The sequence below is a fragment of the Sciurus carolinensis genome, chromosome 15, assembly GCF_902686445.1.
Source record: "Sciurus carolinensis chromosome 15, mSciCar1.2, whole genome shotgun sequence".
NCBI classification, from domain to species: Eukaryota; Metazoa; Chordata; class Mammalia; order Rodentia; family Sciuridae; genus Sciurus; species Sciurus carolinensis.
Genome location: NC_062227.1, coordinates 67,588,531 through 67,732,709, shown reverse-complemented (window position 1 = coordinate 67,732,709; position 144,179 = coordinate 67,588,531). Strand labels below are relative to the sequence as shown.

Here is a 144,179-nt window from a genome sequence, read left to right as displayed (position 1 = left end):
AAATAAAAGTCTGTCTTAAGCATTCTGTGGAGTTAAATTGATGTACTTCTGTGAAAATGTCTGACTAATAATACTTAGAGAAATCTAGAGGGGGAAAAAATCTCCCAACGTTGTTTTAAAGATACCCGTGTTGGCCAGAGGATGTAGCCAGTGGTAGAGTTCATGCCTAGCACACACCAAGCCTGGGACTCATCCCCAGCACATAAACACAACAAAAATACCAGTCTTTTGGATAATGTTCTCCTGAGAGTAGCTGAAGAAAGAGCATAACTGAGCCTTCATTCAGATTCTAAATCTCTTTGAGGAAACTTCTGTAGGATCTGCTACAGAGCCAGTGAGGGAGATATAGAAGGGCTTAGGCAGCTTGGGCAAGATGGCAAGTGAGCAGGTAGGGATAGGGCCAGAGCAAAGCAGTGAGGGGAGGGTCTTCTGATGAGGTCAACTTCCTGCCTGATGAAGGTGCTCGTGGACACAAGCAGGGGACCCAGTCAGACAGACACTTCTGTACTCCTACTCCCAAGTCAGGGATCCAATAGAAAAACTAAAACAGACGGTCGGGCAAAGGGGGCACCGACCAATAATAGAGAGGAGTGTTTGGACAGGGAGGAGACCATAAAAAGAACAAAGAACAGGCCAAAACTCCCCCACCAGACTCCCAACTCTGGAGCCCTTCTCTTGGGAGACGTCTGACTCTGTCACTTTTGCAAATAAACCTCCTTCTTGCTTCCTATCTCAGTGTCCGGCTCTTCAATTCTTTGCTGAACGGAGGCAAGGAATCCAGCACCTCTACACAGTAACACCAGTTGGTAAGAAAGACAACTTACCAAAAATCCCTCTTCTCAATGTTTCTTTGCTTCCCACTCTATCTGGGTGTACCTGCTAATTGCTCTTTTATGACACCACTTTTATCTTTATCTTTGTTCCTAAATCCCTCTCCCTTCTCATCTCTGACCCATCTCTTCTGTCCTTGGCCCTCCAGAAACCCCCAGAGATAAGCTAACAACAATGTGCATCTGCCAAAGGGAAAAATATATATTAAAGAGGGGGAAGTTTGGAGAGAGAGAGATTTCTATCAATAGCTGAGTGGAAATGAAATTCAGTGCATACACACAAGGAACACTCCTCAGCATAAAAGGAACTGAGAGCTGATACATGTCATATGAAAGATGAATCTCAAAACATCATGCCCAGGGAGAGAAGCCAGACATCAAAGGTCACATGTTCCATGATTCCATTTACAATAAAGATCCAGAACACTTAGATCCATAGAGAGAGAATGAAGATTAAGGTTGCCAGGGCCTGAGGGTGGGGAAAGGAGAAGTCGTACTTGGGGGTGACGTGTTGGGAATGCTTTGGAACTAGGTAGAGACGGTGGTTCCACAACACTGTGAACATACTAAATGGGACTGAATTGCTCACTCTAAAATTTTACGTTATATAAATTGTGCCTTGATATGTTTTTAAAAAATTGTAAAGGAGGAGAAAGATTCATAAAAATTTCCAAATCTACTTCTCTTGGATCTTATAGCCTTCATGTCTGCCTTTCTTTTTAATGGAATCCTTAAGTTTGATGGTTAATTTAGATAGTAAGGCCCAACCAATGGTCCCCGGTTGACCTCAAGATCTTATTAAGTATTATATCAGTCTTTAATAAAATAGCCCTAATAACAATGGGAATAATAAAATCATCCTATGAGTCAGTGAGAACTGGGAATGGATCCCAAGGAGCATTACCTTTTAGTCTCTTCTAAATTCTGTCGCTATCTCTCCCTGTCCCTGAAACTCCTGACATAATGGAAAATGACTTGTCAAATGATGTCATCCACTCAACCAGGAGAAGGAGCACAGAGGGGCCTTGAATGCAGGTTGCAGATGGGATTGCCACGTCCCTCAGAGGGACTTTCAGATTCAACATTGACCTTGGCAAAAAAGGTGGAGCAACATCAACTCTGTCCGGGCTGCCCTTGACTCCCTCTTTTCCATATTCTTTGATTTCATCAGGACCCACCTCTCTCTCCTCCATCCAGGTGCCTGGAGAGGCCTCTCACTCCTTTATCTCTGCCGTTTTTCTGTCCATCTGTGCCACTATTTAAAAGTTGACATCATTTCTCCCTGAGAGTGAATTTTGCACGAGCGTCTACAAGTAACATTGTTGGAGAGCTCTTCACTTCGGTGCCAGCCCGGGCCTGTTCACAGGGTTGCTGAGCAACCTCAGGACCCACTGTCTGTCTGGTGTCCTACATGGTGCACTTCGGGAAGAAGAGCACCAGAGTAACTCACCATTGCAGGTCACTGGCAAGTCTGGGTACCAACAGGGAGAAGTAGTTAAACACAGGTAGCCTAGTGAGTAAGCCAAACAGACCGAAATGCAGAAAAATGTAAGTCTATAAAAACAATTAAGATTCCAGCCTTAATTTTGCCCAAAGGCAAATTGCTTGGTTTTAACACTTAAAAGGATCAAAGAGAACAGTTGATTCATTTGATCAATTTGTAATACATCTTTTTAAACTCCAAACAGTTCATTCTCAGGCAGTTTATAAGTTATTTCTGTATCTTCCTCCCCATACCACATGATATTTATTCTCCTGTAATATGCATCCACATTATCCCAGCTTATTGAGATCACAAAGGTGGGGCTCCAGGTGATGGAGAGCTGAATATAATCAGCAAAGCATAGTTCCGTGCTTGCAAATAATCCAGTATTAGCATCCCAATTTGTTGACTCAACCTCGAAACCATTTAATTATTATCCAGATTCAAGGAAACCCATCCCAGGAAGATGTTTATTATTATTACATACCTTGGGGCATTCCCATTTTCTAGGAACACAAAGTGTTAATCAGTGACATGATCCCATTAGTGGGTGGTTCACTGTTGGTCATCCAAAGATGGTCTTGGAGCTTTGTCAGTTACGAGGTGCTTCTCAGGGTCTTCAGCTTGCACTGTGCCCTGCCATTCCAATCAGTTGAGTCCCAATCATGCCCCAAAGAAAGAAAGGTGTGAGCAAAGATATAGGTAGGAAAAATTTAAAAAGCCTACATCTTACTCCTAATTTTCTTGTGTTTTAAATGCAAACTGGTAAAATCTGCAAGAAATGTTGGCAAAGCAGTTGTGCAAGCATATCTGACGCAGACTCTTTGAGGATCCTAGCCTTCCAATGAGGCTTATAACACTCTTCTCTATCTTTTCTTAACAGTTTGGTTCCCTGGGATTTGAATACTTGGTATCAACTTCTGGAAATCTTTGTGAGTAAGGTCTACAGTTGTTTTTTTTTTTTTTTTTCCCCTTCTTATTTTCAACATTTATTTTTCCATCTGAAGTTCAATCTTCTGGGGAAAGTTCCTTAGTCTGTGTTTGGGGAAAATTACTTTTGGGGCTGATGCCAAAATTCTGGGTGACTTTGAAGTCCAGGCAGCACCAAACTGAACATAGTCGCTGCTATTTGTGTAAGTAACGGGTGCAGTCAGTGCCTCTGAGCAGGCCCAGAGAATCTGTGGAGATTGGGTTGATCCCAGGGAGTAATCAACTCAGTCCCACAGAGCCAACATGATTTGAATTACTCTAAGTTGAACTTTTTTTTTTTTTTTTTTTTTGCAGTGCTGGGTATCGAACCCAGGGCCTTGTGTTTGTGAGGCGAGCACTTTACCAACTGAGCTATCTCCCCAGCCCCCAGATTGAACATTTGTAAACATGCTTTAAAATTTCCAAAACAGCATGCACTATAGAGGTGAAATAACTCATTTTAAAATCTTTTATCAACACTATTTTGGGAGACTTCAGGGGTAAACTAAGTGATAACAGTTTGAGCAGATAACTTCTGCTGAATTTTTGGCAACACTAATTACACTAATATCGCCAAGGGTGTTCTGGGGCTGACACTCGAGAAAACTTCCTTTGGGGAAGTTTAGCTCCTCTTCCCGGGTCCTGAGATTGACCTTTCTTCATTTGACCAGATCATCTATTTGCCTTTTGATTGTGTCCACTCACCTGCAGCTTGTCATGTGGGTTGGTCCTGTTGCTGTCCCTCATACTCCAAATCTTTGGCATAGTTAAGTCCGGAGAAGATAAAATATCATCAGACTCAATGGCGGTAATGACAGAATTAACATGGTTACTTCCAGGTTTTCAAAGCAACTCTGAAAGTGTAAAGGTTTTTCCTTGTTTCTGAGCTATGGTCAACCAGTGATTTGTATTTAGTAATACACCTGGTATATTAGCTATCTATTGCTGTATAACAAATTCTCCCCCAATTTAGTAGCTTAACACAATAGCAAACCTTTATGATGTCACATTTTGTGGATCAGAAGCCAGGTAGTTCTGGTCAGGGTCTCCCATGAAGTTGTAGTCAAGATGCCGGTCAGGTCTGCAGTCATCCAAAGGCTTGACCGGGGCTGGGGGATCCGCTTCTAAGAACGCTTATCTCGGACTGGTAAATTGATGCTGGTTGTTGGCAGAAAACCTCAATTCCTCACCATGCAGACTTCTCCCCAGAGGAGCTTGAGTATCTTTCTGAGATGGTGCCTGGGTTCTCTCAAAGTGTGCAATTTAGGGAAAATAGAAATGCAGTGTTTTATGACATGAAGGTCATAGGCCACCAGCCCTGCAAATCCTCTGGGCTACATGGGCCAGCCCTGCTCCTGTGGGGGAAAGTACATACAAAGATGTGACCACCAGGAGGCGGGGCCACTGGGAGCTATCTTGGGGTCCGGCTGCCACATCTGTCTCCCTGGTCACTTTACCTTGAAAGTAAGGCATCTGTTTTGTGGGCTTCTTTTTGGACTAGAGACTTGCCTGCTCCCTAGGTCCTCTCCCTAGTGATGTCTCCCTGGCTTTCTGCCTGCTTTGTTTGCAAGCCTTTGAAAATCCTCTGATGGCTAGAATCCAGCATTAGAACTCCCCAGATTCAGAACACAGGAGAGTTGGAAAGGTCAGCAATGGTCTGGCCCATTTTTTTCCTGTCATAAGAAGAACCAGTCATTTACAAGGCCAATCTAAGATCTTTCCTAGGGAAGTTTCCTACAATGGTGTATAACCTGTAGACCAAAGTGAGAGGATTCTGGAAATTTCCTTTAGTGACTTGTGCTGCTAAGATCCAGAAGGCTGAGAGAATAAGACTTAAATTTACTCTTTCCCTCTTCATTTTAAGGTTTTGCTTTCTAAAACGTTGACTATTTCTATGTGCCTAGGCCCTTGCAGGTGTATGAATGTATGAATAAAGAATCAGTTTTTAATTGGAAATGGGAAAATGTCAGATGACCATTTGTGCCAGGAATATGGAGTAGTGAAGCACTAGCGGTAGGTTAATTCCAGTTCAGCCCCAGATGTGCTGCTGTCACTCATTTGTGGGGATGTCAATCATACCAGCAGTTGGAGGGATGAGTGGACCAAAGAGCGCATAAACAAATCTACCTTCCTCGGGCTCTCCCTATCCATTTTCTAAAATAGCTGTCTTCCCTGAAAAGGGTCCATGGAGCTGGATGTGGTGTTATATACTTGTAATCCCAGGGACTCAGAAGGTTGAGGCAGGAATATTGCAAGTTTGAGGTCATCTGGGCAAATTAGAACCTAAAAGAAGATTTTTTTTTTCCCCCACATTTTTTATTGGTGGATTATAGTTGTACATACTGATGGATTCGTTACATATTCATACATGCACACAATACACAATAAAACAACATAATTTGATCAATTTCACTCCCTAGCACTTCCCCCTGTCGCCCCATCTCCTACCCCTTGTTCCTTTCTGCTACTGATCTCCCTTTGATCTTAATGCGATTCACCCCCATCTTTCTTTCTTTTCCTTTTCCCTCTCTTACTTCCATATATGAGAGAAAACATATGACCCTTAACCTTCTGAGTGTGACTTATTTCACTTAACATAATGGTCTCTAGTTCCATCCATTTTTCTGCAAATGACATAATTTCATTTTTTTTTTTTTTTTTTTTTTTTACAGCTGAATAAAACTCCATTGTGTATATAGACCACATTTTCTTTAGTCATTTATCCGTCGACCTAGGGTGGTCCCATAGTTTGGCTATTGTGAATTGTGCTGCTATAAACACATGGGAATGCATGTATCACTGTAGCATGATGACTTTAACTCCTCAGGATATATATCAAGGAGTGGTAGAGCTGGGTCATATGGTGGTTCCCTGCCTAGCCTTTTGAGGAACCTCCATACTGAGTTCCATAGTGCTTGTACTAATTTAGTCCACCAACAGTGTAAAAGTATTCCTTTTCCTCCACATTCTCTCCAGCATTTATTATTATTTGTATTCTTGATGACTGCCATTCTGACTAGTGTGAGATGAAATCTCAGTGTAGTTTTTATTTGCTTGAAAAAAAAAAGATCTAAAAGAGGCTTGGGATGTAGCTCCGTGGTAGAGCAGTTGCCTAGCATGTGTGAGGCCCTGGGTTCAATTCACAGTACTGCAGAAAAAAAGGCCCCTGGAACTCCCAGTTCCTTGTTCCTGTGTCCCATGCTGTTGATTCATCCATGACTTCCAGCAAGGTCAACTGAACAGTAGAAGAAGTCACTTCTTCGGACATGGGTCCAAATAAGTGAAAAGGTGCATAAGAATTTCTTAAAGGGTGTGACTAAAGTCAAGTGTCAGAATTTGAAGACCTTTGAGGTTTACTTTTTTCTTTTTCTTGTTTTGATGCTGGGGATGGAACCCAGGGCCTTAGGCATGCCAAGCACGCTCTCTACCACGGAGCTACCTCCTCAACCTGAAGTCTTCTCTTTTAGTGCAATATTTGATTTGCCTAGTGTATCCAAGGCCCTGTGTTCCAGGCCCAGCCCTTGAGTCTCTCTGCCTCAGTGTGTGCTCTGTAAGAATACACATCAACACTGCCGCAACCTGACACGCTGGCTGCCCCACAGGACACCACAGCTCTCCTCAGGCAGGACGGATCCCCTGACAAGTGGTGCTACCCATGTATGTTCTACCTGGGCCAATCCCAGAGACGCTTAAGACAATATTCTGGGGCTGGGGAGATAGCTCAGTCGGTAGAGTGCTTGCCTTGTAAGCACAAGGCCCTGGGTTCGATCCCCAGCACCAAAAAAAAAAAAAAAAAAAAGACGGTATTCTTTTGGGGAAGAACCACAAAATTGCTGGTGTGGACGATTCATACTTGGAATTCATTAAACTTGTTCCTCCTTCGATAGCTAAGCTACACAGATATTTTTCACCATGTTCGCTGGCATTTTCCCATCCATTTGGACACTGGCCAGAGGTAACCCCTCTCATAGAGCTTTGAAAATATGACTTGAAATAATGCAGACTTGCATCATTTTTAGCTGTTTGGCAAAGTAGCTTGAAAGATGTGAGCACTTGAAGATTTCAAATTGTTGGCAAAAATAGGATCTCCTGCTTCCAGGAACAACCTCAGGCTTGAGGTCTTGTCGTTCTGCTTAAGTTATAATGGATACTAGCAATATTTCTTTTATTTTTTTTTTGCGGTGCTGGGGATTGAACTCAGGGCCTTGTGCTTGCGAGATAAGCACTCTACCAACTGAGCTACCTCCCCAGCCCAACTAGCAATATTTCTAAAAGTAATCCCTAAAGTCCTAAAGTGAGGTCCGAGAATGTCCATGTGCTGTGTGTGTGTGTGTGTGCATGTGTGTGTGAGAGAGAGAGAGAGAGGGAGAGACAGAGAGAGACAGAGATAGAGAAAGATAAGAAGAAAGAGAGACAGAGGGATAGAGACAGTGGGGGCTGAATGTAGCTCCTGAAGTTCTTAGAAGCAACTGATACCCTCAGAGTATCAAAACCTCAGATGGAAGACTTAGGTACAGATTGGTTGAAATGTTAGAGAAGGTTGGAAGGTTGTAGGCATGAAAAAAGTTACACACATGGGGGGTTAAAGAATATTGTCTTAGGATAAAGGGAAGTAAACGTTCTGACTAAAACTGTCGGGGTCTCTGACAATCTGCTTGGTGGTCAAGAGTTTTTGACAGCTAGAGATCAGAGAAGGTGCACTCCCCGAAAGAGAGGCTGTTGGCTTGGCATATACACGGCACTGAGGTGGCCCTGGAGGGGTGACCTTGTGCCATGACACCCACACCCTGCCCCAGCTGATCAGAAGAGAATGGCCGAGGAGTCTCTTTGTAGGAGAGAGTGCAGTGTGCTCTCAGCAAACACCTCCTAGAGTTTCACTCACCCATGTGGAACAAAAAGAAGTCCTGAGAAACCTAGATGAGCCAAGTAAGCTGGGTCGCATTCATCAGGCTTGAGGAATGAAAAATAGAAAAAGCTAAACGAAGGGAAAGATTCAGGAAGTCTCACAGAACCGGGGAGGGGGCGGGTCCATACAAGTTGGTGGACGCTGTCAAGACAGTTAAAGGTGAAGTCGTGATACGCTTGCCTCCTCCCTACACACAGACTGAAACTTTTGTACCATTATGTGATGACAGGTAACATTAATTTTAACTTTCCATAGAATCCTAAGGACTTAATAGAGGTAAATAAAAAGATCGGAGTTATTCATAGACCTCTGGTTGCGTGGGCCCTGCTCCCTGTTGCCTTCCTCAGCACAATGAGACTTGGAAACTTTGGGGTCATCTCTGCGGCTCACACGTTTGGTGCTCCTGGGTAGTGAGTGACCAAGTAATGGGAAAACTTGGAAATTTTATAGACCCTATGATTTTAGGGGTATGTCGGGGTCTTAAGCCCCCTTGCCCTTCTCGACCAGCGGCAAGGTAAGGGGACACTCCCCAACAAGGTCAGACCGGGATAGGTAAGGCCGACTCACTGCTCACTCCCAGCCCTCCAGGCGGAGGACAATCAGAGCATCAGGGAGACCCGTCACAGCAGGATCTCGTTTATTGAGGAAATCCCACAGCTTTTATGTAGGGTGGGGGCTAGGCGGGAACCAATCAGCTTAAAGGTCAGCAAGGCAGGGGGGTTCATGCAGGCAAGAGTCCCATTGGACTATATGGCAAGCACAAGCTGATCACGTTCGCAGAACTGTCGTTAACCAATTCCTGATGGTGGTCCGGTTTATCGTCATTAACTATTAAAACCGCCTTTGAGGCCGTGGTCCTGCTCACTCACCAGGAAGTAAGGAGTCAGCCTGAGTTAGTTAAAGTGTCATTAGTCCCAACAGGGGTCCATGAAGAGAAAGTTTTTGAAGAGAAGAAACATTTAGAGGCCATTACTGGTTGGCTTTATATGGTGACTTTTGCCCCACATCTCTTCCCCTGGTGTGCCCTAATGTTGGTTTATCAAAAACTTCAACAGTGAGGGACTTCTATTGGAGAAGACACGTCTTCTAGGTGGAGGATGCGGCAAGCTATTGGGGGTCCATACTTCGCCTCCTTCATGCAGACTGCGTGTCTTCTATTATAACATATTGGCTACACTGAGGTAGCGGATCTCAAATCAGCTGAGGTGCCACTGGGTGACTGTGGAACATTTTGACAGGATAAGACAACCCTGGGTAGAATCCTAAACTAGAAGCCTTACAGCAGTTCAAGAACCTGGAGGCTTAGGCTCAAAGTAGAAAAACAAAAAGCACAGTTCAGAGAAACCTGTCTAGGTCATGGTATAGACTATGGAAATAAGCATAATGCACGAGGATGTGTTTCCTAAGGTGAACGGCAACCAGTGTTAGGGTAAACAGTAGCAGGTGATGGATAAAGAGTTCATTTAAAATAAATTTAGAAGTTTCTTTGCTGCAGGACTTGGCTGAGCCTTTAATATGCTGATGAGCATCATGAATAACCAAGAGCTTACAGCATACAGTGCATAATGAGTATCTCATTGAACTGGTGTTCAACAGGTATGTTTGGGGGGAATGAACTTCTTAGGTAAAACCACAACAAAATCTTGGGGAGGTTGAACCACAGTTGAAAAGAAGGTACTGGGTTGGGTGATCTGTGCCCTAATTCTAATTCTGCGATGAGGTCAGTTACCATCCAAATGAAGAGAGATTGGTCAGCGGATGGACGTAGAAATGGCAGCGAGGGCGAAATGCAGTCGAGAGATCTTTCCATTGCCGCTCCCGCTCCAGCGCACAGGAAGTGAACGCATCCTCTCCTGTACTCTGCCCGTGCTGTGGGACAGTTTTATCTCCTGCTTGGCTCGCGTCTTCCTGTCCTCCAGCTCTCTGCCGTTCCCTAATCTTGTACCTGTTCTCATCCCATCAACGTCCCCTGGTGGTCTCCCATGTCCACTCAAGCCCCATCTGGTCCCTTTTCCAAACTGCAGTCATAGTTTGCAACACAAATCTAATTGTGTGACCACCAACAAGCTCCCCCATCCTGCTGCCCCTGATTTGATATCTTGTATTTTTCGTTCAACATGGCCAAAACTCTTGATCAAGGATTGGAAGGCCCTTGCCTGCTTCTCCCACTTTATCTCACCCATGCTATGCTTTGCTCTCTGCACTACAGCCACACGGGCTTCCTTCAGTCCCCCAGACTATTGCCACCTGCCACAGGGCCTTAGTACATGCTGCTCTCTTTGCTTTTGCCTCCCCCCAATCCTTGGCTTGAGAGTCATTTGTGGGGTTCTTCTCCTAGTTCCTGGCTGGGTCAAATCCTCCTATAACAAGTCCTCATGGTACTGTGCCTCCCCTTTGTAGTTACTGCATACAGTTGCATTTTACGTGGATTTCTGTGCTTGTCTAGGCTTGTGTGATTGACGTCTGTCTTCACGGTAGATGGACTAGTCATGTTTCATGAGGGCTAACGTCCTTGTCATCACATCCCAGCTGCTTAGCCTGGTGCCTCCCTTAGCATGAGAGACCCTTAATAAATAGAAGGAAAACAATTTGATAACATTGTTTTATTCAAGCTGTGTGTGGTGGCACATGCCTTTAATCCTAGTGACTCAGAAGGCTGAGGCAGAAGGATCACAAGTTCAAGGTCAGCCTCAGCAACTTAGCAAGACCTTGTCTCAAATTAAAAAAAAAAAAAGGCTGGGGATATAGCTCAGTGGTAAAGTGCCCCTGGTCCAATCTCCAGTATTTCCCCCCAAATTATTTTATTCCACAGAATGAGTGATTGCTAGGATCTCAGCCCCTCAGGGCAGAGGTCCGTGCGTGAGGTCCATGAGCCCTATACACTTCCAGAAAATGTCCCCAAGTATTTGTACATCCACACCTTTCTAAAAACTGCTTCTCTTCCTCACAAAATGTTAACAACAGTGATCCTGGGTTATTTGGATTTTCAAAGGAATTCCCAGTTTCACAAGCGAACCTTAAATAACAATGCGTCCAGCACACACGAGGCAAGCAGAGGCCACGGTCTGTTGATTGGACTCTAAACATAGAGTGAGGTGCTCTCGATGTTTTAGTTACCTGGAGAACAAAGGGGGATTACCCCAGTTCTCCAAGATCCTTTGCCTGTGGACAGAAGAGGATGTCACCAAAGCAGAGAGGTGCTGTTGCTGATGTCCCAATCCCAGCAGGTCCCTGGCGGGGTCAGAGTCTGCAGCTCTGTTCTGAGGGGGAGGGAAGGACGCCTCTAACCCCTTCGGAGGCTGGGAGGTGATGAGCAATTGCCTCACAAAAGCCTCACGGGGAGGTGGCAGGCTTGGAGCGGATTCCCAGGAGGACCCAGAGGTGAGCTGCCAAGGCACAGGAGCTGCAGCCTAAGCCCAGCCCGTGGCTCCTGTGCAAGGTCTCCAGCCACCAGCGGGGAGTTTCCTTACAGTCTGCTAACAACTCGGAGTGTTTATTTCTAGGCCAGGTGAGAGAGCGTGATCTCAGCCAGTCAAGTCACTGAGCGGTGGGCAGGTGTTTCTAAGAGCAGTGTCTCCCCTGGTATCAGCTGCCCGCTTTTCATCCCTTTAACAGAGTCTCTAAAAACTCGAATGCTTATTTATCCTTTTGGCCTTGTAGTAGTTCTCACGACAGTACCAGTGGGCCAGAGCCATCGGGTCATAAGAAGAAACATGCTCTGGATGTACCGCTGGCATTGTGAGGGAGAGGGAGAGGGGGCACCTTCTACTTTTCTAACAGTTGCTTCACAGTGAACTTTTCCAAAGTGGGGGTTTCTTTGTATTTAGGAGCCAGCCTCAGGCAGGGAAGGAGGCTGGTTTGCTGCTGCGAATGAGCGGTGATGATTCATGGTGGCGCTGATGATGAAGACGGCCTGCTCCCAGTCTCTGGTGAGTCAAGCAAACGAGGTTTCTGGGGAGGCACTGGGGACAGCTCGAGCTCCTCAGAGGAGGCAAGGATCATCCCCGGAGGCCGGGAGAAGAGGCACATGGACTTCTTACAGTGAATGGACGTGGCCCCAGGTTATAAGCAGCCTGCACTCTGATTTTAATAAGCTGGAGAGCTGGTATTCCTCGGTAGTGAGCAGACTTTAAAGGAAATGAAAGCGACTCATGAGTTTTTGTTCATTTGTTGTATAGCAGAAAGCACCCCAATTAGTGATCAGAATAGAGGTAGGTAATGTCTTAGAACCAAGTGACAAAGTGGGAAAAAAAAGGATTTGGGAATCAGACTGATTTTCTAGCCTACTTTTTATTTTTCTTAATGTATTTAAATTATACAGAATAATGGATTCCATTGTGGCATATTCTACAGGTAAGTGACACGCTTAGATCATAGTCTTCCACTCCCTTCCTTCTCCACACCCCTGTTCCCTCCTTCTTCACTGATAGTCTCTCTGTTATTTTCTTGTTTTTCCCCTAGATTCCATGTATGAGGGAAAACATGTGATACATGTCTTTCTGAGTCTGCCTTATGTCCCTAACATCATGATTTCCAGTTCCACCTGCTTTCCTGTGAATGATGTGATTTCATTCTCCTTTGTGGTTGAATAATACTCCCTGCGTATATAACACCACGTTTTCTTTATCCACTCATCTAGTGACGGATGCCTAGGCCGGTTCCACGTCTTAGTTACTGTGAATTGTACATCAGGAAACATGGTTATCCAGCCTACTTTTCGGCTGACACAATTTTGGTGTCTCTCTTCATAGAACAATGTGTGAGCCCTTGTCTAAGTCAGGAAACAAGGCGATTGGCTATTTGAGGCAATGCCATCTCTGAGGAGTATTTAGGAAATTCCTCCTCTGTCAGAGGATCTGCTCATGTTTAAAGCCCTTGGTAATGTCATCAGCAAACCTGAAAGTGTGTTTCGAACTTTCCTCATTTAAGGCTGTTTGGGGGAGCTCAGCAGACACCCCCCTGTTGACATAAGTAGCCATGTGTCTTTGACCCAATGCCCCACGTCTATCAGGTTTAACCTTATGCAAAAGAAACAAGTGTCATGAATGTGTTCCTGGGTGATTTATAAAAGGCAAGGAGAACTGGGTCATGGCACCGCAGGAGAACCTGCAGCACTGTGCAGTGCTGTGTTGAAGCCGGCAGCACTGTGTCCCTGGACACTGGTGTTGGGGCTGGTCACCATGAAACAAGTCAAGGGGCCCATCTGGGGCCTTCTCTCCAGGACCTCGAGGTCCACGTGGAGCAACCTGGGCTTCTTGTAGGGTCATTGCCCCGTGGGGCATCCAGAGTCACAGAGGGTTACTTTCTCAACAGTCTTTCCAGGTGGTTGATGGGGAAGCGCTGGATACGAACAAAAGGATTTGGTAAAATTAGGAGCGATGACGTGACTCGGAGACTTGAGCCCTGGGTTCTTAAATGCTTTCTCAGACATGACCTTGACTTCTGTTTCTTTCGCCTGTGGAACAGGAATGTAATTCCCCTCTGTTTTGCAAAGATGCCATAAGAGTTGAAGAGCTAAAAGAATGCAAGTCATTTTTGCAGACATAAAACTTTGATGCAAACAAAGAATACGATGCTTGGCCGTGCATAGCCTGGAAACAGAATTAATGTAGATGCAGAAAGCCATTATGTTTAAATGGTTAAAAATGAGTAACATTTCCTTTCCGTTTAGATTTCAGTTTGAACCTGGGGATTTATGAGAGAAAACATCTGACTGAATATGGACAAGGACATTATTTTGAGAGGAAAAATACGATTTTGGAACACATGCCTAGCATCGGTGCTCCAAAGGCACAGCCAGGTCTAGAGAGCACAGTTGGTCTCCTGGGAGGGCAAATGCAGGGCTTTCTCTGTACTGATCTATGGTATGAGGCAAAAACAAAACAGGTGACTGCTCCCCTCAGATCTCAGGAATATTATAAGGAACCTTGCCAACAGAAGGAAACTGGTGGGGAAAAAATCCCTCTGCTCCCATTTAAAAATGCCAACCACTGGGTGAACATCTACATGCTTCAATACAGCCTTGCACCTGAACTTGGCAGAGGACATCTTCAAATTCCCCTCTTTTCTGCTTTAAGCATCCAATCCCATGCGTAATGCAGAGATAACATCCCCGTACTGTTATGGCCACACAGACTGAAACTCAATAACTGAAAACCCAAATTGAATCAAGAGCACCATGGGGAGGAAGAAGCAGGGCTGTGGGTCTGCAGCCAGGGGACGGGAGACAGGAGACAGACCTGATTTCTTTGGTTCCAGGGTTTTGCATTTCTGTTCCAATTCAGGTTTCACCACGTTCAGTGGCTCAGAAACGGGGCACAAATTAACATATGGATATTGCGATTAATCAAGGAAAAGAAATGAATGAAGGCAGCAATGTGGGTGGGGCAGAACCCTGGGCTGCAGCAGAGTCAGAGCAGGAGGATTCGCTGATCTCATGGCACTGAGCTGGGCACATGTGCCCAGGTGGAAATGGTGCCAGGGGCAGAGGGGCCAGGGAGATGGTAGGCCACATCTATCATCTAGATGGTAACCAGGCTGCAGTATTGTGGTCACCAAGAAAAGACCCCACAGACCAATGGGGTGTGCATAGTAGGGTGTGCACCTTGACTGTATCCCAGCACTTCCACGTGGGAATACAGGCAGATGATGGTGGGCAACCACTGGGAGGGGCAGCAATGACCTCAGGCAGTCTTTGGTCTGTTTAGTGAGAGGTAGGGCAGGAGAGGGGGTGCCCCACACGCCCTTAAAGAGTGGCCTCCTAACCCCCAATTTAGTACTAATGTGTAGGTAGTGGGTTTTTAAAATCCATTTAAAATGGAGGCATAACTCTTATACACAAACCTCCACGCATGAAAGTTGGTGAAATTTGCATATGGACACAGACACAGACACACACACACCCATGCACACACACACACACACACACACTCGCAAGCAACCATTTCCATGCTCCTCCAAGCTCCCCTGTCCACAACAGCACTCAGAAGCAATCACTTCCTGATGTCTGTCATCATGGGTTAAGTTTGCCTGTCCTCCTCGAGTTTCCTATAAACAGAACCTTAATGATCTGTCCTCGCAGTGTCGGCCCTTTCCACACAGTGCTGGTCAGTTGAGATTCAGCCTTGTTTTTGGACACATTCATAGGTAGCTAGTTCCCCTGTTTTGGTCCTTATTTCACTTTGCGGTTTATGTTGAATGTTAAGAGGACAGGTGTCACAACATGTAGATGCTAAGCTAAAAGGGAAGTGCTGTCCAGCAAATGCTGGACAGTTGCTCCTGGAGACAGGGTGAAACAACCCCGCTTCTCCCCGACTTCGCCGACCTCTTTTTGCTGCATAGTTTTTACTGTGTGTGATTCTCTGCCACCTCCTGGGACGTGCGCCTTTCCTCCAGCCTTGGGAAGGTGGCCTTTTGTTCCCAAAGAGTCACAGAGCTGCAACTGGCTAAATCACAGGGTGGTTAAGGCTGTGATTGAAATTTAGGAGACAGCATTCAATGTCACCTTTGATGATCTAAAATTGCACACAAGGTAAACCGGAGCTGCGGCATAATAGACAGCACACAGAGGCTCATTTTTGGATTGTGTTCTCTCAGGGTCTTGCTACAGCTGACTGATGTTATTAGACTTTAAGGACCCCTCTCAGAAGGATGTTGTGCTCCAAATAGCAGTGTTCTCGGTGAGATTGTGACCTGGTGACCTCACACAATTGAATCTCTTTCATTTTATAGAGAATCTGAAACTCCTCATCATTAAGCTGGCCAAGAATAGCAATGGGGTTTTTTACCTCTTCTGCTCTAGCAGGGGGCCAGGGGCTGTGCTTCCTGAGCATAACCGGGAAAAGAGCTTATGGCAATGTGATGAGATGACGGATGCACAGGCGACGGTTACAGATGCTGCCCCGTGAGAAATGCTGTGTCCCTAAGCACCGTGCACCAAGGGTCCCTTGGCATCTGTAACTGCGATAGAAACAGATCTCCTTTTGCATGGTCGGCTCCTGAAGACCACCACCCAGCCCCAAATAGCTAATCAGCCCTCCAAAGCAGTGACAGTGTCCATGTGCTCCTTTCACGGAAATCACTCACTCCAGTCTCTGACTCGGAGGTCCTGGGGAGGGGAGAAGAGGTAGTGGCCAGGGCAGCCCCTGCTGCTGGGGGCCATTGCCACATGGCTTCTGAAAAAAACCTCTCTGAATGGGTAACTCTCACCCAAGGGAGTGTCTGGTTTCTAAAGTGTGCTGATTTTGTGCAAATTTTGGTAAACTAACAGATACAAGCCTTTAGAAAGAAGAGGCGAGAGAAAGTTAACTTGCAGAGGTGAAGATTTCTGAAGGACTGACGCTCTGTCTAAAGAAACAAATAAAGGAAGGAAATGTCAGGCTTACAAGTTGGTCCAATTCCATTATTTTGTTCCTAGTGGAAAGGAGAACAATCATCATACCCACACGGTGTTGGGAAAGTCAGGGATAAGACCATCTTTCCATATGGGGAGTCAGCAGACTACAGTAAATCATTCAGGTTTTTATTATCTTGAGGACTGGACATTGAGAGAGTAACCCTATTATTTTTGGTTTATTTCACGATGCAAAACTCTTTTTCTCTCTTTTCCCAGACTGTGCTTTGTCATATCCTTAGCAATAATGGAAACAGAGCGAAATATCTGTTGATTTTGAAGCCCTTCCTATGTCCAAATTCCTGTCCCTGAGCATCAGATTCGGCCATGCTTGGTGATTTTCTGATTCGGTCCTATTAATTTGATGCTTTGTTTTATTTGATGAGTTTTATTTTCATGGGTGTAACAAGTGTATAATGCAAAGACTCCATTGAATGTACATCTAATAAAGGTAGAGCAACAGGAAATTAAAGCTTGAGAGGGCTCTGACTGACTGTTATGTCTCAGAGGTATTTTATTTCCCTGTCAGTTCATTCGCTGAGATCGGGGACCTAGAACTATCTGGCTTTGCCCAAAAGTACTTCTAACTTTTGGATGCATCAGGATCTTACCTTTCCCTGGCGTCTTGGGGCTGCCTTGGTGGCAAGGGTTTTCATAAGCCACGGGGCATGTTATCAGCCAGTTTCCTGGAGGGACATTGAAGGACTTGTTTACACACAGGAAGGCACAGTCCTTGGGCTTGTATTACCTGATTGGATGAGATTTCTGGCATGATCGTGGTCATAGATTTGATTTGTCCAATTATACCCTGATTGGAAAAAAGACATGATCTTCTTGAACCTATGCAAATACTATTATGGTTACAGAGAGTAAAGAACTTAAAGAAGTCACTTTACATAATATTGAACCATTGTTGCCATTGTCCTATATCATTTTTTTGTAAAATTATTATTGTTTCCCCTTATGATTTATTAGTTTATAATCTATATTAAGTTCATTCATAGAATTTTTTTTCTGAGTCCCTTGGGCTCAGTTGGAACAAGACACCATTTACAGAGGGTTTCATACCAGTTCCAAGACATGTAACCTTTTAAATTGAGGGTTGATGCTTAGTTAAGAAGGAAGAAAAGGGTTTTCCCTCATATGTCCATTTAAAATATACAATTAAATCAGTCCATGTTATTCTTCTGGTCCTAGGGAATTAATTTGTGCTTTGTTGATCTTAGACCAGTGTGTTTCCCTGAAGCCGTCTGCTTTTGTTAGCCAAGGTTTCTGGAATCCTGATTTGGTCTGTTGGTACAGGCTCAGTCTGAGGGGAAGATGTCGCGCTTATACTGGGGTGCCTGGACGTAGGAGTCTCCTCCCTGCAAGTTCAACTGATTGGGACATCTGGTTCAGTCCTTTAAGAGGCTTTTTTGATATTTCTTTCAGATTCAATTTCTGGTGAGTATAAAGGAAAAGTAGAAAATACTTGTGGTTAATAAGACTCAAAGGCTCTGGTTAATTTATTGTAATAACAATAACATCAGAATGTAGAAAGTAAAACCCTCTATGAGCTGCAATAAGCCATTGATTTATAAGGATGTAGTGTTGCTTCCCCTGGGAGTGGAAATACATAAAGAGCGAGGGGATTGTCAGATCTCTGAGGTCTTTATCTCTGTGTGTCTGATGGTCACAGATTGACAAGTGCTTACTTAGAAAATTAAAAACATTCTTTTAAAATTAACCTATTTAGGGTGGGGGGAGGGGAAAAATATAATAAACATCATTACCCTATGTAAACGTAAAAAAAATAAATAAATAAAAAAATAAATAAATAAATAAATTAAAAAAAAAAAAAAAAAAAAAGAGAAAAAAAAAAAAATTAACCTATTTATAGTCTGTTGTACCTACTTTTTTTTTTTTTTTGGTACCTGGGATTGTGGAATTGAACCCGGGGTGCTTAACCACCAAGCCACATCCCCAATCCTTTTCTTACTTTTTTTATTTTGAGACAGGGTCTCACTAAGTTGCTAAGGTTGGCTTTAAACTTGTGATCCTCCTGCTTCTACCTCCCAAGCCACTGGGATTACAGGTGTATATCACCGGGCTTGGCCAGTTGTACCTAGCTTTTGATTTACTTATGTCAAAAGTATGAACATAAAGTGTTTCTGACATAAAATTTTATGTAACTACTGAAGCAGTTATATTAATGTCATCTTACTTACATATATAATTATATTAGAGAAACTTAGCTTCTCTTTTTGAGTTGCTGTTTTTCATACTGCAGACATGAAAGTACTGAGTTGATTAAGACTAGAGAATGCCAAATTATTTCTATTATCTTTTCTTGTAATAAGGCAAGAGATCAAATCTTTGTACACTCAGTGAACATCCGGGAAACTCCAAGAATAATTTAGGTCTAATAGATATCCTTACAGCTTTGGTGTTCTGACTTTGAGTCCTGAATTTGGGAAAGATAATAACAGAGTTGTCAGAGGAGATATGATATGGACATTTGTCATGGGTGCCTGAAGACAAGAAATGGTTTCAAGTAATAAAGAAAACAGCACTAAGTAAAATTGATTATTAGGAACTCTAACTTTTTCAAAGCTAAAGACCTGTTCAAACGAATTTAAAAGTATGACAAGAACAAGAAGTTACAGAACATTTTAACGAGAAAGAGAACCACTCATACATAAGCATGGAACATTTTTTTTAAACTCTTTTTTCATTCTCTGTTTCTGTAGGGAACATTCTATATACTTAAGGATTAGTTTACCATTTTAACAGAAATAGAACCATGTTCTTATTTAGCTCTTTTTATTAGCACCCTTGTGGCAATTTGCAGTGACTGATGACAAGCCCTTTTCACCCTAGGAAGAAACCAATCACTGAGGCAGTTTTGAAAAAAAAAAAATTAACATATTTCTTTGCCTCTTTCAAACTCACTATGCACAGGTATTATAAGCTCGGGCTGGCAAGTTTGCTTTTTCTTTCTTTCTTTCTGTACTTGCAACATACTCTCAAATTGTCTTTTATTACCTTTTTTTTTTTTTTTCATTTTCTGGCACAAGCAGACAATTTTATTTAAAACAAAGCAAGATATACCCATCATCTTACATGCATATCTCCCTATAATCAGCTACATCTTTGAAAAAATCTTAGAGTAATACATTTATTCATCTTTTTTTCCTGCTGATTTGAATAGCAAGAGTATATAAATGGGGGCTGGAGTTGTGGCTTGGGGGTGGAGCGCTTGCCTAGCACATGTGAGGCACTGGGTTCCATCTTCAGCACCACATAAAAATAAATAAATAAAAATGAAGTGTGTCCATCTACAACTAAAAAAAATTTTTTTAAAAGAGTATATAAATGGTATTTTGGGCTTGCTAGGTATATATTAATAATTCAATTTATTAGTTCAAAGTCTTAAATTTCACTAATGATTCTGAAAATACCATTTGAACTAACATTATAGAGAAACAAAAGTTTGTCAGACAACCATTTAACAAGGAAAATAGACTCTAATAAATAACTCTGGAACAACAGGATATCTAGTTGTAAAAGATGAATTTGAACCCATATTTCATGCCATATACCAAAATCATCTCAAAATCACTCAACAACCTAAATATAAGAGTTAAAAGGGGTTGGGGATATAGCTCAGTTGGTAGAGTGCTTGCCTTACAAGCACAAGGCCCTGGGTTCAATCTCCAGCACTGCAATAAAAGAGTTAAAAGTACAGAACTCTTAGAAGAAAATATAGGGGTAACTTTCCATGACCTTGGATTTGGCAATAAATTCTTAAGTATGACCCCAAAAGCATCAAGGTATATTATCTAGAAGTGAAAAGGCAACCTACAAAATGGGAGAAAATATTTGTACTCATATATTTGATAAGAATGCTTACAACTCAACAACAAAAAGACAACCCAATTAAAAAATGAGTAAGACTGAAAAGGATGTTTCTCCATGAAAGATATACAAATGGCCAAACAGCACTTGAAAAGAAGCTCAATATTATTAGTCATTAAGGAAATGCAAATCAAAACCACAATGAGATACTACCTCATATTCACTAGGATAGCTGTATAAAAGGGAAAAAACACAGAAAATAGTAAGAGTTGACAAGGATGTTGAGAAATTGGAATCCTGTACATTGCTGGTGAAGACATAAAATGATGAAGGCATTGTGAAAAACAATTTGGTGATTGCTGAAAACATTAAATAGCATTGCCATATGACCCAACAGTTATACTGCTGGGTCTATATTCCAAAGAATTGAAAACAGGTACTCAAATAAATACTGGTACAGGAAGCCTCTTAACAGCACTAGTCAAGAGTAGCCAAAAGGTGGAAATAACCCAAATGTTATTGGGAGGAACAGGAGTATCTGCTTAATATACATGAGGTTTTTCTCTTGGGGTCATGAAAATAGCATCTTGTTTTGGAACTAGTTAGAGGTGGTGGTTTTACAACATTGCGAATGTAATAAATGCCACTAAATTGTACGCACTGAGATGGTTAAGTTTACATGAATCTCACTTCAATTGCAAAAGACAGGTATTTTGTATATATTTTTCATTTATATGTATATAAGTTATATAAATTTATAAACTTTAAATAGAAATAAACCTTTTTATCATTTTTTTTTTTGAAATGAGTTCTTACTATGTGCCCAGGCTGGCCTTGAACTTTCAATCCTCCTGCCTGAGCCTGTTATTACAGGAGGATGCCACTGTGCCCAACTGACAAATAAAACTTTTTAAAAGGACATTAGTTATTACAATTAATTTAGTTGAATAATTTTATATTTTTATAAGAATTACTTTCTTGACTCATGAAACTTTAAAGCACTGGGTCTAATTGGACTTTCTTAGAGAAAATAAAACCAAGTTTTGTAGAAATTAGAATATTATTTTTCTTTTATGATAAAATCAGTAAGAACTATAATTGTTTAAAATGAAACATTTTACCATGGATAAGACTATATATTGAGTGGTTGAACATATGCCTATCATACCCCAGGCCCTAGGTTCCATCCATAGCACCACAAACAAACAACAACAAAAGCCCACCAAGAAAATCTGTATTATTTATACTTCACAAATTTCTATATTTATAAGTCAAATCAATATTAAAAATTATTTGTTTTAAGTCCCTTCACTTTCTTTGCTTTTTATCGTGAAAACTATAACCAAAGCCATTAATTTATCTCAGAGTTAAAAGTTTTTGTTCTTTGAGGTACAGATTCAGCATGCTTTGATTTTTGTTTTGTTTTGTTTTGTTACCGGAGATTGAACCCAGGGCACTTAACCACAGAGCCACATCCCCAGCCCTTTTTTTATATTTTATTTTGAGTCAGGTTTTTGCCAAGATGCTTAGGACCTCCCTAAATTGCTGAGGCTGGCTTTGAACTTGCAATCCTCCTGCCTCAGCCTTCCAAGTTGCTGTGATTACAGGCATGTGACACTACACACAGTTGATTTTTTTATGCTTAAAAAAAAAAAATCACATTGAAAGCATTAAATTTGATTTTCCACCTAATATAAGTACTTTCAAATTAATTTTAAGCCTCTAAAGTTATTATTTTAAATTCATATGTAGGAGGATCTTGGTATCTATATGCCAATCAAGCTGAGTGCTTTGCTAAATATAAGTAAGATATATAAGTAAATATAAATATTACTTAAATATATGTAAGTCAATAATGTAAGTTACTAACTTTTCTCTCTGATGTTAGATCTGACTGAACAAGTTATCCATAGTTTTATAATCAAAATGAGAGATCTTATAATCAATTAATCTCTGAAAGTTTGAGAGGTGAGGAGAGATGAAGAGAAAAGAGGGGTAGGAGAAGAGAGCAGTAGCCACAAATACAGGATGTGATGAACTATGTCTTAAGAGAAGTTAATTACATTTGCTTTGCAATAAGAAAAAAAATTTTTTTCCATACACAGAGAATAGCAGCTTCAGTCTTAGAACTTTAGCTAGAGTTCAAAAATAAAGACCATATATAAAGCTCATAGGTCCAACCATTGCAGATCTCAAAAGACTGTCTTCCCAATAGTCCCTGGGAATTTTCTTGAGTAGTTTGAGCTCATTAGGACAGATCTTCTCTGGTGACAAGCCATCAACCCAGTTCCACCAGGGAACCAGAGGCAGATTCTGGGCAGGGGCAGTTAATCTTCAGTTGGGACTCAAGAAAATTAGCTCATTGCAAGTGGGTTCTTCCTTGTGCAGGACCTGATGTTTCTTTCTATATGGAATCTTATTGCCAGCTTAGACTATTTCCAAAACATGTCTAGAATGTTTGTACAAATATTTCAATAAAGAAGTTATCAGAATCCTCAAATCAGAGAAAAAAAAATAAAAAAGACAGATAAACCAGATTCTCCATTACTTGCCACCTATAGAGATCAGAGTACAGATTTCCTGTCTTTTAGCCACTGATAGGGAATCAATTATTACCCTTATCAAATCACAACTGGAAGGGGACTTAATCCGGAAACACAACTAGAAACATAGCCAGAAAGCTACAGAGTTAGGAAGAAAGCAGGGGCAGGGTATGGGGAGTGGGGAGAAAGTAAGAAAGAAAGAAGCAGTTCTGTTGCTGCATATACTTCATTTTGGAAAACAAAAAGACAAGGTTTTAACAATACATGTCTTGGTTTAAACAGCACATGAGGTAAATGAAGTTCTTAGGTAAAATAGTGCAGGCAAGTGAGGATGAGAGTACACACATTTTTTATTAGAGAATTAAGGTTTATAAACATGTTCAAGTCTATGACCTTGGGGCCATAATTGGGCAAGGTGACTCTGCTCTTTTTGGTTTTCTTCAAGGTGCAAAGCGCCGCCCCCACATTACATCATGTGCTACCTAAGATGGAGGCCAGGGAATGTCGGTTTTGTGGAAATGACAGTATGCATAGATTGGACCTTGCAAGTCCCCCAAGGACCGCCAAGTTCTGAAAATGAGCAGAGTGGCAGCTGGTTGTTGTGACTCCCAGCTGGGTCTTTTGGGGTCATGCTTCCCAAATCTGGGGGTGCATTAGGAATCCCAGGGAGTTTTAGAAGCAACTCTCAGGCCTCACCTCCAGAGACTCTGACTTAACTGATCTGCGCTGAGGTCTGGATATTGGCGTATTGTTTAAACTCCCCAGATGACTCCATATGCAGCAGTGTTGAGAACACACTGCTATCAAAAGCTCAGTCCTTGTCCCTGATGCCAATCCAGGAACAAGGACATGACTTTGAGAAAAAAGGAAGAGAAGGTTTAGTGCTTTGCTAGCGAAGGAGAAGCACAGGGGACTCTGTCCCAGAGGTTGTGATTCTGCCCATCAGCAGGAACAAGGTTTTTTTAAAGAGGTAATTCAAAGGCTCCATTCCATGTGTTCTCTGTTGGAGTTTAATGCACTTGTTAATTTGGGAGAGTCATTTATGAGATCTTTGGGTGCCATCCTCGAAGTCTGACTTACTTAGGTCCTGTGGTGGGTGTGTGCTCAAGGACAGATAAATCTGCCTAGGGTGGGGGGGGAAGGCAATCCTGTTTCCCCTGAGATTAGGGAGGGGGAGAGATTAGGGAGGAGCAGGGAGCAGGAAGAGAAAGAAACACGTCCATTTAAAAAATAAGTCGCAGTGACAGAGCAGCAGGCTTATATTCAAAAGCATGAAGTGGACACTGTTACACTAGCACCTCGGTTTTCAGAGGCTGCTCCCACCCACCTTAGCTAGTCTTAGCTAAGCTTCTGAGTTAGAGCATGCTCTGCAGACTGCATCGACATTCTTTCCAAATCCTGCTGGAGAAACAGGAAACCAAGCTAGTGCTGTACAGGTAAAATGGGGCACCCAGAGGGCAGTAGACAGATTCTTCCCTAGGAGCTACAGAACATTGTTGGCCATACCTTTCTAAACTAGGAAGTCATTTCTCTCTCTCTCTTTCTGGTGGCACTGGGGATTGAACCCAGTGGTACTCTACCACTGTGCTACATCCTTAGCCCTTTTTTAATTTTGAGAAAGGGTCTTGCTCAATTGACCAGGTTGGCCTCCAACTTGCGATCCTCCTGCCTTGGCCTCCCAAGTGCCTGGGATTTTGGGTGTGTGCCACCACACCCAACAGGAAGTAAAAACTTTTAAAAATCTACTAGTCACTGTTTTAGAAACTTTGAAATGGATTTCTAGGGCTGGGGAGATAGCTCAGCTGGTAGAGTGCTTGCCTCGCAAGCACAAGGCCCTGAGTTCAATCCCCAGTACCGCAAAAAAAAAAAAAAAGAAATGAAATGGATTTCTACCGTTCAGTGGAAGTTTCATATTTGCTCATTAAGATCCACAGGCATATTTCGATTATGTACTCTGCTTGTATTGAGTTTGATGTTGTAACAGTGTCCACTTTATGCTTTGAATATAACCTTGCTGCTCTGCCACTGCAATTTACTTTTAAAATGGACACATTTCTTTCTCTTCCCCTCTCTCTGCTCCTCCCTAATCTCTCCCCTCCCTAATCTCTCCCCCTCCCTAATCTCAGGGGAAACAAGATTACCTTTCTTCTCCATTTCAGGTGGATTTATCTGTCTTTGAGTCCACACCAACCATTGGAATGAAGTAATTCAGACTTTGGGGATGGTATCAGAAGATCTCAGAAATGATTATCTCCCAAATTAACAAGTGAATTACAACTCCAGAGAGAGAACCTCTTTAAAAGCCCCCTGTTCCTGCAGATGGGTAGAATCACAGCCTTTGGGACAGGAGTCCTGTGTGTTTCTCCTTGGCTAGCAAAGAATAAACCTTTTTCCTTTCTCAAAACCATGTTCTCCATGTTGGATTGGCATCAGGAACAAGGACTGAACTTTCAGCAACAATGTCTTCCTCCTGGAATGAGCCTTGGGAAAGTCGGAGAGCAGTGCAAAGTGTAGTGTAGGTGTCCATTGAAAAAGGAAATCTGCGTTAAGCTAACCCTGAGGGATATTACGTACTGCTCTTCTCCAAGTGATTCATGATACACATTAACATTTTAAAGGTTCTAAGAAATCCTACACTAATTAAATCAGCAGTTGACAGGAATTCTCTTTTCTCCCCGCCGCTTTCTCTCTTTCTCTTTCCCCCTCTTTTTTCTTCCCTTCAGGTAATAGCCACTATCATCCTGCAGAATTAGTGCTCTATGTAATACACTTGGAGCAATGCTGTAATATAGGATTTTATCTTCAATATTTTTTTCAGGATGGGGGGAGTAGGGAAATAAGTCTCCAATTAGCTGGGAGAATAAATGAATAAATGCTCCATGCTAAAGCATCGTTGAAGTTTGTAAGCTTGATTTAGGAGGTATAGCCTAAGCAGAGGCCGGAGATGGGTCCCTTCCCATTCTTCACCATCTCTGTTGGTCCATGTTTCATGACACTGTGATATCAATGTCCTTTTCTGCCACTGGACCATGAGATGCTGAGGGACATGAGTGTTTGGCACATGTAGAGAGTGGACAGGCGACGAATGGTCACTGAATGAATGAAAAAAAAATCATGTTTCTGCTGTGGTGGGGCTTATTCTTTGCTGGTGATAAGGCAGAAACCCAGTTCCCACAAGAGAATCTGAGGCGCGGCTAGGCAGGCCTCTGTGCTTTCTGCCCCAGTTGCCCTCCAAATGGATCCCAAGAAAGCTGGCTCACTGCAAACTAGATACATCCTGTACAGGGCCTGATGGTACTTCTTTCTATATCATATCTTGTCAGCTTAGAATATTTCTGAAATATGTCTCTCCTCATTTTATAGGATGCTTGTACTAACAATTCAACAGCGTAACGTTTTCAGCAAATTACTTTCATCTCTTTGTTTGGGTGACAAATGGTTCACAAGATTATAAATCTCATGAAATAGTAATGTTAGGACGACAGTAATCTTATACAAAATTCATAAGTATTGTCTGGAAGAAACTAGCCAGTAGCGATGAGGACTTAAAGAAATGCTGTCATGAGTATTGTCAATACTGCAGGTGATTATTACTAAATCAACAACATCTTGATACTTTTGACACTTGCCCAAATCATTAGTTGCTGTGTGCTAATGAGTCACTATGCATTCACTGAGTGACCCCTGAATACCAAGCCCAACACAAGAGGATAAAATGACAGGCAAAGTAATTCTTGTCCTTAGAGAGTTTCCAATCTAGTTAGCAAGACTCTATATAAACAGAAGCAATAAATATATGGAAAAGTGTCTTGACTACATGGTTGAGACTAAATGATACATTTGTGTTCCTGGCCTGTAAGCCAGAGGGAATCATGAGGAGGTGGGTTAATCAGGAAAGAGGGAAAAGATAAGGGATTTAAATTTTTTTTTTTATTTTTCAAAACATTTTTGCTGTCCCAAGGATCGACCCCCAGCCTACTGTTAGTAAGAACTTGACATGGGCAGCGCCATTTTGAAACCCATCCTCCATCTTAGAACAAGAGTCACCTCAAGGTCACTCTGACTCAGCCTGATCTAGACCCCGTCAATACTCCACCATCAGGCAAAGAAATCCAAACACCATCATCATAAGAAAGGAAAATGTTATCTTGGCCTGAAATCCTGAAAACACCCAGTTCCTTAGGAAGGCGACACCACAGGACCCTTCCCTGATGACACCTTGGCAACAGCCTGACCTTTATTCACCCTAGGATGTAAGCAGAGGGTCTCCTCTCCACTGGGCCCCCTCCGCGGGTTTGTCCTGAATAAACCCATGTGGCTCTTGAGCCATCTGTCCTCTGCCTTCCCTTCACTCACTTCTTTCCTTACATCTGTATGCAGGAGCTCTATCTCCAGCCCCCAAAAGATGAATTTTAAAAGATAAATTGTGGGGCTGGGTTGTGGCTCAGTGGTAGGGCGCTTTTACCTAGCACTGGGCTCAATTCTCAGTTTGGTATATAAACAAATAAAAATAAAGGTCCATCGAAAACTGAAAAAAAAAATTTAAAAAAGATGAATTGGGGCACTTAGGGTAAGAGAAATAAGTCTTTAGGGAATAGAAATCGAACCCATGAAGGAATAATAGATCTGTTAAGTAAATTATTTAGAATAGCACCTATACACCAAGATTTTTTTTAAAAGTGTTATTTTTCAAAGATTTGTGTGTGCCTTTGGTTTTGAAGTGGGAACGTCCTAAGAATGTGATACCCAGTGCTGTCACTGTTGATGTCCAATGGGGAATGAAAAATGCCTGGCTGGAAGGATTAAAATAATTTAAGATCAAAGTTTCTGTCCTATGAGCTAAGAGGGAGGAATAAACTCTCTGGTCCCCAGGCAGCCATAAGCAGCCCAAACCTGCACTTCTTTCTGAAATTCACACAGGAAGTAAATATTTCCCTCCAGGCCCAGGATTTAATGCACCAGAACTAGGAGGCAGTTTAAAGTCCATAACAAGGAAATTGAAAGGGAGCACCCCTAACCCTTTCCAGACGTTGATGGCTTTCTAAATTCAGTCTGAAGGTGGAATTCGTGAAGGAGAGAGCAGTGCTCGCTCTGTCCTGTGACTGCCGAGAAGTCTACTGTCCTCGGGTCTGGGAGGAAGTTTGATGTCTGAGTGAAGAAAATAGTGGCAAACACCATGAGGTGACCCTGGCCTGCGGGGTGGGAGGGGTGGTGGGAGAGGGAGCAATAGGAGCGAGGAAAACAGTCTTCCTACACACATCTGCTTTTTAGGGGGGTGGTGATAAGAAATTTTACTTATGACTTAACATATCCTACTTGCATCTTGATGTCCTCACTGTTCCATTCCAAAGGCTGAATCCCAAAGGACTTGTAAGCTATGAACACATTGATTTTCTCAAGTAGTTTTATATATTGTGAGAGGCTGAAACAAATGCTATGCAGTTCTCAGTTAAAAAAAAAAAATGTCGGAATCGGAGGTAGAGTAAATAAAAGAACAGAGGAGGGAAGGATAGGATCAGAACTAATCAAGCCCGGCATGGGGGCAAACACTTTATCCCAGCAGCTGAGGCAGGAGGATTGTAAGTTCAAATCCAGCCTTAGCAACTTAGCGAGACCCTGTCTCTAAATAAAATGTAAAAAAGGACTGGGGATATAGTTCTCTGGTTAAGCACCCCTGGGTTCAACCCCTGGCACTAAAAACAAAAAAGAATCAAACAAATACAAATTAATAGATGAGGGAAAGGAAGTCTGATAGAGTAGAGGAGGGAGGGATGGGAGAGGAGGGAGAGGGAAAAAGGGGGGTCAAGAACTGCAATTGATTTCCTTGCATGCACGAGTTTGTCAGGATGAACCCAGCTACTCTGTGTAACTATAAAGCTCTAATAAAAAAAAAATTGGAATCAAAATAACAAGAATTATTGGCTGCTGTTGGATCGTTGTCAGGAGGAGATTGGAAAGAGCAGATTACCGAGAATCTGTCTTTCTTTTTCTTTGAGGATGATCCCAAAAGTCACAGACAACAGGACAAAGTGATAACTTAAGAATCCCAAGGCTCTTCTTAGTGTCCAGGCTACTAAATCCTTTGTCAAGGCTAAGGTTAATTCAGATCTTGGGACCACCTTAATACTTCCTCAGAGTTCTCTTTGAACATCCTCAATGCTGGTCGGTCTTCCTCCTTTGAAGGGTTAGTCTGAGGATTAAAGGGGATAATATTTCTAAAGCACTTCATGCCATTCCTGACTATAAAAAAAAAGAGAGAGCATTGTGAGGTTTTGACAACTATTAACATTAGATTTGAGTTTTTGCAGCTTGTGAAAAGTAAATTTGAGAGAGGCCTGAAGAATAAGAACAGGGTCCAGCCAAGACACGACATTTGGAGGTCAACATGAAGCTAAAAATGGTGAGATTGTTTCATAAGCTGAAAATGAAAGGTCGTATTTCACCAAACGCTACTAAATGGAAAAGAGAAAGCTATGCAAGTGTCTTCACAGGACGTCCCAGCATGCTCAAGGTGACAGGTCTCACGGGTATGCATATGAAGATAGAATTAAGGACAGGCAGTTCGTGTAGAAATAGGGGATCGGGTCAAATCGAGGAAATGAAGCCATGAAGCCATCTGCCTCTGGAAGTTGGAGACTGCCCCTGGGAGAATGGAATCTCCAGAGCCCACTGATTACCAAATTTACCTGCCTTTATCAAGGACTGCAGGCATGAGGCTGCTAATTAATGCCCCCTGGGCCCTTGCCTGGCTGAATCACCTTGGCCCTCCCCCTGCCCATGGCTTCTCACTTTATGCAAAACCGGGCCTAGTCACGTAGGCAGGGAGGAGAGATAAGCGGGGAGAGAACTGGAGAACAAAAGACCTTAACCTATAAAAGATGTAGGGTGTGCTCACTTCTTGGGATTTTGGAACATCAACCATGGCCCCCTTCTCCCTCCCGGGAGAAGTCTGTATTATTTCTTTTAAATAAAACCTGCTTAATATGCTTGCCTTGGCGTGCTCCTCTAGTGTTCAAACTTCAACATTAGAGGGAGTGGAACTCATCACCCGTAAACGGCGGTATCACATATACTCTGGTATACTTTCTTCAGGGCATCCAGGGTCTTGCTGTAGCTCAGTGCTGGAACTCTTGCCTGGAATGTGTGAAGCCCTGGGTTTGATTCCCAGAAGTGCAGTGCAAGAAATGAATATTTAGAGAGAGATGTATATATTCCACAAATATGTTATATATTACACATACATATGTATGGTGTGTGTGTGTGTGTGTGTGTGTGTGTGTGTGTGTGTGATTTTAAAAGGAGGAATCCGGAAAAATCAGGGAGCTGTCTGTTGTTGGGAAGAGTTGGGGTGAGATGAAGATTAAATGTGGAGAAACCAAGCAAAAGAATCACAGGAAGAGGCTGCATTGGCTCCCGGCTAGTGCCGTCTAAGAATTCAGGAATGCAGTTCTCTCAATGGACAAGCCCAGAAGAGCAACCTCTTCTTTGACTTTGTGGGGTAATGGACTTTTATTCTTGTTCTTCCAAGTCTTTGGGATTGGGCAAATTATTTAGTCATTTGTCTTTTCTCAGAAATTTGGGACAATTAACCTGTCCTTCAAAGGAGTTTTTGATTTCATTCTCACTTTTTATTATGAAAAATTTCAAACATTTCAAAATGAACCAGAATAATATACTTAATGGACTCCCATGTATTCAGACCCCTGCCTGACACCTACTACCTGAAGCAGAAATTTTTTTCTATTTGGTCCCTCATTCTCCATGCCACACTATTGTAAATTGCAGGCATCATGTCATTTAATCCACTAATAGTTCAGCATGAATTCTAAAAGGTCTTTTTAACACTATTACCATAAGAGTTTTAAAACTATCACACTAAAATTTTTGATCAGGAATTCCAAAATGTCAGGTATCAGCCATCCAGTGTTCAAATTTCCCCAATGGCTTCATGATATTTCTAACAGTTGATTCAAATTAGAAGTAAAATAAAGTCCATACTTTGCAAGGGATTGATTTATTTCTTGGGGCTTTCTTAGCCATAAAGTTTCCCCCTCTCATTTTATCTTCTTGCTCCTTCTCTTTTATTGAGGTGGATTCCCTTGAAATGTGTCGTTTTTCTTGTACAGTTGCCCACATCAAGGTGCTTTAAAATGCAGGTTTTATTGTTATTCAGGTGTGGGGAGGCCAACAGGTTAGGAGACCACTGCCTCTGAACATTGTTCCTCACAGTTCCCAAGAGGAAGGCTCCAGCCACACCATTCCTGGGGTGGTGGGGAGCCACAGGGAAGCAAGGAGTCAATCAGGAGGCAGAGGTAGCATTGAGGAACTTTGTCGTGGTTTCCAAGGGAAAGGCCAGGCAGAGTGAGCATGGGTAGGATGGGCTAGTTTGAATAATTTTACTGGACTCGGACATAAGGGCTGTCTAATGGTTGGTACCTGATCCCAGATGGTTAGGGCAGGGAAGGATTGATCTCTGAGCTACATCCTCAACCCTGCTATATCTCCTATAAATTGGGGATCATATATACAGGCTTGATTGAATTGAAATTCTATTTTTTGTGACTTCCAGCACAAAGAACATGATATCACATCTTTTTTCTTGTTATACTAGCAACCATTGTGAGCAGTGAATAGGTTCATTATTGACCTGGGGATCATAAAAGAGTGATATTTTGTCATTCTTCATTTATTTATTAGCTCCATAATTTTTTCTGTAAAAAGAAATGTCTCTTTATCTATTTTTTGGTAACCCAGAGAAGTTATCTGTGCAGGAAAGGTAGGCTACATGTTTGATTCTCCTTTTATTTACTTTTTTTTTTTTTTTAAAGTGAAGTGTTGATCTGTGTCTCCTCTGAAAGTAAACAGTGGGTTTGTTTCATAGGTTTAAATATATTTAGTCTATTTCAATCTGTTATAGTTGTAATTCTTGTCAATGCTGAAATCGGCCATTTTGGGGCAATTGGGAGCCTTCAAGTTGGCTCTTGGCTCATTTTTGATAGCCCGTGTTTTGGGATGAGGAGAGTTCCAGGCTTACATCGAATGTTTTCCACCCAGAGCTAGAAGCAGCCATGCCTCCAAAGGGCCCTGTTCCTTTTAATGGAAGACGTGTTCAGCCCATAGCTGAATTATTACCAGTGCTCCTTGCCTCCAAATTGGCCATTGTTTCCAGGTCTTCTCAATGGATGGAGCAAGAATAAATGTACAAATGATAGGTCAGCATGCCTCTTAGGTCTTTTCAGCACAGGTTTCCCTTGTTAGTTTTTCTTCTTCCTCAGGTATCTTCTTTAATTTGGTTGTTGAGTTCAGACTGACCCTTCCAACTCAGAGTCTCAGGTGTTTTTCTCAGTTTTGTCAGTAACACCTTTGCATCACTTTTGTGTGTGTGCAATGCTGTGGGTGGAACCCAGGGCCCTGCGCAGGCTAGGCCAGCACTCCGCTGCCGAGCCACAACCCAGCCCTGCATCACTTTTTTCTGATGCTGAAAATCTTGTTTCCCAGCTCAACCAACATGTTTATTCATTTATTTTGTCTCAAAATACACAGACAACAATCCTGGAATAATAATTGCAACATTATTGCCAATAAAATGAAAATTGAAAACAGTTTGATTTTTGGGGGGATACTGGGGATTGAACTCAGGGGCACCTGACCACTGGGTCACATGCCAGTCCTATTTTGTATTTTATTTAGAGACAGGGTCTCACAGAGCTACTTAGTGCCTCGCTTTTGCTGAGGCTGGCTTTGAACTCACAATCCTGTCTCAGCCTCCCAGATTAACAGGCTTGCACCATGGCACCTTGCCCATTTAATTTTTTTTTTTTTTAAAGTGAGGTAGGAGATGAGTATCAGGTCACATCATTTTTATAGATGGACACAATATCTTTATTTTATTTATGTTTTTATGTGGTGCTGAGGTTCGAACCCAGTGCCTCACACATGCCAAGCAAGTGCTCTACCACTGAGCCACAACCACAGCCCCCCATTTAATTTTTAATCGTTCTTTTGTCCTTGGGTTCTATTTCACTAAAGGCTGTTCATTTAAATTTTGTATTTTGAACTACTAAAATAATCCCTCGCTGTGTAGCCACGTTACCAGCTTGATTCTCCACTACCTAGCTTTATCCTTGGCTTCATTTTGCTTTAGATTTTTAAGGATTACATGCTGTTTAAAACTTAATGTTGGTGAATAGTCAAGGTATGTTCAGAGAAGTCTCGCTCCTATCACACTGATTGTCTTATGGCTTTTGCTCTATCTCCTGCCCCCACTTTTTTTATATAAGTAAATCTTGGTTCCCCCACTTATAAGATAACGTTAGCACACTATATGTGCTTTCTTTATACTTTCTATATGCTGAAGGACACTTCGCAGAGATATTTAAAATATAAAATACAAGTCCCCAGTAATTTGAAAATCATTCCCAAATCCTTACAACTTTGGAAATACAGAAGTTTATTGCTTAAGTTTGCTGAGAAATCATTCAGAAAAAAAAAGATTGACTCCTAACACATACAACTATTTATTGTCTTTATTTTTTAATACTTATGTGCATGCTGATCTGTTTCCGATGCTGGGATAATTAATATATCTGATCATAGGTACAGCCTCATACCTTGATGGAAGTGTTAAATAGATTTAAATACTATTCAGTAAGTACACTGAGCCACCTTTCAGAAACCTGGAAGTGATGGATTCTGAAACACATCTGGCTCCAAGAATCTCAGATAAGGCATTCTGAACCCCTAGTACAGAAATCATTTATCAGTAACTTAGTCACCTTCCTTTTTCCCAAAATTTGCTTTTAGCATTTTTTAAAAGGATTCTGACTCTACTGCTCAGCCTCCCATGTTCGCATATCCAGGTAAATAATATGACCCTCACAATCTGATCTGAATGAAAACGAGAAATCCTTGGGTTTTACTTGTTCAAACACTGTCCTGTGTGGGGTCCCAAGACTTAGTCCTAGAGCAAAGATTTCTGGTTACAGTCTTAGAAGATATATTCACATTTTGAAGCAGATACATTTTCAAGAAAAACCTGGAGCTGGGGCTGTAGCTCAGTGGTAGAGCATTTGCCTACCATGTTGAGGCACTGGGTTCGATCCTTGGCACCACATAAAAATAAAACAAGCAAAGGCATACTGTCCATCTACAACAACAACAAAATTTTAAAAAAGAAAAACTCATATTTTCACAGAAATCTCAGACTGTGTTGACTTCTGTGATTAAGTATCGTAGAATTTCAAGAATATCAATCATTGTCCTCCCGTCCTGTCTCAGTGGCTGCCGGCAGGCGGATCATGATCCATCAGTTCCTCTGGGTCAGGCTGTAGGACGACAAAACTCACCACGGGACCAAGTGCACCAGGCACCATGGGACAGGGTCGGTCAGCCAATGCGGAGACCTTGTCAGTGAGGCCTGAAATTCTTCCCTGAACCCCACACAAGGTGATCAGAGGGAATCCTGGGAGGAGGACTGTGTGGACACGTGCTGGGACCTGCCTGCCTGGGGCCGGGGGTGCGGGGAAGAAAGTCTTGCCCAATCTGTGGGATGCCCAGGAATTCAGTGATGTGGAGAGGGCCACTGAGACCCTCATCAAGAACTTCCACCAGTACTCAGTGGAGGGCGGGAAGGAGACACTGACCTCCTCTGCGCTATGGGACCTGGTCACCCAGCAGTTGCCACACCTCATGCCGAGCAATTGTGGGCTGGAAGAGAAAATTGCCAATCTGGGCAACTGTAATGACTCTAAACTGGAGTTCGGGAGCTTCTGGGAGCTCAGTGGAGAAGCAGCCAAGAGTGTGAAGCTGGAGAGTCCTGCCCCAAGGAGCTGAAGACTTCTACCTGGAATTTCTTAGGAGGCAAACGGGGGATAGGGGACCTTAAAGACTGTGGGCCTGGAAATAACACTCCACCACCACCACCCTATTCCCCAGCCTGCACCTTTCCTCATCTCTGCAAGGTTCAGGTTCATAATAGCCTTCCCCAGGGTCTCTGCATACTTCCATCCTGGGTGCTGGGGGGGCGGGATGATGGGTCCCCAGCTGAGGGAAGCTCAGGGAGTGGATTGGGACCAGGGAGGTTATGGAGGGATGCTGGAGGGAGAACAATGGTGTAAGGGCCAAGTGATTTGATAGTGGGGAAAGGGCAGAGAGAACCTGGGTTATGGGAAATGATTTGAAGAATGGAGGTGGGAATATGGCTAGATATTGTACCAAAGAGAATCTCTGAGAACCTACCCGTCTCAATCTCTTTTCCAAACCAAACTGCAGCTATCCCAGTCCCATGGGTATCTCTTCCTGCTTCCAGCTCTGCCCCACCCTCCTCCCAAGACTCCGTCCCAGGGCTAGGGCAGGGGAGGAGGGAGAGCAGGGTTGAGGAAGAGGATGAGGAGGGTGTGACTTTGGGGCAAGAGGACCAGCTGGGTGCTTGGGCATTTATAGAATGATGGTTGTTCTGTATTGTTTGATTAATAAAAAGATGAAAAAAAAATATCGATCATTGCTGGTGAGCATCTTCCAGAAAATTTGGACTCACCATGACTTGAATAAGACCATCCTTTCCTAACGTTCCCTGTTGCTTTTATGAGGCCTCGTTGTGCGCATGGTGCTCATAGCAGGCGGGTCTGAACTATAATTATAATACTTCTTTATTGCCAAGTATTTTTCAGAATCATTACATCATAAGTTTTATTGGAGAGGTACCTCAGGCCAAACTTTTTCACAATCAAGAAAACTGAGTTCTTGGTCCGATAGATTGTATACTGTTCTAATAATTGCTGCCTCTCCTTATGACAGGATTATGTGTCCTTGTCCCCTTAATAGAGCCATTGAACATGATCTGGACAACAGATTGTGGATGGAGAAGACATGGACCACTTATGGGAAGAAGTTTGAAGAGCCAGTTTCTTATGTTCTAAGTTCTCTTGTCCTCTGCCACAGACTGGGCAGATTCAAGGTAGAAATCTTTCCCTTGGCCTGGGTCTGGGAGTAAGGATGATGTGGTGTCCAGTCATGGTTACCCTGTGGTGGACATATGATGTGAGTGAGTAATAAGTCACCGGGGTTTTGGGGTTGCTTGTTACCTTAGCACAATCTAATTTACTGTCGGATACCCTCGTAGGATCATGTACTGAGTTAGTCAACCTTTTGTTACTATGACCAAAATACCTGTCAAGAACAACTTGTCAGGAGGAGGAGTTTATTTGTGCTCATGGTTTCAGAGGTTCATTCATATTTAGCTGACTCCATTGCTCTGGGCCCAAGTGAGGCAAAACATGATGGCGGAAACCCATGGTAGCGGGAAGCTGTCAGCTCATGTCAGCAGGGAAGCCAGGCATGGCAGGGATGAGATGGAAGGACAACAGGTGCAGGCCAGGGCTGTGGCCTGATGACTTACTTCCTCCAGCTACACCCCACCTGCCTACTGTTAACACCTACTAGCACATTCAGATTACTCACTATCAAATGGATTAATCCACTGATGAGGTTAATAATCCAGTCTTTTCACTCTCTGAGCATCACCACATTGGCTAACACATGAGCTCTTTGGGGACATTTTTAGATCTAAACCATGACTTGCTAGCCAACCCTGGGGAACCCCAGTGTCCAGATGAATCCTCCAAGTTTTTACTGAAAGTAGTTAACCATTTTGGTTTCCTAATGCTCACTTTCCTTGCCTATTCTATTTTTTTAAAATAGCTAAAGACACCTAATTTATATTCATGAAGTTCTTTGAGATCCTATGACGAAGCACTAGTGTCTTTGGATATAGCGAGTTTGAAGTATTATAAATATTCTCACCATCAGACAGGGAGTGAAAACAGAGTGACTGAGAGGCTGGTAATCCAGGGAGTAGAAGAAAGATGAAAAGGAGACAAGAGGCCTATCATGATGGATGAATTTGTTGTATATTTTAATTTTCCTTGCTCTGATCTGGCAGGGAGGACTTTTGAGAGAAAGGTGCTTTCATCAATCTTTCTCATTTTTTTCTTCACCAGAATAAGAAAATGGGAAAGATTCATTAAAAAAAAAAAAAAAAAAAAAAAAAAAACCCACTCCCAGGATGGATGGAATTTTCACAAGTTTAGTCTGGGCACAGCATCTTTTTGTTCTTAAATGCTTGTTTGAATAAATTCGAGTTTAAAGATTGAAGAACACCCCACCCCTCTTTCTCTCTTTCCTCCTCTTTTTCTTTCATTGTCTTAAAACAGAAAACTGTGAGGGCCAAGCTACCACGCCCTACTCAAGTCCGCACGAGAGAGTCTCCCAGAGGTCTTCACAGTAGGAGTGACAAATCTTGGCCTCACTGCTGAATTCTGTATCTTCACGGACTCTGTAGCAGTGAGGCTCCAGACTGTTTATTCTAATATCTGTGGATCTTGGGGAACATCAATTAAGCAGAGGAAATGATCTGATAATTGGGAATTCTGTTTAATGTCCTCTGTTATCAAAGAGGTCTTGAGTCAATGCGTCACATGCCAGGAACATTTTGCCTCTACTTTGTATTAACAAATTGCCTCAGTAAGAAAATGTTGTATATAAGTCCCAGGCTTTCATAAACATTTATTGAGTGCCTACTGTGTGCCAGACTTTCTAATGCTCATTGCCAAACTAAGCAATTTGGAATAACTTCAGGTTTGGCACAAGATTCCAAATCATCTTGGACCCGACTCATAATTACACAATGAAAGGGATTGGGATAAACTCTTGAAAAGCATCGATTTGGCTTGGCTTTAAAGGTCTGAATTAAAAGTGTGCATTGAGAAGGCAAGGAAAACCCATGGACAAGTGTCCAAATGGAAGAGGATCAAAGTAGGCACAAGGTGGGGGGCTTTTGGACCTTTGGAAACCTTTAGATGATTTATCCACTTCAGGGCAGCTGAGAGGCCAGCATCAGAGATGCAAATCCACCAGCTGAGATCTTCTGAACTCACTGACTCACCCTGAGAATTTTTATTACCAGGTAAAACATGCATTTCTTTTGAAGGATGATTACAGTACGGTGACTATGATGAGTCACACTCTAATTGATGTGGAAGCTCCAAATAATGCAGAAAAAAAATTTTTTTTAAGAACATGGAGCATATATATTTCCACTTGCCACCAGCATTCCATTTCATTCTCTAGTTCTGACATAACTGTAGGGGAAAATATCCTTGATTCTGTCCTGGTGTCACTATGCATTCAGTTCCTTCATTACCTGCAGTTCGGGGACAGCACAGTACGCTCTCCCTTCCATCAGCTTTTTCTCAGCTCGTAGATGTTTGAACAAGTATGAGAGAAATAAGTTCTGGCAAGCAATAACTTGCAACTGCAGCTGTTTCCGTTGTTTGGGGATAAAAGAAAACATCCTAAGTTCAGTCCACCACAGGGAGAAGCCCATTGGCTCTTGTGGGGAAGGCAGATCAAGGAGCAGACACCAGCTCCGCCCGGCCTCAGCTGCTTTCTTCCTTCCCCACAGCAGGATGGGGCTGCTGGAGACAGGAGGGCGTTTTCATGGGCTAGAGCCAAACCAGGTAGGTGTCATACATTTGCTATTACCAGATCATTGGGGAAGGGACTGGGAAAGGGAAGATTGAAAAAAGAAAAAAAGAGCTTTAATGAGAACAGGTCCCGGTCACGTAGCCGTAAGCAGACTTAGATGGGATGTGTATTGCTGAGATTTGAAGTGGGATGAGATCAGTCAAAACCCATGCAATTCAAGAAATGGTAATGGAAAGTTCTTGATAAATGACTTAGAATTTCATTAAAGCCTAGAGGAAACAGTTTGGGGACAAAATTATATATATATATATATATATATATATATATATATATATATATATATATATATAAAAATCACAAGAAAGAATTCTGCCACTTTCAGGTAAAAAGATGCCAATTTGTGATGATCTCACAGACCCATTGACTACGCATGCATCCTTCATGTATTAGTTTTTTTGTTACTATGAGGCAAATTACCACACAATGCAGCAGCTTTGTAACAACAAAAACAAAAAACAAGAAAAACACAGCAATAACGACAAAAAAAAAAAAAAAAACCCTTGAACATCTGCTATTTGACACAATCTCAGAGGGTCCTGGATCCAGGTGTCAAAGGAGGTTGAGGATTCGGACCAGCCAGGGCCACTGTCATCTGGGACTTGATTGGGCAGGAGGACTTGCTTTAAGATCACTAGCTCATTGCTCTGAGCTAGCTGCCTTAGTTCTTGTGGTCTTCCTGAGGGCTTCTCCTCAGGCTGCTGGAAAGTCTCACAGTGAGGAAGCCAGCTTTCATAAAAGAGGCTGATCCACGTGGTTACTTCTGACAAAGTACAACCCACATTCAAGGGAGGGAAATTAGTCTGTACCTCTGGTGGTAGAAGGAGCAAAGAATTCATGGACATATTTTTAAACAACTAAAGTAAGGACTACAGGAAAACTACTCTGTCACTTTGTGGCAAAAAGCTATTTTTGGTTATTTAACATGAAGGATTGTTCATTTACTGTCCCTAATTTAACCTGAGGCCATCTCCCTTTGCTTATGTAACAATAGCAAAGCAGGATCTCCTTGCAGGCAAGAGGTAACTAGGAAAGAGTAAGTGTGTCTGGCATTTAGAATAAATTGAGTTGGGTGCGATGGGGCATGCTTGTAATCCTAGCTACGTGGGAAGCTGAGGCAGGAGGATTGCAAGTTTCAAGGCCAGCCTGTGCAACTTGGTGAGACCCTATATCAAAATAAAAATAAAAATAAAAAGGGCTGGGATGTAGCTTAGTGGTATAGTGCTTGCCTAGCATGCACTGGCTAGTCCCTGGCTTTGATCCCCAGTACTGCAGAAAAGAAAGCAATTGGGATTTCCCAGTGGACTTTCGAAGCACAGCTCTAACAAAGCCTCAGGGGCCCCGCAGACCTGCCTCATCAGAGCCACAGCACCCCACTCTGTCTGCCTAACTGCTCCTGAGTGCTGTTGTGGTTGACCCTGAGTGTTTTCTTCTACTCTTGATCAGTGATAGTGCCTATTCTGTGCTTGCATGTACCTTCTGGGATCAGAAAATTGGAGAGAAGGCTTTACTACCCGTGGAGCGTTATATTCAGAGCTAAGCCAAAAATAATGAATTAATTAAAGTTTTTGAAAAACTGATAAATAAGGATGGATGAGACTTGTGGCTGAGCTAAATGCAGAACTTTCCAAAAAGTCCAGGGTGGTTGGGCGTGGAAAACGTGCTGCCGAACCCCACAGACCTCACCATAGCCTGTAGACCGGGGCCCATTTCCAGCTGTCAACTTCTGCATCTCTTTGTTTGAGGGCTCCCACGGGAAGCTGAGCCTGATCTGCCAGGGCATCATGCTCCTCATGGAAACCCTCAACTAATAGCTGATGGGAGTAGGTAAGTCCCCAGCTCCCTCATCCCTGGGGGAGATAACTCGGAGGCACTGTGCTCTAGACCAGCTTCTCAGAAGAACTGTGCTCCAGTTGCTTCTGGTGATGGCTGACAACACACTTCATTGGTGCTTCTTCCTCAATTCCCTGCTCCTAAACTAGTTTTCTTGAACCTCTTCTCAAATAAACTGCTATATTTGAGCAGATCTTTGAGACAGGCTTTGCTCCTTAGGGAACCATAATCAGGACAGTAGATGACATCTGTCTTCAGCTTTAGGATGTATGCCTTGTAGAAGAATTATTTATTGTTCAAAGGGGAGACTTTGGATCATCAGATAATTGCTACTAGGGATTGGGTTTTAGTGTAGGATAAAGAAGAATTCTATAAAACTCAAGATGCCTAAAAATGGAATTTGCTGCCTTGGGAGGCAATAAACTCAATGTCTTGGAGGGTGGGGTTTGCACCATGTATGTGTGATTGACACAGGGCCCACACTAAATGACCTCCAATGTCAGATGTGGGTCCTTTAAGTTCCTAGCAATGCCTTTGCACAGTCAGACAGTTCTATAATTTGCAGATCCTTGGACCACAATTGATTAAGGCTATTGCCTGTTTTTACTCCAACTTAATTTTATTCTGCAAATCTTTTGAAATACAATTTATCAGATTCTGGGGCTTGTGGGTGACACCTGTGTAACGGTGCTGGAAATGAATGCAACCTTGCGTGATGTTGTATGTTTTCATGCATCCGGACACATTGGCTTGATTTTAGCACATCTGACACATCTTGTCCTGACAGAGCATGGTGGTTCCAGTGAAACAGCATGCAGAAGTGCCACCCGTTCAGCACAGTAGCCTGAACAGACAAGGGACGAGGGCAAACACCAAGCTCAGGGACAAACTCAGGCGCTGAGAGTAATTGGATTACAAGACTATGTCGCTGTATACATGTAATAGCAATTATAAAAGTCTAATTTACTTTTTGGGTTTTTGAATTTTAGATTTTTTTTCATAATTATGAACTGATCCAAAGTTTAAATGATAGGAAGGAAGTCTCTTAGTGGAAACCCCAAACATAAACAAAAGGAAATGGTTACAGTATTTTGCACCTTTAAAAAATTCATATAACCTGTTTAGGATTCTCACTAGAAATAAATATTCATTTTTGAATCTAATGTTGCATTTATAATTTGCATTTATAATGTATTCTCTTTCTTTCTTTTAAAAGGACCTTCATATGGGTATCCCCCCCTCTCAGATTCTTTTTAACTCTGAGATTCTGAGTCACAAATTCTTTTTCTTCTAAGCTCTACATGGTAACCATGTTCTTTATGTATCTTTATTTACCTCATTAAGAATATTTTGTAAATCAGGTATAGCAGCTCACACCACTAGTCCCAATGATTTGGGAGGCTGAGGCAGGAGGATTGCAAGTTGGAGGCTAGTCAGGGCAATTTAGTAAGACTCTGGCACAAAATTAAAAATAAATAAAAAGGGGCTGGAGATGTAACTCAGTGGTAGAGCACCCCTGAGTTCTTGAGTCCCTGAGTTCAATCACCTGTAATCCAAAAACCCCACAAAAACCAACCAACCAACCAACCAAACAAACAAAAAACTAATAGAACACAGCCACCCTTATTTCTGCACACATTGTCTGTGGCTAGCTGCCTTCCAGTTCTAACTGTACAGTGGGGATGACACACTGAAAGGCTTGTAAAGCCTCAAATATTTACTCTCTGGCCTTCTATGGAAAACGTTTGCCAACCTAGTCTGGAGGAAATCTTTGGGCTGGGTAGGTAGGTTTCTGTGGGGGATTGTAACAAGGTTATGTAAAGGGAGAAAATCCTTTCTCTATTAAAAAAAAAAAAAAAAGCAAGCAGGAACCTCAATTCCATGTGGAACTCAATGAGACTCCTTTTGCTCTACTTAGAGGAATTTAAACAGTTTTTAAACATTCAGCTGAGAAGCTTTGCTCTATCCAGGTCAGGCTGTGAGCCCTGACTGGAGAGCGGACAGAGCGAACAGACTGAGGCTTTCCCTGACTGCGCGCGGTTAAGGTGCAAGAGGCAGACCCTCGCCAGCCAGGCCCAGGGCCAAACGGCAAGCCCCATGCCCTCCAGCCAGGCCACGGTACACCACGGCCCCTTCCCGAGCTGTGGGTTAACCCCTGAGCTCAGCTCGCCCACCCACCTTTCCAGCATCAGCAGTGGACGCTCCTCCTCCACCTGGCGCATGTATGCACACCTGTGCACAGCTGTGCGCTCCACCTGAGCCACACACACGCTGGGCGTGCGCTGCACCAAGCTCAGCGCGCTCTCCACGAAACCTCGTGTCTCCTGTCTCTTCGCCTTTGCTCTTTCCACGCCTCTCAATGTCCCTGAAACTGCATTCACTTGCCACAAAGATCTGGTGGGGAGACCAGTAACCCACGCGTCTTCTCTTCCGGGGGGCACGTTGGGGAGCTGTGTCCCCCTATTTCAGGCTCCTGTTCCTGAACGCTCGCTGGCCATGCCTTTGGGTGAGTGAGGTGGAATCCAAAGGGTCCAATTAGGGGGCCTGGCACTTGGGCCTGCCGAACTACATTTTTTAAAACTTCAAGGAAAATCCTAAATTCACTGAAGAGCTGGAGTCTACAACTATAGGGAAGTTATCCGACTCTTTTTAAAAATATGGTTTTATTAGTACATTTCAGTTAAAAATAGTGGGGTCTGTTTTGACATAATTAGACATGCAGGGAACACAGTTTGCTCTTTTTCAGTCCCAAGAACTTCTTTCCCTTCTTTCCTCCCTCCCTGTTTCCCTTCCTCAACTCTACCTTTTATTTATTTATTTATTTATTTATTTATCTATCTATCTATCTATTTAATTTATTTATTTTAACTGGTGCTTCATAGGCACACTTGCAGGTGACATCCCGTGACGTAGCCCTATTTGTACACAGCATAGTTTGGTCATTTTCCTTTCACAGCTCCTCCATTTCCTGGCCCCCAGACCTTCCCCTACCCGACTAATCTCCCTTCTATTTTTGGAAGAACCACCCCCCACAAACATTTTTTCCTTTTTTTTTTTTTTAAATCAAGCACTAAATAAAGTTTTTTTTTTTTTTTAATCAGTGATTTTTGTTGGTGCATACTAATTATACAGAATCGTGGGCTTCATTGTGGCTGAGTCATATGTGCATATAATGTAATTTGATCACATTCACTTACTACAATATTGCTCTCCTTCTCCCCTCCCCCATTCTCTTCTTCTACCCTAATGGTCTCCCTTCTACATTCAGAATGTATTTTCTCCCCCTTGTGTTGACATATGAGAGAAAATACACCATATTCATCTTTCTGAGTCTAGCTTATTTCACTTAACATGATGAGGTTGAGTTTCATCCATCTTCCTGAAAATGACATCATTTCCTTCTTCTTTATGGCTGAATAGTACTCCAGTGTGTAAATGTATCACATTTTCTCTATTCATCTGTCGATGGACACATAGGCTGATTCCATTATTTAACTATTGTGCACTGTGCTGCAATAAGCATGGGTGTGCCTGTATTTCTAAAGTACGCTGGCTTTAATTCTTTTAGATGGATACTGAGGAGTGGTATAGCTGGAACATATAGTAGTTCTGTTTTTAGTTATTTGAGGAACCTCCATGCTGATTTCCATAGTGTCTGTACTAATTTACATTTCCTCTAACAGAGTAAGATTCCCTTTCCCCCTCCATCCTTGCCAGCATTTATTATTTGTTTTCTTGATATAGCCATTCCGAAGGGGTGAGTGATCGTCAACCACAACTACACAGTAAACTTTTGCCAAAGTTAAGTTGGCATTTTATTCTTTGAGTGGCCACGGAAGCCCCTGAGTGTGGCTGGCATGTGAAGGTGGCCACTGTGCTCATGCATGATGGTGCATGCATGTAACCCCAGCTATTCAAGTAGCCAAGGCAGGAGGATTGTAAGTTCAAGGCTGGCCTGAGAAAATTAGTTGGACCCTGTTTCAAAAAAAAAAAAAAAAAAAACCCTTGGGCCCATAGCTTAGTGGTAGAGTGCCTTCCTAGCATAAGTAAGGCCCTGGATTCGTTCCCCAGTACTGCAAAATAAATTAATTAAAGAATGGCAGCATGGCCACGGAGGAGTGGCTGGTAGGAAGGCAGGGGTTATGTTGGGATCGCTGCCTGACCTTGTGTGGCCTATTAGATGACACTGCCGTGTGTGGCTAGTCCTCTGAGATAATCCATTGGCAGTCCTCGTGTCCCTGTCTTCCAGCACAGGGCTGCCTTGCTGCTCGACTCTCCAGTGTGCAGGCCGACCCCAGAGGGAGCCAGCCTGAGCCGGTGTTAAAAGCGTGGGTTTTAAGGACACATTCTCAGATTCGATTCCCAGCTTCAGCATTTACTATTTTATTGGCTCTGCAAGAGTTCCTCGAAGCTCTTCCAAACTGCTATTTCCTTACTTTCCAGTGGGGAGAGGTGCCCATCCTTGTACTGTTAGGAGCAGTGAATGAGCTCAGGGGTGACACTAGATGGCAGGTGTTGAGTAAGGATGCCTTGTGGTATGTTCCTGTGCTCACCTCCGAATCTTCGCTGGGGATTTACATCACTGGAAGCTACTTTAGAATGAATGGGTTTTGATGCCATTACGCATGAATGTCACTGTGTTAGTTTCCTAGGGCTGCTGTAATAAATGGCTACAACTTGGGTGACTTAACAGAAAGTATTCTCTCACAATCCTGGAAGCTGAGAAGTCCAAAATCAAGATGTTGACAGACCCACACTCCCTCTGAAGTCCCTGGAGAAGCGTCCTTCCCTCTTCTGGCTTCTGGTGGCCGCCTGCAGTCTTGGCTGGCAGGGGCATGCCTCCTGTCTCGCTCTGTCATCTTGCGGCCTTCATTCCTCTGTGTGTCTCTGTCCGAATTCCCTTCTACTTATAAGAACATCAGCCATTGGATTAGAGCCCATCCTGTGCAGTTTAACTGCATCTTAACTTGACTCCATCTGCAAAGACACTATTTCCAAATAAATAAAGTCACCTTCTAAGGTACATGGAGTTGGAACTTGAACATATCTTCCTGGGACACATAATTCAACTCACAATAGTGACCGTGAACATGGTTTTGGGTGGTGAACGGGAGAAGGTTTTCTCCAGCCACCCGATCTAGACAAGTGTTTGAGCATCTTGTGTCCTTTCCCTCGTCTGTACATCTGCAAACTGAGGAGGTTGAGTAAGATGCTTGCTCAGATCCCTCAGCCTTTACCATTGGATGGTTTTGTATCTTGAATTCCAGACCCACTGAGTTCAAATTCACAGGGTTTTCCTGTGATTGAGCCTGACATCCCCCAGGAAGGCCACATCTTGGCCTTCAGAGAGGGACTCAGCCAGGGCTCACTGGCCTGCTCCCTGCCCTGTGTCCCGGGACAGCTTCCTGGCCACAGCCCGCACATGCTGGGCCCCTTTATCACAATAAAATTTGTTCGCTACTGCTTTCATTCCTAAACCACTGACATTAAAACTTGTTTGTCTTTACAAAACCTGCCTCCATTTGAGTAGATTGCTTTGGGATCCAGCTCCATTTAGATCTCTGCTCTTGAACACTGTTAAGCAGAGGGTAAAAGAGAGAGATGGTTTTTCAAATCAGAAAGCCCATGCAGGGCCTTTGGAAGTGTTTGCTTTCCTCCCAAGTCTTCAGGGCCCAACTCTTCCAGTGGGACCACAGATGTCCTTGTGGTTCATTGGCAAAAATGGACCTACAGATTTATGTCTCATGTGAGCTAAAATAAGGGGGAAAATAGTTTAGTCTGGCCAATACTCCATAAAGTAAAATATTTGTTTTATACTTATAAAGCAATTGAACACATTTTATAGCCTGGTAGAACCCTTAGGATCTCCTTAGAGCTTTATTGTTAAATAACTTTCAAATCCCAAAGCTATTGGAGTCTTAGAAGTTGTACTTTTTATTATGAATGATGTCATTACCTAGGAAATAACCACCAGAATCCCATTCTTTGTAAGGATTATATTGAATACACCAGAAAAGCATAGATTCTTCCATATATATGCATTAAACAATCTATACTTGTCAAATTGATTATGCATATTTTGAAAAATAACCAAATCAAAGGACTTTGCTGTATAAATACTTCCAATATCTGTACTCTATATTACATATTCTAAGAACTATATTTTGCCTTTCTTTTAAAATTTGTAAGTGTGACTTAATAGGATAATTGTCAAGATAGAAATCCAGAATTTGTGTTGAGTATAATAAAGTACTTTGGAATTCTGTAATGACTAAAACTCACAACTGTTTAATTTCTTGATTTGTTAGAAGAGGGTTTGCAAAGGTAAAATTCAACATGGTTCCTATTAATTTAACACTGAGCATTAGTATTAGTATGAATTAGTATCATGTGAATTAATGAGATTTAAATATAAGTGTAACTTTATTTTTAAAGAAGTTATTTAAGGATATTCATTTCCCCCCCTGTGGTTACATCCAAGATGTGTCAGATATCACCCTGAGGATCTTTATTTCAGGGTCATAATTCTTGCCCCCAGGACTGGGGGTTGTACCAGGGTCACACTATAGCTGAGCTACATCTCCAGTCCTTGTTATTTTTATTTATTTATTTATTTTTTAGACGAGTTCTTGCTAAGTTGTGGAGGTTGGGCTGGAACTTGTGATCCTCCTGTCTCAACCTTCCAAGTAGCTTGGGACTCCATGTGTCTACCTCTAACTCGGGGACATAATTTTTCTAAGACAAGCCTAGCTCTGACATCATCTGCAATGAGGTTATTTTAATTCCAGGTCTGTGACTTGTTCCACAGCAATTTGCTTCCTCACAACATCTGGAAAGTGGAACAGTGTGAGGTAAAGAACTTGTACCTTGCACATAGACTTGAGTTCAAATGTTATTTCCACAACTTGCTGGCGTGTAACTTGGGCCTGCCTTGATTTCCCTCGCCTCAGGTTTGTCATCTGTAAAATGGGCCCAACTTCAAAGGAGAGTGTATAGGATCGAAAGAAATAAAGCAGGGGCATGTTTTTTAAGGTACTGTAAAAATGTTAGTGGGATTGGCTAGTGGCAGGCCTGACTCTCCCTCCTCTGCAGTGCCCAGCATTCATAACGTGCTTACAAGGAAACATTTGTGGAACAAAATTGAAATCACTATTTTATGTGCCTGTGATGTGTAGAGGTAGAAAAGAAATGAACCTCATTTTATCTTACTATGGGATAGCTGATTTAGATGATACCATCTCCGAGAGCTTTTTATGCTTAATTCCTGATGAACCTACATGGTATAAAAATGTGCATTTGGTTTTGGCTCCTGGTTATTGGGACAGAGCTCCTAAAACTCTCAGAATTTACCTTAATGAGGTGACTTTTGATCATCCCCCAAAGAGCTTCAGGAGGTGGGGCCAGGGACCAGAGGATCCAACTCGATTAGAAGGTAGAAGTTTCAGCCCCATCCCGGGGCCTCCAAGGAAGGGAGAGAAGGTAGAGATTGAGTTCAGTCACCAGTTGACAATGATCTAACCAATCAGGCCTACATAATGAAACCTTTAAAAGCCCCAAGCAATGCAGGCTGCTGTGGCACACACTTATAATCCGCTACTCAGGAGGCCCAGTCAAAAGAATAGCAAATGTGAGGCGAGTGTGGGCAACTTAGCAGGACCCTGTCTCAAAATAGAGTAAAAAGAGCTGGGGAATGTAGTTTGGTGGTAGAGTATTTGCGTAGCAGGCACGTGGCCCTGGGGTCAATCTATGTTACTGATTCTGAGTTGGTGAATTCATGCAGAGTGGGGAGCGCCACCCAAGGCCAGGGGGACAGAGGCTTCTGTGCTCAGGACCCTTCCAGACCTCATCCTGTGAACCTCTTCATCTGGCTGTTCATTTGCATCCTTTGTAATAAACTGTAATAGTAAGTGTAGCCTTTTCCTGGGTTCCGTGAGTCGTTGTACCACATTATTAAACCTGAAAGGGGGGGGTTCACATGGGAATCACCCCAGATTTGTGGCCAGGGTGGACAGAAGGGTGAGGAGCTTGGGCATCTTATTTGCACTGACATCTGAAGGGAGGCAGTCTTTCAGGGCTGAACCCTTCAACCTGTGAAGGCTGATGGAGTTCTGTGCACTTAGTGTCGCGACTGAGTTGAGTGTCGGACACCCAGTTGGTTTTGGAGAATTAGACAATCTGAGAGTCTATTGTTCATTTCTTTGTGTGTGCATGTGTGTATGTGGTACTGGGATTGAAGTGCTCTACATCCCCAGCCCTTTTTATTTTTGAGACAAGGCCTTACTAAATTGCTGAGGCTGGCCTTGAATGTGTGATTCTCCTATGTCAGCCTCCTGAGTTTCTGGAATTACAGGCATGCATCACTGTGCCAGGTTATTGTGTTTGTTTCTGCAAAACTTAATGGTACAGATTCTCAGTTGTGTTCAAAACACTCCCCAATCCAGACTGAAAATACACCCCACCACTGGATTTTCTCATTCACTGAATATCTTTTTTTTTTGAAGTAGGTGAGGTACAGCAAGCATATAAACAAACACATAAGTAAATATATTTCATCTTTGTTATAATATCATTAGGATTAATCTTCCAGGGAACTTCCAAGTCCTCAAGAAACATCGTCCACTCCTATGGTTCGTATTTTCAATTTTGAAATGTTTTCTCACAAACCATTTTCTTTCCTGTGCTGGACCTATGAAGAAAAATTAATTTCCTTGCCTCTTTTAGTGGTGTCTGCTCAGGCCTGTTAAGTTGGAAGCTAGAGGACACATGTTAGAACGCTCCATGAGAACTAAAAATGTTTTCCAGCTTGTAAATTGCTTTTTGTTTATTTAATTGTGTCTTTCACGGACTATATAGTCAGCATTTGCCTCTGGGGTCTTTTCTACATTAACAATTCAAAAACCACTGACCTATAATCATATTAAAATTCCCATTTTCTCTCCAGTTTACCCATAATAGAATCCTCTTCCATGACTTGGGCAGAAGCCTTGTGACTAGATAATCTTGTACCTACAATACTAGGGCTTTATGGAGTCACCAGGGATTGTAAAATCAAATTGTGGGCCATATTATTATTGTAAATGCTGTCGTTATCATGCAGTGACAAGACATTCCAAGTGTCATTAGTGAATCCAGCCATCTCCTCGTCAGCTGGTTTTCCTGTGGTCAGGGCTGCTGAGCCTTCCAGCAGGTGAGAAGGAAAGTAGCTCATAGAGTAACCGCTTCCAGGCTCCTAGGAGATGAATGAATGAAGGGCCTCAGTGATTCAAATCAAGAGCCCTTTCCACAGTAACCTGATGGGGGTGGGTGGGGGGTATATTCTTCAGCAGTTTATCCTGTCAAAAAGTAGGCTGAGCTTGGGACATTGTGAGGTGTTGGCTGAAATTTGTTTCTCCATGTAAACTTTGTCCTTATTCATCTTTGAGGTTAGTCCCTTGGCTTGTTTCCGAGTGGAAAACTGAACATGTTTGTTTAAAACAATAATGACGCTGACTGTCTGCCAGGCTGATTATCCAAACAAGTTCTAATGTCCTGTTAATGACAGTGTGATCTAAATTTCATTATTCAGTTTTATGGGGAGTTGTTCTATGAGCAAAAAAAAAAAAAGGAGGAGACAAGTTGAAAACTGAAGTTACGCAGGGCGATTTGGTCAATCTCTGTGTGGCTTTTTAGACTTTTCAACAATAATTAGTGTTGATTTTTGCACAATTATTTAGATCACCATGTGATTAAGCCAATTTAGTCATTATGACTGCTAACAGGCTGGACTGTGTAGCAGTATATTAGTTTTGGCTGTGTTAGGACAAATGAGGTCGTGTTTTTCAGGATGCGTAGCTAGCTTATTAAGTGGGATGATCTCAGTGGACACAAACAGGACATGGGGTTATTTATTTTTCCCTTTGTGGCTTTGCTGGATCTCAGTTCCTGACCCAGGATAGCACCTGGGTCTCATTACTTGTGAGTGGCTTTCACTTATGAGGATACTCTTAACTTCCCGGAGTTAAAATGTCTCCTCAGTCCCAGTCAGAACAGGTCTCCATGCCATGGGAAGGTCTTCCTTCCCAACTCCAGCCTCACTGGAGCTCAGGACACAGCAGAAAGGACAGGTCTTTATTTTCACTCTTGCCTTCTTGGCCCCCACCATCTCCTGAGGACACCCAGCCTCTGGGAACAGGTCTGACAGTGGCCTCTGCTTCCACCCAGAGTGGGAGGAAACTCTTGGGCTGCCACTGGATAACTTTCCCGTCGCTCTCTTCCTTAAATAAGCTGGAGGTGGGCTTCAGGCAGGGTTCTCTGATCACTCACACAATTGGACTGTGCTCCAATCACATGCCAACAAGAAGAGTCTCATTGCTTGGTGAGGTGGTAGTGCACACCTAGGATCCGGAAGACCCGAGAGACTGAGGCAGGAGGATTGCAAGTTTGAGGTCAATCTGGGCATCCTAGTGAGACCTACCCAAAAATAATTTTTTAAAAATTGAATTTAAATGAAAAAATTAAAATTTAAACTTTAGGCAGAACCCTTACCTAGTATGCATGAGGCCCTGGGTTCAATTCCTTTACTGTAAATGAATGAATAAAGAAAGAAAAAGGGCTGGGGAGATAGCTCAGTTGGTAGAGTGCTTGCCTTGCAAGCACATAGGTCCTACAAGGCCCTGGGTTTGATCCCCAGCACCGCAAAAAAATAAATAAGAAAGAAAGGAAAAGACCTCATTATTCTTTTTTTTTTTTTTTTTGGTACTAGGAAGTGAACCCAGGAGCACTGAAACCACTGAGTCACATCCCCAGTCCCTGTCCCTTTTTAAATTTTTTTAAAAATTTGAGACAGGGTCTCACTAAATTGCTTAGGGCCTCACAAAGTTGTGGAGGCTGGCTTTGAACTTTTGATCCTCCCGCCTCAACCTCCTGGGTGTGTACCACTGCACCCAGCTCATTAAACATCTTTTAACAAATACATGCACCGTGGCACAGGTATCCTCCAATGTAGAAACTGCATTTCCCGTGATCAGAAAGCTCTTCAGAGATGACCTGTATTCCTAGAAGGTCTTTAGTTTACCAGGTGAGAAGAGACTATGGAAAGGAAGTAGGAAAGAGCAGCCCATAGTGAGCTTCCAGCACTGCTGGTTTCACTTGGGGCCACAGGATCTGTGTCTGCCTCGTGCACGTGGTGAGATGGCGCTGGTGTCCACACAGACACAGGCGGTTCCCGTTTGCCAGAGGACAGAATTGGGGCATCTGCCTCCTCTCCACTCACCGTCTTAGGAGAGTGTGGCATCCGTAATGTGGAGAGCAGTCCTGAGCTTTGTGCTGTCTCTGTTTAATTTGTTTATATTTTCATTGAACTACTCTGATGAGAACATTAAATCAATGTGGATGATTTTTGAAAAATGTAATATAGAAAATTCAATTATTTCATGTCTGGAAGGGTTTTGAAGATTAAAGTGCTGTGTAAAATGGGTATTTATTATTAAAATTAAATACACACTTCTCCATGCAATTAAATTGTCAAGAGTTTGTTTAACTCCTCAAAACACATTTTGTGTCATTTTTGTTCCGTCTTCTCCTAATTCCTCTAGGCGGAATTAGAAACTGCTGTCTTCTCTTACTCCTCTAGTTTTTTCCTTATACCTTTATTTGAACTAGATTCAATTTGATTTGATTAACTTTCAAATAACATTTATAAATTGTAAACTCTGCACTAGGTACTGTGCTAGGCTCTGCGGAACACAAGGTCCAGTAGTACCCTCTCTCAAGCATCTGGAATATGCGCACGTGGCTCCCCAGGGCACATTAACTTTAATGCAGTTAGTTCCTTGGGGAGAACAGCATTGGGAGGGGCGAGTGGGAGGGAATGCCTATCCTTGCTCCAGGGACTGAGGCACGCACAGCACAATGACTGTGGTTACCCTGAATTAGTTGTAAAAACTTACAGCAGAACTACACCCTTTCCTTTTAGTAAGGTTTCAAATCTTGGAAAGAAAAAAAAATTCAAGTCTTTGAGAAAGTGTCCTTCTCCCAAGGAAGATGCACAACAGAAAACTGGGGTAGCAAAATTTCCCTTTCACAAGCTCCGCCCTTGGGCTTGGTGAGCAGGCTCTGCCAGCTGGAGCCATCTCTGGGGTTTTCTTCACTTGCTCAGAACTCTGCCTTGTTGACTGAGGAGCAGATCCTGAATATGACCAAGTGGTGTTCAGTGGTGGTAGGGAGCTAAGAGATGGCATTTATGATCACACAGTCATTGCAAACAGAGTTAGAGGATGGAGATTTTGACCTGTGCCTTTGGGAGTGTTCCCAGAGATTTTAGTGGGGAAAGACATAAAACAAACTAAACTAAGTGTCCCCACTCCCCAAATGTACATTTTAAACTGAAGATACAGAAAGGTGAAATGATAGAAACCATTTGCCTTTGGAAAAATGCAGGATGGGGGTCATCCACATTAGATATGCTTATTACTGACACTTTGGATTCTGAAGAGAATGAAACTTCTTCCTGTTTACTTATCTATAAATACATTTCATAACCTGTTAAACTCTCCTCAGAAACGGGAACACTTTTTAAGTCATTTTGGTAAGACAGCAAGTTTGATATAAACTGGGGTTAATAGTGTGTAAAAGACCAATAAAAAATGATGAAAGAGAGACAAAAGAAAGTGAAGGGAAAGAATCCAAAACGAAGGGAGTACCTTCCATTTTTTTTTTTAACATACTCTAGAACAAATTATAGAGGATTTGTGGATTTTCATTCATTGGGAAATTTTTAAGAAAATCTATGTGCAGAAAACTGGTTCTGGAACCTTCTTTTTTTGTTTTATTATTTTGTTTCATTGTACACAAATGGGGTACCAACTTTCATTTTTCTGGTTGGACATGAAGTAGAGTCACACTGTTTGTGTAATCATACATGTACATAGGGTAAGGATGTTTGTCTCATTCTATTATCTTTCCTTTCCCCCGCCCTCTCCCCACCCTTATTTTTCTCTACACAATCCATCCTTCCTCATTCTTGCCTTCCCCCACCCCCATTATGTATCATCATCCACTTATCAGAGAAATCATTTGGCCTTTGGTTTTCTGGGATTGGCTTATTTCACTTAGCCTGATATTCTGGAACCTTCTTTGGGGAAATAATGCTTTGATTTTTTTTCAGTTTATTTTATTGTTATTGCTCTAGTACGCTTTACTGTTTTGGGTTTCCATGTTGGGAATTTACCTCTCTCAGAAAATGACCAGATTATGAGACTTCCCAGCACTGAGTTGGACGTGGTGCCAGAGCTGTGTGAGCAAGGGTGCCACGCTCTGGTGTCCCCCTGTGGCAGGCATCCTGTACTTTGCCACTTCTAAAGTTGCATTATGGTTATTTCTGTTGTTTTTCTGCATATAAGTTTTCAGACATAATCTACTTGTTTTTTTCCCTTGAATATAAAGCTCTTGAATTTGCTTGCCAACCCCTAACCTTATTTGGGGATTTTTACCTCAATTATTTTCTTCCTTCTCTTTATCGTAGTTATTTTAGGGTCTTTTTATAGCTCCTAGAGTCAAATGTTTAGTTTTTCTTTTTCCAATCTTTCTTGAATTACAGTGAAAACTTTTAAAACTGTAAATTGGTACTGGGTTCAATTTTGGCCAAATTCTTAACTTTTAATATGCATGGTTCTAATTTCTGCTTTTTAAATATCCTTATTTTGATTTTTGTAGGATTGTATGATACATTCATATCCATATAAATGTGTCTCTCCTCTTTCTCTCTCCACACATTATATATATATATGCATTCATCAGATGTCCTGACCCGGGGGACATCAACAGGGACGGGGAACCTAAGGGAGAAGGAATGAAGGGACAAGAGACACAAGGAGTGACAGCAAGACAGGAGTTCTGATCAAGCTGCAAATTTTTATTGTTCTCACGGGTATTTATGCTGGGGGTATGACGAGGTGCAGGTTGGTTGGCTGTGTTCTTCTACTGGGCTCCTGATAGGGTGCAAGTTCGCGCCGGCGGGAAGGTGAAATCCCGGAAGAGAAGCAGGGACAGCGCCATAGGCGACATATTGTCAGAACTATCAGCCAGGAGGGGGAGGGGCGCTGCTGCTTATCGTAAAGGTGAGAACGTTTTCAGAATGAGAACTTCTTCTTGGTCCCTGACAATCAGAGAGGTGTATATTCTTTTTTCATTTTGTTTTTAGTTGTCAATGGACCTGTATTTTATTTATTTATATGTGGTGCTGAGAATCAAACCCAGTGCTTCACACATGCTAGGACAGTGCTGTCAATGAGTTACAGTCCCAGCCCAGAGAGGTATATTTCTCTCTCCAACTGTATCATTCATCCATATACATATATTTATAAAGATTCATTAGATTTAATTTGTCAAATAGTCCTAGACTTTGCTCTGAACTCTGTAGTTTTTCTCCTTTTCAATATACAAACACTCAGGTCTCCACTGGCCTCTGAAGCTCGTCTCTCTCCGCTGGTCCTTCCCTGAGAGAGTCCTGGCTCTCACCCTCCCTGCACAGTCAGTATGCAAAAGTGCCATCTATGCTTACCAGCTCCAGGACTCCTTATTTTCTTAAAATTCAAACCTTTAAACATTCACCAAGGCTCCATTCTGAGGTAGTGGCAGAGGTTATTCCGAAGAGATTCAAGGTCTGCAGGAATTGCACGGGGTCGGGTTGCAAAGTTCACAGCAAGGTTCTTGGAGTTTGCCTGGAGAGGAGTTTCATCCCAAGGCTGCTGGGGCTGAGTGGAGAGAAGCAGGTACCGGGTCTCACAGCAGAGGCTTCATCACTCCTCCTTCTTAGGCCCTTTGGCCAGGAGGATACGAGTGTGAAGAGGAAAGGGTGCCCTAACAGGCTTGAGCAAGACCAGTGGGTGAGGCCAGGAGGTGGAGTCTGTCCACAAAGCTGCCCCAAACTTCTGTCTCTCTAGCTGGACTGGTTGGATTCCAGAGAAGGATATCAAGAGGTTTGTGCAGCTGTCTTGCATTCAGAGTGAGGGGTTCCTATTTCCTTGGGGGAGGGGTCCTATTTCCTTGGGGGGGGGGTCCTAGTTCCTCTTCATCTACTCTGGGTCTCCTACATAAACAAATGATTTTAAAAAAAAATTGGGGATCAAACTCAGGGCCTCACACATGCTAGGCAAGTGCTCTACCACTGCCCAGCCCTTTTAATTTTTTATTTTGAGTTAGGGTCTCACTAGGTTACCCAGACTGGCTTCAAAATTGCAATCCTCCTTTCTCAGCCTCCAGAGTAGCTGGGATCACAGGTGTTTGCCACCATGCCCAGCTCAGGTGATTCTTAATCTAGTGCTATAGACAGCATCCTCATGTGACTCAAAATATATTAAACTGCTAGATAAAATCCAAAGAGCTTTCTAATTTATAATTAGCAAACACAATGTCTATATATATATATATATATCCTTTATTTATCCTGCCTTCCTGAAGCAGAGATGGGTCATTATAAAATATTGTCGCTAAAGTAGGCTTTCCTTCTGTAAAACACACCCCAACCCCTCTGAACTTCCCTCGGGAGTCCAAAGCTCTTCCCTACCGGGGCTTCTTGCCCTTCTTATCACCGTTTTTGGGGGCAGCCTCCACTCTTGCTGTACCTACCTGACTTTTGTTGGACTCTAAATCACATTACAATGTATTTGCACTCCTTTCTCTGACATAACCTTGAAGCCTGTCTACATCTACATCTGATAAACTTCTTCTCAATCTGCAAGACCAAGCTCCATTGACCTCTTTTGAATGACAATGACAATCACTAATCTCAAACTAATGTTTAGCAAGTAAAAACAAGTAAATCCAGAGGAACTGTGCCTTTGGAAAATGCCAGAGCTCAGGGAAGTCAGTAGGATGGGTTTCCTCTCCATGTCTTTCCATAATGGATTTCAGTCTTTCTGTATTGTGGTCAAGATGGTCACTGGTGTGGTCAAGATGATCACTGGTCACAGTGAGATGACTCCCTCCAGGTCAACAAGTCTGTGATCTCATAAGAGAGACTTCTTTTCTGTTGACTCTATGTAAAGTCTCCGAGGAATAGTGCACACTGGCCCAGCTTGTAATGTGCCCATTCTTGAGTCAATTACTATGGTCAGAGAGACACAGCAACCCAGGCATATGCCCCATTCAGTGGACTCTTCTCCACCCAAACAATAATAAAAGAGGAGCTTAACCAGGCACCATGTCACAGTAGGCTGACGCAAGAGGATCACAAGTTTGAGGCCAGCCTGGACGACTTAGTGAGACCTGGGGAAGTAGTTTATTGACAGAGTGCTTGCTAGCATGCCTGAAGCCCCAGTACCAGATCCCCAGTACCAGAAAAATAATAATAGCAAAAAACAACAACAAACCACTTGCTGTGAGCTTTGCAACACAACCCCAGCAAGACTACCACCCCAGCCACTTCATCTCCCCAAGTTCACCTTTCCGTTCACCCTCTCTTAACTGACCACATTAAATCTCAAAGATGTCCCTGTGATCATAGACCTCACCCAGGTGATTTTTGCCATGGACCACTAATGGGTGCCGTTGGGGGATCCAAGAGGGAAACAATCTGATGGAACCTTTCCAAGGACAAATTTAGTGCCACTGAATGGAAGTCCATGGGGCAATCAGAGGCAGCACTGTCCATGTCTGCCTTTAGAGTCACCATCTCCCAGCCTCCACCAAAGAATGCACAGTTTGTCAACACACACCCACGCTGGACTGTTTTTGTCCACACTGAGAGTGACAATTTTCCCTTTATTTTAATCCTGAATGCAGCTGTGCCCAGGTGTGCACATATCCATTCTGGACTGGTGAGATGAGATTATAGAGAAGGTTAGTCCCTCAGGCTAAGGACCTTGTCACCGCTTTGGCATCTCTCTGCAATTCCCTGTCAAGTCATCAGTTCTGCCTGCCATTGTCTTCTGCCTTCAGGGCCTGCCTTATGACCAGGCTCTGCTGCACCCAGAGGTGCTCAACCTGGGTGCAAATTAGAATCCAAGTTCATCCAGCCGGGGTAGAGAAGAAGCCTCCCTGTGCTGACCTGACCTGGCTGTGCCTCTGGATTACTCCCACCTGGGAAATCATTCTCACTTTCTGAGGATCAATTTGCAATCCTATAAACTGTGATACTTCCTGAGCAGGATTATTGAAGGAGCAAATGAAATAGTGGTGTGAAAAGGTACGATAAATGGGAAGAAGAGAGTGCTTGCATTGTGATTATCACAGTCTTCCTGCTATCAGTCCAATTCTGGTCCTAATCACCTTTGTGGGGACAGGGGCAGTGGGTGGGGATGGCTTTCCAGCTGTGCTCCTTTGTTCAGTGTCTCTACTTCCAAATCATCTTCCACTACAGGGCCCATTCAGCTTTTTTGAATCACCCTTTTGTTCAAAATCTGTCCAGCTTTTCATTTCTACCCACCTCCTCAAATCAAAACCTTAACTACTTTTCTAACCTTGCTTTCTATTTCCTCTATATAGTTCCTCTCTTTGTTTTCTGTTGCTGTAATAAACTACCTGAGACTGCATGAAGAAAAGAGGTTTATCTGGGCTCACAGTCCCGGAGGCTGGAAAATCCAAGACTAGGCAACTGCATCTGATGAGCCATGTGCTGTTTCAACTCATGCCTGTGAATGAATTAACTCCTGAATGAATTAACCCAGTTTTCTGAGAGGGATTTTAATTCCTCTTAGTGGCCTAATCAACTCTTTAGGGCCCTGCTTCCCAACACTGTTACACTGTGGACCAAATTTCAAATTTCATGGATTCTGGAGGGAACAAATCATACCCAAGCCATAGCAGACCATATGCATCCAGCTGCCATCCAGCTAGCCAATAACATTTTGAGTTCCTATTATATGATCATCATGCTAGAACTGTGGGGGAAAGCAAAGATGAACCAGAGACAGGAACTAAGACACTGTCTATCTAGAAGTTCATAGAAATGATTCGTTGTAATTAAATGTAATCCCTGAAGTCATCTTCAATTTTCCCATCTCTCTGCCTCTATACTCATCCATACAAAACTGTGCATGATGCACCTTGGTCCTCCAGTATTCTTGAACAAACTTGAATAGATGAAATGCTATTACTAAATGATAGAATGACTTTCCAGGTTTTTGAGGATCATGACAGTTGGCAGAGCTGGCTTTGTGGATATGTGACCTAGATGGCCACATATCCTGCACATAGGAGGGTCCAACATTGGGTTTAATGCTCTACTGTTACCATCTTGAAATTCTTTGGATCTTTGGGGCAGAGGCCCCACATTTCCACTTTGTATTGGACCCTACAAAATGATAGTAAAAATATTTGACTGTTCATTGATTTGATTTTTGCTTTATTGTTTTAAAAAGGATTTAAGGCAGAATAAAAAGGAATAGTTAATATAAAACTTAAAAGTAGCTTTTAAAAAAATTTTCAGTTGTAGATGAACATGATATCTTTATTTTTTTATGTGGTGCTGAGAATCAAACCCAGTGCCTCGCACGTGCTAGGCAAGCACTCTACCACTGAACCACAACCTCAGCCCTAAAAGTAGCTTTTTAATGAGGCAAAGGAAACATTAGGTAGGGAAGTTAAGGTGGAGCTGGGACTGAGTTTACTGCATGAGAAAGAATGTCAGACTGTCCAGTTTATGTGCTAGAAATTGCCCATCAATGTGACTTTAGGATTTCCAGAAAACATGGTGAGAAGAAAGGAATGATCAGGTATAAGAGGTACATTACCTGTGATCAGTGGCTAAGGAGAAAGCACAAATGTCTCTGATAGGAGACCAGAAGGAAATTTCTCTCCTGGATCTTCATAATTGAGACATGCTAAAAAGTTCTTTAGGGACATTACTGGCAATATATACTGTGGACTCAGCAATGAGCGTCACAAGGCCAGTTCTTTTAATGTTCTTCATGCCAGGGGCAACACATAATTCAGTAAAATCGATGAGCACAGATTTGCACATGGGAGGGGCTCCATGCATAGGAGCAAGTGCCTAAATGGGAGAATGAATAAATATGGCGGCAGGGATAACGTGAATCAGACAGGTGTCCAGCTCTGGGGTTTTACTTATTTCAGAGATAGGTTTTAGGATACTTTGAAGAACGGATAACTCCATATTATTTAGAGAATTCTCCAAAAGAAATGCTGTTTCTGTTTGTGCATGAAAGGACACTGTCGACAGAGTAAAAAGTCACCCCATAGGATGGGAGAAAATATTTGCAAATCACGTATCAGATAAGATGAAAATCCAGAATGTACAAAGAATGGCTAAAACTCAGTAAGAACACAAACCAACAGCAAATGACTCACTTCAGAAATGGGAAAAAGGTCTTGAACAGATATTCTCCCCCCACAAAAAATATTACAAATGGTCAATCCACACATGAAGAGAAGCTCAACTTCACCAATTATTAGAGAAAAGCAAATCGAAACCACAGTGAGATACCACTTCATACCCATTGGGGTGGCTATGAAAACAAACAAAAAACAAACAAAAAAAACCACAACAGGATGTGGAGAAATGGGAATTCATACACTGGGAGTAGGAACCTAAAATGGTATGGCTGCTACAGATGACAGGGTGGCGGTTCCTCAAAAATTGAAAAACAGAATTCCCATATGATCCTGATCTACATCTGGGTATATACCCCAAAGAACTATAAGCAACATATGAGCAGATAACTTGTACATGCATGTTTAAAGCAGCCTTACTCATAATAGACCAAAGATGGAAACAGTCCAAATGTCCATTAATAGATGAATGTATTAAAGGAGTATATTAGTGGGATATTACTCAACCTTAAAATGGAAAGAAATTCTGTCACATGCTACAACATAGATGACCCTGAAAACACCAGACCAAATCAAATGAGCCAGATACAAAAGGACAATAATTGTCTGATTCTCCTTATTTGAGGTCTTTACACAAGGCAAATTCACAGAGGAAGTAGAGGGTGGTTGCCAGGAGCTAGAGAGGGGGCAGGAGTTATTATTTACTGGGTAGAGTTCAGTATGGGAGGGTGAAAAGTCTTAAGATGATACTGGTCATAATTGCACAATAATATGGATGTATTTATTGAAAGTTGAACTGTACACTTAAAGATGGTCAAAATGGTAAATTTTATGTATATTTCACTTAATTTAAAATTGAAACAAAACAATACTGTTTCTCTCTGTGGGGCCTTTGAAAGCCTATATGGCAGTAAATTTGAGGTTACTAGTTTCTAATAATCTGGTATCACATCTCTCACTGTGGAAATTCAAAGCATACTTGTAAAAGGGCCATATTGAGATGATTTCAACTGCAAATAGCAGAAAGCGCACAAAATGGCTTAAAAAATAGGAGATTTATCATCACATAAAGTGAGAAACAGGAGGAAAAGTACTTTCAGGGTTAGTCCACCTCGGCAGAGTGAGGTCACCAGCCCTGGTTCTTCTCCCTCCTCCCTGTTAGTGCTCCTCTCATAGAAACCCCCCTCATTGCTGCAAGATGGTTGCTACCATCCTGACAGCACATGCAGATGAGGTAAAATCCAGTAGCAGGAAAGGAGCCGCTGCTTTGTGCATTTCTTTTTGATGGTGAAGATGCCTTTTCTAGAAACCTTCCAGCCAACTCCCTCTCATTATCCAGAACTGGGTCACATTTTCATACCTACCAACCAGTGGTGAGAGAAATGGTATTACCATAAGTGACTGTAGGACTAGTTGGGATGGTCCAGGGCATTTGGGATGGGGTGGGTGCAGGAACAAAGAAAAGATTCGCCATGTGGAAGAATAATAAAATAGATGACCAGTGGATCACAGTCAAGCCCTGAATATTATTAAATGTATGATGTCCTGCACAACTTACATAAATATCTTTTGAGCCTCAACTTCTACAACTGTGAACTGAGGGTACCAATACCTCCCTGAATGGGTGGTTGGGAGGATCAAGTTAGATAATGTTTACAAAATGCTGAGTACAGTGATTTATATACATTATCCTATTGAACATAATCTCATTGCTGACATGCTCCATAAATGTTTTATAAATGATAGTTATTACTATTTTTCTTCCCCAAAATGTGTGAATGCACCATTGGCTGGTTACCTTCTTAGTTTACCCAGTCACGCAGGTAAATACACAATGAGTGAACAGCACTGAGATGATGAACTGCTATGAGTTGTGGAATCCAATTGGAGTGAACAAGAGTCCTAGGAGGTATTAGTTTGCTACTGTAACAAAGCACCCAAGACTGGGTGCTGGAACAAGAAGTTCACTGTCTCACACTCCTGGAGGTTAGAAGCCTGAAACCAAGGTATTGGGGGGGTTGCTCCTTCTGAGGGTTGTGAAGAGAGGCTGTGTTCCAGGTCTTTCTCCCTGGCTTCTCCGTGGTTGTCTGTCCTGTGTGTCTTCCTATCATCTCCCCTTTGTACTTACCTGTGTCCAAATTTTCCCCTTCTTGGGTCATTTTGGATTAGGGTCTACTCTAATTTTAACTTAGCTCTGTAAAGACTCTAACTCCCAAATACAACCACATTTTGAGATTACTTGGGGTTAAGGTTTATACATGTAATTTTGGGGGAATACCATTCAACCTGTAGCATGGAGGAGGACCCCTGGGATAGCATTAATACTGGGAAGTCCACATTCCTGTAAGGCTGAGAGTGAGAATTCTCATGCTCATCATAACTCTTTATCCTTCCCATGCTAACTGTCCTCCCCACTCTCTTTATTTTAAATGGATTTGGAAATAATATTAAATTTCACTCTGGCTGATGTGGAGTAACAGGGTTGTTACAACTTAAAGATAACTAATTTGTTATAACTTAAAGATAATTCTCTGAGAAGGGCTGTAGGAAGCAGGATCCTGGATGGAACAAGAAGAAAGTTCCCACCGGTCATTTCAAATGAACATTTATTAAGCCCTGACTGTGTGCAGAGCATGAGCACTTTATTCTGCATGATTCTGTGGGGTTGGGGTGGGTGAGTGAATAAACTCCAGTTCCAGTCTTTGGGGATCTACTGGCGTTACAGATGTGCCAACTGCTAACTACTGTGTAAAGCAGAACACAGTGCAAACTGCAAGGTCAACCAATGGGTCATAAGTGGGTGGAGAAGGGGAAAAGGAATCTAGGTGAAAAAGCTGAGTGAGTTTTGATGGGTGACATCAATTAAGAAGCCCTTGGAAACTCTGGAAGTACTGGATCTTTGAGACTTGACAATTATAAATGCAGTTTATGTAGCTGCATAAGGAAAGGTACAAAGACACTTTGAGGATAAGGAAGAGCAGATTCACTTGAAATCCTGGGGGAGATTTGGGGTCTTGTCATGAACTACAATGTTGACTTTAGAAGTCACATGCTGACTCTCAGCTAAAATAGGAATGACTGGGAAGAGACTGAGCTACATTTTGGGCCAAAACAAGTATCCTGGGTGCTATGGTCTCCGGGAGAAGTGTAGCCATTAAGGGGAAGTGCTTTGCAGTGGGCAGACTTTCCCCAAGTCCAAGTTCACCATTTACTGGTCACAATACATTGGGAAAAGTGCTTAAATTCATAGGCATCAGTCTCCTCATCTGTAAAGTGGGAATGATCCTATTGCTTCTAGGGTTCTTGCAAGCACATATAGAAACACTGCAGGTAATGATTAGCAACACAATTGATACACAGCCTCAATAAATATTCACTAATAAAAGAGGAATCACTGTAGTTTATTGATTTTGCACATGGTTGATATCCTGAAGTTCTCTTGTCCTATAACAGAATAATTCATGTCCTTAAAAACAATCAAATATTTAGACACACCAAGCAGCAGCAGGAATTCTGAAGAGTCAGAGAAAGGTTGAGAGCAGAGTAAGGGGTCTATACTCCATTCCCACTGGGAAAGGAGGAAACTAAGAGTGGATGAAAGTCACTGAGGCAAGAAAAGGGAGATAGCATGTGGAGAATGCTGTTAGGCACTGCCCTGCCCCCACCTCTACAAGGGTCTGACCCCCTAGGCCTTGTTCCCAGGCTGCCCCTTCCCTTCCTGACCACTAGAGGGTGCGCCATCTTGATCTCCTTACTGGTGCAACAGAAACAGATGGTTGCCTTGAGTTTGAATGATGAGGGCAGGCGGGTAGCTGAGGACAGAGACAATGAGGAGAAGGAACTGGGGGAGCCAGGTCTGGACCTGGAGCAGGTACTGGGTGCAGGCCAGGGAGGGAGTACAGCCAAGGGCAGGCTCACCAGGCAAGGTGTTAGACTCTGGTGGTGCTTTTGTTCCCTGTCTCCTGTCTCAAGTAGGACCATTCCACTTTCTGGCAGCTGCAGCAGCAGGTTTAATGGACAGATGGGGAAGGGAACTGTGTGGATGCCAGCAACCTGGAGGCTGATGGGAAGTGGGACAGTAGGAAACCAGTGGGTGAATAGAAGGTAGGATACCCCAGCCAAGAAGGAGACCAGGACAGATGGTGGAGGTGGGGATCAAAGGGTGACAGGGGAGCCTCCCATTCCAGCCCTTCCCTGGTGGATCCCATGTGTTCACTCCGATCCAATAGGCAGTGCGAACCTTGTTGACACTGATTGTGTGAGGGACGAGATTGAGTTTATGGTGATTCCCCTGCCATATTTCCCACACAGACACCAGCAATTAACTGGTAAAAATGAGAATCATACTGAGTCCCAAACAGGATGAACATGATAAGAAGATAGCTGATGCCTGCTACTGTGGAGGGGCCCAGAGGACTTGGGCATCACAGTCTAAACTGACATTCAGGCAGGACACCACAATGACCATACTGATTGTTTATGGTCAGCCTCCAAAATGATGGGCGGACCTTTGAGTTTAGTCACATAATTCTGGCCAGCTGCTTTGGAGTGAAGGTAAGGGCTAGGATGTAGCTCAGTGGTAAGGAACTCAGCATGCACAAGGCCCTGGGATCAAACCCCAGTATTGCAGAAAAGAAAAAATAAAAAAAAAGAGGCAAAAGAATAGAGATGCTTTGTTCAATGGATCAGTACTTTCAGAAAAGCAATCCTGGATATAGTTTCTATCAAAATCCTTTGGGGTTTCCAAAATACTTCAGTGTTTTGTTCCAGATGAGATTTTGCTGTCCTTAGATAGCACAGGGTTCTAAATAGGTAAGAGACCATATGTCAGGCCTAGTGCTTCTCTCACTTGGAGCACCTTACCAGAACAATGAGTCTATTGGGACTGGTTGATGCAGAGTCCCCAAATAAAAACCAATTTTGAAATGTGTACTATCTTTAGCAGTAATTATTAGTAAAATTATCTTAGACTGTATGCTTTAAGACTTTAGACTTCTTTCACTTTAAGGTGGCTAATATCATGTGAGTGAAAAGTAAATTTGTAGATTAATATGGTTTAAAAACCTATTAGGAAGGATGATGATGTGTGTGGTTAAAGATGCCTCTTCATCTTTTCATTGACAGTCTGCAAAGCTGTCTAAACATGGGGTCCCACTTTAATCTTTTTAAACAACTTTATTGATGTATAATTTACATACCATAAAAACCACTTGTTTAAATGTAGAATTCACTGATTTTTAGTACAGTCATTGGGTTGTGCAGCTATTGACATAATTCAGTTTTGAGGTGCAATTTCAACATGTAAAATTCAAACCTGTTGAACGGAAAACTTACCCTCAGTTTTGGGCTGGATCTGGATCTGTCAGGGTATGAAGCACTAAACAGGGTTGCTTGTTTTCTTGTCCCAGTTCCCCTCCCTCTTCCTTCTTGCCTCCCCTCCCCTTTCTCTCCTTAAGTGTGTTGGGTGCTGAGGATACAAGTTGAAAGATGACCCCTGTCCTCACATATCAGGAAGACAGTCACAGAAGGTATGGAAGAGAGCATCGCATTCTTTTGTGAAAGTGTCATCCCTGACAGAAGAGCTGCTCTGGGCATTATGGGATCACATTTATCTTTGCCCCACCTGGGGTTCCCAGAGATTTAAGAGCTCAGCTCAATAAACATTTATTGGGCATCTGTGCTCCATGCCGTGGGTACAAAGATGAATAAGAACTCACCTGCCTGATGTAAGCAGCTTTGCTTCCACCTCAGGTGACTCGCTCTTCATCCGTTATGGGTCTCACTGACCTTGTGACCCAGTTTCAGTATCTTGACCTTGCCCATGGCCAAGTGCAGACCTCTTCTTGTACCCTCTCCGGTAATGGAATAGTCTCTCCCTATTTCCTGGCACTGTGTGCTCTCTCTAGTCCTTCAGTTCTCAGGTCCAAAGGTGCCTTGTTCAGCTGCCCTCTCTGGCCACCCATTTAAAATTCCCCTCAACCCACACTTGGTCACCTCTTTCCGTGCTTCATTTTTATTCCTTACCTTTTTTACTCTCCAACATACAACTTATTTTAATTACTTATGTTGTGTATTGTCTGCTTCTTCCATTAGAACATGCATTCTGTGAATGCAGGGATTTGGGTGTTTGCTTCTCTGCCTGGCCCTCCTGGTACATGGTCAATACTCAAGATCTGTTGTATGAATTCATGCATATTTGGCTGGGGCCCCCTCCTCATAACCCTGGTTGTCCCAGACCTGGGACACTGCCTTGATTCTCTCCCCCACATGTAGGTAGTGTGTGGGTCTCGAGGGTGATGGCAGATTCTCCAGCCACACTGCTTGCCAGCCGGCAGCTCTGAACACCGCCTGGTTCTAGCTGCCTTGTTCCTGGAACTTTCTCACTGCAAGAATCTGTTGTGACACGTTCTTGCCTGTTCCTCCCCTGACTCAAACTGTTGCCGCCTGCCCAGTGCTGGCCTCCAAGGAGTCTTAAGAACCGGCCCATCCCAGTTTGCCCCAGTTAATTAACCTTCTCTGTGTGACAACTTTACAAGACTGGACAGAAGGCAGAACACCCATGATGCTCTGTGAATTAAAATACCAGTCAGTGGAAATGAATAAGGGTGGAGGCCTTTATTCCACGCATACTGAATTTTTAACATCCCCTCCCCCAAAGAATTGTCTTTTCATTTGTGGCAGAAAAAAAAAAAAAAAAAAAGGGTTGAAACATGTGGGAATAATTACTGAACCCTGAAATTAGCTTCTTAAAAGTAACCTTGAAAGTTATTCTTATTTTCCTGGTAAAACATTTTTTTAATAATTTTTTTTAGTTGTAGATGAACATAATACCTTTATTTTATTTATTTTTATGTGATGCTGAGGATTGAATCCGGTTCCTCACAGTGCTAGGCAAGTGCACTATCACAGAGCTACAACCCCAGCCCCTCCTGGTAAAATCTTGGGATGTTATAATTCACCTTCCTTGCTGGCCAGCATCTGAGCTGTCAATACCCTAATTAGCTTCTCATTAAAAATAATTTTTTTTCTGCCCTAAAGTTGAGGCTTAAAATAAATCTCTGAAGACTTACCTTAGGCTTCTAAGATGCGCATACAGCTTTCACACCTCTGCAGTGTACAAGAGAGGTGATAACTTGGGGGAACAAAGGCACAGAGATCATTCAGGGGACCCTATAGGAGGCTGTGCTTTAATGGGGATCCCAGAGTCCACTGATACCCTTCAAGTTGTATCTCTCTCCAGGTGACCAGTTTTCTGTAGGTGCTTACTAACAGTATTTGGAAACATCGTCAACAGGTTGTATTTGTGGTACAAGACAAGAAGGGCTGCTGGGAACGATGTAAGTTTTAGTAGACCACACATAGCCCCCAAGAGTTCATAGAGTTTTATTATCAAGGCAAAAGAGATCTGCTGAGATACTTAAGGGAGGGAACATGGGACTTAGGACCTCAAGGCAGTTCCAGTTCAGGCAGCTGAGAAGAGGCTGCCTGCTTTGCTCTACAGCACAGGGGAGGGATCATCAAACCCAACCCTGGAGCTGGAGGCCCAGCAAGGTTGGCAGGCTTAACTTTGACAGAGTCAGGGTTTCAGGTTTTCATTCTGCAAGGAAATCCTTTAAAGAGGCACCAAGAGGTCATGAAAACCATCCTTTACCAGAGGCCTTCCTCCTCCATTCCCCTGCTTTAGTAAGCTGAGGATGCAGGAGACAGTCTAGATTTTCTTGGGAGGGGGGGTACAAGACATTCTAAACTTGTCCCTAAGGTAGGAGTTGGCTTTTGCTTGTGGCTTTGTAGTACTGGAAATCCAGTCCAGGGCCTTAAGCATGCTAGGCAAGCACTTTGCCACTGAGCTACACTCCCACCCCAGAAGTTATATTTTAAGGTACGGAATAGAGTGGGCCCTGAGTTGGGTTTTAAGGTGGAGGAAGCGGGTGGGAAGGGGGTGGCTCCCAGGTCTCAGTGGTTCGCGCTTCCACAACCCCCTAAGATTTGTACCTCTTTGCTTCTCTATTCTCTGTACCCCATCCACCCTCACCCGAGGGGTCCAGGCGTGAGATGTCCATTCAGATGCATCCTCCCCTCCACCAAAGCAGGATCCGGCCTGGGCAAGACTACGTGAACTTTTAAGGGTAGCCAAAAACTAGCTGCGGTGACACGAATCCTGGGCAGTTTCTGGAAACCCGACGATCTAAACTGCTCCCTCACACGGTCAGAAGACGCAGCATGGGCCCTCCCGGTGGGCCGCGGTCCCCACTTCGACCCGCCCCTGCTGCCCCGGTGCTCGGCCTCCTTTCACACCTGATCGCAGCTCAGGTCCTGCTCCCGCGCGGGGAAAGGACAACGTCGAGGTGCTGGTCCAGGATGGGCACTTGGGACTAGGTCCGGAGGGCGCGTGAGGCAGCCGGCACCGCTCACCCCTGGGAGGTTGGCGATCCAGACCTACAGCCCGAGGTCCGGGACGAGCGGATGGGCGGGGTGGGGGAGGAGGTGGAGCCGCCGGGGAGGGGCGGTGCCGCGGGAGCGGAGCCCAGCCTCCCGCCCCCACCCCCTTCGGTGTCTTAGTCTCGGCGGTGACACAAAAAGCTCCCGCTCGGTGCCGAGCGCCTGGCGGCGGTGTCCGACCGGGGACGCGGAGGGCGGCGGGGCAGGTGGGGCGCCGCCCGAAGAGCCGGGCGTGGAGCTGAGCTGCAGGCGCCGCCGCCGCGCTGCCCGCGCCGCCCCGCAGCCCGCGGCGGGAGGAGCGGGCGGCCGCCGGCTCGCGGCGCGCGTCTGGCTGAGCGGGGCGGGCGCGCCGGGACCACCCAGCGATGCTGCCTCCGCCGCCGCCCGTGTAGCGAGCGCCCGAGCGGGCTGCGGAGGAAGGTCAGTGAGTTTCGGTTTGTTGCTCTGCCCAGTACCCTCCCGGCGCGCGCGCGGAGAGAGGGGCGCGAAGGGATGTCTGCGCCCCCCAGGCGACTGCGGCCGGGAGGCGCGAAAGGGCAGCGGCCGCCTGGTGTGTTGGGGGTACCCTCTGGGCAGTGACTGGGGCGGCGGGGCCGCGGGAGCCCCGGGGAAGGGAGCGCGGGGCCCGGCGGGCGCGGGGAGGTGGTCCCGGGAGTTGCGTTTCTCCCGAGCGCTGGCTGAGTTGGGCGCGCGGCTGGGGCGGGGGAGCGGCGCTGGCGGCGGCTCCGCGGAGTCCTCGGATGCCCCCTGGAGCTCCGGTCCCAGGGAGCTCGCCTCGTGCTCGCGCCGCGCGCGCCCTCGCTGCGCCCCCAGCCCGCACATGTCCCTCGCTGGTCCCCTCCCAGTCCCCTAGCCCTGCGCCTTCCCTACCCCTTGAAGTTGCCCCGGGGCCCCTCCTGGGAAAAGAGGGTGCAGCGGCGGGCCAGACGTTGGGGGTCTTTTGTGCGGAGTACAAACGCCTGGGGCGCTTGCTCCTGGAAGGACAGCGGCAGGACAAAGCAGGATGGACTCGAGGGGTGCTGCTAGAGCAGCTGCTGTCTCCGATCCGGCTTATGGTGGGGATGTAGTGGGGGGAGCGCTGCACGGGTTTGGAAGGAGTAGAGACATCAGCAAAACAGAGTGACAGTGACTTGATGAGGTGGCGGACAGGGGCAAACCAAAGAAGGATGCTTGCGAATGCAGCGCTGGCGTGTCTGGGCGGGTGACCAGGCATCCCGCATTCCCATATGACCGGCTTTACCTAGTGTATGTTGTTAGCGTATCTTTGCCCCAAGATGGTATTCTCCGCCTCTCGGATTCCTTCCTTTCTGAGGGATTACTGTTGCTAGTATAGGCAGTGCCACAGGAGAACTTGGGGGCGGGAGAGACTGCGGAGGAGGGGGTGGTTATTTATCCTAGAGAGACAATTAGGATCTGTTACGCCCCCTCCTCTCCCCGCCAGCCCTCCACTCCTCCACCGCTTTCTCCCAGGACACCCAGTCCGACACCGCTGGCCAGGGAGGGTGCCTGGATTTCTTTCTGTGCTGCGCGTATCTAACCCTTACTGCATGTATTTCACTGCAGGCTGAACAAAGCTCAGTCTCAATTGTGCTTCCTGCTTGTCAGCCTCTTGCCTCCCAAATGCGTACCATTTTCACTTGATGTCATCACGTAGAAGGGAGTGAAAGGAACTCGGTGACAGATTCAGGTAACCCCCACTAGTCTGGGTAGCCGTCTCTGGGTCATTTGGGCCCACAGTGCTGGCACAGGGCTGTTTGGTGTTTTCTGCATCAGCATCGTTCTCATCGGTGTGAAGGCCCAGGGGCTGCAGAAACACTTGCTTCAGAGAAATACATTGCAAATGACTTCCTACCTTCCTTTTGAAGAAGTCATTGGGGAAAGGATGCATTGGGGGTTGTATATATCCACCTGGTTGATGGGAATTTTGATACTGTCAGTACAAAGGCAGTGGTCTCTGCATGTGGGGGTTGGACAGAAGGTGGTGTTCCATCTATGGTAATTTATTTTGACTTCGGGTTATAGGTGGGTGTCTTTTATTGGAAAGGTGTCATGGTAAGGCTGATATTGTTAAGGCTGATTATAAATTTGACCAGTGCTCAGTTAGGGCATTGGTCAAATGCAGTGACCTTCTTATGAAGTAATGCCTTTTCCCTACCCCTTCATTGTCATAGTTTGCAAAATCAAGAGAGCCTGTTGGCAGTAAGTTGCTGGGAGGTGGCAGTGAGGGTTGTTGGGGGACCAGAAAGAATAGAGAAATCAGAGCTTTAGTTAAGTTTCCATTTATATAGCCATGAACCTTTAGACTCTCATTCTGCATTTTATCTTTAGGTTTTTGGTTCTTTTCCAAAAACTGGCCTGTTCCTGTTCTTTTCTTTCCAAGGATAGTTCTGTTTTGATGTCAACCTAACCAGATTTGGGGTTATCTGATAAAGTGCAAAGAAGTGCAACCTTCAGACTTACCGGGCACCTTGGCATTGGCATTCTCTACTAGAGGACAGAGCTCTGCGCGTCCCACACAAGTAGCAGGGAATAAGAATGGTTATGGAAATGCATCCAGGTTTTCTTTTAGAAAGACAGATTGCTGAGGGTCAAAGGCTTCTGGCGTGCCTTTTTGCAGTGTAGCAGCAGCAGAATAGCAAAGTCCCTTTACCCCCTCCCCCCATTTCCTTGAAAAATAAAGTTTGAAACTTGACAGATTTATCATTCACCTCTAAGGTAGTTTGGTTTTGAAAGGTGACTTTATAAACAGAGTGACACTAGCATTTATCCTCCTGCTCAAAGCACTTGATAATCACTAGGAGAAGCTGGTGAATTACCCAGTCCCGCTGAAACAAAGACCTGTGCTTTGGAAAGATGAGATTAGTAATATGGTGCTAGGATAGAGATATTTTGACAAGTGATTTTTATGTCAGCAATAATGCACGGTGTGTACTGTGTTGTTGAAAGAAGAAAACCCACGTGATGGGATAATAGGGAAGGTAATAATGCAATAGAAACAAGGGTGTGGTTTTTTTAAATAGAAAAAATAAATACCTCATACACAAAATTCCACATGGGAAAACAACTGCCTGCACATGTAAATGCTTGTCCAAGAACAAAGATAGCCACAGTGCAATGTTAGGTTTCATTGTAGTTTTAAATGGTGTACAGTGATAAATCATAATAAAGTGTTGTACTGATGCTTAATTTTTTTTTTTTTTTTTTTTTTTTTTTTTTTTTAGAAGGAGGCTCCCCATCCCCAGGTGTCTGCAGTGGTGTGTTTAGCTTTAGCACAGGAAGTAGCGACTCAACCTTTGGCTCCTGTGTCTTTCTGTAATGTGAATTCATTTATTCACCAGTTGTTTATGGGGCATCTGATAGATAATGGGCTCTGTGAGAGGTGCCAACGCATGGGGGTGAGGGGCAGAGGTACAAAAAATGAATCACCTTCAGGGAGCTTGTAGGGAGATGGAGAAGTGGAACCCGATTATGATCATGTTCTGTGGAAGCTGGAGGGATGAACAGAGTGGAATTGGACTTCCCAGAAGGGGACTGTGCTTAGCTAGCTTCTGTGAGGAGCTCTTTTCTCCCTAGCTGGCTGGGACTGTAGTCAAGGTGTCACAGTCTTCAAACTTGTCAGCTGAATCCCACAGCAATGGCTAGGCTCCACCATGGTTGGGAGGCCATTGTGTTTTCTTTTTCCCTCAGAGGGGTTTGAACCTGTCTATGCCATGGGCACCCTCCACTTTTCAAGGCATGGTACAGTCCCTGCTATACTTAAATTTTGAAATAAATTCTGCTTTTTCTATATTATCAGATTTAGAAAACAGATTGGGGGTTCCTCTTATTTTTCTTTTTTGAAATAGTGATATATCAGTATGAGAGGTCAGTTGTGCTGCAGTAACGACTACCTCCGTAGCTCAGCGCTAAACACAGTTTCTGTCTTTCCTACTCTGTTTCCGGTGTGGTTAGCAGGTGGGTCCTGCTCATTGTAGTCACTCAAGGACAAAACTAATGGAGCCTAAGGGTGCTTGGGCTTGGGCAATCACTGCAGCCCTGGAAAGGAGATGCTGCAGGGTGTCACTCTGGCAGTTACCAAAGGAACACACACTGAACCACAGTTCAACATTTCTTGCTTGGAAAAGGGGAGAATAGGACACAGGTGAGCAGCGCTAGTGGCCCCAAAGAGGTTCTAAAATATATTCCACAGGGCCCAGCTTAGTGTTTGGAGGCACTGGGTGTTCTGCAAGCAATATGCTCACATGATATTTATTAACATGATTGCTAGTAATCTTTTTTGCCTCTGAAGTAGCAGGCCAGTAGGTATTTCCAAGGTGGATGCTAGGAGGCTGCGCACCTAGCATTATATAATAGAGAAGTGCCGTGTACAGACTTTCTCTCCCTTACCATCTGCTTCTTGTCTAAGACTTCCTGAGTTTTCTGAGAACAATCCAGGGTAGAAAAGGAGTGTCAGGCCTGGAGTCTCCCAAGAGGTGGTCTCTGCAGCAAAGGCTACAGGGCAACAGATAAGACTAGAGGGAGCGGGGATGGGTTTAAGGCAACCTTGGGTCATCTTGTTAGTTTGATATTTAGAAGACAATTTGAAAGAGGCTTTTTCTAGTTACAGGAATAAAAGAACACCCAGAGTTATAGGACACGTATTTATGTGTTAGCCACCATGTTGGCTGTGAGGGTGGTACGTTTTAAAGCCTTCCTTGCTGCATGTCCCTAGAAAGAGCTGGGTGCTATGGAGAGTGATGCCAGGGGGAGTGGATCAGGCACCTGGCAGCCTGTAGAGAGAGAGAATGCTTTGGGAGAGCTGGTCACTTAAATGTTCACTTTGAGATAACTGCATGCATAGGTTAGAATATTTAAGAATTGTTTAGTTCTTTAAGCAAATGCCTGCAATTGAACAGGAGAGTATTGCTTCTGGCTCAGTAATCACCTTGGTGAAGTCATTTTTATAGCTAGCTCTCTGGAAATAGAAGCAACATGGTCAACTGACCAAGTTGGCCTCTTAGTCCCAGTGACTGAGGGAAAACAAACAATATTAACTGAAGGATGCAGAGGCCACCCTCTGGACCAGCTTCAATTGAGTGACAAGATATTGCGCTTGAGAGACCTCTGAGTTGGGAGATGAGCCCCTGGGAGAAGCAGGCCCAGACCACCCAAGAACCAGTGCAGAGTGCTGGGCTGGACTGAGTGAGGGTGATGCAGACTAAACCGGGAGGAAAAGCAGGCCCAAGGGACTGGTCTTGAAGTATATTTGGGACACTCCAAAATTCATTTCTGTATTTTCGATTCTGAGTCCCTGCCTCCTGAATGTCATACCAATGCTGGCCATTCAGGTTGAGGGCACCTGTGGCGTGAACGTGGTTCCTGGTGCTGCTTGTCACAACCTTGCAGAAACCGAAAAAGAGGAGGAATTGTTTTTTTTTGCTCCTTCCTGTGGCTTGGCCAGTTACATCGTATGTCCCAGCAGTCTGCTTCCTTGATGGAAATCACAGTTTGGATAAAATAAGTCCTTGTATATGTTCAGTTTCTCTGTTTCTGGTTGACTCACTGTCTTTGCAGGATCTAAAGAGAGGCAGAGAGTGTATGCTGATGAGTCTCAAGGCCATGGTTTTTGGGCCTAGACATCCTGGGGATGCTGAGGCCCCAGCAGTGTCTTCTTTCTGGAGTTGTGGGGGCTGTTTATGATCCACTGAGAGTGGAAGGACTGAATTGGGAAAGACGCCTTACATACCACTGATGTATTGATTCCTGCAAAAATGAAACTGTACAAATATCCTGGGTGATAGAGCCTACTCTCACATCACACAGGTGTCCTGGGGTTCAGACCTTTGTGCAGAGAAGTCAGTCAGATGAAGATGGGCCCCTGGCGGGAGCAGAGAATCACAAAGTAGAATCTCCAGGTGTTGTGTTTGGGGCTTTTGTTTCTGCTCCGCCTTCTCATCTCCTTCCCACCTACCAGGGAAATGTAACTTGGCTAGCCCAGGTTCCCTGTATAAATGCAGATGACAGTACTGACCCTACTCCTCACTGAGGTTCAACAAGAGTTGATGAGATTTTCTAAGAGCTTTAACAGACTCCAAAAAAGGGAGCCTTGTTGTTAATGTTGCTGTTCTGCTTGTTCGCAGATTAACTGTCCATCTTTGTAATAGTTCCCACGCCCCCTTGATTTCCGTCTCCACTGCCACATCCTAGCTGAGAACCTTATTTCTTCCTGGGCTATTACAGTGGGCATCCTCACCTCCTGACTTTCCCACCTCCATTGCCACTCTTACTCCAGGAGTCTGTTTAAATGGTCATTCCCTCCCTGGATAACCTTTGGCACCTCCCGGATTTGGGTGGAAGAAAGCACTTATTCTTAAGTCTGTCTTTTAGAGTTTTCCCTAGCAAGCACCAAACTTCTTTCCAATCCTGACTTTTACTCTGCTTGACTTTATAAAGCTCCACATTAGCTGGGATGGTTAATCCAAATGCTTTGCATAACCCCTGTTTTAGTTCTAGCACCTTCTGTGGCCTGAAATGTCAGCCTTCCTCTTCTTCCATCCTATTGTTAAAGACTCAGTCCAGCTTTTAACTCCTCAAACAATTAATTAACTTGAGCACTTAGCCCTTAGCAATCCTTTATTACTGACAAAATTGCTTCTGTTTAATTTCACTCAACATCCGTTCATTCATTCATACTCCTTCATTCATTCTACCAAGAACACTTGTCATAGGATAGATTGTCTTATAAAATTCCCTCAGGTTGTAGTGTCTTTCTGTTTAATTGCAAAGAAAAGAAACTCATTCAAGCTAGTTCACATAAGGAGGTGTTTTGAAAAGACATCCTGGGACACTGTCACCAAGTCACACGTCCCAGGAGTTTCAGTGCGTGGGAGCCTTTCAGCCATTGCTTACCCAGTACCTGCCTTGCTGGGGGAGAGGGTGAGGGCTACATCCGCCTTTCAGATTTGAAGACACATAGCAGTCGAGACCTGGAGGATTTCAGTTCCCTCCCGAGCTCCCTTCAAGGTGAGAACTGAATGAGGTTTGATTCCATTTTGTATTTGCCACCATATTTATGCACAGGAAGGGCTCAATAAATACTCAATCATTGATGAGTCTTTGATGATGAGTCTTTGACAGCACAGAAAATGATTTTGACCTACTGTGACAAAGGAATGATAGACACTTACCTCCCTAAGTTTCCCAGGCTGACCTTGAACTTCCAATCCTCCTGCTCTGCTCAGCCTCCCTAGTAGCTCGGATTACAGGTGTGCATCATTGGGCCTGGTGGCCTGTAGTGTTTTGTTTTTTTTTTAAACACATAAGGGAGTTTATTAAGCAAACAGAGTGTCTCCCTGCAGGGTAAGAGAGAAAATGAGAGGAAAAGAGAAAGGAAAGAGAAAGAGCGTGCGCTAGAGAGAGTGGAAAAGCGAGGAGGGGGGAGAGAAAGCATGAGAAAAGATCTGGTCTGTAGTCTTAAGGAAAGTTAAGAAGAAAGAAACTTAACTTTTAAGAGCTTCCTGTGCTTGCATTAGTAATGATTAAATCTTGAATCAAATTTGAGTTACTAGGCTGCAGTGTGCATACCAATGGTTGGGAGATGAAAGTTTTCATTGAAGGTCATTCTAATAAAAGCTATTATAGATAGTCTGATTTTTAATGTCTGTTTGTCTGCTACTTCAAAAAAAAAAAAAAAAGAAGAAGAAAAAGAAGAAAGAAAAAGAAAAATCCTCACTCACTCCTCTAATCTTCCTCGGTTACATTTTGCAGATTAGGACTTGCAACCCTACTGGGTCATCCCCATGCTAACAGAGCAGGCATTGATGACACTTGATATGACCAGGTGACAGCTATAACTACCACGTCTACCCTCGTAATTACCTCATGGGCATCATTATCTTTGTGACACACATCTATGTCACTTTGCCTCTTATTTTGATTCTGAAATACTCATTCACATGATACTCTTCTTTTATGCCCAAAACATTTGATGATTATGGAGAGTGTTATTATGAAAGAGGGAAATATATCTATCTGCTTGGAGAAAACAGCTAGGAATACATTAGTGCTAAAAAACATTCCCAGTTTGAAGGATAGTGAATGGAGCTGAGATAAATGTCTCAAAAACAGTCATCGGCATGATGTTCTTTTGCCGTTACTTTGCTCTGGGGTAGATTTGCAAATTGCTTCCTTGCAGGCTACTAATATGAGATTAAAAGTGCCAGAGAGCACATGAATAAATCTTCATACTTTGGAGAATTTGCCTCTTTGTTTCATGAGGGAAAGGATTACTGTCACTTCAGGTGAGTGGTGGCTAATTCAACCATGCAGGTAGAGTCAGCCTTTACTGGGGTGAATACCTCTCTGTCCACTCCTGCCCCATGACACCGATACTTTAGGAACCTAAGGTTGGGAGTCGTCTGTTCACCTATGGTGGTAGGTAAAATAGCATTTGAAACACTAAGCATCAATGAATAAATTATATATTTGTTACAGTGGTCCACTTTATGCTTTGGATATATCCCTTGCTGCTCTAAAACAGACATGCTTTTTTTCTCTTTCCTGACCTTCTCCTCCCAAGTATCTTCTTCTTCCTTTCTCCTTAGTCTTTCCACCCTAATCTCAGGAAACAGGATTCCTCTGAATCACCTCTTAAAAAATCCTCTGCTCCCCCTGATGGGCAGAATCACAGGCTTTGGGACAGGAGTTCTCTGTGTTTCTCCTTTGCTAGCAAAGCAATAAAATTTTTCCTTCTTCTCAAAACCTTGTCTTCATTATTGGATTGGCATTGGAGATTGAGGACGGAGCTTTTGGTAACCTACTGAGTGAACAGTTGTATTTGAATATGAAGTGCCAGGCATAATTCTAACAAAATCTCCTTGCTATAGCTTAATGTATGTATGTATATCAATCTTTTTTGTAATGGCAAAGTTGAAATGGGAGAGAACAAAAGAAATGTATCTGATACTTTTCTCTCAATTCTTGATTTCTTTACCTTATAATCTTACTTCGTCCTGTCATTTGAGTGATTAAAAACATGGAATTTTTAAAGTGAGATGCCTTTGGGTTTAAATCTCAGCTCTGCCATATGATTTTAAGTAAATAGGGTCTGACTGACTGAGCCTCAGTTTCTTCATCTGCAAAATGAGGGAGAATCGACCTCGTTGAGTTCATTGTGAGAATAAGAGACAATTTATATATGTGTTTAGTGAATTACACCACACACCCTAAGCACTAAATAAATTGCAGCTACCAGTAACTGTGCAGTTCTGGAAATATCCGGATGAATAGGCCTGATCTAACCTGAAGAATCCTTTAAGCTAGCCAAGGAGGTGACCACATCTAAATAATTATAGCCTTCAGTGTTTATATGGGGATTTCTTTTGTATGTCATTGTCATTGAAGCCTTTTCATTGGAAAATCTCTGTGAAGCTTTGCTTAAATGGTCAGAGTTTAAAATGATAGTTTTCTCTGGAGGAAGCTGGAGAGAGCTGGAAGGAGCCGGAGGCAACAAGTCTGAGATTTGGAGGAAGCCTGGGGGCAGCCTGAACTGGCCTTGAGGCTCCCAGACTCCTTTCTCTTATGGCCTGACTCTTCCCTAACCCTAACCAAGTGAAGGGCATCATATAATAGACTACCCTTTCCAAAAGTCTGGTTTCATGGGAGTAGGGTAACCCCCAAATTTGCTCATGACCAAGGGTATACTTAGGTCATGGAACTTTCTATTTTATGGATTACTAATTTATTAATTTGTTGCCAAAAGCTCGGTCCTTGTCCTCGATGCCAATCCAGTAATGAGGGCGTGGTTTTGAGAAAAAGGAAAAAGAAGTTTTATTGCTTTGCTAGCAAAGGAGAAACACAGGGGACTCCCGCCCCAAAAGCTGTGATTCTGCCCATCAGCAGGAACAGGAGCTTATAAAGATGTGATTCAGAGAAAATGAGAATAGGGAGGAGAGATCAAGAAGGAGAAGATCAGGGAGGAGAAGGTTAGGGTTAGGGAAAAGAAGATCAGGGAGAAGGTTAGGGAAAAGAAGGTTGGGAAAGAAGGTTAGGAAAAAGAAAAAAACATGTAAGTTTGAACACCACAAGGGATATAGTCAAAGCATCAAGTGAACCCCTGTTACATATTTATTGGTACAGGGATTGAACTTGGGGCGGGGCGGGGGGGGCGGTTTAACCACTGAGCCATATCCCCAGCCCTTTTTTATTTTTTATTTTTTTTTGAGTCAGGGTCTCACTAAGTTGATTAGGGTCTTGCTAAGTTGCTGAGGCTGGCTTTGAACTTGAGATCCTCTTGCCTCAGCCTCCTGAGCCACTGGGATTATAGACATGCTCCACCGTGCCCTGTGGGATTTGACGTTTTAAAGCCAGAACAGTCTGAGGAAGAGTGGCTAAGTCAGCCACCTCACTTAGGAATCCTGTCTTGTTCTGTGAACATTGCTTGGTATGGGAAGAATGTGGACATTTAATACCTTCAGAGATACAGACCTCCTAAGAGAGGGCAGGAGAGAACAGGGTTAGGTTAAGTAGACGGGAGGCAATGTGTCTTTCCACATTTTGGAATGGGATTTTTTTTTTTTTTTATCATTACTATTTATTTTTTAAGGAAAGAACTCTAATATAAAGACAAACTAGCCTTACATTAAGTATACAGTAGAAATGTACAGGTAGTGAGATGCTTTAGTGGGTCCTGTTAAGCAACGGCAAATCACTGGGCTTGGCAGGGCTTGTGCAGGGCTTGGCTTGCAGTAGGCACTCAGTGAGGACTTGTTGGGATCAATTTATTCTTCAAAAGTAACTTGGAGGCTGCACAGGGAAGTGGGAGGGGCCTCTGAGACCCACATTCCAGTTCAGGCTGGGTTACTAGTCACTGGTTCGAAGTAGGTTGGGCCTTATCTCTCTGGGCCTGGGCACTGTCGATTTGACCATGCCTGCCTCTAGATACACTCTGGGCTTCCCCTTGCTGGGTGTCTGGAGTGTGTTACTGTATGAACTTGTGCTCTTTCTTTTTCTCCTTGGTGGAACCACACAGTGCTGGCAGACGAATTGCTTTGTCTTTTCTTCACAGCTAGGATGCTTCTGAAACCTGCCCAGTTGTAAACATGATGGTAGCGTGGCCTGGAGGCACGGTATGCATGGTACCTAGTGTTTTCTTCCTGAAGATTCCAGAGGAATTTTGTCATGAGTCTGTAATACCAGGTGGGGGCAAGAAGGGAACCAGTCCTGGCTGCACGGTATAACTGGGAGATATCTGGGGAGGAGGGACTGATGGAAACTGATCAGGCCCTCAGACGAGCCACAGATTCCCTGGTACTTAGCTGATGCCTCCAATGATAACCTTTTGTGTTCTTTTCCTCTTTGGGAAGTGAAAATGTTTTTCCAGGGCTATCAGGTTGGTGCAGGCAAAACCTGCAGCAAATTGCCAGCAACTATAATTTGTTTGTTGGTTGCAGTTGTGTAACTCATGCACAGAGCACATGAAGATGGGCTGGGGATATAGCGCAGTTGGTTGAGTTCTTGTCTCGCAAGCATAAGGCCCTGGGTTCAAATCCCCAGTACCGCAAGAAAAAAAAAAAAAAAAGAGCACGTGAAGATAACTGTGAGACATTAATGTCATCCCTCTCTGATCCCTCTGATCATTGTGCACACTGAGACACCGTGTTCAGTATGTTGCTGACCAGCTAGATTTCGTCACAGTCTATGACTTTATCTATGAGAAAGGTAAATAGCTTGTCTATGGCAGAGGCATCTTTTAGGCAAACAATGTATTTAGTAAATTGCTTTTATTTCTACACACAACATTGTTCAATAATTAGTTCAAAGAGTTAGCATTTCTCTGTAGTCAGTAGTTTCCTTTTCTTTCCAACAGTGGAGTCAGATCTATTAAAGTTAATTTTTCATACACCTTTGGCTTTATAACAAAATAATAAATACGGGTTTCGAGAACTGCATCTCAAGGCAGTCACACTGCCCTATGAGGTGCTTTTTAATTCGTGAGGAAGAATGTCTTCCTTAAGAGGGAATAAAAAAGCTGAGTGCACTCCTGTAATCCCTGGACTTAGGAGGCTGAGACGGGAGGGTTGCAAGTTGGAGGCTAGCCTCTGCAACTTAGCAAGACTGTCTCAAAATAAAATAAAACAAAATAAAATACTGGGGGTATAGCTCAGTGGTAGAAAGTTTACCTTGCATGTGCAAGGCCCTGGGTTCAATTCCCAGTACTGGACAAAAGTAAAAAACAAAGGAAAAAAGAATCTGTCCGTTTTCACAACATATCTCACCTTTTTTGTGGAGCCTGTCAAAGGATGCGGCTGTCCACGGACAGTTGAGATTCCTTGTAAATTAGGAGGATAGTGATCATTAATTTTGCAGTGTGAACCCGATTCAGCCTAGTTCTAGTTATCTCTTTCATTTGAGTTTGTTTTTGACTCTTAGAAAGGACACCACCCTCAGATCCTGATATCACTTTTAGTAAAGGCAAATGTGGTTTCACCTGGACCCCAGTCCTAGGAATGGGTTTTCTGCCTGCGACCTGGACATCCCACCTCATCGTACCGGGAAGCAGTTGTGAACAGGCTCACTGCCCTGCAGCTTTCTGAGTCAGCTTCCCTCATTTTATTGCTCCCTTGAGATTCTGACTTGTAAAGAAGCAAATTTCTTCCTTTTATGAGGCATTTTAGTGCTAGGTGACTGGTGTTGTTCGATATAATCTATAGCACTTAATAGCTAAATACACTTTGTTTTCCCAAAGCTGATCACAGTGAAAACAAGGGATGTAAAGAGACTGGATGGAGGGAGGAAGAGGGAGTCAAGGGATGAAGGCGGGTGAAGAATTACATAGGAGTGTGGCATTTTTAAAATTCAATTTTAGCTTCAAAATTAGGAATGACTGCTGTTACTTGTTGATGCTGGCTTCATAATTAGAAGCAGCTTGCTCAAAACAAATTGCAGTTACTCACTAATAATGTTCTAAAATGACATGGAAGGTCATCAGATATTCTCCTCCCAATGCCATGTTGGATTCTACAGTATTCTTTATAGCAACCAGAGAAACTGGGGGAAAGGGATGAGGAGGTAACCATGGTACCAGATATGACAGACAGTGTTTATCGTGTGCTGAGGGTGTTGAGCACCTCATCTGGAAGCTCAGAATGTGGCAAGACTAGGTGACTTGACCCAGTGAAGCTGCAGGTGTAAGATGAAGTGGAAACTTCAAAAAAAAAAAAGTTTATAACACAGTTTAGGGTAGGATCTGACTTAGTGCTAGTCTGCATTTGGGAACAAAGGTGGAGGATGGATTGGTCTCTCATCTTGAATCCGGTTGATATTGACTTTGAGCAACATCATTTGAAAGCACTGGTGTGCTTTTGGGAGGTTTGCAGAGATTCCACCATTCCCTGGACTTTGCCCTGTGCTCATTGATGTGGGCCTCTGTGAAGTCTGGGGGTGCAGACTGTTTCTGGAAGGGCCACTTGACTGGAATCCATTGTATGTCATATTAGAGATTCTGTCAGATCCTAGGAGCTAAGACTTCCATGAACACTATTAAAAAACTATATGAAGAAAATAGTACCTCCTCCTTTAGTTGCTGCTTTCCTCCCATAGTAGAGAATAGAATAGATCCCGTTCTTTCACATCCCCATTCCTTTGTTCATGCAGTTCCCTCTTTCTGGAACACTGGCTCCCCCTGCCCTTCCAACATGCAGATGGAGGGCTGTGGGTCTGTGCCTCCTGCAGGGCTTCCTTTGCCTCTCACCTGCCTCTGGGGCCTCCCCCTGCTCCCATAGGGAGAATTTTTTCCTTCCATTTGCTGGTTTTGGTCCCATTTCTCCCTGTGGGGGATAATCCTGCATATGATTGTTTCCTCTGCTCCACTATGAGTTCTCTGACTTGTTAAGAGTTTGGATGAAGGAAGGAAGGAAGGAACAAACAGGTCAGTGAGTAACTGTGGGCCTGGGGGTTTGCTGGGATTGATGAGCATGTGTGTTAGTAGCAGGTGATGGTAAAGTTGGGCATGAATAGCAGAGACTGGCTAGAGGCTCATCAAAATCTCAGCATTTTAACATTGGGGCTGGATAATTCTTTGTTGTGGGAAGACTGTCCTGTGCCCTGTGGGATGTTGAGCATCATCCTGAACTCTACCCACTAGATTCCTGTTACCCCAGTTAAATGATCAGAGATGTCTCCAGACATTGCCAGATGTCACTTGGGAGGTGAAATCATCCCCAGTTGACAAGTGCTGGGCTAGACCCCTTTCTGCATCTTGGTGGGGCCATCTGGAAAATTCTCATCCATGGGATGTGTGTGGAACAGGAGACAGTTCAGAGTGGATGTTTTTCATGCTTTCTGCCTTTCTGATCTACTGACCAGCTATATGTGTTTGTGGGGAGTCCAGGGAGTCTCTGAAGACACAACATGGAAGGAGCCTGGGACCCTGAGTGACCATGTGGAGCAGAATCTCCTTTTCCAAGCTGAATTGGAATGCAGCATGAAGAGATAAACCATTCTCGCATTAGGCCACTGCACCCTTGGAGTGTTCATCTTGGCAGTCAGTCTACCCACTATTCCTGACACTTGAGATAAAGTGACTGTATTAATCAGCATTTCATTGCTATGGCCAAAATACCTGATGGGAACAACGTAAAGGAGGAAAGATTTATTTTGGCTCATGGTTTCAAAGCAGAGAGAAACAGACAGACAGATAGACACACCATGTGTGTGAACCAATGCAAGAGAGAGTAAGGAGCCAGGGACAAGATGAACACTTCCAGGGCATGCCCCCAGTAACCCACGTCCTCCAACTAAGCACCACCTCTTAGTTCCACCACCTCCCCATAGTCCATTCAACCATGATAGATTAATCCTTTGATGATATCTGAGCCCTCATGATCCAAACGCTTCCAAAGCCCCACTTGTGAACATTTCTGCACTGGGAACCATGCCTTCACCACATGAACTTTTGGGGAACATTCCAGATCCAAATCATAATAGATCTAGCTGAAGAGCCATGCTAGTATTCCAGATATAAGGAAAACTAGGGATTCCAGTCTTGTGAGGACAAAAGAACAGGTTGTTCTTGTGTAGCATCTGTTATTGCTATAATTCTTATAATTTCTATATTTTATAAAAATTAAGACAAAGTTATAAAATGTGAATTTGTTATTCTTAACTCTCTAATAATTTTGACCTATGAATAACAGGTACCTATGAACTACCAATACTTTTAGTGAAAAGCAATAAAATATCAAGCATATTAGCAGTTTTTATTTTATTGTGTAGGTATGTGAGTGTGTGGCACAAGATCAAGTGGAGATATTTGTGGCGATGTATATTTGATACATTTTTTTCTGGGAAAATGACAGATGTCGATACCCTGCAGCCACAACTGTTAATAAATAAATCACTGTATAATGTGACAGTTTTTGAAACGGACTCCTACATGCTTAGTCCAACTGAATGCAGTGGATTAGCGTCCTTTTAAAAAACGGAACAGAAAAACCTGCTTATCAGACTAAATTTAGGGAAAAGTTCTAGATTTCTTTCTTTCTTTCTTTCTTTTTTGGTACCAGGGATTGAACTCAGGGACACTTGACCACGGAGCCACATCCCCAGCCCTAGTTTGTATTCTTTTCTTTTTTTTTAAGAGACAGTATCTCACTGAGTTGCTTAGCACCTTGCTTTTTAGCTGAGGCTGGCTTTGAACTTGCCATCCTCCTGCCTCAGCCTCCCAGGCTGCTGGGATTACAGGTGTGTGCCACTGTATCCAGCTACAGTTCTAGATTTCTTTTGCAAAAATTAATCGTATTTGTGGTGTGTCTGTGTAGAGGCATTGACCAGAGTGCATAATGATTTCCCTTGGTGCCCATCTGGATGACGAGCAGAGTTGTTTGTGGGGGACAATGGCTGTTTGTGGAAGATCCCTCCCAAGGCTGAACGCTGTGCTTTTGGCTCCCTGGTCTCGTGTGCCTGCTCTGTTCACAGGGCACTCAGCACATTGTGCACAGAGCTACCCAGGGCATTTCACCCTGCTGGTCTGTCAGTCAGTCAAAAGCCCTGCCAGGAAGTAGCATAAGCCTGACTCTACAATGATAAGATGGTAACATCACTGGTAAAAACCCTGCTAGGCATCTCGACTACCATATGTTTGATTCTAGAGGTATTTCCCTCATATAAAACATTTTCATGATGGTAAAAATAAGAATAGCTAAAACTTAGGACACCACTTATGTCAGAGGCCCATAGTGTATTTTGGATATGGTGTCTTTAGTGGTACTGGTTGATTCAGGTCTGTATCATCAAGAAATTCTTCTGTGTACATAACCACATCTTGGTCGCCAAATCTTGTACCTGTCCAGCCGTAAGTCTAATGTGGCAGTTCAGTTACCATCATTGGTTTAGTCTCATGGGTCTACCATGCCAGACAAATTGATTTGGTGAGGGAAGGCTTGCTGACAAGGGAGCCCAGGGCCCCAAGTGTGCTAGGCAGGTATTACCACAGAGTTGCACCCCAGCACCGCTCTCCTTCTGGTCACTTAAGATGCCACTCAAATGTGACAGCAAGGAAGCCGCAGCATTGGAGCAAAGGTCTGTGCGGTTGGGCCTTTGGTTTCATTTAAGATGTTCGGGTAGGTTTCAGAAACTGAAGTAATGCTCAACCCCAAACGGGTAGAACAGTAGCAGAAATCTGAAATCAGTTTTTTTTTTTTTTAATTTCTAAAATTAAATTAGACAAAATTCACTTAGTGTGGTTTGAGGAATGATCATGAGTGTACAGAATGCAACTCCGCTCATCAGAGTAGATTTGGGAAATACTCAGGGGGAGGCAGGAGCTTTAATTTTCCTTTTGTGAGGTTTATTTACTAATAAAATCTCAGCAGCACCGGCTTCATAAAACTCTCAGCAGTGAGCACCAGTTAGTTAGGATCTGCCATCCAGGACTCAGCCTGTTCCATTTTCTTAGAAAACAAGGCCCCTTTCCTTGAGTCATAGGGAAAGACGTGTTATTCCCCCCAGATAATGTGTTAGAGTCAACTGATGTTCAGAACTGACTTTTGAATAATCAGAGTTCACTACTGCTGGCAGAAAAATAGGCCAATGGCAACAGTAGTCCCAACCAGGTTTTTAAGTATGGAGATTGCAAAATTGTGAGTAGAATTTTAAATATCTTTAGTAGTTGAGCTTTTATAAATTTAAAAAAAAAAAAAAATTTGCCAAGAGTTACGTGACTATAACTAAAACCCAGGGTATGTTGTGAAACTTTACTAGGTAAGTTACCCAGCTTATTTCTCACAATAATTCAGGAGTTCGTTGTTTTTATACTTATTTTTTGGGTGAGCAGATAGAACACAGTGAAGGTTAGTAGCTTGCTCAAGATCGTTCTACTAGCAGGCAAACTAGGATGGGAACCCAGATTGGATCAGTAGTAGCATGGACATGGAATCTTCTACCCTATAGGGACCTTCCCAACTTTGCAGTAGTAGTCATGGAAAAGTACTAATAAAAAGAAGTTACTATCAGAAACAAAATAAGTTAATAGGAATCTTTAGTAGTATGTCCACTACAAAGGTGAACACAGTATTAAAAAGGACATACCAAAAATTTTGGAGCCTTAATTCCAGCCACTCTTTACTGTAATAATAATGGAGTTATAATTAGTTATCATATTGTGGTTATTTTGTTTCTACACTAGAAATTTATTTGGAAATCATAGTGTAACAAATAACTGCTCAAGGGCTGGGGATGTAGCTCAGAGGTAGCACCCTTGCCTAGCATATGCAAAGCCCTGGGTCCAATCCCCAGACCCGCAGAAACAAAACCAAATAAAAGGTTGCAAATATTGTGATGGTGGTCATTATACCAATGACATAATCGTGGAAGTAGAGAATAAAGAGGTTATTTTGAGGGAAGTCTGTTTCAGTGGACTAGGAAAGAGGCCTTATTGTGGATTAGTGATACATCAGGGTAGAGGGTGGAGGTTCAGGAATATTTTGGAGATTAAAAATTGGACAGCCAGGGTTAATTCAATTTTTAGCTATTTGTTTTCAAGGTCATCAGCAATATTTTTGGCTCAGAGAGTGAGTTTTACATATTGTTAGTCTGACCATTGTTCTAGGTCGTCTCTGTGGGAGAAGGAGGGACTTCAGCCATCGACTTTGCTGCCCTTCTTACTGCAGGATCCCTTCTTGAGGTCTGCCTCACAAGGGGCTTAACTTTTTGCCAGGAATACAACCAGATGTCGGGAGCCTACTGCCTCCCAAGTAAATCATTCCCATTTTATAGTTGGAAAACCTGCTGGAGAGGTCCGTTGGTAGACCCAGTCCTGTGCAGCCTGAGGCGGCCCGAGTCCTGCCAGCCCCCCGCAGGCGACTTGTGATTTACCATCAGAGGCGTTCCTTTCTTGGTTGGTGAAAATGGCACGGATTTCGGTCTCTTGATGGGCTGAGGGTGAATGCCTTCTGTTTCTTATTGGCCTGGTGATCCTGAGCCAATGGCTGTGTTGCCCTTTAGGATGAGGCCAGCGGTACCCGTGTTGGGAGGCCTGGCAAAGGTTAGTGCCCATACTTGCAGGCGCCCAGCGCTGTTTTAAGTGTTGCGCATGTGGCGTCTTAATTCTTGGAATGGGCTGAGGTAGGAAGCGGAGGCAGCCCCGCGCCCCCACCCCCGAATGAAATGACGGGTCTGAGGCCAGAGCTGGGTGTGGACCCTTCTGTGGAAATTAACAGGCTCCCTTCTTCTTTTCTTTTTGTTGTTTTGCCCACAAGTTCTGTGCTGAAACGACAGTGCCTGTGTGGAGGGGACACACTCACCTCCGTCAGGCTGTGATTATTTGAATACACGTTGAGCAAAAAGTGCTGATTATTTGAATCAGGTGTCAACAGCTCCTCCTGGAGGAGGGTGCGGGGTCTTGGGAGAAGGGCACCAGGATGGGCTGTGGGCTCTGACCAACGGGACAGACTGGAACTTTATCCCCGCAGAGGGGCGCTACCAGGACTTGGGGACCGGGGCTGTGGGGAAAGGAGTCAGGGGCCTTCGGAGGAGGCCGGGCACTGAGAGGAGGCGGCGGCCATTCCCCCCAGGCTTTTTGACTTGGACTGAAGCTGGCCCCTTCCATGGGCTTCACTTTTTTCTTGGACCCGAAGAGGTGAGATCTACAAACCACGGTAGGAAAACAGGACTTGGTTCTTTTTCTTTCTTGGTTTACCTTAAAAGAACTCTTGTGCTTCTCTCCCTGTCTTCAAGTAGGAGAGAAAAAAATGTCTTGCTGCTAAACCAAAAGGGGTGGAATTTGGGCCAAGATGCAAACACTGTAGTGGGCTTTGAGTCACTGAGTTGGCAGGGATTTGGAGCCTTTTCTGTAGGGACAGACAGCAGGGGGGTGAGGTGACAGGCGTAGTCCCCCCCTTTCTTCCTGGGGTGGGAGAAAACCAAAGCAGGCAGGAACCCAGAGTTTAAAAAAAGCCACGTGGGAGATGAAGATGGGAAATGTTTCAGACGTGGAGATTTACACAAATGCGTTGCTCGTGTGAACTCACAATAATAAATAAATCCCACCCGCAGAAAAGTAGTCTCCTGCAAAGCCTGTTTCTCTTTGGAGGGGGTAGGCCACCTCCCAGCTGCCTTGGAATTTGACTACCTAAGACTTCCTGCTGTTCTTTCCGTGCCCCACCCCCACCACAGCCTCTTTATAATCCTAAAAGCAGGGGATTAGTGATAAATATGGGTACAGTAAAATAATATTTCCATATTTCCAAATTATTTCTTTGCAAAAGAGGGTGAGGTTTGGAAGAGATGGGAATACCTCTGTAGGAATAACAGGATACTTGTGAGTTGGTTACTGCCTATCTTTCCCTCCATGGATCGATTTCAGGGTCTAATGTGTAGCCTTTATCAGGAAATTCAAATGCTTCTCGAAAATTCTAATGACATGGTTACACTCATGGTTTCCTGTAGAAAGGACATCTGCCCATGAGCGATCTCGTTTTGTCTTTATGTCATTGTTGTGCCAAGTTCATGGAAATGTGGAAGCAGAGGTGGTCAGGGTTAAGTGGCTGAGGTTGTGACTGATGATCTGCTTCCTGGTGTGGATGTGTGTGCACGCGTGTAGATCAACATGTACCTGAGAGCATGTGTGTATGCATGTGTGAGCGTGTACATTCCAGAGTATTCTTCTCATGAGAGTCCTTGGTGCTAAACTTTGCTACACCCTTCACTGAAGTGTCAGTGTAAAGTAGACCTAAACAAATAGGAACATGGTCTGTGTGACTTTGTGCATTGAGTCTCTGATCACCTCCAGCTGTCTCTCGTTTGGTTTCCTCCAGTGATAGAGTCAGGGTGAGGAGCCCAGTGCCTCCGTGGGCCACATTTGATAGGAAGTTGAAATCATTTTTCTGTATCCCAGAAGATGGATCTTACCTGAGACAAATGACACTTTAGCTACCTGAAAGTATGCCTACAAGAAGGCCCATTACACCTTTTGGTGATCTTTGAAATAGTTGAGATTAGGCCTGACTTTAGCTCATCTTATTAAAAAAAAAAAAAAAAAAAAAAAATGGTGAACTTAGAAAATTCATAGAACACACAAGATTTCCTGCAAGGTGTTAGAATGCTCCAAACATCTTTCCTGAGAACCTCAAAATGCATTCATACAGTGAATTCTTTTTTTATTCTGTTTTTTTTTTTTTCCTTTTTTTGTGGTGGTGCTGGGGATTGAACCCAGGACCTTGTGCATGCTAGGCAAGCACTGTACCAATTGAGCTATATCCCCACCCTAGTTATTCTGTTTAATCATTAACGTGGGAACCCTGAGAACCTCAAGTGTAGGCAGTTTGTTATCAATTCCATTTTCCAGCACATGGGAGGTTTGTGGATGTTGCTGTTCTTTTCTTGAAGTTGCCTTTGTCACAACTGTCCTTGATTTTCCTACCTAGTCCTTCTGCTCTCCATCTTTGCTGCTTATAACTACAAGGCAAAATACTAATTTATGTTTTTCTTACATTTATTGTAAATTTTGAGGTTCCTTCTAGAGCCCATACTTGATCTAGTGGCCTCTGGTGGCCTAGCCAGATGCTCCATGCAGCAAGTGCCCTGCAGGGCCAGCTGAGGGGCAGTTGGGTGGACCTACCTGTGTAGCTGCTCTCGAGACTGAGAACACTGGAGGAAGGAAATATCGGAGAATATTTCAGAAATGGTTTTCCCAGGCAGAAATGCTCTGCCCCCGCCCAGGTGTGTGTCGTAAGCCTCCAGCAACCCTCGAGGGCCAGCCTCGGCATTCTGTGGCTCGTTCTGCACGTGTGTGCTGGTCTAAGGAGTGACAGAAAACTCTGCTGCATGTGTGACCAGGAGTCACCTTGGACAGCCTTGGCAAGGAGAAGCTGGCATCTACATCGCCTCTAGGAGGCCCAATAAATTCTGAAGAGGTGAGCAAAGTTGATTTACTGTGTTTGTTGTAGCTAGTGTATTAGTTTGTTTCAATCCACATAATAGGGGAGCTGTATTATGCGTTTTATGTATTTTTACAGTGCAAAGGGGTTCCTTGTAGAATTAGTGTGCACTGGATATCTGTGGCCCCTGTATGGGATTTAGTAGTGGTATTTTACATTTTAAGCCATTACTATAAATTCAGTTGTTATGGTTGTTCTTCCTGCTGCATTGCTGATGATATCTGGGTCTCTTTGATGCTGAACTCATGGTCAGAAATGTGACCCTGACTGGTGAGACTGAGGCTATGGAGACTCCAGCCTGGTGGTGGTTCGCCCCTGCAGCTATTAGCTGCATGGACGGTGGGCACTGTCTCCTTAAAATGAAAAAAAAAATCCCAAATATTTTCAAATGTCTCTTGGCTCCCTTTCCTGCTTCTCTTCCCCTCAGGGAACAATAAAAACCAGTCTAGTTGAAGATGCAGTTTGTTGTCTCTTTGCTTTTGTAATGCATTTGTACCTCTGAGTTCCCACTCTGAGAATCATCTCTTGTCGATTTAAATTCAGTACAGGCTCACTTCCCAAGCCCAGGAACCAGCAAGCATCTAGGTATTACCGCTCGCTTGGTTGAGGCTTGGTGGGGGGAAAATACCTGGCAGAGCCTTGAGAAGTCCACATAAACACCTTTCCATTTCCCACCCCATTCATAAGGGAGCTGAGTTCATTTTAGGACAAGTCCCGATGTCTGATTTCTGTTTTTACTCTTGCTTTAAGTTTCACTGATTTGCTGTAATGAATTCTTAGTGCCAAGAAGTGGACCATCTCACTGTGCCCCTGGTCAGAAGTGGGGATGGAGGGCAGCTGGCAGAAAAGCCAGAGCTGTTGCCTCAGAAAAGGCCACAGCCCCCAAGTTACCCCCGACGTCAGCAGGTTGATACCCGCATGAACGTCACACTCCAGGAGCACACAGAAGGAGGAGACACCCATGGGGACCAGTGAGGACCTGGCGGGTGGGGAAGGCAGAGGCATGTGCTAATAGTTTGGGAAGTGGGGGGTGGGGGAAGTTGGGCCATGCTTCAGATAAGGCTGGAAATGACACAGTCACCGAAGGACTCACAGACCCTGCGGGGGTGGGGTGGGGTGGGTGGTTCTGGGCCTGGCTGGTGATATGAGGAATCACTAGAACATTTGAAGCGGTGGTGTGGCATCACAGTGGAAAGCACGGATCCTGGTTCTGCCTGCTCTGTTCCTTGGGCAAGGGTTTTGACCGTCTTTGCTGCTGGTCCCTGGTCTATAATGTGGACCCGATGAGTGTGCCCTCCTGGAGTTGTCTGGAGACTGAAGGAGTCAGCTGTGGTATGTTAAGCACCTGGCAGAGTGGCACTCCTGAGAGCCGCCCCCCCCCCCCCCCACTGACTTATTAGCAGCAGTAGACAGGATGGATGGAACCTGGTTTACAGGGCTTTTGTGAGGACCAGTGAGGTGGGGTCTGTGCACAGGAGTCCACTGAGCTCTGGGAGGAGGGGGTCGGCGTCAAGAATACTCCTCCCTTGGTGCAGTGTGTGAAGCCAGGTGGTGGCAGGCCCAGACCTGAGAAATTTTAGAACTGCATCACCAGGGCTTGGAGACATTTAGGAAATGTTCTACTATTTTTTGGAAGCATGGTTACATCGATCAAACAGAGAGATACATAATTGAACCCCAGCTGGCTAGCCTTCCTTGAAAATTAAGAGAACATTACCATTTTCCTAGAGTTTTTCGAAGGTTTTATGTAGGTTTCTTTGGGGATTGGCACAGATATCGCAGCAATTTTTGCCTACACCGTTGAGCTGCACATGGAGGCTCTAACATTGAGAAAACTCTTTTCTGTGGCACCAAGTGTCAGCACATTATGAGTCTCTTTGCAGCAATAGAGACGAAGCACTAAATTCCACAACGGAATGGAGGCTGCTAGCAGGGGATTATCTAGGACTTGAGTTTAGGCAGTTTGCAAAACAATTCAGCAAAGTATCTAAAGGCAATGGGGGGAAGTAGTATTGCTTTTTTGTGCTGCCAACCAGGTTTGTCACATGGATTAGTAATTTAGATAGGAGCAGCCATGAATCACTGCTTAGCGTTTCGCATTTAATTTTATCCTGGAAGCAATTTCCTTTCAAATTCTCGAGCTGTAGTTATCATTAATGAATTAAACATTACGAAACCCAGAGAACTACTAATTCATTTTGAAATAAGTAGACATTTAAATCTGAAAAAGAAACCTTAAATTTTTTCAGTGGTGTTTAATATTTTCAAGCTGACAAAATGTGGGATGGCATTTCGTAGATGTAGTTTCTCAGAATAGTTAATGGTAGATGTGGGTACGTGTGCTGGAAACCTGGCTGTAGGTTTTAGGGTATGGTTTTGTGACATAATAAGACATGTGTATTTGGTCTTCATCCCCTAGTACCTGACATGGAACCCCGAAAACCCTTGTGATTTCCTAAGGGATAGGGGTGCGAGGAGCATCTTTTGCTATTCATAATAAACTCCTTTTATCTATACCTGAGCTTATGCTCACCCTTATTTTTTATTGGCACTTTATACACAGTGGCAGATTTATACATGCACACGATATGACAATGTTATTGGCTGAACCTTGTTCCCCAACATTTCCCCTTTCCTTCCCCTGTGAGGTGGCTGTTGGTGAACTTTGAGACAGCTTCAGGACAGAGCTGGTCACCAGAGGAACCATCCATGTTATTAGAGCTTTGGGACTTTGAATTCCACCCTGGGGACCTCCCCAGAGGGAAGAGGGGTTGAAGACTGAGTCAGTGACCAATGGCCAATGGGTTCAATCTCCATTCTACATAATGTGACCTCCATAAAACCCTAGTTGATGGGGTTTGAGAGCTTCCGGGTGGTGAACACGTGTGGGTGCTGGGAGGGTGGTGTCCTGAAAGGGCAGGGGAGCTGTGTGCCCCTCTCTCCCATACCTCGCCCTACGCGTCTCTTCCACTTGGCTCTTCTAGGTCACCCTTTATAATAAATTGGTAATAGTAAGTAACCTGTTCCTGACCTCTGTGAGCCATTCTTTAGCAAATTATGGAACCTAAGCAGCGGGTGTTGGGAACCACGATTTACAGCTAGTCAGAAGTGTGGGAGGCCTGGGACCTGTGGTGGCCTCGGATAAGAGGGCAGTTGTGTGGACCTGAGTGTTCAACCTGTGGAGTCCACACCAAGGGTGGGTAGTTCATGCATGTTTGAATTGAATCTTTGAATACCCAGCTGATGCCCGGGAGTGAAGCGTTGGTTGTGACGAAGCCTACGCATTTGGTGTCAGGGTGTTTTGAGGGGCAGGAAGGAGGAAGTCGGGTTCTCTTGGTGATTAGTGACTGGGTGTTCTTAGAGCCAAGTTCTCCACCCAGCTTTCTAATCACCTGTGTTTCTCAGCTTAATCCTGTGATCCTGCCCTTTCCTGGGACACTGCCAATTGTTCTCTGGCTCTGCCTTCTTTCAAACCCTTATCAGCCAGGTGTGGTGGCATGCTCCTATGATCCCAGCTCCTCTGGAAGCTGAGTCAGGAGACTCACAAATTGGGAGCCAAACTAGCCAACTTAGTGAGACCCTGTCTCAAAAAGGGCTGGAAGTGTGACTTGATGGAAGACTGATTTGCATAGTATGCATGAGTCCTTGGGTTCAGTTCCCAGTACTGCAGTGAATAAATAAGCAAGTAGGGGAAGGAGCTCATTGGTGGAGCACTTGCCCAGCGTGCACAAGGCCCTGGAGTCAACCCCCAGTATCACAAAGCAAAAGAAGGCCTTATCCTAGTTGTTCCCAGGAAAGATTCCTCCCATCCTCAGATGTCCTTAGTGCAGGCTGTTCCATGCTCCACCCTATCAAACCCTTTCTTAGTCTAGCTTCAGAAAAACAGGACCCCGTGCATTGTGGGGGTCACGAATGGGCCACAAGGAGGCACCGGATAAGAGAGAGTGTAAAATCCAGAGTGTTACAGGAAAATGTGCTCAGTTTTTTCTTCAAAGATGCTTCCCCATTATAAGGTTGGTAGGAGAATGGGTAGATGGTGTCCATATCAAAGTTACCTGAAGACTGAAAAAGCTTCTAGAGATAACATTTAAGGCTATTTCTTAGTCACCTCCTGGCCCCCACCCGCTGCCAACTATTAAAAAAAAAAAAAAATCTTCTTGCTCCTACTTTGTCCACCAACCTTCTGGGGATGGGCACCTGCTCTGTGGCCAGTCCCTGACACACTCGAGCTTGCTTCCTGAGCGTAAAGTGCGGGTGATAATTCTCACCCCTTCCCTACTGCACACATAGTGGCAAAGGTTAAGTGAGAGATGGACCCGCTGCCTGCATTCCCAGGAGCTCAGGAGACGAGGGAGGGGAGGCAGGGAGGAGGCCTGCGTAACAGGGAGGAAGACGCCCCCTTCCCTAGGCCCACCCTGCCCCTTCTCCACTTGGGACCTGAATTAGAATGAGCAGCCTCTTGGGGAAGGAAGACTTGGGAGACTCAGGGCCTGGCCTTCCTCTTTCCAGATCTACCGGCTAGGTGGCTGCTGCTGTGAAAGATGACCCTGAGTGTCACGAGTTTTCTTTTTCCTCTTTGGAGCTGCTTCTGAATATTTTGTTGTTGTTTTGTTTTCCCTGATTCCTTAGTTGTTTGTTTCCCACTTACCCATTTCCTAGGGCAGCAGTCCTTGGTGTCCCTGGCTCAGAGGTACACCCCTCTGCTGTCTGTCTCTGTGGTCCCAGGGCCACCTCCCTGTGTGTCTCTTCTGTTTTTAAGGACACCCATCATGCTGGAAGAGGGGATGACCTCATCTTAACTAATTATATCTGCAGCAATCCTGTTTCCAAATAAGGCCACATTCTGAAATACTGGAGGTCAGGATTTCAACCTGTCCTTTTGGGAGATGCAAACCATGCCCCGCACATTGTTCGATACCCGTTTACACCACAGTCATTCTCCAGGCAGCACGTGCCCCCTGGACAGAGCACAGCCTGGCTCTCCCCAGAGCTGTGCGGCTGTCTGATGCACGTGCTGTCAACCCCTGGGAACAGGTGTGCGCAAGCACGCAGCACTTCTGAAGCAGCGTAGGGTGTGGATTTGCTGAACATCCCTTGCATGCTCCATTGCCTATTTTACTTAAGTCAACTAAGCCTGAAACCAAGAGCGTCGATGGCACCGGTGGGAAGTACGGAAGGCCTTCCCATTTTGTTTGCAACAATTGGTTTTATCAGAAGTACTGAGGTGGGAGTTTGAGCAGATGCGCCTGCTGTCCTGTTCTGCCGGGTGGAAGGAGTGTGTGGTGGCTTCTGAATGGTGGTGACGACGGGTAGGAAGCAGAGGGAGCCGCCAGCACTTGTCTATAACAGGAGTTGTGGCAGCAGGACATGGATGGGCCTGTGGTTAGACAGGGCTGACTTCACCCAGTGAATGAGAAAAGCGGAGTCTCCCAGATGTGACTCACCCAGTAGGAAAGAAGCCAGGAGACCCTGAGTTTTGTCCTGGTTTTGCACCAGTGTTGCCAACTGAACTTAACACACTTTTCTTATTAAAGCAGGATCTGGGCTTTCTCGTCTCCGGGAAATGTGCTGCATCATGATGTCTGTAGGGCAGTGAACAGGCGCGGGCGGCTGGCAGGCCTCAAGGGAGCACCCGGGGCCTATGAGGACAGCCTCTTTCCGGTTGTCCCCGTGGATCAGGGGGTTTAGGCTGGAGCAGAGACTTAATAAGAGCAAAGCCTGTGATGCAGAAAGTCTGCTAAGGAGCTGCTGGTCTTGTTCCCACGGCCAAGGAAGGAGTGCCGTAGGCTTGCTCGTAGGCGTCCTGAGCTGGTAGAGCAGCGAGGACATGGGTGACCTCGAGTCATGGGCTACGATGGGAAGTCTAGGGAGATGCCAAGGGGGATGTGTCCACAGGTGGCCAGCTCTCAGGGACAGCCTCCTTGCCCTACTGTTAAGGGGTACAGGTGGATCAGGGGCAGCAGGGACTGGCAGGACACTGATGAGCTTCAGACCTAGAGTTCTAAGGATTCAAGAAAGGACAGGGGTGCAGAGGAGCCCTGGGCAGGTGTCACAGCTCAGCCAGCAGTTAGTGGGGACCTGGAGGAATCCCAGAGGACTCTTCCAAAACTACCTAGAAGTCTGTGCTAGGTTAGGGCAGGTTCTGGAAATAGGTGCCTGGGTGGGCGTGCGTGTGGCTGGAGAGGGGCTTCCCTTTGTGATTCTGGCTAGTAGACACTTGCCTCCCCAGTCTCTGGCAGGGCTGGCCACTCGTTCATTTCAAGACATTCAGTAGCAGAGAAGATCCATGAATTCAGCTGAACGCATCCCCACTACCTCTGCATTGACTAGAGGTGTTCTTTGTGGCTGCAGCTATTGTTTTAATTGTCTGATTCTTTATAATCAGAGAGCAAATGCATCATTTTGGAAAATACTCTTGAATGTAGATGTTTATACACTTCCATGACAAATTTATGTTAAATGACTCTTGATTCACAAGGCTCAGGCTGAAAGGTGTTCCGTGACAGACAATCATCCAAAATCAGAATGAACAAAGGCCCGTAGTCTGGTGGCTGGCCAGACCTGGAAGACTTGGATCCAGCGTGGAGTTATTTGCTACTTTTGTGTCCCCAGTGACCAGAATGCAGCCATGAAACAGAAGGGTTGGTCATTTAAAAGAAGTACCAGTAGGTTAGGAGAAACATTACAGCAATAACAACAGACTGTGGGGAACATTCTCTTGCCTGTTGTAGAGAAAATGCCATTTTTGTGACTATTGAAAATTTACTTCATTTTCTAGGATTCAAGCCAGAGTGTTCTGAGGCCCTAAGGGTTCAAAAGCAAATCCCAGGCAAAATATTTGACAGTTTTTAATACAATATTGTTTTTTTTTAGTTTTATGAAAATGAAATCATGTGGATTCAGTGTGTGGTTTTCTGGAGCAGTATTGAGATAAGCAATTTGATGACCTGCGTGTTTGTAGTGATGTGACTTCGGACAAATCATTTAATTTTCTTGGGTCTCAATTTTATCAGCTACAGAATAGAAACGTTTCTACATTTTGTCCTTCTTACAGTGTTGGGGGAAACGATGACAGTATTTAAAACCTGGTGTGTGTTACAACCGATAAGTAGGAATTATCAACACAAAGGTAAAAAGTCAGATTCTCCTTTGTGCCAGTTCTCCTGCATCTATTTTAATTATATTCATTCCCGAGTTTTGACTGGTTTCTCCTTGTTTTACTACATAATTAATTTAAAATGTTGTCCTGAATAACAGCACTGTATCTACATGAGCATTGCTAGGAGGAAGGAGTACGCATAAGGGTGTTTGTAAATAATGCTTCGGTGACACTATTGTGATAATTATGGCTATTTGAAGATGGGTTTTATAGCAAGTCCTCAATTTTCCTGTCACTTTTTTTCCTGGGCTCTTCCACTTAAGCAAACACATTTGTCACATGGAGCCAGCCATTCAGGGAACTAAATCCCAAGAGAAGTCAGCAGCTCTGTGACTCCACTTTGTGTTTTCTGTAGCTAACGTTGCACATCCTCCTCAAGGGTGCAAAGATTGCTCTACACTCTTGGTCCTTATGTGGAACCAGTAAGGACAGCAGGAGGAAGGTGTAGCAAATCCCCTAAAGTTGCTCCAGGTTCTAGTTCCAAGGAATGGCCATCCCTGGATCAGAGTGACCTGGCAGGCTTCTTGGACTGTTGGTAGCAGAAGCAGTATAGCCAGGACACTGTGGGATTGGCTTCTTATTTTTGTCTGCAGCCCTAATCCCCTCGTAGCCTGTCTTTGGGAGCCTCTGTGCATGGGAGGTAGCATGGATGGAGAGTCCTCTCCATAGACAAGTCCCCACTGGGTCAGGAGGGTAAACCCTTGGGTTCTCCAGGCTTTGCAGCTCTTCCAGGGGAGGGGCCCTGCTGTGCATTTCACTCTGCTTTTTTCCAATTTATCTGTGTTCTCCAGCATTTATTATTATTTTTAAGATAGATCTTTGCAGGCTTATTATTTAAATTCAAATTGATTAGTGAAGAATCTCAGTTTCCAAATACTTTTACACCTATGTAAATCTTACAGTAACGTTTCTTTGCCACAGTCGAGCAAAGTCTTAGTTTTTGAAAGTCTTGAGTATTGTCTTCACCGTAGTGGCTTTACACACTGACTCAATCAGAATCTAATTTCAGATAGAAATTGGTCAGTGAATTTTGTTAATGGATTTTTTGGACGCATTTAGAGTTAGGATTGGAAAAAGACCTTGGAAGGTCATTGTGTCCAGCCCTCTCACCTTATGGGTGTGAACCCGGGCACCCAGAGAAGTTGAGTTACTGGTCCAAGATGGCAGTGAGTTATTGCAGAACCCAGGGCTACTTCAATACCTGCATGTGGGGGAAGATCCAGGGGGTCATATGAGTGTTTAGCAGGTGTTCTTTCTTTTTTGTAAGACAGGTTTTCTTTTGTTTTGTTTTTTGCAGTGCTGGGGATTGAACTCAGGGTCTTGTACTTGCAAGGCAAGCACTCTACCAACTGAGCTATCTCCCCAGCCCCAGACAGGTTAGTTTTGAGGCTGTGATATTGTCGTAATAATGAATTTCAAGGACTAGAACATCCTAATTTGATTACATTTTTATGTTTGACTCCTGCTAAGCCAGAATTCCTGATGTTGTTACCCTCATGGAAAAGCTTTGCAAACGCCTTGGTGTACTTTCCTGAGTCGGTGCACACGCTGTCTCTTAGCTGTCAGGGAGTCCTGCTGCCCCTTGGAATCATCCCACACGCTGGTCATGATTGCTTACGAAGTGGCAGCAGGGCATGGATTGTCATAAGCACACAATGCATGCCAGCGCCCCCCTCCTCCTCACTACCATTAGCCTATTTAAAATACAATATTCTGGTGCATATTCTTCTACATGACATTTATGAACCCTATTTGCTGTTATTTAGAGTTTTTGGGAAAGAGTCCCTTTATCCAACATCCGGAAAAATTGTGCAACTTGCTCTTCTGCCAGTTGCCTTCTGATGTGGCATTGATTGCACCCCTGCCCACCCCCTCCCCCCACTCTGTTTTCACGTCAGACTGAACACGGCAGAGAAGAAGCTTGGCAGTGAGATTTGTTTGGCTTGTTTACTTTCTCCCATTGTCAAAGTGGCTGTGATTCAGCACTGGGTTCTGTCCTCCCTGATGCCCTGATGTGCTAGTGAAAGGAGAGAAATGAAACCCCAAGTTATCAAGAGAGGCATCGCCGTCACGTCGAATGTCCTTTATGGAGAAGACGGTATTCGCTGCCTCCTGATTACCCCACTAAAATAGTACCCTGTTCCGGAGATGACTGACGGAGACTCTAAATGCCACCCGCTCTCCTCTTTGGTTCTCTCAGTTGGGAGAAAGATAAAAACAAACCATGAAAGATCACCGAGGAGATGGTTCCCTATGTGATTGTGCAGGTTGTGTTACGTGCGGAGGATGTGAACCTGACCTAGTATAAACTTTTCCTTGAGACCTTTGCAGTGGATGAGTGTGTCGTGGTGAGTTCAGATCATTCCCGTTCTTAGCGGCAAGAACTTGCTCTTTTCCCTGTGCATTTTCTTGCAAGACAGATCTCCGATGACTATGAATGCATCTGTGGGATGACATGCTGTCCCCTTGGGCTTATTGGCTCTGTGGGGCTACAGAGAAGGCTTTGCTGCCCCTGGGTGCACCTTTGGCATGTATTGACTGAGGAGGAGATAATAATTGAATCAGACTGAAAACACTTCTTGTTCACAGCATGGTAGAAACTTGGAAGAGAAGGACATCACACAAATATCATCTTATCAGGAGCTGGTAACAGTGGTGGAAAGCAAGTGGGGCTTGGAGTTATGAGATGAAGTTCAGGTTTGTCCCTGTCCTCGACATGGGACCTGGGCATGTCATGCAACCCTGAGCCAGAGTTTCTGTAATTAGAAAATGGACCTCTAGGACGAGGGGAATGGGCATAGCAACAGTGGTGGTGACATGGTAGGATGCAAAATGCCCCAGAAGATGTTCTTGTCCTAATCCCTGGGTCCTAGGAATGGTGAGTTTAACCTGGGGTCTCAGGGTGGGCCCAATGCGATCACCAGGGTCTTCGTAAGAGGGAGGTAGGAGAGAGTTAGTAAGAAAGTGACAGAAGCGAGGGGGCGAAGGAACACCAGGAAGGGCCCACTGGCCAAGGAGTGCAGGGGACCCCAAAACACAAAAACAGATAGGGAACACCATGATCCTCCCTTCAGAGCCTCCGCGAGGAACCAGCTCTGCCTACGCCTTGAATTTGGCCTGGGGAGACTGATTTCAGACATCTAGCCTCCAGACCTGGAAGGTAATGAATTCATGTTAAGTGGCTAAGTTTGTTTTAATTTGTTACAGCAGCAACAAGAATGGATGCATTTACCTTTTCCACAATTCTGACAATGGTTCAGGGTGACACTAACTCTTCTATATTTGTGAGTAACAAAGTGCTGTGTAGATACTGTCACTTCTAAAATCAATATTTTTTATTCATCTCGATTTCCAGGTGAAGGTAGTTAAGTCAGGGGAACCAGGAAAATAAGAAGGACTTCTCAGTTATACAGTGAACAGATTGTATCTGAAAATTTGAAGCCTGTGTTACTGAGGAAGTCTTAATTGTGAAACTATTCATGGTCTTTTAGCACCTGTGCAACACTCTTTTATGGGAGGAAGCAGGTGTGTGCCTTACTTTCTATGCCCTTGGGTCTCCACCTTGCATTCCCAGTAGCGTCATCTGGTGGACCCTCAAAAGTCCTGATGTCCAGGCTGCACCCCAATCCAGTCCGAGGCTCTGGAAGCGGAAGCAGGGCATGCGGATCTTAAAGCCTCCAGGTGATTGTAGCGGGCAGCCCAGGCTGAGCCCTCTGCAAGGGGCCATTGCTGCTGAGCAAGGATATAAATCAGGTCTGTCTGGAGACTGAGATCTAGATGTTCTTTTGAGTTTTGGGGGAAATGTTCAGCTGAGGACTCTGTCTCATCTTTCAGTGATATACACAGATCAGTTTATGGCCGTGGAGTCATTCCAGCAAGGAATACAAAAGCATTAGTTACCAGCACTCCGAGGCCATTTGACAAACCCATCAGTGTGCCCATGGCAGACACAATGCTAATCAGCAAACGCTTTCTCCTTTTACTGCCCAGGGGTTTTTAAAAAGCACTAGTGAGGGAGAGAAAACGAAGGCGGAAGCTTTCTCCTCAAGTGGGTGAGTCCCTTGAGAATTGATAAATATTGCCTTTACTTATGTCCTATGTCCTTATGTCTCCAGTTTGGAGGAGAAAATAATAATTTTGAAATTTCTTCCTTTGGAACCACTGTTTCCGGAAGCCATGGCCTTTGAAAATTGCCATCGCTGCCCTCCTTGGTTCCTGGGTGTTTTGTTTGTGATGTGATGTGCTGCTGAAGCCAGCTCTGGACTGCCTGTCACCAAGAACACCCTGGCCTTTGACAGCAGGTGATGTTATCTGCCTTCTGCATGTCACAGGGAGGATATTTGAGATAAAATTGTTTTTATAAATCACAAGGTGCTGGGCAGATGTTGCTGTTGCCTTTTCAATGGGACTTCTAAGCTGTGGCTGGAGAGATGGCTGCTTGTGGAATAAGCTTATTATAGTCATGTAATAATAGATGGGGGTCCTTAGTGGCTAGCATTCTAAGGTGGTGACCAGCTAAAGGCACTAGCTCTGGTACCATGTAACTTCTTACTGTTCATCTAACCAATTGGGTTTAATTTTCTCATCTGTAAATGAAACATTAATGCTTGCTTTTAAAAAATTCTACTAGGTAAATTGGAGTGTCTGGACAGTCTGGATTATGCTGTCTCCATTTAAATCCTAGCTCTGAAACTTTCTCTGAGGGACATTCAGGTAGGTTCCTCGTCTGTGAAGTGGGTGAATGAGATGTGCTCCAGAGCACAGGCAACAAAGCCAGCTCTTCCACTCTCCCTTGAAGCTGGGGCAGCTCAGCCGGGGTGTCTGCTCCCCTTTTCCTTCCTCCTCTGGTCAACATTCATGGATCCCTGTACCTGATAGGGACTGTGTCACAGATAACAGTGTTTGTACAGAGTAGAGGCTTTTGTCACTTGGTTGAAAGTTTGATTAAAATCTTGATAGGAAGAGGTGACTGGGAAGGAGGGATGAGTCTAAAGCCTGTCTGTTCCTGATAGGTCGGAAATGTAAGCCTCAGTCGGTAGTTTGCACCAACCAGAGTTGGATCATGAGAAATTTCTTAGAATTGTGGTTATCAGCCAGGCATGATGGCCATGCCTGTAATCCCAGCTACTCAGAAGGCAGAGGAGGGAGGATCATGAGTCAGGAACATCCTGAGCAACATAGTGAGACCCCATTTCAAAGGAAAAATAAAGTGAATATCAGTCTTGGGACCAGGCAGAAATAGATTTTTTTTTTTCTTTTTGTGCTGTTGGGGATTGAACTACCCTACCAACTGAGCTACACCTCCAGCCCTTTTTATTTTGAGTCAGGGTCTTGCTAAGTTGGCCTGAAACTTGTGATCCCTCTGCCTCAGCCTCCTGAGTGGCTGGGACTACAGGTGTGGGCCACCATGCCCATCCAGAGAAAGGTTTGGGGCATGTAGCTGGTGCCACAGGTGGTGTTCTGGCCATCGCTCTCTGATTCGATTGGCGACAGTCAATCGTGTATCAAAGCCAACAGGGTGATCTGGCGTTTCTGTATAGCTGGTGCTGTGCTAGCTGTCAGAGCACGCATCCCCACCCAGATGGGGCTTCCTGGATCTGGGGGCCTCATGGCCTAAGGGTGAGATGCTGCCAGCGCAAGTGCTGCTGGGAGCCTTGATTAGCTCATCAGGTCCCCGAGCTTGAAGAAGCCTTTTGGGTAAACTATAAAGTTGTATACTATATTTTTCAACCTCCGTTTTTAGGTAGCAGTCACAGGTAGGTTTACTTTGCTGTCAAGAATATATCTTTTCATAGAAAATGGTACAAACTGACATTCTCTTTTCCCCAAGATTCCCTCGGTACATGTTTCTTATGTGCTGATCCAGTACAGATAGCTTGAGTTTGCCTTTGGGGACTTGGCATTTTATTAGTGATTAGAGCTGTTCTCAAAATTTGGTGGTAATCATAATAGCCATTTGAGTTATTTTTAACTCAAAATTTCAAGACAGGGGAAGAATTATTTTAAGGATATGGAATTCTAGAAGATGCTTAATGAAGTTTTGTTCTCTCACCACTTTCATTTAGAGGCACTTAGGAGAAATGATGAGGGTTGTAATATTGGCAGCATTCTGTGCTCTGGTGGTTCTGCCGCAGACAGTGTGCTGTGGGCTTTGCATGTATTTTCTCATTTCATCTCCCATGACTGTATGAAGTAGTGTTTTCTTAGTGTTTACAGATGAGGGGCATGCAGCCACAACAAGGTTACATAACTTGCCCAAGTTTAAACTGCCTGTCAGTGGAAGGTCCTCCATTTGATTCCAGATGGGTCTGACTCACTCACACTTTCAACACTGCTGTATTACTGCAAAATCCAGTTAGAAAGCAGGAAGGAAAGGGCCTCTAAAAGAGGCAGGAAGGATGTGTTAGCTCAGGCACCTCTATATCTGTGGCAGGTTTGGATGCAGAGGCATACTTAGACACCTTAGTGATAGGGACACTGAGTGCTGAGAAAGTGAGAATTATTTGAGGTCAGAATACCTGTTAGGTCAATCCAAAAACCAGGTGGTCCTCAAACTTATTGGACAAAGTTTCTTTCCACACCATTGCTTACTTCCAAATTAATTGATGGAGGAGAGATTCATTTTGTTTCTGATATCTGAAACCAAGGTTTGAGAGTTTCCAATTTGGGTTAAATTCTAAAACTTCTTTCTACATATTCTGGAAAACTGCAAATGTCGGTGTCAGGTGGGTAGTGACTTTGGGGCAGTTACTTCAGATCAGCAATTGATACCTCTTTTGTGTGTATCTGTTGGAAGGAATGGGTACAAATGGCACTGACCGCCTGGTAGGTATTCCCTGTAATTGCTCACTTAGGACACATTTGACTTAACTTTAGAAAAGGGATCCAAGTTCTCAATCCAGTCATCATGGGTCCAGAGAAATCCCTCAGGGTCATCTTTGAGGCAGCAAAAATGGAGAGTTTTTTGAAAAGGAAACTCTCTGGCCATACCACATAGAATTGGAACTCAATTTTTATATGTTGGGTACCACAGCCCATTCGCCTCGAACAGGAGTCTCAATACAGTAAGTCCTCCATGTCCTCAGGGTCTGCATCCACAGTTCATTTGACCTCTGACTGAAAAAAAAAAAAAATACTAGAAAAATATTGTATCTGGGGTTTGGGAGATAGCTCAGTCTGTAGAGTGCTTGCCTTGCAAGCACAAGACCCTGGGTTTGATCCCCAGCACTGCAAAAAAAAAAAAAAAAAAAAAGAGAGAGAAAAGAAAAAGAAAAATATTGTATCTGTACATTTGCAGACTTTTTTCTTCATTTCCTGAACAGTACAGAATAACAACATGTTTACCTTGTATTAGATTTTAGAAGCTATATAGAGATGATTTAAAGTATACAGGAGGATGTGTGTAGGTCACATACAAATATTATGACATTTTAGATAAGGGACTTGAGCACCCTTGGAGTTTGGTGTCTGGATGCCAAGGGATGACTACTTAGGTTATAAGGTGTGGAGTGGGGTAGCCCTCTGGCTTGAGGTTGGCCTTGACTTCTGGTAGGGATTGGAGGACGAGGAGGAGAAGAGAGAGGTCAGAGAGTCCAGCTCCTGCCCACCTCCCAGGCCCTCTCTGCCTGTGCCCATTTCCCATCTCCTTGTTAGCGCCTGCTGGGAGGCCCTCATCCATGGCTACCAGCTTTTACTGATTCTGGCGACAGTGCCCATTTGGTCCCCTCAGGCCAGTGGGTTGGTAGGGGCTTTCCCGTGGTGCTAATCCCTGGTTCCTCAGCAGGACCCACATACAGTTCTCTCCGTGCATCTCTTCAGTTACTCCTTAGGAAGGTGACTGTCCAGTCTAGGTCATGAGCAGTCCAGGTCACTGTGTATGGAGAGTGAGTGCATGCTGCTTGCTCTTCTGTTACCAATTTTATTTGGGGAAGGTGATGGTAACCAAAGGGGTATTACTTTATTTTTTTCCTTTTTCTTTTCTCTGGTGGTGTTGGGGATATATATAGTTAGAGCTTCTCTCCTAGTATACGGAATTATTCAGACATATAATGTAATTATGAGTATTTAGAAAGATGGTGGAAACACTATTTCTTGCAAAAATATTGAGCAACCTAGAAACTTAACTGGTATGGTGGGACAGAGAAAGACACAGAGAGAGAGAGACAGGACAGACTTCATAGAGCTCGCGCTTCCTGACACCTCTCTGGGTTTCAGTTGGCTGATGCAAGAGAAACCCAGAGGCAGGTTTTGTTTGTACATTACAGTTGAATATAAAAATTGGGTTCATTTTGACACAAAGAGACAGTTTTTAATTCAAGTGTCTGCTGTGTGCCAGGCACAGTTCTAGATGCTGGGGATGTAGCACTGAGCAAAACCCACAGGGCTGATGTTCTGGAGAAAACAGCTTGAGATAACATAGAGGGTTAGAAATGGTATGTGTCTGGAGAAAAGTAACCAAAGGAAGGGGAGAGGAAATGGTAATGGTAATGGGAGACATTAGCATTTGTAAGGAGGTCACAGGGAAGGCCTTCAAAAGAAAGTGCCATTGGGGCCCAGACTTGAAGGAGGGGAAGAAGAAAGACGCATCAGTATCTGAGAGAAGAGAGTTCAGGCAGAGGGAAGAGTGGGTAGGAAGGCCTGGTCTTGGGAGCTGGCCAGCAAGGGAGGCCAGCGGGGGAGGCGCAGCCTTGAGCCTGGATGAACCAGTGGTGTTTGCTTCCTGTGAGGTGAGTGGCCTCTGCAGGGCTGGAGGGAGGGAGTGGGGTCTGACTTTGGTCGTGACAACTCTGGTGACTGTCCAGGAAGGAAGCTGTAGGGAGACACCGGGATGGACAGGCAGCCAGACCACAGTGCTGCCATATTCCCAGTGAGAGGAGGAGGCGTGGCCTGGGCCAGGTGGGGGCGGTGGGGTAGGGAAGAGGTGGGGTTCCAGAAACATTTAAGGTGGAGCGGAGGGGTAAGTCGAATGTGAGGTGTGAGAGATTCTGAGGGTTTGACCGGAGCCACTGGAAGTATGGGGTTGCAGGGAAGGAGCGTGGAAAGAGCAGGTGTGGGGAATCTGAGGGTCTGTTTGGGCTTGTGAAATTTGAGACTTCCATGAGAAACCCTGGTGGTAATCTCAAGTGTTGTCGGTGTTTGAATGTCAGGTATTTTTTTGTTTCTTTTTTAATATATATATGTATGTATATGTATATATATATGTAATATGTGTGCGTATATGTGTGTGTGTGTGTGTATATATATATATATATATATTTGTTATAATTGGTTATACAGGACAAATGTTAGTTTTAAGTTAAACATCACATCACCTGTGGGCTTCTCCCCCTGAGGTGTGTTTTAAGAAAAAGAAATGTTTACACCATGACATGGTAGTGATTGAGAGTTAGCCTCAGGGCAGAATGTGCAATGCTTATATTTTCCACTGATTCAAAACCATCTCTGCATAATTAATAGATTCCGGAACACTTAGGGGGATTTTTTTTACTGAACTGGGAGAGGCTTTTGCCACTTTCACCAGCTCTGAACCATTTTCAGAGCGGAGCCCTAGTGTTCCAACATTATGCAAAGAAGATTTCAAGTTGGCCACAAAAGCACACCCCATGCAAATGGAAATAGCACATTTTGCAGAGTCCTAATTTATCTCTGTGTTAAAGCCTTGCTGCCCTTTTATAGATATATTTTTGTATTTATTTATCTATCTATCTATCTATCTACCCATCTATCTTGGTGCTGGGGATGGAACTCAGGGCCTTACCTATGCTGGGGTTGTGCTCTCCCAGTGAGCTACATCCCAGCCCCTTTTAAATGTCAGTGCAGTAGCTCTGTCTTATGTTTTTTTCTCCAGTAATTTCTTTTTATTTATTTCTGAACGTCTAGTTTTCTTGTTGGCCATATCACAGTTGCTCCTGGTAGTTAAGTTAGACTGTAAGTAGAAGGAAAGAAAACCAATGTTTTCTGAGCAGCTAGTGCATCTAGTATATGCACATGCAGGCTGGACACCTTGTCAGTTACCTCTATTTAATCCTCAAAGCAATATTTTGAGGTAAGGAGATTATCCCTGAAACTGGTACTTGGTGAGGTTAAGTGATTGCATAAGACTGTGTAGCTAATTGGTAAGAGAGTTGAGATTTAAATCCAGACTAGTGGAACTGCAGGGCCAGAGCCTTGATCCTGGGCAGGCGAAGTTCTTTAGGCTGTTTAGTGCTTCTGGATGTCGTGCGCTGCGTGTCTGGCTTTCTTACTGTTGGAGGAGAGGAGGGCAACACTAATACTTCCATGCCTGGTGCTTCTCTCACAGTGACTGTGAGTTTTCCAGAATGTACTGAGCTGCCCTTGGTGCCAGGTATTTGCACACCCTTGAGGTGGCAGCTGCAGTGCTCACTCACGGGGCTTTTGCTCCAGCCAGCATTCCTGAAGGAATTACACGGCTGCGGAGCAGAAGAGGCATGTGCCCGGTGAGGCTGCGTCTCTGTCTCCACCTTTCCCCTATCTCAGCCTCTCAGCCAGAGTGTCCAGGCCACAGAGGTGGAGAGATGCTCTCTGCAGCAGGAGCAGAGGCCCCAGGCAGCAAGGAGCTTGAATCAGGGGAGGTCACACAGCAGCTGGTAGAGGGAGGCACAGAGGGGCCTACTTCTTGCTAGTAAGTGACTGCTCAGCTTTCCACGTTCTGTTTCATGTTGGCATAGCAGATCTCCCAGATAGTTTTCTGGGACTGTTTAAAATAAAAAGGAAATTAGGAAAAAGACAAGAACAAGAGAAAGCCTAGTTGGATTGAGAATTTAAAAGTCTGTCTTATCCCTTTGAACTGCTTTAACAAAATATCATAGACTAGGTGGCTTATGAACAGTGAGAACTTCTCTCTCACAGTTCTGGAGGGTAGAAGACCAGGATCAGGGCAGATTTGTTGACTGGTTCACAGAGAGTACCCCCACCCTTGTGTGGTGGGAGAGCCTATTTTATAAGGGCACTAATTCCCATCACAAGGAGCCCGCTTTTGGGGTGCAGTCACCTCCCGGAGCCTTCCCTCCTAAGACCTTCGTATCAGATGATTACGTTGCACTGATTGAGACTAGCAGGGTGCGTTGAAATGAAAGTGGCTCTTGAGAGGAGGTGCTCATTGGAAGCGCTGCCGTCCCAGCATCCTTGGAAGAGCCGGGCTTGTGAGTGCAGTCAAGGGTGGTGGTCTGCAGTCTTGTTTTGACGGGAGATTGACATCACATAAACCCAGCCGTGTCTGAAGGTACAAATGTATCTACACATTTAAAATGAAGTCTTGTAAGAACTTTCAAAATCTGCTTTGAAAAAAGCAACTTTTTGACTTCTGAACTACAAGTTTCAGGGTCTAGTAGAAGAGAGATGAATGTTTTCTAGCATAGAAGCTCCCAGCTGTCCCAGTCAGTGAGAGTGGCAGGCCTGGATGCCCAGCTGGCACGGGCTGGTGTGCAGTCTGGTGAGAGTGCTAGTGAGCCGGGCTAACTTCGTTGCTTAAGGAGGTTTTACCCGAGATGCTTTGCATTTCCCTTCTGTAGCACAACCCATACTGTCACCTCTGCAGGTGAATTAGAAAATCATCTTAACCTAGCCTCCCTGGCTAGTATGAAAATCTTCAGTATCACCAACGCTTTTGGTCCTTGTGTCCACTTGTGAGGAACAGAGGGAATAAAATGAATGAAATAGGCTCCTTGTGATTTGCCTTACATAAATTGCTAATCGCTTGGGTGAGTAGGTGAATACATGCCTCTTTTGCAAGTCCATTGTGAATATCTAAAGGTCATTGGAGTCTTTAAAAACTGCACTGAAATGCACTTTGTGCATTCCCTGGAGAAATCAAGTTTCATCGCCCTCTTTGGAGATGACAGTTTAAAGTACACATGACCTACAGCCTCACGTTATTGTCACTGTTATTCCCTCGGAACCCCCAGGGTTACTGGGTAGGCACAAGATGAATAATCCCTTTGCCTGTTTGTGAAAACTTACCTTTTGGATAAAAAATGCTACTGTGAATATCCTACATTTCCAAATACTTTCTCATACACAAACAGTAAGCCCACAAAAAACACCAGAGCCCACGAAGCCCTTTCTACCAGATCAAAGAAATGGATGGTTTCCTCTTGCCATGGGGAGAGTTGGCGATGGGTGTCCCTTTTACCACTCCCTGGCATTCACTTGCTCATAACTCCTCTCAGGTTAGTTGCACAAGATTTTCTAGAAGTTAGCTGATGATTTGACTTTGACTTTCACACAGAATGATGAGCGTCACTTGTGCTTTGCAGAGTTTGAAGCTTTGTGCCTTTTGAACACCTAGGTACTTACTAAAGGTTACTTACTATAGGGCTCCCCTCTTTATTATTATTTATTTTTACCTGTTTATATTTATTGTGATAAAATGCACGTATGTTATCAAGTTGGGTGTGAAGTTCACTGGTGTTAAATAACGTAAAACTGTTGTTGCCACCCAGCCCCAGAATTCCTCTTCTGGCAGAACTTGAACTCAGTGCCTGTTAACCCTCCCCCAACCCCACTGCCCCTCAGCCTCTGGTGGCCACCAGTCTGCTTTCTCTGTGTGTGTGTTGCTGAGGATCAAAGGCAGGGCCTCCTGAGCACGCTAGGCAAATGCTCTACCTCGGAGCCTCATCCCAGCCCTGCGAGTTTTGGCTCCACTGACCACCTTATGCCCATGCATTGCACAGTATCTGTCCTCCTGTGACTGGGTTATTTAATTAGAGTAATGACCTCAAGATTCACCCATGGGGTGGCACATATCAGAGTTTCCTTCCTTTTTAAGGCTGGGTGCATCATTGTAGAGATAGACCACATTTTGCTTATCCATTCATCCGTCTGTGATCTTTTTTTTTTTTTTTTTTCATGTTTAAGCTATTACAAATAATGCTGCCACAAATGTAGGTGTTTCAGTATCTCTTCAAGATCCTGCTTCTGATTCTTTGGGTATCAGAAGTGGAACTGCTGGATGGCATGGAACTTCTCTCTCTAACCTGTCCAACTGCTGTCCTGCTTCCCCCGGTGGCTGCGACCATGGGTTTTTAAACAGCAGCCAACTATCCTGAAATTTGTTAAATATGGAAGTGGGTGAGGCTGGAATTGAGAAACCAGTGAAAACAGCTAGACACATGGCATCGACCCGAGTCATTTCGAGTGAGAGCTGGCTTTCCTGTAGGGTGTGCATGAGTTGAAAAGAAAATAGTTTTTCCAATCGCTCAGCAAACCCACATGGGGTAGTCGAAAACCCTTCCCATGGAGGAGGCTTGCCTGGCACCTGGCCAGGTCTGGACTTGAAAATGCAGGACCATTGGGAGGAGAACCACGTGAGTCACTTCACCCTGCAGTCGGCTGAGGTCAGAGGGGTTGTCAGCCCCGTCACGAAGCAGGAAGGGACTGGGCAGAGCCACCCAGGAAGCTGCCTGGTGGTCAAGCCTCTGACCTTTCACCACGAAGGAAGAAAGAGGCCAGAGAGAGCATTCGTGGGCCCTAATTTGGTGCAAACAAGTCTCCAGGGAAACAAGGCCCATGTAGTGACTGGCTTGAGTGTGACAGCTGCCAGGCTTGCTCAAGCAAGGACAGCAGCATCCAGAAGAGAAGTGGGCCCCTGGGAACATGAAAGAATGTTCTGCTTTTTCATCTGGTTTGCGGTCAGCTGTCAATTAATAGAACGGTGCTGTGAGTTAGAAACGAGGCCACAAAGGGTCTTTCAGGAAATGTTTATAATGTGGAATTATTCTAACCCTCATTGTGTTGGCCAGAAAAGGGAACAATGGCTTGTTCATAACAAATTGTTCAGTAGGAAAAAATGTAATAAGTGGATTTTCTGGTTAAGAAAATAGCAAAGTGAATATGATAAACTTGTGGTAAAAATAAATGTGAACCTCTAAAAACACAGTTGAGTGGGGTTTTATGATTTGCTATTGTATTCCTTGTGCTCGCTTTATTTTTATTTTGCTGTGCAAGGCCTCACACATGTGCTGGGCAAATGTTCTATCACTGGGCTGCTCCTTGTGCTAGCTTTAAAACGATAACTGTTAGTATGTTATTACTATAGCCTAAGATCTTCTTAGCCCCTGTCCTGTTTTTATAAAGTTTTATTGGGATACAAGCCTGTCCATTTGTTTATATATTATCTGCAGCTGCTTTCTGCTATAGGGGCAGAGTTGAATAGTAGTAGCAGACCGAATGACCCACAAAGCCTAAAATATTATCATCTGTGCCTGTATGGAAGCACATATGGACCCCTCTGCTAGAACCTTGCTGCTCAACATTGCACTGGAGAATCTGGCCCATCAAAGCATGTGAACACTGGCTGGGCCACTTCTTCAAGTAGGGCTTCGTTCGTGAACAGGCTTCAGCGTCTGGACTCCAGGAAATCATAGACACACTTCTCTCTGTGCATAAGTGTTTATTTTTTTTGTGTGTGTATTTCTACCCCCTTGGAGGAAGAGGGGCGGTACCCCTCATCACTTTCTCAGCATGGTTTGTAACTCCAGAAAGTTTAAATCAATGCCAGAAAAGGAAGGCTTTGATCAGAACAGAGATTTCCTGTTTCAATGGATGGTCATGAAGATCTTACTACTTGACACTAGAAGTAGACCTGGCTCATGCTCATTTATTTATTATCCCTAAATAAAGCATACAGATTTGCAGCACAGCACAGCAGTGGAATATGTCATTTTGACTATTATTAATGGATAAGGAACTGTTTCATGGATATTGGTTTCTTGGGCCTTAATAGCTAGTGTCATATCACATTGTGGGTCTGAAGATATTTATTACATGCCTCTCCCACTTTGGAAAAATGGAAGCTCAATGTCTGAAATTTTAGGTCTCTGTAGTGACGTTTTATGGGTACCCACTAGAAATCACTGCTAGTTAGCCTGACAGTGTTATTGAACATCCATCATGCATGGAACCCTGTAGATGTTTCTACAAAGCAGAAGATAGACTCTTCCATAGGCTGAGCCTGACTTCAGATCACCCTTCCCATGAGTGACTCTTTCATGTATCCCATAGGTCTTTGTCTCCAATACCCTCCTCACAGTAGATAGTGAGATCCAAAAGATTCATATATGCAGATAGATGCTTCTGGAGATGGCAAGTTGGGCAGAACAGTCAAGGGAGGAAGAACCGTGGTGCTTTGGGAAACTGCTTTCAGGGGTAGGAAAAGGAAGAAGCTCAGTAATGCAGGACTAGCTGAGGAGAATGCTTGGAATCAAAATATCACACACACACACACACACACACACACACACACCTATCTGTGCCTAAACCTACAAAGGTGCGTGACACTTTGCTGCTCTATAGGTTAGAGATAGTAAGCAGACAGTGGTTGCCATTAAAAATGTGAATCCTTTTTGGTGCTACCTCTCAAAAGGAGGAGTCTCCTCTGGAACACAGGTCCCTGGGATGCCAGCCCTGTACCATGCTGGTTCTGAGAGTTGAGGTGAAGCTTTACAAGAGGTAGGACTAACCCTCAGGATGCCTGTTACCCATCAATTCTGAAAGTCCACCTATGAAGACACAAGAAGCAAACACACACAGTTAGATGGAATTTGGAGCTTTCAGATCAGAGCATGAGTCTGGAAGAGGAAGAGGTTCTCTGAAAGACAGGATACTGCTTCCCCTATCTTCTGCTCTGCAGGCACAGCTCCTTGAGGTCCTGGGTTGTAAAGATAAGCAGAGCAGGGTCCTAGGGGATTCTGCTGATGTTTAGGCTTGCCTGTTTCATGGGAACAAATCTTTGGACATTGTCTTAATCTGCTTGGGCTGCTATAACAAATTAGCAGAGACTAGATGGCTTATAAACAAAAATTTATTTCTCAAGGTTCTGGAGACTGGGAAGTCTGTGACCAAGACCCTGACAGATTCAGTCTCTGGTCAGGGCCTATTACCTGGTTTGTAGATAGCACCTTCTCATTGTGTCATCACGTGGGGGGGTTGGACAATCTCCCTTGGGCCTTTTTTATAAAGGCACTGATCCCATTCACCTCCCAGAGGCCCCATCTCCTAATGCCATCACTTTGGGATGGGATTTCAACACATGAATTTTGGGTGGATACAAGCCTTCTGACCACAGTAGACCTTCCAGCGGAGCTCGGGGGTTAAGTGTGTTTCTAGCTGTGCTCACCCAAGGAGCAGTGAGGCCCGATGGCTGTGAGCACATTTATTACCCAGATCTTGCTATTCCGGTGACAGTTTTCATTAAGAAGAGCCAGGGCTCCTTGGAGAAATAGCTGGTTCTGGGCTTGGGGAAGGGGAAGCACAGGATGAGCTTGAAGTTTCTCTTTGTGCCACAGCATTAGAAAATGCCCAAAGAATGACAGGAGCATGTCGGAGGGTCACTGGGACCAGTTTGCAGTGCTTCTGCTGGGAAAAGGTGGCTCTGTCGCAGCATCAAATAAGCAGTAATAGTTTGGAACGCATTGAATAATATGAAACTGAGCCCATACCACCATAAATAACCAAGAACGCTCTACTTATAATGGAATGCCAACTAATAAATGTAGAGGAAAGGAAAAGTTTTTTTTTTTTTTTTTTTAAACAGTCATCATTTTTCAATCATCATAGTTATAACAATTCAGGGAAGAAGTTTTAAAGAGTGTTAAAATCAGTGAATGAGAGTTTGAGGAAGAATAGGATGTTTCTATTTACACAGCTCAGGGTGTTATTCCATCAAACACTCATTGACTGCAAAGCAGGCAGAAACCAGGGAGACATTTGTGTCAGACTTAATGTAATGTAGCCATTTGTTGGGGTGGGCAGTGGGTGGTGGTGACTATGGCATCATTTCTGTAACCCCCCAACACAAGTGTAACTCAAATCTATTCATGGATGAACACAAATTGAGAGATGCTCTATGAAATAACTGGTAATTTTCAAACTGTCAAGATTATAAAAGTCAAGGATTTGAAGAAGCCATATAAAATGTGATGGGTAAATGCACCAAGTGATCTTGGACTATTATTAACCTGTGCGTGACTGGAAGGACCACTGGTGAAATTTGGATGGGGCCTGTGGTAGTGTACCAATGTTGATTTCCTGATTTTAATGGGTGGACTGCAGTTATGTAGAAATACTTTGAACTTCCAGGGGTGAATGAGACCCAGTTACTAACAAATGGTTCCTAGCTTACTAACAAATGGTTCTGGCAAAGGTGGGGTGGGGTTGTTTTTGGCGACAAAGTGATATCGATGGCAGTCATTATGCTTCTTGAGTGGAAGCTGATGGCAGAGTTCATCTGGGATTGCAGGAGTATGAGAAGATGTGAGTGAGTTGGAAGTTCCTAATATCTTTAGCAGAGAGGCAGTTTCTAGTAGGGATGAGGATGAGAGAGCAGAAGGAAGGGTCAGTTTGGGGCGGAGGAGCCTCAGTCCACCACAAGAGGGAGTGAGTGGGAGTCAGGAAGTCCAGTTGCTGGGCTGAGACTTGATAGGTCAGAATGTGGAGGCACACACTGGGTCTTGAGTGGGCTTTGAACTGCAGATGTGTGTCCCTCTGTGTGAGCTGCCCTTTGGGGACTCTCCAGTGCCATCATGGTAAATGGCAGCTTTTTTTTTCTTCCCAGTCTTGAATTTTAGTGCCATCTGGGGACACTCTATAACTATCTGCGGATAGGTTGGGCAGGGACTTCAGAAGGATTTCAACACCATATGAGCATTCTAGAAAGGGAGGTTGCTTTAAATGTTACTGAGGTCTATTTCATTTCATCTTGGTTTTCCAAGATTGGTTTCAACTAATACCTGTGAAAATTCTAGCTGACTCCAAGTAGAGGTCCAAAATGTGAAAATGTATTACTCCTCTTTGGTTATGGTTTGGTCTGGTCTTCAGTTATGAGACTGATTCTTAGAGTCTTTAGTTATTGCTGTTCTGGTCCCTGGAACACGTCAAAGCGATGAAACTCCACAAGGAGGACTCAAGTTGAATTATAGGGCCATTTGTGTTTCCTGTTAACTCAGTTCACCAAAGACATGTGTGCCTATCATGTGCTCAGATATTGGGGCTCACAAAGGTAGAGAACATGTGTTTCCTGCTCTAGAGGAAACAGTCTGGGCATGGAGACTTATGGATGAACCAGTCATTAGGACACAGCTTGGGAATCATTTTAATAGGGGTCGATAAAGGATTGAGGAAATGAGGGGGAGTCTCCAACTGTGCAGAGTCGAAGGGAAGCGTTTTGGAGGAACAAAGTATGTGTTTCTTCAAGGAAGGGGACCCAGAGGTGAGCAGGCAGCCCTGGAGGAGACAATGGAGTCAGGGACAGGTGTGGGGGTTGGTAACTGTCTAAGCCAGTTCCCCAAGGACCTTGCGTGCCAATCCCTTAGAATCTGGAGGACAGTACATTGGGGTGTCACAGACCACGACCCCTCCTAGGCACTGGGCTTCTGCAAAATAGAAAATGAATTGAGAAGCACTGAGTCAGGGACCCTCGTGTTTTGGGGTCTTCACATGTTCCTGATAGGTCTGTGGATTTTCTAGAGAAGCTTGCTAACCCTGTGTGGAGGCTTTCTCCCACCTAGAATCTTGGAAAAATGGAATAACTGAGCAGGTGGAGTGTATGAAGAATTGTGTTACGTGGGGATGCAGATGAGTCAGTAGTATATTTGTTCAACTTTGAAAAACTTCAAATCTCTAGAAAAGTAGAAAGACACAGTCTTCACATTTTGTCTGTTTGCCGACGTCATGACTCTGCATCTCAGAATACCTTCAGCCTGTGTCCTGAGAACAGGGACATTCCTCTGCATAAGCACAACACCACTGTCCCATTAAGAAATTCATCAGGGATGAGTATAATCCAGTGGTTCCAATTTAAATTCAACACAACTGTGTTCTATCTCACTTTCCCTTATTTTAATATTTTTATTCCTTCCTGCCACAGTGGGAAAACCTTGTCCCTAACAACATCAATATAAAACTGCTTGTTTTTAGCATATAATGTATAAAATTTTTTCAGAAGAACTGTAGTAGCATCAGTATCAATACCAACAACAGAGCAAGCAAAATTCAAGTTGCCTTGCAGTTTTTATTGTTATTAAAAAAAAAAAAAAGTATCCCCTGAAGGATGTGCAGAGTTCTTGGGTTTAAGAATTAATCAAATGTGGTTCTTGGTCACAGTGAGGTCAGTTACTCGTTTCTATTTGTATTTCATTTTAGAGTTTGATTTTCTTCATCCTTCCTGATTTATTGTTTTCTGATATGTAAAACATTTATGTGACTCTCAAGTCATAATTGCATGACAGGTGTCCTGAGAGCTAATTCCATGCCCTTCCTCTGCATTCCCATTGTGGTCACAATGTTTTTGTCTCTTTATCTGCTTATTATAATCCACCTTCAAGGGTAGATGACATTTTGCAAATGCATAGTCTCTTTGGACCTGAGCTCTGGAATGTTTCCCATCAGCAAAAGAAAAACAAACAGACAAGGCTAACAGCCTTCCTGGTCAGGTTTGTTAACTCTAGAACCACTTCCTCAGGAAACTGTGTGTGTGTGTGTGTGTGTGTGTGTGTGTGTGTTCGTTCGTTCATTCCTGTGGTCTCATTCAAGAAACAGGAGATGTGACAATGAGAATGGCCATTAGGAGGACCATTCTTGGTGATGCCTAGCCGTGGGACACTGTGAACCACCTTGGATTTGAATTTCTTTGCTGCTTTGCCGTCTTCTTCCACCTCCTCATGTAGGTTAAATATGACCGTGTTTAATTTCAAGTTACTCAATAACTTGAGAGCATTAGAGGTTATTTTTGAAATACACTAGCTGTCTCAATAAACCAATTTAATCTGATTCTTGTGACCTACATTAGCTCATGGTTTATGAGAAGTCTGTTTCTACTTAAATCTGTATTTGTTGTTTTACTCCTATTATTGCAACAACCCTATGAGAGCTGCAGGGTATACATAATGTAAGGACATAATTCTTTGTTGGTAAAAGTCAGGGAGTTTTAGTAGAAGCCAAAGAATTAGGAACCAAAGGAAGCCTAATGCCAGGGCCTGGTCAGCATGGTGGCTTCACGTGTGCTTCCTATGTCTTCTGCTCTGCTGAGTGTCTGAATTAAGCAGATGTGGGTTACTGTGTTTTTGTAGGCACTCATAAATGACCACGCACTGGCAGTGCCTCCGCGTGGACTAGAAGTCATGATACGCTGAGTGGCAAAATGTCTTATCACCACTGATAATTTTTATCTGGCAAGGGCTAGAAGAGGTGAGCTCTAAAATTCCATCAGCTTTATTTTCTAGTCTAAAAAACCTCTATTTTAGTCATTTTCTATATAGAAGGTACATGGTTATTAAGTCAGGCTCTTATAAAACCGTGGGCAGAATTTGGGTAGTTTCAAAAAAATATTAACTGTCTTTAGATACACTTTGCAACTATTCTGAGAAAGGTAAATTATGGAATTTTTTTTCCACAAAGGAAATGAAAGTTCAAGTGCTGCAGTAAACTTTTGGTAGGTTAAATAGGATTAATTCAAAAGAAGACACATGGCTGTTTGGGAAGTAACTCTGCAATACTGAATTAGGTAGCAATCTTTACCAGATAAGATTTATCAATTCCCGGGTATGGTAGCACACACCTGTAATCCCAGCTCAGGGGGATTGCAGGTCCAAGGCTAGCCTGGGCAATTTAGACCCTGTCTCAAACTTTGAAAAATTAAAAAAGGATTGGGGATGTAGCTTGGTGGTATAGTGATTACCTAGCATGTTCTTGACCCGGGTTCAATCCCCAGTACTGAAAAGCAGCAATAAATCAGACACAAAGACGACCTATCAGTTGCTTTAACTAAAACTACTAGCTTAGACAAATAAATATTCTGTAGTGTAAAAAACTATTCTTATATTTTAGTTAAGAAGTATGTTTATACTTGTATACTTAAAAATGAAATATCTCCATCTTTTGAATAATAACATAGTTTCCTACTTGTACAAATCCAAAATGCTTAAAAAGAGTTGACCCTAACAAAAAAAATCCTTTTACATTGATAGAAATTGTGAAGTGTTGATTGCTACTGATTGAGATATTTAAGTGACTCTTAATAGGTTACACATAAGATGTTAATGCTATACTCCCCCTAAAATTGAATACAGTTGATAAGAGGAATAATTACAGTGATTCCATAATAAAACCAGTTTAAGGCTTAGTGGTCTCTTAATTTCAAATTGGATAACACATGGCCTGTATATATAAGTATGTTTATAGATCGTGACACTTACCCTTATACACATACCACATTGAGAATATTTATACTTTAAAAAGTTTACTTAGAGTGTTTTGGAAGTAAATTATTTATTTGATGATATCTTAAGCTTTATGGTTTAACAGGACATTTTTTAACAGAAGCTATTTACATGTAAAATTTTTGAATAAAACGAATTACTTTCAGAGAAATTACATTTTTTACAGTGTTTTCATTTTTATTTGAGTGTCATTAGTGACAGCAGAGGATGAGCATTGTGCCCTGAGTTGCTTAATATTTTCCTACATTCATGATTCATAATCCTTTCCTATGCTATCACTTTTTCTAGAAATTATGAAAATATTCATTTCTTTGTCTAATAATCCACTTAACTCCATATAAATGATGCAGTAGTGCTAGTTTCCCAATAGTTGTCTTAATCTCACAGAGAAATTACGACTTCAGTAATTAGAAAACATCAGGATTTGGAGCCTATTGGCCATCTCTATCACCCCTTTCTGCATTTTTTTTTTTTTTCAGAGCTGTGCCTCTCAAAAATGCTGCCTTCACCAGGTAAGATGGCACACACGTAATCCCAGATACTGTGGAGGCTGAGGCTGGAGGATCTCAAGTTCAAGGCCAGCCTCAGCAGCTTAACAAGACCCTGTCTCAAAATAAGAAAGAAGGGGTTGGGGGTGTAGGTCAGTGGTAGAGTGCCCTGGGTTCAGTCCCCAGTAGGGGACACACACAAAAGGCTACCTGCTTCAATGAGAAACCTGAGATCTTATTAAAGAAATGTATTCACTGATACTTGTTACAGTACAGCAAGGACGCCTTTATTCTGGATCTGGCAATGGGGTCTTGCAGTTGGGGAGAGAGAGTGGGCTTAATGGGCATGTGGGGATTGACAGCCAAGGAGCAGGTGGGGGGTCAGTGAATGGAAAATTGATGAGAGGAAACATCCAGGGTAAGGAGGATTCTAGCTAAACTCACCTAACCAGATTCTTGCTAGAGAGGGGCCAGGGTGATCAGACATCACCTCAAGGGTGGTAAAGGATGAGAAACCTAGTCAGATATTGAGGATGGTCAAATAGCATATCAAGGGTGGGATATTCTTTTTTTTTTTTAAATAATAATTATAGACAGATTTTATGCCAATTAAAAATGATAAAAAATAAAGTGAATATTTTTACACTTCTAAATAATAGAAAAACATTAGATTAGCATAGTTGCAGAGATCAAGATTAATGTATCAAAATCAGTTGTATTTTTATATACATAGAATGAACATTCCAAAAATGAAATCAATAAAACATTTCACTCACTGTAGCATAAAAAGAATAATTTACTTAGGAATAAATTCCACAAAGGAAGTACAAGACTTGTACAAAGAAAACCACAGACTATTCAATGAAATTTTAAAAGACCCAAGTAAATGGAAAAAAGTTTCTGTGTTCCTAAATTGGAATACATAATATTGCTAAGATGGCACTACCAGAAGGTGGGGAATTCTTAAGTTCTTTTTTTTTTTTTTTGCGGTGCTGGGGATTGAACCCATGACCTTGTGCTTGAGAGGCAAGCACTCTACCAACTGAGCTACCTCCCCAGACCTGAAGGTGGGGAATTCTTGCTACACTGACTCAGCAGGGTTCTTTATTAAAAGTGGATATTACAAGGAAGTACACAGATGGACCCAAGAGAACATTCAAAAGCCTGACCAAAGTTCGAACAAGCAAAGCATCATTCCACATTCCACCTTCACTTTTTATTTCCACCCAATCTCCAAGCACTCTTGATTTGTTCTTCCCCCTTCCTCCACCACCATCCTTTATTCCAGCCTTGCCCATCTTTCCCCTTCAGTCTTCCTTCTGCTGGAGGAGCTTTAGAAAAAAAATGTACAATTAAATGTTACAGAGCCATCAAAAGGAAGGAAATTGTGACATAGTCCAACATCAGCGGACCCTAAAGACGTGCTTTGTGAAATAAGCCACACAAGTATTCTAACAATATTAAAGGACATTACCTATGATTTTACTTATAGGAGGTATCTAGAATATACAATTCATAGGAACAAAGTCAAATAAAGATTGGCAAGGGCTGGGGGGGGTGGTTCATGTTGAATACGGGGAGTTCATGTTGAGTAACCACAGAGTCCTGTTTGGTTTGAAAAACATTCTGGAAATGGTGACGAGGGTTACACGTTGAGTTCGCTTAATGCCCCTGAAGGTCCACTTCACACTGGCTAAGCTGCTGCTGCTGCTGGTCTCCCCTCTGAAGTCTTCATAGGCCCTGTTGCTCATGGGATGAAGCCCAGACTCTGGGTAGTAGGAGGTTGGGGTGGGGGTTGTCTGTTCGCTCCCATTCCTTGGCTCCCCATCTCTCCCCCCAAATGAGAACTTCTGCCTCTGGCCCCCTCTCCTGGAGGCTTCTTCCTTTCTCAGCACCCCTCATGGACTGGAGAGGCGGGTGAGGGTGCTGCTGCGGGTCTCGCTCCTGGTCTCCTCTGTCCTCCTCTTACTCATCTTCTCTCCTCTCAGACCTCCTTGACCTCCTTCGGGCCTTGTTTTGGTCTCTGCTCCTACTGGCATCTAGTGACCTCACGCATCCCAGCCTGCAGGGAAGGCTGCTGTATCCTTGGGACCAGAAAGAGAAGGACAAGTGCCCTTTTGGCCTTGGAGCCCACCCTGTAGCCCAGTCCTGCTTTCGAGCAGTGTGGCCAAGGTTGGACCTTGGCCCTGTCTCTTTTGTCTGCCTCCCGGGCCGTGCTGAGTGGATTGGTCAGGCTGCTCAGCCCCGCTTGGCCTAACAGCCTCCTCATTCCCATCTTATCTGATAGTGACGTTTCCAAGCACAGCTGAACCAGTGCCAGGTGCTGCTCCTGGGCTTCCCCGGGGTTGACACACGGCGTCTTGGCCACCTGCGAGGCGGGTGCTCTCATACCTGTCAGCCTTTTACAGAGTCAGTGACTGGAGGTCACAGGCCCTGGTCCCTCCTCAGCACTGCTCTGTGTGCCTAACCTTGGGTTCTGCCTTTTCCTATGCTGAGTCTCTTCCTTGAAGTTAACATGGCGCCTTTCTGTGAAAAGCCTTTCTTGGTTTCCCCACACACACCTCGTTCTCCTTCCTGTTCCGCTTGCCACTCTTGCATGAAGGCCAGGCCACTGTGCTGTGGTTGTCCCTGTGTTTGGCATGGCTGTCCATATCCCTCACTGGACTTAGCAAGGGAGGGCCCCGTCCCTTCCTCTTGAGATCCCCTGACGCTAGAAGAGTGCCTTGTACTCCATATGTATTGGGATGAATTTGTCAGTAATGTTGTAGTGTCAGGTGTGGTAGTAGTATTTGTTACTCTAGGGTTTTCTCTGGGAAACATGAATGTGAAGCTGAATGAAGATTTTATTTCCAAAAACACAGTGCCAGGACCCCCCAAAAGTACAGAGTATGACTGCTTTCCCCTAAACCAATACCTGTAGGTTTTGGTTTTAAATATAAAAATGCAAAGGTGGAACACAGAGCCGTGGCATTGAGGGTCGGGGTCAGGGCAGGAGGATGGGTGGACTAGACGAGGCCCAGGGAATGTTTTGGGGTGGTGGAAAATCTTGCTTGGTGTAGTGGTCACGCAGGTGAGTACCTTTGTCAAAACTCATTAAAATCTACACTTAAAATATGTACATTTTATTGTTGATAAACTTTGTCAAAATTGACTTTAAAATACATTTAAGAAAGCAGGAGGCAACATCTTTTGGATTCATTGTTAGGTTAGGAAAGATGAATTAATGGTGGATGGCATTTGTTGGCACCACTGTTCGATATCTAGTTTTGAGGTTTGTACTTTTTTCTTTCCTTCTCATTTTGCCTAAATGGAAAATCAACCCTCATTGAGTTACTGCAGCTGGAAGTAAGAAAAAGCAGAAGTAATGAGCAAACTGACAGCTGACTCCCCGAGGTGCTTAATTTTAGTACCGATGCCTTTAGGAATTCTTTGCAACTTCAGTGTGAGTCTTAACTTGTGCCATGAATCACCAATATTGAGGGTAGGTAAGGAGATTGCAGCAATAAACACTCTCTACTCAAAGAAAATAATCTTAAGAATGGCTTTTGAATAGGCTTATTTAAAGAGATATCTGTAAAACCTACCAGGTGTTTAATTTATCATTCTTTTCAATTGTTTAATATAGAATGTTCTTTGGTTAACATGAAGGAACACACACACACACACACACAGACATGCACACACACGCTTATAATTAATATAATTAATGGGTGAAAGTAAATGAGTCTTAACAAGTGGATGGGTTTTGTTTTTTGTGGGGGGATGTTTTGTTGTTTTTTGTTTTTGCAGTAATGGGGATTGAATCCAGGGCCTTGCATATACTAGGTAAATGCTCTGCCATAGAGCTACATCCATAGGCCATTATTTTACATTTTATTTTATTTCAAGATAGGGTCTCACTAAATTGCCCAGAATGGCCTCCAGCTTGCAATCCTCCTGCCTCAGCCTCCCAGGTCACTGGATTACAGGCATGCATCGCTGCACCTGGCTGTTTTTCAGTTGAACCAAGACTTTCCAAACCTCTTTGCATCTCCTTCTTGCCTTAGGGTGCCTCAAATGAGTGGAGTTCTACTTGTGCTAAATCAGACATGTTCTTTAGCCCTTCAAAGGGATGTTCAGTGTGTTTGGGGAGTTTACACAGTGTCCCATTGTGTTATTCTGTGGTGAGCTTTTTGTTGTTATGACAAAATACCTGAGAAAATCAACTGAGAGGAGGAAAGATTGACTTTGCTCATGGATTCAGGGGTTTCAGTCTGTGGTCACTTGACCAGGTTGCTGTGGGCCTGTGGTGAGGCAGAACACCATGGTGGAGTGGGTGGGACCCAGTAAGACTGCTTACTCCATGAGGGCAGGGATTTTAAAAGAAGGAGCCAGAAAAGGGCTAGAGACAAGATTTAGTCCCCAAGAGCATGCCCCCAAGGACTCCCTTCCTCCAACTAGTTCTACCTCCTATGGTTTCCATCACCTCCCAATAATCCATTTAGCTGTGAATTCCTCAGTGGATTAACCCATCATGAGGTCAGTCCTCATAATCCAGTTGCTTCCCCAAATCCCCATCCCTGAACATGGATATGTTGGCAAATGAAGCCTTCAACACATGAGCTTTGGGGGACATTCCATGACATGGAGTTTCCCAGAGATACAGATATAGATATATGACAGGTAAGTTATTAGGGAATTGGCTCTTGAGATGGTAAAGGTATACCAGCATAAGACACTTCTGAGTTAGAGCTGAGATTAACCTGGACAAATCTAAATTTGTGCAGCTACCTTAAGGCCTATCCAAACTGTAAATGAACCAGGAATTGTGTCCATCTGAGGAGGAATTTATCATGTCTTTGAGAAATTCCATCACATGAGGAGTTGCCTTTAATCTGAAGCTCTCATAATGGCTTTTATATTGTGTCCCATCTTGTTTAAATAATAAATTTGCATTTTTAAATATGAAGTTTGAAGCTGTATCTATTGTTTTCTCACTGATGGTATTAGTACTTGCTGTTGGTGGGTGTGGTGGTTAATTTTAGGTGTCAACTTGACTGGATTAAGGAATAAGCATTATTTCGGGCATTTCCAGAGGAGGCTAGCATCCTCCGTGAAGTATGTGGGAGGCCTGCCTCAGCGTGGGCGGGCATCATCCATTCGGCCAGTAGCCCAGAGGGGACACAGGCAGAGGTGAATTGTTCCCACCCCCTCCCATTCTTGGCTCTGGAACGTGCTCTCGTCTCCTGCCTAGGACATCGGAGATCCAGGCTCCTAGGACTTACATCACCAGCCTCCTGGGTTCTCAAGCCCTCGGACTTAGATGGAGCCATGCTACCAGCATCCCAGGGTCTCCAGCCTGTAGTGACCTCTTGAGGGACTTCTCAGCCACCGTAATGACATGAGCCAATTCCCTATTAACTTCCCTCTCATATCTCTATACACATATCCTATCTATACACATCTCACATATTGAGTTCTCCAGTGGACAGGAGAATGACAGTCATTGTCAGTGTTCTTTGCTCTACTCTCTTTCCTGTTGTCTGGAAACAGTCTCTTAAAACATGTTGCATGTGTAAAGCTGTAGTGTTTCATCTGTAAGCTTTTTTATCTCCAAAACAGAATGCCAAATAATTATGAAAATACTCCGGATTCTTAGTTTGTCTTGAAACCCAGGTAAGCTAACTATTGTTAGAACAAACCGATTTGGGGGTAGATATGTCCAGAGTAATATACTGAATCTAAGGAACAAGGAAAGGATGAGTGGGAATGAGATAGATATGTGACCTGTTTTTGTAAATGCAGTTTTGTTGGAACTGTCAGGGAGGGAAAAAAGAAAAAAGTTCCTATACTGTCTTAGGTTCAGGGTCTGGGGCTTGCAAATTAAAGTGATTAAAAAAAAAAAAAAAACAGATTATACAAGAAAATGTTTATTTAGGCATGCAACATGTGCTCAGTCGTGAGTGACTCAAAGGGTTGGCTGGGACAGGGGAATTAAATACCTAGTTTAGCAAGGAAAAGGAAGGAGAAAAGCCTTCTATGGGAGAACAATTACATATATTTAGGAAGGACAGATGGGTTTCCAGAAGTACAAACGGGAGATAAGAATGTGTGTGATAATGTGTGGCTAGGCTGTCTTTTTCCTGGGCATGAACTCCCCCGGAGGGATTTATGGAGTGTTTACCCTTGATCTGTCTCCTGGGAATAGACTTGTCCCGAAGCAGGAATTTATGGCAGCCTCATTTCAGAAGTTTCAGTTTTTAGTCAGATAAGGGAAGCTCCAACAGGCTTCTTTTCACATCTATTGAATCTCAAATGCCTTCAGCTTAAAATAGTCCTCACCCCATCTGTGAGTTCTGCGTGACCCTGTAGAACATAGCCCTCTGGCCCCTGGACATGGCCAGTGACTTATTCTCTCTTCTTGGCACTGTTGAGTACACATGCCCCTCAGCTTACAGTGGGCTGTGTCCCAAATAAGCCCATCATGAGACGACAATACCATTCATACACCTAACCTTCTGAACATCACAGCTTATAGCACATCACACTAGCGTGTCGATTGTTCCCCCAATGTAATGAGGAAATCGTTACAAAACACAAATTGACTTAAGATTTGCATTTTTGCTGGAATTTATAGTTGGGTAAAAAAATTGAGGGTTGGGGATGCACATGGGTGTTCACTTTGTACAAGTATAAATTTACATACAGGAAGTTTGTGGCCTTTGGAGGTCCTGGTAGCCTCTCATGAAGAGTAGGGGCTGCCAAAGTGGGCAGCAAAGAGGCCTTACTCTCCAGAGAGTTTGCCCCAGGAGGCCTTGCAGCCCTTATCACGGCCTTAGCCTCCATAGGTGGCTTAATGTGCACCCGGCCTTGGCTGCCCTCAGACCCTGCCTTGAGATGTACCTCAAACTCCTGCATCCTGGGTCCATGGGCGCTGAGCAGCCTTGCAGCCTGGGGTGATGCTGATAAGGTCAGCAGTGTGCTTAACCAAATGGAGGAAGTGCCAGTGTCCTTCCCTCCACCTTGCCTAGCTCTCCAGTGTCTATGGAGTGGAAAGAACAGTGGGCTGGCTTGTGGCCCCTTGACGTCCAGGATCCTTCCTGGATCTGACAGGCAGTGGCAGTTGTTTGCATAATGGTTCTGGACAGCATATCCACGATCAGTTGAAGAAGAGTCTCTGTTCATGGCTCTGCCTACTCTTCCCTCTTTCCTGTGGTTCTTTTGCTAGGATTCTTCCCTCCGGGAGGCACGTCCAGGCTACTTGAGGGCAGGGACCCTTGTTTGCTCTGGCATCCCCAGTGCCTTGCCTAATGCCTGGCACATGGTGGGTTTCCAGTAAATATTTGTGTCCCTACCACTACACGCTTTGCCTTAGCAGGCGTCTGACCATCAGTAAGCCTGAGGGTTTTGGTTCGTTTTCCCTCTCTGGCTTTACTAGTGTGCTTGACTTGTCAGTCACTCCAGCTCTGCTCAGAATTCTAGCAGTCAGGGTGATTGGCTGTTCTTCATTTGCTCTCTCTGGCTGTTGGAGGCATCTTTTATCACTCCCTCTCTCCAGGGAGCCTGGGATCCTCTGACAGTCTTTTACAGCTCTTCCCTACTTCATGACCATCAGCAACTTTTTCTTGACCGTCACTGGGTGACAGAGCAAATGAAGGTAAAGCGGTGTGACTGGTGGCTACCAGAGTGACCTTGGCCTCCTGCACGAGCCTGATGCCACATAGCATCTTGGGAAGGGAGAGCGGGACCACCCACGTCTGGTAACAAGTGTGGTTGATCGGGCTATCTTGCTTGATCCAGGAAGGATATTGATTCCACGTAACATCACTTTTATTGTTTCTAAAAATCGAAGCTGTGACTGTTCTGTGAGTTAGCTCTAGCTAGATGTATTCATTAAACCAACGACATAAAGGAGGAAGTTTCTAATGCAAACTGGCTTCCATTTAAATAGTTTAGATGTGCAGTCTCCAACTCGTGTAAACATACATGCTTTCAAGGTCATTAATAGAAAATATTGTAAATTATCCATCAGGTGTAAGAAGCATGGAACCCAGCAATGTGCCATGCAGTTGGAAACCCAGCAGAGTGTCATGCAGTATTTTTACTAGAAGGTACTTTATGAGAGACCATCTAGTTTGCTTACGTAAACTATCTGAGGGTAGAATTAGATCTAAAATCCTTATCTCCTGTTCCTAATAATATTGTTTGTTGGGTAGATATTCAAACAGTCAAAAATGAGTGGTTATCATCACTCATTGCAAATAGGACTTTAATTCCTAAAAGTGTCTTGTTTCCAACATACTTTGATTTTCAGTAGGCAACATCCAACTGTGAATGTGTTGAACACATTCATCTTTTGCTAACTTCAGTGAAATATAGGCCTCGAACTGAGTAAATAACATCTTTCTGGTGCCTGTGGCTGCTTGGTAGGTGGGTTTCTCAGCGACAGATTTGGATGCACCATGGTGTGCCCTTTGGCATAATGCCCTGTGACACCTACAGGCAGGGGTGGCCACCAGGCTATGCCCAGGTCTTTGATTGTGTGCTGAGTCCCTGAAGTGACCTTGTCATCGTAGCTGGTCTCTTGCTTTCTTCCTGTTCAACCACTAACTCCCTGTCCATTTCAACCACTTACTTTCTTCCTGTTCAACAGTTTAGTCTCTGTGCCATCCTGCCTGCCTCTGCTGCCAAGGCCAGTAAGACTTCCTGCCAGTAAGATTTCCTGCACTGCTAACATCCAAGACACTTAAATGTCTCTTTTCACTTTCCGTATTTTTGGCTTCATCAAATACAGCAAACCAGAATGCTCATAGGAGGAAGTGGTACAAAGACGGGAGCCTGGGCCAGTGGAATTCTCAGTTGTGATCTGTCAGCATCCAGACACCCACTACCTGGCTCCATTAAAGCCACCACAGCAGTTGTACCAAGTTTGTAACGCATGTAGGAGACAATTGTGTCCAGAAGGATTGCTCTCTGCTACCAGAGAACCCGAGGTCAGTGACACACCTGTCACCAGGCCGCCTTCATTCTTGCCACTTATTGGAGTGTTGGTAAGATCCAGTATAACTAAGTGGTTTTACCAGCTGACATACCAGATGAAATGGAATTATAATTGTTTTGTTTAATGTCACTTCAAATATTTATATTTTCTTCAAGAATTAAGCGACTGGCCTGTATCAAAAAATCACTTTTTTCAGTAGAAAAAGAAAAGCAATTGCTGAGTTTAATCTCTGACTTTGAACGCCACCATTAAATTGCAGGTTCTTGTGTAGACCATCAAATGGGACGATCCAAGGTCAGCCAGATGTAATCGATACCAGATCATGCTACAGCTCCATGAGTAGGCTTCATAATTAATCCTGTGTTAAGGAATGAATGAAGATCCTTAAAAATATAAGCAGAGTAAGCCTTTTTGGATCATTTCATCACCTTTTTATGTGCAAGCTTATTTGCTTGCACTTCTGAAAACTGCTGATATTATAAGAATTCATTGTTGGAGACCTTTGCTATTTTACCACCCGCTAAATTCACAGGAGCATTCTACCACACCCACGCTTTATAAAGCGGCATACAGTTTTGCAGATCAGAAAAAGAAATTTCATTTTATAAAATTATGTTGATGTTGTAAAGTATCCAGAGCACCAAATATCCATGACCCCAAAACAGCAGCAGCACACACAACCTTCGGCTCACTTGTGTGTCGTGTAACTGATAATATTTGTGTAACTAAATACTGTTTTATGAAGCCAGATTTGGATATAAGTTCTGTCTTGTAAACTGTAACTGTTTTTTTTTTTTTTTTTTTTTTTTTTATGTTCTCCCTTAGCCACTGTTCCTCGTTTTGTGGCCTGTTTTTCTCTTTGATCTTTACTTCAGGTTCTTTTGAAAAATAAATTGCATGATATTTAAAAATTGTTCCAATATATTTCGGCATATACTTCTACATTCTACTCAAGTACTTTTTCCTTTTAAAATTTAATGAGTATTTTATTTGAGTATCACATTTTGCTCTTGGCAAAAGCAACACCAAACACAGGTTCCTAGGGCAGTTGCCAGTATGTGCTTGTGTCTAACATGCTTGATGAAGAACTCTGGGTTTCCTCCCTGGCCTTCACGGCTTGTTTCCATTCCCCTTCTTCAGTAGTTGACTTGCATCTTTCTAGGCTGTGATGAAAGGGGAAAGAGTGATTCATCATTTCCTTTGGGCCATAGCCTCATAAATTTTCTTCTCTTTACCTAACTAATCATCATCACTACTAATTATGCTCCAGAAAATAAACTGGAATGCAGTACAGGCTGCTTAATATAGAACACATCAGTGTATAAATCAGAGACTGCTGTCAAAATGGCTTTATGTGGCTGAACATCGAAAATAGGAGCTGTGTTTCCCATTCTGCTTTTGTGTTCAGCCTGAACATGAGGGCCTAGAATGTACTTCCATAGAGTTAAAGTTGAGTAGTATGATTTTAAGGTATCTTCACATAAATTAGGGGAACATTACTTTGAGGATAAATTCATGAATAAAATTACAATTTGGTTTTATTGAAGAATCTTTGAGCAGAGCCAAGAGGAACACTTGCATACCCCTCTGAACTGTTCAAAATGGCAGCTCTTGCATGACGGGGAAACACCTCTGGGCAGAGCACACAGCCTACTGGGCAAATGGAAGGTGAACTCACTTGACCTTCAGCCATGACTCCATCATCCCCAGTTGGCCAGTGAGGAAGCAGACTCAGAGAAGTTGGGTGACTTACCTTGGTGCCAGAGGTAGGGTTTGAGCCCCAGAGACCAAAGCCTCTTCTCTTCCCCCTCTGCTAAGTTGCTCCACATATTGTTATTTAGAAGATGCGTTAAATAATATGGAAGGAAGGCTAATAAATTGTTCTGATGTTAGTGTCATGGAACATTTTTGGCCCCAGCTACATTTACGTCGAGTGTGGTTATCCTGAGGACTGTTAGGAGAAGTTCTCTTTGATTGTAAAATTGCAGGCATCTGTGTTGTTATGTTCCTAACACCCCTCTCCAGTTTTGCTGTTTCTTCCTCCATAATTCAAAGTGATCAGTCCTTCCCCACATACACATTTCCCACCTCATCCATGATGTTATAGCCTGATCTTTCTCAGTGGGCTTTAACACTAAGGAGAGAGAAGTGCAAGATTAACAGCAAAGCTTGGGTTTAGTAGGTTCATTTAGTGGGTGTAGAGTTGGAGGGATCCTGCCCACACCAGGGTCTCTACTTCATTCACATTGGCTACTGCAGCCACCTACGCATTCCCCTTCCTAAGCTCTCTGCACAACTTCCCCTGCACCTATGGCTGGAGGTCACCAGGCTGGACAGCACAGACCAGACCAGACCATTTGGTTTCTGAGCACCTTCACTTGCCTCCTCTACCTCTCTTTGCCCCAGTTCCTCTATTCAAAAAGATCTAAAAAGCATTCCTTGATTCTGCTCCCTCATTTAATTTCTGTTCGTGATCTGTTTCTTTCAGTGACACCATGCTCCTGTTGAGACTGCACCTCAGCTTCTTCCCCGTGACCTTACTGTGGTGCACGGCCTGACCCTTCTGCTGAGCCTCTTCTCACTTTCTACCTGCTCATCCTACTAACTTCTAACATCATAGAAGCCAGCTACCAGGTCTTCCCAATCTGCCTCAATGGATTGTTCTCCTACTTTTTACCTTTCTGGTGTTTCCCATTGCCCACCATAAGCCCCCAAATCTTTGGCCTGACCTTTGAGTCTGGCTATGGTCCCCAGTCTGTGATCTGAACCTGACTAAGCTCATTCACCTTTCCCTGTGGGGTCTGCTATCTTGGCTGGGCCTAAGGAAGAGTACACATGGGTACTTTGAGAATTTTCTTTCTTTTAAAGGCATCTGTGACAAAGATGGGAAATCAACAGCTAAAGCTATAAAACTCTTAGAGAAGACATCTGTAAGTTATTCTCGGATTAGAAAAAAAATCCCCTAGCCAATGTCACAGCTAGAAAAGAGAAATAATTCTATAATTGCTGACATCCTTTCCTTTGCTCATGCTGATTTCTTAACCTGAAAATAGCCTGACTTTGATTTTACAAGTCTGACTCTTATCTATAATCCAGATTTTTCACTAAGAGATCCCTGATTCCTCTAATTCCTCCAGCTCTTTTATAGCACCATGTTTTTTGTTTTTTGTTTTTGTTGTTGTTGTTGTTTGTTGTTTTGTTTTGGTTTTTGACAGTACTGGGGATTGAATCCAAGGGTGCTGTACCACTGGGCTACATTCCATACATTGCAACCCCTTTTATTTTATATTTTGAGACAAAGTCTTGCTAAGTTGCCCAGGCTGGCCTCAAACTTGCAGTTTTCCTGCCTCAGCCTCCCAAATAGCTGGACAGTTTTGCTTTTAGGGGATGGGGGTGCAGCCCAGTGGTAGATCACTTGCTTAGCATGCATAAGGACCTAGGTTTGACCCCCAGCATTGCTTTATAAAAAGTATTTATTTTTAATCATGTTTCTTGGTGCAAGCCTGAACACCTAAATTAGAATTGATTGGAAAGTATTAGTGATACTTTGGAATTAGTGTGCCTTTGTGACCCCCCCTTCTGTTCACTGCCGCCCTAGTTCTATTGTTTTTTATTTTGTTGTCTTTCTGTGTCTTAAAACCAAATGATCTTATCTCAGTTGGAAAAAATTAAAAAGTGGATTTATGCACTTCGGCCTGTGGTGTCATTTTAATTACCTGAGAAAAAGAAATAGTCCTCACCCATGTAAGCAAGTTAGGTACAGGGAGCACCTAGATTTGTGAAGTTGCCTGAATCTAGCAGTTAATACTTGCAGGAGGGTAAGTCGAGGCAGAAAAAGGTCAGAGGATCTAAGGAAAGAAGTTTACGTCTAGAAAATGCTACAAACACACCAGAAGCAAGAGTTTCTCCAGTGTATTTTAGAACGACCCAAGCTCTGCTGAAATGCACAAAATGGAAAAACAGATTCCTTCTTTGTGAAATAAGGGCGCTTGGTCTGCACCTCTCCAACGTGCATTTCTTTAAAAAGGAGCTGCTTCGAGAACTTTCCTTCACCTTCCACGGGTTGCTACAGGAATCCTGTGGTCTCACCAGTGGGAACATTTTATGCTTTTGACCCAGGATCAAGACCTCGGGGCTGTGGTGTAAATCCTGTGACTATATCGACATGACAACTTAGTGAATGAATTAATTCGTTTTGTTTGCATTATTTCCCTCAGAAATGAACACGCCCACGAATGCTAGATGCCTGTGAGCTCCGAGGTCCCTGGGCAGCACTGGAAAGACCGAGTGGAGGCCTGCGAGGACCGGCTCCTTCCCCTTGGCCTTGGCCCTGCGCCTCTGCTCGCGGCCCACCATGGAGACGCTGTCGCAGGATTCTTTGCTGGAATGTCAGATCTGCTTCAATTACTACAGCCCCCGGCGAAGGCCCAAGCTGCTGGATTGCAAGCACACCTGCTGTTCGGTGTGCCTCCAGCAGATGAGGACAAGCCAGAAGGACGTGAGGTGCCCCTGGTGCCGTGGCATCACCAAGCTGCCGCCGGGCTTCTCCGTGTCGCAGCTGCCCGACGACCCCGAGGTCCTGGCCGTCATCGCCATTCCGCACACTTCCGAGCACACCCCGGTCTTCATCAAACTTCCCAGCAACGGGTGCTACATGCTGCCCCTGCCCATCTCCAAGGAGCGCACGCTGCTGCCGGGAGACATGGGCTGCCGCCTGCTCCCCGGGAGCCAGCAGAAGTCCGTCACCGTGGTGACCATCCCTGCGGAACAGCAGCCGCTGCAAGGCGGGGCTCCGCAGGAGGCGGCGGCCGAGGAGCCGGGCCGGCGGGGCGTGGTGAAAAGCTCCACCTGGTCGGGCGTGTGCACTGTCATCTTGGTAGCCTGTGTCCTGGTCTTCCTCCTGGGCATCGTGCTGCACAACATGTCTTGCATTTCTAAGCGCTTCACTGTGATATCCTGTGGCTGAGGCAGGGTGCCGGGAAGGCTCTTGTGGGTGCCAACTTAGGGATTGAGCAGGTGTTGGTGACGGGATCCCAGTGAGGAGATGGGGGGCAACACTGACCATTGGTGCTGAGCGCTGGCCTCTGGGTTGCCACTTGATTCACCTGAAGACAGACGCCAAGGGAGGAAGGTGAGGTCTCAACAAGATGCCAGGTGAATTGTTCTGAGTGTGGATGGCCACAGCTTTGAAGATGATTGCATGCATCCTCATAATCATGTACAAAGTGGGCTGTAATTTATGAGTTTTCAAGATCATGTTATGAGATAGACATATTCTACTTAGACCTTGATCCGTACCCGTGCATACAATGTGATCTCTAATGCAGTAGATGAAAATAAAGATGCTGTGTATACAAGTAGAATTAAACCTTGAATCCATGTAAAAATTCAGTGAAGACATACACTGCAGGCTGCTTTGCTTTTTTTTTTTTTAAATGGAACCCAGTCTTCGTTTAGTTGCTAAGATTTTTTTTTTTCATACAGTTTGAATGGCACCCAAATCAAAATAAGTGAAATGGACCGTCGTTTTTTTGGAGAAAATATTTGAACAAGTGTCTCCAGTGTGTTGTGTTTTGTCATGTCCCTTCATTTTTCTTCACTTGTGATTAGAACTTGCTATGTGTTTATTAAGCTGAAAGCCCAACAAGGAAGCAATAAACCAAGAAATAATGAGAAATGCCTAATCCCACAGGAAACCTGTATGCCAGTTTTTCTCAAGCCATCTCACAAAATAAGAATTTAAAATGTAAATATTGTGTATTTGTGTGTGTATGTGAGTGTAATTTGATTTACCTCAGGTTTTTGAGTCTTTTCAGAAGAATCCCAGGATTAAGACTTTGTGGGCATGAAGGGAGTCAAGCATCTGAAACAGCGGGCACCTGGATCCTCCCAGTGAGGCGCCCCTACGTGACACCCCAATGCTCACCCCTCTGCTCTGTGTTTAAGTCCTGTATTTCGTAAGGCACAAGTGGAGAGTAACAAAAGTTTGACTTTTCTCCCAGTTTTGGAGTATTATAAAAGCCACATGTGTTGTTAGTGATGGCAAAACTGATGGCCATTTCAATAGGCAGTCCACAGTTATTTTTGAAAGATGCTGTTCCATGAGCATCTAATCTTTTTGAATTCCAGTTTCCTCTTGTTGGTATAAGCAAGAAAATCTTCTGTATTTCTAACTATGTTTTTATTGAGAAAAAAATGACAAAGTAAACGTTAACAATTCACATTCCCAATGTAAGTGTTCTTAAATGTGTAATGGTTTAAGGATGTTCATAAAGAAAGAACTGCTGAATTAAATAATAAATTCTCATCTCTGGGTATGTATGCATGTAGAAATAGCTGTAAACTTTACAGTTCTCTTGTAATTCCTTTTATGGAATTCAGGAGGCTAGTGGTATGTGTCAAGGACTCCACTCAAATATATGTTTTTAGGTATAATTGACTCCCTGAAAATGGTGGGAAGGGTGGGGGCAGGGGGAAATTGGGAAAGATAAGCAATGACTGGTTCCAAAAAGTAAGGCTAGAAAGTAGCCCTGTAAGATCAAGCAACTTTATTTATTTATATGCTAACTATTATCTTCAAGCAGCACAAAATATGCATACTAAAGTGATGGAGTTCATGTAAAATAAAACAAAAAATTAATAACTAGAATACAAAGCTAACACCTAATTGGCATGAGAATTCAATATAAAATTATGAACTCTGATCTTTTCAGAGTTTTCCAATTTGTCATAAGACCTTTAGAAAATGTATTTGAAAGCTCAAACTAGAAATTAGGTTAAAATGCCATTTTAGTGTACAAGCTATTGGGCATTATACAACAAATAATCTAGGATTTATTTTGTATTAATAATTTAGGTATCATATTAGCTGAATACTATCCTCTATTACGTAACATAATATACTGTTGGGTTAGTGTCAATTTCTCAAACTCCCAGGCTGCTGTAATGCATGTCTGACCTAATTTCTATTTCTCTTGGAGGAAAAAAATGACAGAAATGTTGCATTAAAAATGCTGCATTTCAAATGGACTTTACCTTTGCAATTTTAAGCCATGTCATATTCAAATTAATTTTGTGAGCGATATCTGCATACATTTATGTACAGTATGAAATGATTGACCTGTAGTGTAGTATGTGATAGAGTTCTACTTGTGTAGTAGGTTATATATATAGACACTAATGTGTGTGGTGATAGTGTCCCGTGTTTCTTAGTGCAAAGCTGTAAAGTAAAAATGTCCACAGAACTTTTACTTAAAAACAGTCCCGTGCTAGAACTGCAATTAAGCAGTGCAAAATTAATCAGCTCTCTGGTAGATTCTTGACCTCACAACTTAACAATAATAACCCGAATCAGAAGTTTTTGTGTGTAAATCTTACTGATGTAGGTAGGACATTATTTAAATTGTTTAAAATGGATTCTGCTTGCAGATTGCACACCTCCTTGTTAGGATGTGTTTGCGTGTGTGTTTGTATGTGTGTGTGTGCGCAAGCGCGCACATGTGTTTGTAGTGGGGGGTGGGGAGGAGAAGAGGCAGAGAGATGTCTTAGCCTGCCAGATAGAATTTTTCCAGGCTTAATGATGTTTTGATGTTATCTGGCAAGCCATTGCTCTGGTCTCTTCTGGCATTTACCCACAACACTAACAACTTATTTACCCCTTGTGACAAAAGCCCAGTGACACAGAGGCCAGAACTCACAGTTGCATACCAGTGAAATGTCACAGCTGGAAAGCCCAGGAAGAGCTGAAAGCAGCCTCTGGTGGTTTAGTTTTGTAGATGAGCCTGTGGAGGCTCAGAGGAGAGTGTGGAGACTTGTAATCCTGCAGGAAAGGGGGACGAGAACTGTGCATTGCTGTCCCTCTTGCTTCTTTCTAGATCCATCGCACGTCTATCCAGCTGTGCTTCTAGTCCGGGTTGATGGATACCCTTTACTATGGCAACCGCTGCTTTAAAAGTGTTGTTTTGTAGTTCGTTTCTTCATTTTAGTTAGCTACCTCTCCAGGAAACCGAAAAAGGTTGATTTAGGGATGAACATAGACATTTAAAGAAAACTATCAGACCATATGATCTGAGTTTTTAAAATTGCAAAACATTGGCCCACCACCCCCATGTGTAAAGAACAGTGAGTGTTGTGTAAATAGTAAACTATAAGAAGCATGTATTTTCATCTTTATTAATGATCTTGACATAAGCAAGAGAATGCTTAATATGTTAAGTAGAGCTAAGTATGCCACCAAAAAGCATTGTCTTTGAAAAAATTTTGTGTAATGATGTGGGGCACAAATTCTGATGAAAAGGCAAATTGGTTCTGAGTTCCAGTCATATTTTATGATCAGAAGACTCTACGGTATTTTCTTTTAAAATATAAGTTTAATCTTGTGCATGGCTTACGAAGTGAGCCCCTTGGAGTTTCAGCTGTGCACTTGTGTGACCCTTACAATTTTCTAGATCTGTGCCATTCTGTGGAACATTCTGGAAAGATGGAAATGTTGCATGACCTGTGCTGTCCAGTAAAATAGCCACGAGCCACAAAGACTGTTAGACAATTAAAATGGGAGAATAATACAACTGGATAACAGATCTTTAGATTTTATTTAGTTTTAAACAATTTAAAGTTAGAGCCTCTTGTGGCTAGTGGCCACCATATTGGCTCATGGCATCAAGGTGTTCATAACAGACTAAGGAGAGAATTTGTGGGCTAGTTACAAGCATTTGGCAAAAAAAAAAAAAAATCCTTCCTGGTCTTAAGAAGTATGTGATCTCAAGTACAACAGGGAGAACTCACTGATTGCCCTTTGGGCTTATTAGATATTTTGAACTAAGGAATGATCAGTGAAGCTTAAAGAGTGCTTTATTAAGCCCCTTTTCTGGGACCATTAGCTGCATGTGAATCTATTGTCCAAAAATAGTAGTTAGACAGTAGCTATAAAACGTTTGACTTGCAAGCTGTGCATGACCTGTCCTGTGAAATTGTGTTTAGGGTCTTGTGGCCAAAGAGTAAATGTTACAGGAAAAAATAAGTCTAATGAAATCCCTCTTCACTTTCAACATCTTACCCACACTTCATTGCTGCGTTAGTCAGGTGTGAGATCTAAGAGCAAGCGTGTTTTTGGTGTTCAGAGTGGTTTTGTTGCCCTTGAAGTCTGCCAGTTTGTCATTGTATTTGGTGTGGCATATGTAGGCATCATTTTTCAAATGCCAGACTAAAACGTAGGTACTATTTTTAGAGTGGGATTTGGCAGTGTTTTAGTGTCTCTTGTTTTTTTTTTAATTTTAGCTATCTCTAAAAGAGTTTAAGATTTGAAGCTTCGCACAAAGGCACTTTTTAAAACCTGTTTTATGGTTAAAAAAAACAAAACAAAACAAAAAAATGCCCAACGGAATTTAAAGACTGGACGATCATTAAAGATACTAGAATTGATTTTTTTTTTTTCTTTTCTTTCTTTCTTTTTTTTTTTTTTTTCCTGTGGTTCTGGGGATTGAACCCAGGACCAGGCCCTGTACCACCGAGCTATATCCCCAACCCTAGAATTGCTTTCGAAGTGAGTAAAGGGAAACAGAAAATTCAGTTTGAGATACATTTTCATATAAAGATCAGACTGTAGTAGCCTGATACTTTCCAGTCTAGATTTTGATTTGAAGAGTTCCCATTCCTTTATTTGAAAATCTGTGCCATAGCCAGGCACTATGGCGCTTACCTATAATTCCAGCTGGGAGGCTAAGGCAGGCGATTACAAATCCAGGCCAGCCAAACAACTTAGGGAGGCTCCATCTCAAAATGAAGGCCTGGGGGTGTAACTCAGTGGTTGAGTACTCCTGGGTTCAATCCCAGTACCACTGAAAATTTAAAAAGAAAAAGAAAATCTGTTTTACAATTGGTTAGTCTGATTTTCATTGTGTCCAAAATGTAATGCAAGTCCAAAGCATTTATTTGCTTGAATGTTGAAGAATTAGGTTTTTTTTTTTTAATTCTAGAACCGTCAGTAGGCAAGACTATGCTTTTTAGCTTGTCTTTAGGTGTTCATTTGTAAATCTTCGATAAAATGTAGTTTTTCTCTATACTCTAAGTTGGGAGCCCAAAGGTCATTTGTTGGGTGAGGAATGATATGCAAAGGACTGTGACTTCCATCTTTCCTTAGAGAAATGATGCCAAACAGGCTGCATTTTGTTACCACACCAGAAGTGTCCCCCAGTCTGTCATCCTTGACCTCAATGGAGAAGCTGTTCCTTGACATTTCTACCATTCTCCATAAAACATCACCCACAAGGTAATCCTTACCAAACCAGAAAGCCCATAGAATGAGGTCACCAAATTAACTGGTGACTCCTTTGGAAATAATAGTCTGTTTCAAGAGCAATGATGATCAGTTGCTGGATCTTGTTCAACATGAAACACTTTTAAAAAATAAGTGGAAGTTCAAGTCATTGATTTTCTTTTCCTAACATGGTTGACTTGCCACACACACACATAAACACACACACAAATACACAGTTTAGCTCTGATTGGAGATAAAGTAAAAACTGTTTTAATCATATTTTCCCAGTTTGGATTATACAATGTTGGATTTAGATGTTAATTTCTTACCAATTGCTATTAGCTGCATTCGTGTCAAACTGATTATCTTTGGGAGTGTCTATTTATCTGAGATCTTCAGACTTCTCAGAATATTTGGAAAGTTGGGTTCTACTACATTTATTTTGTTGGAAAGCCATTGATCACCCAGGAACATAAGCAAGAGGAGCATTTAATTTCTGTCTCTTAAAGAGCTTGCTTTTTGGCTCTACTCCAGGGGTTAGGCCTGTGCACCATTGTTCCTGAACTTCTACAGTGTGGCTTCCATTGCTGCACAAGTTTCCTTGCTCAGTCTGGCCAGTGATCTTTTGATTTTTCTGGAGTCAACTGCCTGGGATATCCCACTGTGTAAGTCTCACTGATGATGTAGTGGTGCTTGAAAATACTCACCATGTTCACTGAATTTTATTCTAATCCAAGGGTTTTGATACCATTTTCATAGTATGATCGTTTTAGGGACAATCAGTAATCATAGCCAAGTACTGAGGGGCTTCCTGAGATCTGCCATGGCACGTGTGTTCTTTGTTTTGGCAGGAGTGTTTTTCTTTTGTCTGTCACTGTTCTTCCAAAACGCTGCTCTAAATTCATCACCGTGGGATGTAGGGCAAGTCGTCCATGGGAAAGTCTATAATCTCCCTGAGGTGTGTGTTATTGGGTTAATCTAACAATAGGGATGTTCAGTCTCTAATTTGATTTTTGCTTTTTGAGAATCCGGAAGGAGGTGGTTGTGTATGATGGAGAGAGAACATGGGATGTAAGGGAGAGATGTGACAAATGCCCCCTACAGGAGAAGCTGCTGTATCTCAACGTAGTATGGGGACATGGTTGCTGTTATCTTACACTATGCTGGATTGGCTGGGAGAACTCAACTTTTTAAGTAAACCCTCCTTGGGAGAGGAAAGGAAGGCCTAGGGTCTGTATCAAGGGGTAGGTAGATATTCTCAGAGAGGGAGAAAATACTGAACAAAGGAAGGAAAATCTGTAATGGGATGATAACTACAAACAAGACATGGGCACTGAAGGTCGGTCGTGGCAGAGACCAGCTGAAGAAAGCAGCTCAGGACAAATGGGATAACTTGGTCAAGCACAACCTGCCATTGCAGCCTGGACTCCGAATTTAGCTCAGGATGCTTCAGTTGAAGACACAGGACCCGTGTCAGCTAATGGGAGGCTCCAAGGAGGCCCCATTTTTTTCCTGCCATACTCTCAAGTTGGGTTGTCAGTGCTCTGGACAGTGCAGATCCTGCTCCAGAACTGGTGGCTGCTTCAGTACAAACTCACATCCTCTGAACTGTGGGATGCAGTGCCTGAGTCTGTGGCTCTATCCCGACCTGAGTGTCACTTCCAAGAGTAACTTAACCTCCTTGAGAATCTTACTACTGTTGGGAAAATTGGTTGAAGACGGTTTTGGTTTCTGTTCCGGTTGTTGTCATTTATGATATTTATTCATTCCACTTCTTGTTCGTGTTTGTCTCACTTGACAGTTACAGGTGTGGAAGCTGCATTCAGCCTGGGTGGTCATACGTAACTGCTGCCCAGGGTACCTTCCCTTCTGAGAGCTCAGCTGGTGGGTTCCCTGGCCCCCTAGATAAATACTCCAGACAAATGGCTAGATTAATGCTGCCCAGAGGCTGTTAACCAGTCCTTGACATGTTTCATTTACAATTATGTGGATTATTTATTTTAGGAGCTTTTCTTTTAAGGGGCCAAATCGCCCTACAGATAAATGAGCTGCTGGGCCGTGTAGAAAATATTGTCCAAATGTTGCCAAATATTGACTTCGTAAAGGGGATATCAAGCTGCTGTTTATAAATCTGAATGTCTTAAAAGCATTCTTGCTTGCTCTCTGTTATAGATGGTGTCTTAGCCAGTCCTGAGTTTTTCCAATGAATCCAATTTTAATATATGGTATTTTTGTATGCCAAACTGGTGTCTTGTCCTTTGTATATGTGGTAATGTTGATTTTATGACTACTGTTAAAACACATTTGCTATGATTAAAATTCAAAATGATTTCAAATAGACTCATGCATTGTTTTTTACCCCCATCTTTTTTTCTATCTGCCTGCCTCTCTCTCTCTCACACACACACAGAGCTGGCTGGGTTTTCATCATCCGTTGCTTGAAGACTTTTAATAGATGTGGGTAGTAAAGCAATAAGGAGCGCCTGAGCTCAGGATTTCAAGTGGAGGTGACTTCCTAGTGGCTCCTCCCAGAAGCTGAAGAACAGTTTGTAATGAATAAACAAAGCTTGTTTTTGCATCCTGGGTTCTCATGGTTTCTGGTGACCCCACCTTCATCTCCCACTGTTTAGAAATGACACAGCGTGCCTCAGCCCCAGGTGGACCTGCACGTTGTACTGTGTATAAGACAACATCATGAAGCTCTTGGCTCTGAGTCTGGAAAGATATCCTTCCTTAAATGTTTTCATCAACAGGACAGAGGGTGTTTGGGGAGTTCTCTTTTGGTACTGGGGATAGAATCTAAGGTGCTTTGCTACTGAGACACATCCCCAGCCCTTTTTTTAAATTTTGAGACAGAGTCTGGTCAAGTTGCTTAGGGCCTTGTTAAGTTGCCGAGGCTGACCTTGAACTTGCAATCCCCCTGTCTCAGTCTCCTAAATTGTTGGGATTATAGGCCTGCATCATTGTGCTGGACTGGGAGTCCTTTGATAAAAAGCAGCCCATCAGGGCTGGGGATGTGGCTCAGTGGCGAAGCACTTGCCTGGCATCAGTCCAAGAAAAAGAAAATTTCAATAACTGATCACATTAACAGATTTCAATTCAGTTGAACAGGTGACCTCATCCTCATTAAGGGGTTATCAGTGATCTGATATTCCTGGGTACTGGTGTAAACATGCTCTGGCTCTGACTGAGAAATTTTAAAGTAATCCCCAGAGTTTTAAAACTGAGGTGTTACTGTGTTTCAGCACCCACTTCTTGTACTAAAAAAGCAAACTGTGTATTAGAGAGTCTAGATTTTGAAAGTGTGGAATTTGTTTTGCATAGTTTGCATATTCCTGTGGAGCAGCAGGGGAGAGGGGTGAGGGTGGGCAGCAGCCCTTGTTGGATCTACTGCTCCCACTTGGCCTCTCTCAGCTAGAGACATCAACCTGAAGGAGGCAGAGGCTGTTTAGGATCAGCTCCCCATACTAGGAGCAGAGGGTGTCTCCGGTCTCATCTAGAGCTTGCTGGTAGTCCATGAGGACAAGGTGAAGGACCAGGGGTCACGGGGAGCCCTACAGGTGCATCTTGCCTGGAGATGCCCACGTAGGCAACCTCTCCAAGTGACACTACTGAGTGGCACAGACTTCTGCGTCTGGATGTCGGGTTGGAGGAGGGAGAGTGTCAGCTCCAGAACCCTTCCGTTCAGGCACAAGGCCTGGCAGTGGGGCAGGGGAGTGCAGTGTCACCAGGTCCAGCCGTCACTGTGAGCCACCCTCGCCCTTAGTTCTAACATGCACACACCCTCCAAGTACGAGGCCAGATTTCCCGAAACAAAAGCCGGTCTATCTGCCAACGCATTCTTTTTCTTAAAGCTTTTGTTTCCAGTGATCGTTCTTGGAAGAGAAACCCCTTTTCTGTGTATGCTATGTGACGTTAGGCTGGGCGAGTGGCCGATGGGGGGAAAAGAACTAGTTATGAAATTAAGGCTGAGCCTCTGCTTTTCTTTTTATAGGTTTGAAAACTTTTGCACAATTCTGTTTGACCCAGAAAATGATCCAGCTGTAATTGGATTCGACCTCACTCCCCCAAACAACTGCTTGTTCCCTGTATCCCCATCTTTCCTCAGAGTTTTATGCTTAGTACGGGATCGTTTGTTTTATTATCTTTATTTGAAGCAATGAGCGCGTAGATGTATAAGCGTGTGTGCACATGCATGTGTGTACACGAATAAGAGCATTCCACAGGCTCTTGGCACAGTCTTTAAGTGTAAAAGGGTATAGGTCTTCAGAGAGAGAGAGATCAGAGCAAGGAAAGCACTCTGATTTGGCCACTGAGAAAAGATTATTTAAATGGAATCGTGAGGAAAATTAGAAGGAAGCACCTTTGAACCTTTTATTCTTCACCCAGAGTCCCCACTGGTCACCAGTCATAGGACTGCAGAGTGCGTCTTGTTCAAGATGGAAGTGGTCCTGCCCCATGCAGGGGGACAGAGTACTAACTGACCACCCTTCACAAGGTTCAAGGCTGCAGCTCCTGTAATAAAAGACGGATTAATGAGAAGAGCATAACAAATCTATGTAATATTAGTTTTAGGTGACACAGCAGAAATGAAGATGCTGGCCTGGGTGTCACTCAGCAGTGGAGCATGTGCCAGGCCCTGGGTCCTGACCCAGTAGTGGGGTGTGGAAGTGAATGAGAGCCCAAAGACCCAGGGAAGACCATGTGTGTTGATGGACAGCCGTGCAGAAGTGTGATCAGAGGACAGAAGGGGAAGCGCTGGTGGTAACAGGAAGACTCAGCAAGTTCTCTTTAGATCCCTCTGGAGTCCCACGTGGTATGGGACACCTGTCACAGAAGGTTCTTCAGAGCAGAACCTAGGCTGAAGGTCAGAGTGCCCTTCCTGGGTCGTATGGCCCACTCCAGGGGAGAGGACAAGGGGAACTGTTTCCATGGCTGTCTGCAGGAGAGCAGGTGGCCGACGAGCAAGAGATCATCCTGCTGCTGCCGTTTTCTGAGCTTCCCTCAGTTCTAGAACAGTCAGTATGCAAGGGGGTCACATTTGGAGTACAGTGTCTGGGTCCAGATTCATGGAGTCTTCACAGACTTGCAGGAAATGCAGGAATCGATCAAGAGAAACAGGTCTTCAGTCCACACAGAGCTGCAGGGCATTTGAACGCATGCTCAGGGAAGAGGGCAGGCCCCCCCCTGGTTCAGGTAGGGAATATAGTAAAAAAAAGAATCTCTGGAGGAAGTGGCTTCTAGGATAAGACCTGAAGGGTGAATTGGGGTTAGGACTATTTTGGGAAACGTTCAAGAAGGGAAAAGGCTGTCTACCTTTCCTGTGAGGCTTCCCACCATTCATACTTTGTCTTGTATCAATGATGCTGCAAGTTATTTCAGTATGCCTCCCCAGCCCCCAGAAAGATCTGTCACTCTGGTCTGGAGGTTCGCTTCTGCCCCAAATTCACATTTTGATCAGATCTTGGATTAGTACCCTAATAAAACTGGCCCAGCAAGCTGCCTCACCCTCTTCCACTGTGTTAGGATGCTACTAGAAGGTGTCATCTGTGAACCAGGAAAGGGCCCAACCAGACACTGAACCTTCCAGCACCTTGATCTTAGACTTCTTAGTATCCAGAACTGAGAGAAATAAATGTTTGTTTATAAGCCACACAGTTTGTGGTATTTTGTAATAGTAGCCCCAACAGACATTCATAAAAGAGTGTTTTACCAAAGTGCAGCCATGGGGGCTATTTCACAGGTAGATACTGTTTCATAAGACGTAACTGCATGTGCAACTGGTTCTACCATGAACATTTTGCCTTATATGACATGATCTTATGTTTTTCTGACCATATCCCGTACAAAAGAAACTTGTGCTCTTAGTTTCTGAATAAAACAGACTCAGAGTCCAATATTGCTGACATAGGTTGCAGATACATCTTGAAAGTATAGTCTTGAGAAAAGCACTTTCCAAGCTGTTTGGAAGTTACATATTATATAAAAAAGTGTTTTGCGGTTAAATAAACTAGGTTCAACAGTTGTTTTTTTTTAATTATAGAACTTTGCAGAATCTTTAATCTGTGTATTAACCAGTGTTCTCTAGAGAAATGATAGTGGGCAGGTGTATAAAGAGAAAGAGGAGGAGGGGGGGAGAGAGATTTTAAGGAATCAGTTCATGAAATTGTGGAGGGGCAAGTCCAAATTTGCCATGATAAGTCAGCAAGCTGGAGACTCAAGGAAAAGGTGATGTCACAGGAGGAGTCCAAAGACACTCTGCTTGAGGAATTCTCTTCCTTAAGGGAGATCAGTCTGTCTTCCTCTTAAGGCCTTCGACTAATTAGATGAGGCTCACCCACACTATAAAATGTAACTTCCTTAACTCAAATTCTACTGATTTAAATGCTAATCACATTTATAGAATACCTTTACAGCATTTCAGACCAGTATTTAATCAAATATTTGGGTATCATGACTGAACCAATTGTCATTATAAAATTAACCATCAGGGGACTGGAGATGTAGCTCTGTAGTAGAGTGCTTGTCTAGTGTGTGCAAGGCCTTGAGTTTGATCCCTGGCACTGAAAATCAAACAAACAAACAAACCCATCACAAAATACTAAAAGGC

At 43.7% G+C, this 144,179-nt stretch overlaps 2 protein-coding genes across 4 annotated transcripts; both read left to right on the top strand.

Moving 5' to 3' along the window:
- The first annotated feature begins 34,246 nt into the window (after positions 1 to 34,246).
- Positions 34,247 to 34,961, top strand: LOC124965833 (protein S100-A14-like). Its single transcript, XM_047526977.1, has 2 exons — positions 34,247 to 34,359; positions 34,507 to 34,961. Exons 1-2 carry the CDS (start codon positions 34,331 to 34,333, stop codon positions 34,790 to 34,792), a joined length of 315 nt encoding a protein of 104 aa, XP_047382933.1. The 5' UTR covers positions 34,247 to 34,330; the 3' UTR covers positions 34,793 to 34,961.
- Positions 34,962 to 38,377: 3,416 nt separating this feature from the next.
- Rnf152 (ring finger protein 152) lies at positions 38,378 to 136,061 on the top strand. 3 transcript variants are annotated; one of them, XM_047526582.1, is made up of 3 exons: positions 100,781 to 100,914; positions 101,244 to 101,326; positions 131,532 to 136,061. In XM_047526582.1, the coding sequence occupies exon 3, from the start codon at positions 131,669 to 131,671 to the stop codon at positions 132,278 to 132,280; it is 612 nt and encodes a 203-aa protein (XP_047382538.1). In that variant the 5' UTR covers positions 100,781 to 100,914; positions 101,244 to 101,326; positions 131,532 to 131,668; the 3' UTR covers positions 132,281 to 136,061. The 3 variants fall into 3 exon arrangements, with proteins under 3 accessions (XP_047382539.1, XP_047382537.1, XP_047382538.1); XM_047526583.1 differs by lacking the exons at positions 100,781 to 100,914; positions 101,244 to 101,326 and adding an exon at positions 38,378 to 38,475; XM_047526581.1 differs by lacking the exons at positions 100,781 to 100,914; positions 101,244 to 101,326 and adding an exon at positions 68,182 to 68,461.
- The last annotated feature ends 8,118 nt before the right edge of the window (positions 136,062 to 144,179 follow it).

Excerpts from the sequence above, each read along its gene's own strand:
- LOC124965833 (XM_047526977.1), top strand. The coding sequence starts at position 34,331 with ATGGGACAGGGTCGGTCAGCCAATGCGGA. Across the intron at positions 34,360-34,506 it reads GGTCGGTCAGCCAATGCGGA|GGATGCCCAGGAATTCAGTG; the intron begins GACCTTGTCAGT and ends GCCCAATCTGTG.
- Rnf152 (XM_047526583.1), top strand. The coding sequence starts at position 131,669 with ATGGAGACGCTGTCGCAGGATTCTTTGCTGGAATGTCAGATCTGCTTC.